The sequence below is a fragment of the Carcharodon carcharias genome, chromosome 11 (assembly GCF_017639515.1).
Source record: "Carcharodon carcharias isolate sCarCar2 chromosome 11, sCarCar2.pri, whole genome shotgun sequence".
In the NCBI taxonomy this organism is placed as follows: domain Eukaryota; kingdom Metazoa; phylum Chordata; class Chondrichthyes; order Lamniformes; family Lamnidae; genus Carcharodon; species Carcharodon carcharias.
In genome coordinates this window covers 67,809,572-67,953,750 of record NC_054477.1, presented here as the reverse complement: position 1 = coordinate 67,953,750, position 144,179 = coordinate 67,809,572, and the positions used below count along the sequence as shown (strand labels likewise).

General features: G+C 41.7%; 3 protein-coding genes across 4 annotated transcripts in view; 2 read left to right on the top strand and 1 right to left on the bottom strand.

The window, feature by feature from the left end:
- The window catches only part of LOC121284376 (E3 ubiquitin-protein ligase SH3RF3-like), a 518,157-nt gene extending 486,384 nt beyond the window's left edge, over positions 1–31,773 (top strand). The window contains exons 9-10 of the mRNA XM_041199801.1: positions 23,351–23,691; positions 31,302–31,773. Of these exons, the coding sequence (XP_041055735.1) occupies positions 23,351–23,691; positions 31,302–31,470 (510 nt within the window). The 3' untranslated portion in view covers positions 31,471–31,773. The remainder of the gene's footprint in view (positions 1–23,350; positions 23,692–31,301) is intronic.
- A 46,933-nt stretch (positions 31,774–78,706) lies between these two features.
- Positions 78,707–132,312, bottom strand: sept10 (septin 10). Of its 2 annotated transcripts, none has more exons than XM_041199594.1 (11): positions 131,967–132,312; positions 124,551–124,665; positions 112,768–112,963; positions 104,010–104,196; positions 96,790–96,951; positions 96,248–96,344; positions 91,586–91,754; positions 87,800–87,932; positions 85,038–85,228; positions 82,769–82,816; positions 78,707–81,018 (listed from the first exon to the last, which is right to left on the bottom strand). In XM_041199594.1, exons 1-10 carry the CDS (start codon positions 131,994–131,996, stop codon positions 82,810–82,812), a joined length of 1,287 nt encoding a protein of 428 aa, XP_041055528.1. In that variant the 5' UTR covers positions 131,997–132,312; the 3' UTR covers positions 78,707–81,018; positions 82,769–82,809. The 2 variants fall into 2 exon arrangements, with proteins under 2 accessions (XP_041055528.1, XP_041055527.1); XM_041199593.1 differs by having other exon boundaries at positions 78,707–81,023; positions 131,967–132,311.
- An 82-nt stretch (positions 132,313–132,394) lies between these two features.
- On the top strand, positions 132,395–137,578 carry sowahca (sosondowah ankyrin repeat domain family Ca). Its single transcript, XM_041199592.1, has one exon. It carries the CDS (start codon positions 132,561–132,563, stop codon positions 134,550–134,552), a length of 1,992 nt encoding a protein of 663 aa, XP_041055526.1. The 5' UTR covers positions 132,395–132,560; the 3' UTR covers positions 134,553–137,578.
- The last annotated feature ends 6,601 nt before the right edge of the window (positions 137,579–144,179 follow it).

The window sequence follows — 144,179 nt, the reverse complement described above, 5'->3', positions numbered from 1 at the left end:
CAGCTCTGTGCCTCAGGGAGACTTTGCACATGCGCGAAAGAGCCCAGGCCTTGACTCTCCCTCCTCCCCCCGCCCGCACAGGTAGTGCTGCACTACTGCTGGATGGGCCTTAATTGGCCCGCCCGCGTAAAATGACACACAGCCGATCGAGGGCGGCGATTGGCTCCCCGCCCACCCCTGCCCACTCCCACCCAGCCCGCCCAACATAGGTAAGATTCTACCCCTGGTTCCAATACACTTGCCAGTGGAAATAGTTTATTTTTTTTATTCTTTCATGGGATGTGGGTGTTGCTGGCAAGGCCAGCATTTGTTACCCATCCTTCATTGCTCTTGAAAAGATGGTGCTCTATTAATTCATGTCCTTATTTTGAATACCTCTATTAGGTGTTAACCTTCTTTTCTTTAAGGAGAAAAATCCCAGCTTCTCTAATCTCTCCGCATAACTGAAGTCCCTCATCTCTGATGTCATGTTGGTAAACCTTCTCCATATCCTCTCCAGGACCTTGAGATCCTTACTTACGTGTGGTCCTCCAATACTCCAACTGAGACCAAAGTAGAGATTTGTGAAAAATTTAGCATGACTTCCTATTTTCGTATACAATGCCCCTATTTATAAAGACAAGCTTCCCATGCACTTTCTTAATCATCTTATCAACTTGCCCTGCCACCTTGAAAGATTTATGAATACTCCCTCCCAGTTCCTTTGCTCTGCACTCCCCTCAAAATAATATCATTTAGATTAGATTGCATCTCAATGTTATTTCTCCCAATGTGCGACACTTTATTAATCTGTATTAAATTGCATCTACTACATGGCTGCCATTTGACCAGTCTGTCTCAGTCCTGAAAATTTGTACTATCATGCTTACTATTTACTAGATTACCAAGTTTTGTACCATCTGCAAAATTTGAAATTGTACTCCCTATACCCAGATCCAGGTCATTTATATCTGGTGACAAAAACGTGACTAAAATCCAGATACAGTAATAGGGAGTTGGATGGAAAATACACTCATGGACAAGATTTTTAATAATATATAAACAAGTACCTAGACACAATTATTTTTTGCCTGCAACTACATCTGAAGTGGAATTTCAAGAAAACCAATGGTATGATTTCTAGAACATTAATGAACTCTCCCATTTCTGTACCCTTTCTATGATTCTCTGGTGCTGTCTTAAGTGTGTTAAAGCAGCTCACTCACCAACCCACCCACCTTCTTTAAGAGTTGGAAAAAATCATTTCAGACTACTGATTGGTTCTAGAATTTGGAGCTATTGGTGCATAGTGGAGTGCAAAAACAACTTAAAATAAGGAGCCTATTGAAATCTCTGCAAGTCTCACGACAGCCTGTGTGCTCATAGATTTTAATGTATTTGCACACACTGAAGCTGCTGTTGTTTTTATTATTCAGTTATTCCACTGTCCTCTAGCTAATATCTTGGGAAAATGTCAGACAAATAAAATCACCTCTATAAATGTGACTCTTTGTTTTTAACAAGTTAGCTTAAGCTCAAGGACCCAGAATCTTCAGTCTGGGTTGTGTTGCTGAGAGCATAGGCTAATAAAAGCCATTCAAGATTGTTTAAAGAGTGAAGGAAATGGAAATTTAAAAAATGGAAATGCTGGAAATCAAAATTAAATTTAATAATGGGGATTAGGTGAACACGTTTTAGAAGAGCTCTATTCTGCCCACAAGAATGCTTTCAATTTCTCTGTGCCTTACCATTTCAGTGCACCCTCCCATTCAGCTTCTACTGCCTTCGCCTCTGGTCTCCTGCATTGCTCCAACCAGGATCACACACATTTCTGAAGCAGTGCCTCATATTCCTCTTTGGGACACTGTCCTCTGTTTTGAGTGTTGATTTTAACAGCTTTGGAGCTCAGCTTTGATTTTCCTGCCAAATCCTCCTGTTCACATACCAACATGAGCATTTCTATTTTGGCCCTGTTTCACTCAATTTCTGTCTTTGCAACACCTTTTTGTAATTGAAATGAAAAAACATTTGTATTTTTCAGCAGTTTTCACTTTCCAACTGTAAAAAAATTATTCATAAGCCATTAAGCCCCATTTGCTGCCTCTTTTAGCATTTAACACAGTTATCTCAGCAACTTCATTGTTTCCAAGTCTCCCCTTTGTTTTCACCAAACCTACAAAGGAGGTCTCCTAGCTGTTTAGTTTTACATCTGACAAAGGCTCTCTATTTGAAACATTAAGCTACCATTTTCAGATGCTGGCAGCTCTTGTAGAATTTTATGAGCCTGAATTTCCATCGGACTAGTGCTGCACTTCAGCTGTAAATCAGCCAGCAATGCATGATTGCCTCCGGGAAATGGACAGGAACCTCGGTACGTCAAGTCTCAGTTGCCACTGCAGACTTCCATCGAGATATGGCTGGTGCTTAACTTCCCCAAACGTGGGCCCGCCCTTGGAAGGGACGAGGCCATGAGATGAATTCCTATACAAGTTGTTTCCTTAGCCTTGTCCTTTCTAACAATCTTAGCCTGAACCCTGCAATGACCCTGGCATACAGGCTTTTACAGCAACAGAATTGGGGATCTAAGGCCTGGAAACTTTAGTCGCAGTCTCAGCAGCATGATTTTCTTTTGGCGTGTGCTGTAATAAAGGAGGTTGACAGGAGAGTGTTAAAGCATTTTCCTGATCAATGGTATCAGCTTCTACACTAGCAGCAGGTCAGTTTCACTTGTAATACCCAGCCCCCTCTTCTGGTAAATATCCAAGATTTTATCATTGTGATGTGGATGCTCACCACTGGTATGATAATTAGATGATCTCCCATTACTCCAGACACTCCAGTGAGGTCAGGTGCAGAGGCTGAAGATGTTTGGTCCTTATAATTTTATTCTTAAAACTACATGAACATGACATGATAAAGTGGTTTCAGTCTCGAGTTCTGTGCTGGGCTTGGTTAGTAACATTCTCATCACTGAGTCAGCATATTCTGTATTCAAGGATTTGAGCACACAATCTAGGCTAATACTCCAGTGCAGCATTGAGGTATTGATGGATGTACTGTCATTTGGATGTGACATTAAGCTGAGTCCTAGTTAAAAATAATTACATAAATGTAGTTTTTGGTATCTGACTTAAAATCAACCTTGGCAGCAGTTTGGGAGCATTTGGAGACTTGAGAGTGTGCCTTCTTTCCTCTTTTCTTTTGCCAAACCTAAGATATCAGGAAAATATGCCAATTAGAAGAGGTAATTAAAAAACACTAGTATAATAGATACTGACAAAATAAATCATAGTCACATTCTCGGTCCAATTCTTTGTATCCCTGAGTCCATGGAGAGCTGTATCAGCGATATTGGTAAACCTCAAGTCATCCTTTGGGTATGCTTTGGAAAGATGCTTGTAATGCAGTGCAGTTGACATATATCTGAATTTTGCCACGCTGTTACCAGAATCTCCTGGGATTACTTTTGAGCATATCCTACCATTGGATGCATTTACACATTCTTCCAAATGATTCTCAGTGCAGCGTTAAAGATTGAACTGTGGAGAGTGAACAGCTGTGTTCCAATTTCCTTTTCATTCAATACTTAAGGTGGTGAAGAGAGAAAAGCAATTCAGGAACTGCTTACAAAATGCTTTTTGCTTTGATTCTTTTCTTTTTCTTTCTGAATTGACGATGCTTTCTCACATACACCAATTCTTTAGCTAAGTGGGAGAAATGGTCTACATTGCAGTTCTCTGTGTTTAATATTGTAAAGCTACTCTGTTGAGACAGCATTTTTCTACCTCAATTGCCCCCATCCAAATGCCCGACAGAGAACTGGCAAAATCTAATTATTAGGGAGCAGTGATGCTTGAATCTCAGATGAGGTCCCTAGCTTGACAGTTCAGCAATCTTCTACTATGCAGCAGCCCTTAATTAACTCCATTAGTGAGTTGTAAATTTGAGTATTTGTCATTCAGGCTCAGTTGTCACGGTTGGCTGAATTTCATCTGTCCTCACCAGGCTGCAGTTTGAACAATGTCCTTGCACAAAGGAAGGACTAGGTAAACTTGACTTGCTTTGTTTGAATTGTACCACAAACGAGCAGATGATAGTAACATACATGCATGGATCTGTAGTCAAACCGGATTCGGGAAATGAAGAATACAAATACCAAAAACGCGAGCTGAACCCTCAGCAGTGTTTAAAATCTGCTTTAAATATAGTTCTTTCAGCGATTACATCATGCTGATTCATTCTCCCTGTACCAGCTTAGCAGTAATGACAAACACTCGCATAGAACTATAATGTTGTCCAATACTGTCACAGTCTGGGTGCTGGTGCCTGCATTCTTTGTTGATGGGTGCTGGTGCCTGCATTCTTTGTTGAGAGTATTTGAATAGCTGAGAGGCCTGTGAACAACTAGGGTGGGTACAGTACCAGTAATTCCTGATACCTGTACCTGGACAACACAGAAGCAATTCTGTTAGTCAGCCATGAATTATTCCAGTCTAAAGTGTCACAGAAGTATTTTGATCAATGTTGTGATCTGCTCTCATCCGGAACTGGAAAAAATTAATCAATTTTACTTCCAGTTTCCACTGTTGTCTCACCTTCACATGGTCCAACTCTGACACTTACCTTCCCTTCCTTGACTTCTCAGTCTCCATTTCTGGGCTAGGGCTGTCTACTAATATTTTATAAGCTCAGTGACTCCCACAGCTATTTCAACTACACCTCCTCACACCCTACTCTGCCTCCTGTAAGGACTTCCTTCCATTCTCCCAGTTTCTCCATTTCCATTGCATCTGCTCTGATGATACTACCTTCTATCAAAGTGCTTCTGACATGTCTTCCTTTTCCCTCAAAGGAGGGAAACACTGCACTATGGTTGACAGGGTCCTCGACTTCTGCTCTCACCCCTTCCCCTCTCTTCCAGAACTATGATAGGATTCCCCTTGTCCTCGCTTTCCACCCCACCAGCCTGCACATTCAAAGGATCATCCTCCTCCATTTCCACCACCTCCACTTGATGTCACCACCAAGCACATTTTCCCCTCCCTTCCCTTGTCAACATTCCAAAGAGACTGTTCCCTCCATGACACCTGGTCCATCACCGCAACACCTCGTCCCCTTCCCACGGCACCTTCCAATGCAATCATAGGATGCGTAACACCTGTCTTTTATCTCCTCTCTCCTCGCTGCCCAAGACCCCAAACACTCTTCAGGTGAAGCAATGCCAATGCTTTACTTATATTTCTTTCAACTTAGTATATTACATTCGCTGCTAATGCAGCCTCCACTACATTGGGGAGACCAAACGCAGACTGGGTGACCATCTTGTAGAACACCTCCGCTCCGTCTGCAAGTATGACCCCGACCTCTCAGTTACTTGCCATCTCAATTCACCACCTTGTTCTGATGCTCACATTTCTGTCCTGAGCCTGCTACCAGTGAAGCCCAACGCAAGCTTGAGGAACAACACCTCATCTTAGGCATTTTGCAGCTTTCTACTCTTAACGTTGAGTTCAACAGCTTCAGACCATGAACTCTGTTTTCCATTTTGATGTGTTTTTTTGTCAAGTGCAAGTCTGTGTCTTGTTTTTATGTTTTTGCTTTCAGACAAAACTGTCCTATATTCTTATATTCTGCCACTAACACTCTGCAACTATGCTTTGTTTATTTACTACAAACACAACCACTCCCTTTGTCTTTTGTTCAATTGCATCTTTGTTATTTAATCTCTCCCACCCTTGCACCTAACCCTGACCTTTCCTTTTGTTCTACCTGACCCTGCTTTTGCTTTTTCAACAGCAGAAAACCCATCATATTTCTACCTTTCTTCAGTTCCAAAGAAGAGTCATATCGGATCGAAACGTTAACTCTGTCTCTCTCTCCACTGATGCTGCCAAACCTGCTGGGTTTTTCAGCACTTTGTTCTTATTTCAGATATCCACAGTTAATAGGCTCTGCACAAGTATGCAGAAGGTGCACTCCAGCTTCTGAATATCAGTTGGATTTAACATGTGGAGATTGCAACGGGAATGTTAGCTCCCTGCAAATGTTGTAAACTAAGGGCGAAATCGCCCCAGAATTGCACTAAGTGCAGTAGTGGGTGAGAAAAATATTCTTTTACCTGCCGGCCACAATAACGGCTATCGCACCCTATCGTCCCATTCCCGGTGGGTCCTGCCCCATTAATAATGCATTAATGGGAATCACATGGGATCGCTGGCAGGGTGGCCTCTGATTTGCCCACCCCGCCATCACCTCAGGCCTTCAGTAATCCTGCTGCCATATTTAAAGAGCACCCTTGAACAGAGCTAGCACTCTCTAAGGGATCAGAAGCTGCTAGAAAATCATGGCTGCCAAAGGGAGGAAACGTGCTGCCCCCAAATTTAGTGAAGCCTCCCTCAGGCGCAGGCTGACTGCAGTGGAGGCCCACCGTGAAGTTCTCTATCCCTAGTCTGAGTGAGGACCAGCAAGCAAAGTGACAAATCCAGCATGGGAGGCAGTGGCCGCAGTGCTCAGGGCCAACACCCTGCAAAAGAGGACAGCCACCCAGTGCTACAAGTGGATGAAGGATCTTCTCTGTTCCGCCAGGGTAAGTCACTCTTCTCATCACTCACAACTCCCATACTTTTAAACCCATCACGCATCCACAAGGTTCTCACTCACTGCCAGTTTAAGGGACATCACCATTCACTCTCTCACACACACCTTCATATGCCCTGTGGATCGTGTCCTCATCCCATCCATGGCACCACTCACCATCCACACATTCCAGGCATCCTTCTCATCCGGCCTGGCAGGCGTCCTGCTTACACTCACTCCATCTGTCTTCATGCAGGACAAGCTGGCACACAACAAGAGGGAGAGGTCACAGACTGGTGGAGGATTGTCTGACATCAAGATCCTCACAGACTTTGAAAATAGAGTCAATCAGCGACCATCTTGACCGTTCCTGTGCTGAGAGTGAGGTTGGCAGCGCTCAATCAAGTGAGGATCCAGGAGTGCAACATCCATCAAACAACAATGATGTGAGTGAGTTCCCCTGTTCTGTGGTCCCCTGCCATGCACTAATTATCTCTCTGTGCTTTTGCAGGCACATTTGGGAAACAGTCAAGGGGGTCCACAAGTCAAGTCCTTGTCTCAAGCCCCGAAGACACCTTGGAAGAAGAATCTGATGACATCCTAATTGATGACCTGTCACAGCACTAACCCAAACCTTCCATCAGCGCAGAGATGCTCACGTCAGTGGGATCTAGTTCTAGAGTAGCCTGGGGATCACAATCTGGTGAGCACAGTCTGATCCAAAGCAGGCAGAGGCAGAGACTTCCCAGGTGGCTGGCACTCAGAGGATTGCTGGTGGCCTGAAATCTGCTGAGTCCGAGTCAAATGACGAGCCTCTGAACTCGGTCATGTCACAGTTGCTGGAGCTGCAAAGGCAAGCTCAGAAACATCAGGAAGGGATGTCCGCTTCACTCTTCAGATGGCAAGGCACGATGGAAGAGTCCGTCTGGCCTCAGGCTGAGGTGATAGTGTATTGGCATGCTGGTGCTGAGGTCAACACTGGTAGGATGGCGGCTGCTATGGAGACCTTGGTCCAGGACATCAGTCCTGTATTGCTGCATGGGCTGAACTCCATCGTTGACACAATAGTTGGTCTCCAATAGTTTAAACTTGAGAGGAGTGCAGGGCAGCTCAATCTCACTCCAGCTTCCCCATCTCCTCAAGGAGTTGGCTAGGGGCCCTCAAGCATCTATAGGGAGGAAGATCAGCAGGTCCACACCCCGGGGCCATCTACCCAGATGACTCTGGGAGTATCCAGCCCATCCGAATCCCCTCTTCCTGTGATCCCACCAGCTCCAGCTCCACAGGCCGAGGGAGGTGCCACTGCCACTCAGCAGGATCCTGGAAGCAGGCCAAGGTCTTGGCCCTCCAGAGAACCCTCACGAAGGTCATCACAGATAGGGTGTAGCCATCAGCAGGCTGCCTCCATTCCCTCTATTGGACATCTGCATTCCTTGGGGGAGCACCAAGACGTAGCGACAGGGTTAGGAAAGTTAAGATGCACAGCTTGGGCATGGGTGTTAATCACTTGAACATAATGTTCACTATTGTAAATAAACTCCCAAGAATGTTTCCTTGTCTATGGCTCCTTGCTATGATGAGCCGTGTTTGTGTCACTCAGGTGTGAAACCTTGGTTCCTGCACAAGATAAAGGCAGGTGTCTCAGTCCACAGCCTAGTCCCCGTGCAGTGTATAACCTTCAGACCAAAGTGATGGTCCAGCTCACTGGACACATTACTGATACCTGCACCTCGGTGATGCTTGTCATTGCTGCCAGAATGTCGGGGGCAGGCGTCACAGAGTTCCATTATTCTTTCTGTGTGCTCTCAGTACCTTTAAGATGGGGATGGTCCCCCATCTCTTCAACATCTGTGTCCAATGATGGTGCATTCATGAAGGGTACAGGTGCTCAAGGCTGACAAAGGATCAGGTGCGTCTCCACAGTATGACCCTGATCACAAACAAGCTGCCCTCAGACAGACAGGAGTCAGACTTTCACAGAGGCTATGTGAAGATCTGTGGAGTGTCCTCACTGCATGTTGTCATCATCCTTTTGGAACCCAGTGACTATTAAGGCCTCCACTGCGTCTCCATGACATGAGCCTGAGCACTGAAGGTACGTGCGCTGTCTCAGCCAGTCAGGAGTCAGACATTCAGAGAATAAAGGCAGGAATGTCAGAACTGTCCTAACTGCATCTCCTCATCATCCTTCACAAATCTTGCGGCTATGCGGGCCTCCCAAGCATGCCTGCCTCATCTGGCCAGTGCGATAGCCTCATCGCTGGCATCCTTGTCTTCAAGGACCTCATCCTTATCGGAGGACACATGCAGCTTTTCCATCTCCTCCTCAGCCAAGTCTCCACTCCCCCCCCACTGCCGACCATCCTGTTGCAGTGCCAGGTTGTAGAGCGTGCAGCAAGCGACTGTGCTGCGTGACACCCTCTGGGGACTGTATTTCAAAATGCCTATTGTTTGCTCTACCGACGTCCGGGTCACAGCATGAGCCTCATTAGACCATCACTGTGCTGCAGTCTGAGGCCACCGCACAGGCATCATCAGCCACATCCACTGTGGGTAGCCCTTGTTCCTGAGGATCCAACCCTGCAGCCTCTCTGGACCCTGGAAGATGTCAGGGATCTGAGGCCTGCTAAGTGTTTAGGAGTTGTGGATACAGCCTGGGAATCATGAGCAGATCTGTAGGATGCATTTGTGGTTGCATACCAGCTGAACATTCAGTGAGTGGAAGCCCTTGCTGTTGGCGTAGTTAACTGCTTGTTGCCATGGAGATGGAGATCCAAGTGCCTTGTGAATGCAGTCGATGGCACCCTGCATCTGTGGAAAACCAGAGATTTGCGCAAATCCCAGCGCTCTTGCTTCCTGGCTGTCCTGGTCTGGGCGAAATGCCTTCGCGAAGAGGGTGTCTTGACCTCTTGGATACACTTGTGCATGGAGGCTTCAAAGGTCCCACGCAGGAGACCTGGCAGGAGCCACTTGCATAAAAATTGAGGGCCGCAGTCATTACTTTCACGGTCTCTGGTAGTGGATGCCCTCTATGTGCCCATGGCAGCAAATCCTGCATCAGATGGCAGATATGACTAACCAGTTCCCTGGACTTACACAGTCTTTGGCGACAATGGTTCTCGGTCACCAATAGGAATGACAAGTGCTGTCTATAGGCCCTGGGTCTAGTTAGGCACCGACCAGTGAAGGCTTTCAGTGGCTCTCCTGCGGCATATGCAGGAGCCCCAGCCACCCCTTATTCTTGAGGGTGCTGCTCCTCCGTCTGCCTAGCCAGGCGCCTCAGTCACTCTCCACTCCTTCGTCTCGGCTCCCTGTCAGCCATAAGGAACACAGCTAGGTGACCAGGTTCCATGCTCCTGATGTACTCCTACTGCAGGATGAAAAAGAGAACTGAGTGGTTTAACATGGGTTAAGTCTCTTGGTTAAGACTGAAGGTCCCTTAATGCATCCCAGAGAGCGCTGGCCACCACTTGGATGTCCAGAGTTTAGTGCGCTGCATGGCTGCCCGAAACCCCACCCACCTCCACCCCACTCCATCTGACCGATTGGCACAGGCATTCTCTTAACCCGCAGTGCAAGGCTGCCCTTTTAGCATATGTGACATGCGTAATCTTCAGTGACACTGGTTCTGTTATTTGCAGAAATGACGAGTGCTGTCTGTAGACCCTGGGTCTAGTAAAGCGATAGCTCGCTGTGGATCTTCAGCTGCGTGCACAGCAGGCCCTGCCGCCCCTTCATCTTGAGGGAGGTGCCCATGCTTTGCTGAGCAGTTGCCTTCACCTCTCCCTTCTTTTCCTCTGCTCCCTCCCTGTAAGTCATGAGGCATACTGCCAAATCACCAGGCTACACGATGCTGATGTTCTCCTCCTGCAGGATCAAAGAGAGAGACGCGTGGGTCCTAATAACCTCCCTTCGCTAAGTCTGGAGGCCCCTTCACACGTGCAGGAGATTGCTGGCCACCACTTGGATGGCAAGTGTGTAGTGTGCTTCATGGCTGTCTGAAACCCCACCCACCTCTGCCCCACTCCACTTGACTGATTGGCGGCAGCTTCAGCCACTGGACTGCAAGCTGCGCTCTCAGCTCAGGCACTGGCATTCTCCTAACCCGCACTGTAAGGCTGCATTGTTAGCTTGCACAATGATGGTCCAAACCTTAGTAGAGACATGCAAGGAGCTGTGAACATCTCCACCAGTGACTGCGCCATGGCCACCTTTCACAAGGGGATTCTACAGTTTGCCCAGTTGGCCAATTGCTTTGCTGCCCCCTAAAACATTTGCAGTCTGCACCCGAAGCTTGAAATGTTCTGGAACATTTGGTAGCATGTTCATGCTTTTGTGTTGCTTGAGTGGGCAAAAAAGCTTCAGAGGTCCAACTCCAACCATGTCAATGGAGCTGCAGCTGAACGGACTCAGCTGTGGAAGAATGCTCACTTTTGAAAAGCTTTTCCAAGTGCGTTGCCGCTTTCCTCACCCCTCCCAACTACCCCCCTTCCCCACCATGTGCTTGTGTACTTCCTGCTGCCTTGCCCCCCTCTCCCCACCCAGGCCTGACTGGAGCAGGAGCCTTGCAGTGGCACCGCACTGAAAGCCAGTCGGGATAAAGCGACATGCTTGTGACCCCCATGAATGCGCCATGCCTCTTGATGTCCTATGGGTGATGCTCGCGAGCGCTGCACAAGGTTGTGTGCATTCAGCTCTGAGTTCTCCTCGGAGTTCAGGTTGCCCGGTGCATGCCTTTTAAAGGCAGTCGTGAATCATGTTGTTCTGAAGCCAAGCCAACATGGGTAGTAAATTTGACTGGGGGGTGAGGCGGGAAGATTCCTGCGAGCAGGGCCTATAATGAGATGTACAATATTTAAATTAGGTTCCTGACGCACCGTGGCGGCAAATACAGCCCACCATTAGTGGGTGGAGCAGATGATCACAATCTGTTTTCACAACAGCTTAAAATCAATATTTAGGCTCCTTGCCATATTGTTCCTGCCCCCACACCCCCCACCGGCCATGATGCCTGACACCAATGGAAGTGGAAAATCCCAGCCTAAGTTTTATAAAAAGTTCCTGGCCAGTCTTTGCATAGAAGCCTTTAAAATTTGGCAATTTGTTGTGTTGCAGTTATTGCTACATCTGGTGTAAAGTTGAAGAATTGTTAGACTACCTTCCTGAGATGGCCTCGCACTTCTTGCCATAATGCTGTCCACAGTGGGCTGTTAATTGTGGATTGGATGACCTGATCAAGGTTATTTTGCATTCACAGGCCTTTAAAACTGCTTTATAGTGGCTCAAAATCACTGGTACAACCCAACCTCTACATGAGATTTGAAAAATCAACTCCTAGAACTGAGTTTGATGGTGATCAACATCAGAATCTTAATAGCATAAATAATATCCTCGAGTGGTTTTGACCACACAGCCAACCCTTTGCATTGCCAGATAATGTGTATGCTGTATGTCATATTATTCCTCCAAGTCAACTCCTGTCCTAATATTGCTTGCAAGCTTCTCAATTAACTAAGCAAACCCCAATGGGACTAAGCTATAGTTGGGGTAGCTCTAACACACACATGGCACAGAAATGTCACAACATATTCGTAATGTAGAGGCAAATCTAACAACCTATCGATAAAATGAGACATATGGTTATCATACAAAAGTGTGGACAGAATAGCAATTATATATTACTAAAAGTAAAACACAAAATGGAGCTGTCTATGCCATCAGAACCTAGCATGGACTGAAACGTATACAAATCCGGCAGAGCCAATTTCTGAGACTGGTTACAAAATTCAATTATATTTAATTCAATTCAATTGCTTTATCCTTCTCTTTCAGAGTAGGAGCCCTGAATATGTTAATATACCACTTATAAATACAAAATTTAATTAAGCAGGCCTCTCACAACCTATTTTAATAAGGCCATTCAAAATCTGGAAGCACGTCAATCAATCTTCCTGAATTTATGAGAAACAAATAACACATTAGGCAGGATTTTCCCCTCTTCCGGCAGGCATGGCAGGTGGGCCTGGGAACGGCCGCAGGATGGACCGCCGCCCGCAATCAGGCTTCGGCCACGATTTCACGTTGGCAGGCCAATTAACAGCCAACCCACGTGAAATGCATGCTAAGAGCCTCAGTGCTGCCGGGGTGGGGGCAGGAGGAGCGCGAGTGCTGAAGTCTGCGCATGCGTGAGGGAGCACACAGCAAAAGCTCCCTGAAGGCACAGAGCTGCCTCAGGGAGCTGAAGAATTTTAAATACAAAAATAAACATTTTACAAATTATATAAACATGTCCCCACATGTGACTCAGTCACATGAAGAGGGACGTATAAAAAATGATGTTAAAGATATTTTATTGGTTTTTTTAGTAACTGTTGGAAAACTCATCCCGCCTGTGAAAGAAGTTTCGTAAAAATGCAAAGGCCACGTGGTCTATTCGCCTGCCTGCCAACTGTAAGGTTGGATGGGCAGCAAAAAAGACAATTAATTGCTTAAGGGCCTTAATAGGCCTCTTAATTATCAGCGGGCGTGCTGCCACCTCTCGCGCATGCCCTCTGACCGAAAGATCACGAGTGAGCGATGAAGTCGAGGTGCTCGTCCGATGTAATCACGCACTATTTCACTCCCATTCTGGTCAGATGCGTGCCCGCAGGATGAAAAATTCTGCCTGTTGATTCTTATAGACGGGCACCAGATCACTTTTAGTTAATTATAGAAAACCATTCAACGAGAATAGTTGAGAATAATTAATCGCTACTAAACTACGGGTGCTAAGGGGTACAAAAACAGCATGGTCAGAATTTTATGCGGTAGTTTCAGATGCGCAGCCAGCCTGGAAGAAGATTAAATCGCACATGATGATATTGGATGCGTGTCCCAACTTCATCGCCCACTTGCGCATGTTACAACCACAGCTGATGCTATTTGCTGAGCAAGCCAAATCCCAGAGGGAAACTTGCCTTACTGATTATAACCCTTTTTGATGTATTTTGTGAATGAGGGAAAAAAATATTGATCCCAGAAACACAGAATCCCAGTAACACTTTTGGATTTTAAAGCTAAAATATTTATTACAAAGAAGAAAAAAATCTTAAGCACGCAAGATTAAAGTTACACAGTTAAAATAGTCTTACAAAACACCCCCCAAAAAACCCACTTTGTCAGTACAAAAAAGTAAACTACTTGACAATAGCTCCCTTATAAATTTTAACTATAAAAATCCAGTTATATATTACCCAAGGCAAAACTGCTTTCACTTTCGTAAAGGAATACCGCATGACTCTTCACTCTTTTTCACTCCACTCTGGAAATCTAAGAAGGTTCAGAAAACAAACTGCTTTCTGAGAAAAAGACTTTTCTGGTTTGATTGGATGGCTGTTTCATGTTTTGCACCTTTTCTCAGCACAGAGCTGGTCTCCGGACATCTCCCCTACACAGCAACCACAGCTCAACTAAATATCTCTTTTCCCTTTCATCTTATCTTCCATTGTTCTCAAACACCCCTTGGAACTCAACTTTTCCAAATATAAAAATATTTCATGTTTTCCTATTGCCTCCACTTTGAATCAAATAAAATGTAATAACTTCTCCTTGTTTACTTATGAAACCTTTGTAAATTGTAAAAGTTTCTTCACTTCTAAACTCCCCTTTGAAATTTAACAGCTGAAAAGTCAAGTCTCTACTTATTTCATAATGAAAATTTTAAACCCAACCTACTTACTTGAAATCCAACTTCACCATAGCCTCTCATTACAGATGCACACATTTAGCTCGTTTACCTTTCATCTCTCAGTTCCCACAAATAAGCTATCTTTACTAACCTTCCCCCAGTTAAATTAATCATGGACACACACACATGCACACACACACACACACACACACACACACACACAGCCTCCTTTACAGAATACCACCATGTTTCCAAAAATATTAAAAAAGCTAATATGGTAGGCAGACGCACGCAGGAGTTGGCACCGTGTCCGCTGACAACTAATCAGCCACTAAAAGCAATTAAAAGGGAAATTGACTGTAATTTTACGTTGCCCATACGATTTGTCGGTCAGTGCACATGCAACACGGGCAGGCACCATCCCATTTATTCACTTTTCTCATCCAAGCTTGGGATAAAAAGTGGCAGGAGCATTGGCTGTGTGAGTGGTTAGGACTTCAGGTGAGAGTTTGCTGTTGCTTTGTCGTTGAGATTTCAGACCTTTTTCTATGGTTTCTTCTGAACTATTTACTTTGTTCGCCTTGTTCTGAGGACTCTTTCGATTTGTCAACTCTATTGGAGCATTCCTGCCCAGTGCAGCCTTCAGTGCAAAGGGCAGTGCCATCTGCATCTCAGCAGATGGGGATTGTGTACTTCACTGGGGGCACCTCCTCTGAGGAGGAAGAGGAGGGCAGAAGGGAGAGGAGGCCAGTGTTCGCAGGCAGTGTCATAGGGAGAGACCTGTGGGAGGAGAAGTGCAGGTGTAGGACCAGCATGGACAGCAAGGCAGACAGGACCACAGAAGACACCTCTATCCTCTATAGGCAGTGATCCAGCTACCTCAACTTGCCTGAGGTCCAGTTCCGCAGGAGGTTCCACCTCTCGAGGGACACTGTGACATCAATATGCCAGAGGATTGGGCCGGAGACTGCGTCCAACTGTGTTTGGTGGGCACCATGCCAGTGGATCTGAAGGTCACAGTAAACCTCAATTTTTATGTATCCGAATCTTTCCAGGGGTCAGTGGGGAATCTGTGTGGAGTGTCCCAATCAGCTGTCCATAGCTGCATCAAGCTCGTAACTGCCGCTCTGTTCAGACGGGTCTTCATATTCATTCATTACCAGACCTACCAAGCCAGCCAGGCTGAGTAAGCCAGAGGCTTCGAAGCTATTGCTGGGTTTCCCCGCATCCAGGGTGCCATAGACTGCACACATGTGGCCATCAAGGTGCCAGTGGGTCTGCTGAGCGCCTTTGTGAATAGGAAGGGTTACCACTCCATGAATGTGCAGATGGTATGCGACCACAAGACCCAGATTCTGCAAGGCTGTGCAAGGTATCCTGGCAGCTGCCATGATGCATACATACTGCAACACTCCCAGGTGCCAAGGTTGTTCGTGGCTGCAGGTTGGCCAGATGGTTAGTTGCTGGGTAACAAGGGGTATCCATTGAAAAGATGGCTCATGACACCACTCCAACACCCGAGTACAGAGGCAGAAGAGAGGGAATCACGCTTCCACAAGGGCAGTAGAGAGGACCGTAGGGCAACTGAAGATGAGGTGCCGCTGCCTGGACGGTTCCGGGGGTTTCCTGCGATATCCTCTGAAGCGTGTGTCGCTTATCATCGTGGTCTGCTGTGCTCTGCACAATCTGGTGGTGGCAAGGGGGGACCTATTCGAAGATGAGGATACTGAAGCAGCTTAAGAGGAAGACTCTACAGATGGATCTGATGGGGAGCCTGAGCAGGCACAGGTTGAGGACAAGGAGGCAAACGAAGAACCTTCAGGGAAGCAGAGACACCAGGACGTCCTTGATTCAATGCTCCTTCAGCTAGGCTGCCAAAGCTTGGCTTACATTTCAGTGCAAGGGCACCTCCTCCATCACACAGATTCCTGAGAAAGCAATGGCATGACCCCAGTGTCACCTCACTGCCTCTGTAATAAAGTTTGCTGCTCCTGCTGTCTATCATAAGGCACTGATGAGGCCTGCACCTATGGAAAACATAAGAAGCCCTCAGGGAATTGAAACAAAATCTTGCTTTATATCTTTACCAGAGTTGCAAAAAGGAACTGGTTGCGAAAGCCACACAAAAACAATGCACAGCACCGATGAAATGAATGGATGTCACCATTGAAAACCCCATCCTGTGCTCACAGGACATTAAACTTAGACTTGCAAGTGTTACCTCTTGATGCCCCCCACTCCCCACACTGGCAGTGGCATTGGATGCAAATTGCTGACTCTGCTGTTGTGTTGGCCCTGATGACCTTGGCAGTCGTCCTCTAACCAGCGGGGCCTGAGTAGGCTCTCCCTGGGAGGCTGCGACCAGCAACACGACTGGGCACTCCTCAGTTGTTGCAGCCTCAGAAAATGCCATGGTCACTGGCAGAGGGGCAGAGGAGCTGCCGCCTTTATCCAGAGCACCATGAGAGGAGCCCAGAGACATGACAGACAGCTGGTCCGCCAGCATGAGGTATGTCTGGACCTCCCAGCTCACCATTAATGGATGGGTACCTAGCAGAGAGACTGGGTGCCTCATGCAGCTCTCCTGAGATCACAGCCAGCATGAAGGCTTGCAGGTCCCAGCGCCACCCCAGGAACTCCTGATTCTGTTCCTGGAGCTGCCTCTCCACAAGAGTCACCACTCTTTCAGTGGAAGAAGCTGTGCACTCGGTGCGCAGGGCCAGCACAGTGCTCAAGATCCTCATGGATGCCTCCATAACAGGTATCATGGTACGCAGATCCTCAGGGACCTCTGCCAGATCTTTCCGCTGAATATCCAGCATCTTCCACCTGATGGACGACTCTAGAGATTGGTCAGCTGCCTCGGACTCAGCATGGTTCTGGTCTCCAGCAGTCCTTTGACTGCCAGCACCCTGGGCACTCTCTGCCTCCGCCAGCCCCTCATGTGAGTGTGATACGCTCTCACCACATTTCACTCCAAATGGAACTGATGCGCTATAGCCACTACTGTGCCTGTATCTGCGCTGGTGCTTGGTGCAGAGCGCAGATGTGACACGGGTGAATGGCTTAGCGGTTCCTCCTTGGGTGTCAAGGGGATTCTTGGGGTCAGCCGTGTGTCGTGAGGATGGGAGGAACAGAATATGTCAGTTAGGAACATCATCACTAAGTGTCTGTGCAAGCATGATGGTTGCTTGCCACAATGGACACGTGCCTCACTGAGGCATTGTGAGTGGCCAAGCAATGGGCACTCTGGATTTGAGCTTCTCATTGGAGATGCCACGGTCCTGCCCTCCTTGCACACACCCCAGTCTGTCATCGGCCCACTACATTCTTACCACACTCCGAGACCCCTGCCTCTCCGAGCCCTGTGAACCTTACTCCTCGCTCACATTCCGTGTCCAGGGCATCCGTCCCACACCTGGACAGGATCAGGATGTTGGGCCTACAACCACCTGCTCCAGTGCATTATGGCTGCTTTTCTCCTGTATGCATTCATTAGAACATCCTCTACCTGCAACATCATTCCAGCCTCACGACCCACCCCCGCCATTCCCCATTCCCCATCCCACCCCCCCCAGAAAGTGAGCTTGAGGTGTACATCAAATTGGCACTCCCCACCCTTCTATATACACAAGTTAAGCGGGTACAGCTCCCACCTTTGGCAGGGGAAGGGATATGTGCCATTTGGCACTGTGCATCTCACACCCCTGAGCACCGTGACCACAGCTACTCTCCAAGATGTCTATACTCAGATCCAGCCAACATGGTACTCACCCTCAAGAAGTGCAGAAGATCATTGAGCCATTTCCGCCACTGGATCCATGTGCGGCGCATGACATTATGCCCACCCACCTAGGCAGCCACCTCTGTCCAGGCTTATTCGTCTGGTGGGGTGCCCTCCTCCTGCCATCCTGCGGCATGAGTATTTCATGCCAGGCACTCTCTACCTCCACTAAAGCACGCAGGCGCTCATCTGAGAATCATGGAGCAGAGTGCCACTGGCTTTGGCACCCCATCTGCCATGCCCACCAGGTGCTGAGGCCACCACTTGTGCCAAGCTTTCCAGCCTCTCACTGACAGCTCCATTACGCTCCTCCCCAGCTCCTGGCAGCCTTCAGGGAGCTGCCTAGGTTCATTTTATACCCCCCTCTGGGTCACCATTCCACCAGGTGCCCGCCATGCTCCAGCCCCCAACGGCAATGCTGCACCAATGTCCAGATGCGTTTCATGCTGACCAGCCCTTAATTGGCTCCCAAGCCCCCCAATCACGTGCACCCAATGAGTGCAAAATTCAGGCCCATGTGTTACTAGAATGTATATCAGGATGAAAATTTAAAGTGGAATTTATTGCCAATTTGGAGGGGGAATTAAATTGTTCTGTTCAAAATGTTCTTTTTGCATGATGGTATTGTGTTTAAACGGCAGAATTGTGTTTTATTTTACATGAATTATGTCACATGTTTAACTTCTAAATGGCATGTTAACTTCACAGGGTGCAAATATCCCTTTTAGATTTTATTAACAATCTGCATAAAGTATTGACCTCACTTGCTCACTTTTATAGAGTTACTTTCTGCAGAAGCCTAGCACAATCCTATGGTTCAAACTCTTATGCAGGATATAGTGTATTAATGAAAAAAGAGACATGCTGCCAAAGCTTTTCATCTTGCACTGATTCGGACAGATTCGCAAGAATACCAAATTTCACAGGAACAACAATTTACACTGCATAAGAAAACGGTGCTGATTGATTGGCAAGTGGCCTCTGATTAGTAGAGGTGTTGCTATGGAGAATGCACTAGGTAACAATTAATTGCCATGCTTTTATTTAAATTCAAACCAGGCAGGTCCACTCTGGCCAAGATATTGCCATGGGAAATGAACCAGGGAATGGCTGTCCCCCAAGCTTTTGTTTAATTGAAAAAAGCGCAATGCATGGACATATTCCTTCTATTTGCAAAGCAGAGGGCCCTGTATGTGAATATCTATATTCATTATCCCCTAAATTCATTTTTCAATATCTTCATTCCCATGTCAATGCCTTGACCAATCAGAGTCAACCAGCCTGGTTTGAATTTAAACAAAAGCTTGGCAATTAACTGTTCCCTGGTGCATTCTCCATAGCGACTTCTCTAGCAAACAGAGTCCATTTGCCAAACAATCAGCAGCCTCATCTCATGCAGTATAAATTGCTGTTGCCTTTGAGATTTGATATTCTTGCATATCTGCCTAGATAGGAGCAAGCTTTGACAGAATGTTTCTTTTTTGCAGCAGTACTTAAGTTCTGTACTACAGTGCAACCATATAGAGAGTAATTCAGTAAAACACAATCGATTACTTCTCACTTCCTGTCCCCTGAATGCATTTTTACATTATGTTGTAAAACTACCCCTTTTTCATAATGTGTTGTGAATGTGTACACCTAATATTGATGACCATAGTCACAGAATGTGGACTTTTAATCCAAAACCTTGATTGGGAAATCGATATGTACAAACTATAAAAAAACACAGAGGACTGTTAAAGTCATCAATGCAAATTCTTGCACATGTGCCTTCCCACTGGGACATTTGTCATACCTATTGCATTGCATTCCAGCTATATAGCACCCTACCATAAATCTTTTATTCTCTGTGTACTGTCCATCTGTGATGATATGAACTTGTGCCTGTGTAGAAATTAGAGCCCATTTCTAAATCTAGATATGAATGCTTCAGAATTGGTTTCGTTCCTAGGTTTTAACCAGAGGGACTGCGAAACTTTGCTCCAAAGCACCCTCTTTTTGTGCTACGGGTGTCATTTTGTCTCCAAAATGCTGTCCACAGAACACCTGACTTTTTCTGGCATTAGCCACATTGGATTCCATCTTGGTGAGGGTGTCAGCGCATGCGCAATAAAGCATCTGGAAAAGGCAGATTGTAATATTAGTCAGCGTGTAACACTTATTTGACACCAGCATTGCCATTTTGGAACTCGATGCTCCAGCTAATGCCCTGTCTTAATCTCGCTGAGCTGAGCATGTGGTAAGCAGCAGGAAGAATGCCCCAAGAGAGCCACTTAAAGGGATCATCAGCTACTTTCACGCTAGTTGCTGATTTAATTGTAAAGGGCTTGGTGGTTTGCAGAGTTGTTTAAAGTTGCTTAAATCTACAGGGAGTGATGTGAAAACATTTTGAAAGACTTTATCCTGACTTCAAAGATTCTGCATGTACCACTTGCTCCCAGACATGGGTATAAATAGTTTGTATTTCTCTTGGAGCAAATGATGGGGAGAATTAGCAGAGGTAACACAGAGCAGGGTAAACTGCTGGAAGAGGGAGGAGGAGGAGACAGAGAAGAATTCTCAGCAGGAGGCTCTAGCCACCCGTAGTGTTCATGGAGCAATCCTTCTATCTGAACCTCAGCAAGAAACAGTGCATCAGACTTCTCCACTTTACTAAGGATGTCTTCATTGAAATCTACCATCTGTAGCAGCTACAGCCTCAGAACAGGGCAAGGATTGCAATGTTCCTTCCAGGCTGGAGCAGTTGATATTTGCAACATCTCCCATGGGTGTCCACTATCACCAGAGAGGGATCTCTAAGCCTCTGTATCTCAAGAAAGCTGAATACATTTGCTTTTCTCTTATCTGATGAAGCAGCTGAAAGGAGCACATTGCTTCCCGAGGATTGTAGGCCTTTCATTGATGCTATTGACTGCAAGTAGGTCACTTTGTAGGCGCTGCATGTTAACTACTGCATCCAATAGGAATAATAGTCCCTCAACATCTAGCTGGTGTGTAAATACAGGCTTTATAACATGTGGGTAAATTCCCAGTATCCTGTCATCGTTCTGAGGCATTCCACTGTACAGCCATCAAACCAAACCAGAGAGCAATTACTGCTTGCTGAAGTCTATTGTTCAACACTTGGCGCAAGACTCCTGTGCCTAACCCATGCACATGTGAGTAGCATGAATGTAACAAAAGCCATTCCATCACAAAACGTAATAGAGCTGACCACTGGACTGCTTAAGTAACACTTCTGTTGCCTGGATCACCCTGGAGGAGCCCTGCAGCACTCAACAGTTGTGTTTTGATAGAAATTCACTGTCCTTTTGCCATTGCAATAGGTTATCAATGTAACAATGTGGTTTATCAATTTTGGACAGAATCATCCTAGATTTGCACTAAGTGTGATAGCAGACGGTTACCCACCAGCCATGATTGTGGGTTTTCACGGCGTATTGTTCCAAAAACATCACATTATTTATGCATTCCTGGGAAACACTGCAATGCTCCATGGCAGGCGGGTTCTCATTCACCCACCCGCCATCAACTCGCTGCTTCATCACACTGTGTGCCATATTTAAAGATCAGCCGCCGCACACATCTCGGTGCCCACGACTGCTGTAGCGAAGATTTCCACAAGAGGCAAATGGACTGCAGCCCCCAGGTTTAATGATGCATCACTGGAATGCCATTTGGATGCCGTGGAGTCTGCCTTGATGTCCTCTACCCCCACTCTGGCTGCAGGACAGGCAGCGGCATCACCAATCCAGAATGGCAGACAGTGACAGTGGTGATCAATGCCAATGCTGCACAGAGGAGGTTGGCCATCCAATGCAGATAGAGGATGAATGATCTCATCCATGCAGCCAGGGTATGGCAACCATCTCATCACTCTAAACTCACACACTCAATCCCATCACACATTCACTGGTATCCCACTCACTGCCAGCTCAAGGGAGACATCACCGCTCACTCTCTTACTCATACCCTCACATATCCATCTAGCCTCATCTTCTCTGAAGGCTGCTTCCTCAGCCCTCACCACCTTGAGGCCACTTGCACAGTTGAACATGTGCATCCACACACACCCTGGGATTCCCTCCTTCCCCAGTACAGCTCTCATCCTGCAGCCACTTCCCTTGCCTGAGGCCACTTCTTCCCCTTCCCCAAGCAAGACCTTGCCCTGCAGCCATTGAAAAGCAACCCACAGAGACCTGCTGTGACTCCGCCTGAAAGAGGTGCGGTGCTGCCTGTGAAGCCTGGTGCTGCTGACTGCAAGATACCCGAGCGAAGTGCGGCCTGCCAGGTGCGCGTTGTTTATGTGCTGTTGTGAAACACGTCATCATGTTTTCCAGCAGGGGTGGAAGAGTCCAGCGGGCTGGCCTTACAGTGATATGCTGATGTATTATAATGAGGTTCCCAATGTCCAATGACAGGAAATGCAGCCTGCCATCAGCAGGCAGAGCGAACAGTCACAAACTGGTTTCATGATGTTGTGAAACAGATTTTTGGCCTTCTCACCATATTGTCCGCTCACGCCACTGGACAAGCCCAACACCGGTGGGCATGGAAAATCCCAGCCTTTGTTTCAATTGCTAAGCTCTACAATTTATATATGAAATTTTAGCTGCAACTTTGCAAGTTTTGATCTGCACATCCAATCTTGCTGTTAAATACAGGAATTACAAAGGTTTCCAGCAAATGTAAAATTGACCGTGGCTGCACACTGGATACAATATCTTACAAGTGAAAAGAGTTAAGTTATATTTGGATGGGAGGACAAGGGAAGCAAGTGGTTATAGCTGAATATAAAGCTATAATATTTATTTGTCCACTAACTGTAAAATATATGCAGCTATTAACTCATCCCCATGCAACAGGATTCAGATATATCGACAAGAAGTTTCAATCAAGACATTGAGATGTTTAGCTGTGGTTTTGATAACGTAAAATCCAAGCTATGTCTTACTGTCTTGCATGTTTTTATGCCTTTTTCATATAGGGAAGTAATTTATATGGAACAGTCTGACATACACAGGGTTTAATGGTGCCTATTATATTCTTGTTAAGGCTACTTATACATATAAGCTTAAACTGGTCGTTTTAAATGTGTAACGTATACAATTGGCATCAAGACTGCTGATAACAGTCTTTGGGTTGACAATATACTGCTGCAAGTTCACTATAGCAGAAGGGCCACGTGTAAAAAGACTGTTGTGGGATTTCAAACTGCCTAGAAATGAATATAATTGATCAAGCAGAAGGCAAAATTAACAGAGATTGAAAGAACAGATTTAAAAACACGACCGTGATATTTTCTTGGTTAGCCTTTTAAAAAAAAGCATTTCTTTAATTTGCAGAAAGAGAAGAAAAGTGGACTCTTAAAACTTCTGTCAGGAGCATCAGGAAAGAAGAAATCTCGCTCACCTCCATCTGTATCTCCAACTCATGATTCCCAACAGGCAGCAGCAGAGAATACTATGCAGGGAGCTGTGGGCCCTGAAGTTCCTCCAGTCTCAAGCCACGGCAGGGCTGGCTCTTGCCCTTTAGAAAGTGAAATGCAAGGGGCTATGGGAATGGAGCCACTCCACAGGAAAACCGGCTCCTTGGATTCCAACTTTTCCATTTCTCCACCTACACGGCAGGTGTGCTCTTCCATGGTTGCAATACGTCCAGATCTTAAACCGTTGTCTTGTGAAAGGTAGGTATATAAAAAATTTAAAAGTTAGAGGTTTCATTGAATGTTTGTCTGCCCTTAACTAAATAAAATGTTAGTGCGAAGGTTTAATAGATATGTTAAAAGTTTTTTTTATTGCACTATGGCTCTGTTTATGGAAAGGTTTATATAATAGCACGTCTAACTCTTTATCTATCCGTAATCTGTCTTTGCTATAGTGTTAATCCTCTGTCATATTTGAAAATTCTTCCTTCCAAAATGTTTCACATCACATCTCCAAGAGCCTTAAGAACTGTCTTCATGTGATAGAGGATGGTTTTCTGTACTGCGTAAACTTAAGTCTCATATGCTGGAATCTTCTGCCTTCCCCCGTGCCGAGTGTCAGGGAGCATTTAATCGGGCAGGAGGGTGGGGTTGGGAACCCATCACCTTCTTGCCTCCACCCTGATGAAGTTCGTGGCAGGAAAGCCCGTGGATGGCCTTCTAACCCTGCCACCAATGAAGCCCTGAAGTGGCCAATTAATGCACACTTCATTGCGCCACCGTTGGTATTAACCCACGCAGGGAGCATGACGAGCAAGCCCATGCAGAGTTGCTTGCGGGCTCCCAGAGGGGTCACTCATTTAAAAGCAGTCAATGCTTGGTCAAAGGACCCGACATTGGGAAGGGGGACCCACTGAGAGACATCCATTTGCCTTTGCTGCTGACCCTCCCCCCCGTGACTCATCCTCCCGCCAACACTCACCTGTGGCCTGTGATCCAGCGAACAACCTAGGCCTCGGATGGGTGTGTTACCGGCAACAGGTACCGCATCCCCAGTGGTGCTGCCATTAAATTGAGCTGCCAGTTGGCTGGCTGCTCTCGGCGGACAGAACATCCCGCCCCAGGATCCTTGATCCCAGCCTAATGCAGGCCTGTCAGGTACCTAAATGAAGTGCGCCTTCTTGAAAGGAGGCAACTCATGGCTCTCCCTGGGTCTTCAGCCAGCAGCCACGACCTCTGTCACCTCTATAAGATTCTGGCCATGAAATCAGTGGACAATAACCTTTAGGGAACAGTGTCACGTGTATTAGTACAGAATGTCTGACACGTTTAGATCCTAAAACATAGGCCAATTAAACTGATTTCTCTATTTCAAAACAAATTAACATGAGGATGAAATTTCAATTATGATCTATATTAAAGCACTGAGGGCTTGAATTTAAATTTAACCCGAATTGTTAAGTGTGTGTATTAACTGTGTCCAGTTTTGTCCCATGTGGACCACTTATACGAGTCCTAATTCTTCAGCTGTTACCATCATCCTGAATAGTTTAAAGAGATTTCTCTGTCTTGTCTTGATAATAGTCCTGAAACACTCAGTATTGTCTTTCTGATGTCATGAATGTTTTGTGTTCTGTGAAGAGGGTTAAAATAAAAAAAGATGTTATTAGGGAAGTTACCCCACCAGCTATTACCTCTGCCACTAACATCTCAGCACATTTTCCCATTTGTCTGCACAGTTACATTATCCATTGTCGTCTTTGACTGATTATGATAAACAGTCATCTCAATTGCTACTATTACTTTCCAATTACACGTAAGTTACAAAGGACAACCCAGCTGAAATGCTGTCAGGTAGTTGTAAGTTATGTAGAGCTAGTGGAATGACCATCTCCAACAAGACAGAATCTAACCACCGGCCCTTGACATTCAATGGCATTACGATCGCTGAATCCCCCTATCAACATCCTGGGGGTTATAATTGACCAGAAAATGAATTGGACCAGCCATATAAATACAGTAGCTACAAGATCATGTAAGAGGCTAGGAATTCTGCAGTGAGTAACTCGTCTCCAACTGCCCAAAGCCTGTCCAGCATCTACAGGACAGGAATGTGATGGAATCCTCCCCAGTTGCCTGGATGAGTGCGGCTCCAACAATGCTCAAGAAGCTTGACACCATCCAGGACAAAGCAGCTCACTAGATTTGCACCCCATTCACTACCTTCAACATTTATTCCCTCCACTACCGACACACAGTGGCAGCAGTGTGTACAATCTGCAAGATGCACTGCAGCATCAAGGCTCCTTCAACGTCATCTTCCAAACCTGCGACCTCTACCACCTAGAAGGACAAAGGCAGCAGATGCATGGAAACACCACCACCTGCAAGTTCCCCTCCAAGCCACACACCATCCTGACTTGGAAATATGCCACTGTTCCTTCACTGTCGCAGGGTGAAAATCCTGGAACTCCCTTCCTAACAGCACTGTGAGTATACCTACACCAGAAGGACTGCAGCGGCTCAAGAAGGCAGCTCACCACCACTTTCTTGAGGGCAATTCAGGATGGGCAATAAATGCTGACCTAGCCAGTGACGCCCACGTCCCATGAAAGTATTAAAAAAATGAGGTCAACAGTATGTGAGAAGCATGCAAAAAGAATTGCATGACTGGAAGATTGTGTTGACCCCAGTAATAATTGCATTGCACTGCCTCAGAAGGTAACCAGACTTTAGTCCTCATGTACTTAATTTGTGTAATTATTCATATCTGGCTGGTATCTCATTAGAACAAGAACACGGTGTTGTCAGATATTTGACAAGATGACACAAGTTGGCCCTTAAAGTGGATTCCAAGCTTTATCGTCTGTTCATCAAGGGGCTAGCAATTGATTTCACCATTGACAGTAAAGCATGATCGATTCACCACTTTAGGGACTCTAATGTATCATTTGCAAATGTAACTGCAAAGCAGAATAAGTCAATAACGAGATGGATTACCTCAAATGAAACGGAACAATTGGGAGGACTATGGACCAACACATTCTTTAACAATACCACCATATATATATATATATATATATATATATAAAGTATTCTACAACTGTGAAGTTAAGATAATTGTTCTTTTTGACACTTATACAGGTTAACAGCACCCCTAGGATGTTCACAGCTGTTATTTTTACAGAATCTCTTCTGTAGGAATTTGTTCAGTGTGAATAAAATACGATAGCCAGGGCATTTTAATACCTGCTGGCGGAAATCACAGCTGTCATCCACTACCCTTTCACATTATTATTTTAAATAAGGGGTGAAAGAAATGTGTCTAAAATAGGCGACTTAGCCAAAGATTGATTCTCACTATCCTTTTTTTCATAAATCATAAAGTGCAAGAGCAGTGATTTTATACAATACCTGTAAAAGGCCTCTGTTTGTGTCTTTGGGATGAAATTCAATTCCAGAAGGGGCACAAAACGGGCAGTTTTACACCCCACCTAAACATCCTTTTCACTGAAGTTGAATTTGACCCCCTTTGTTGTCTGGCAGTAAGCTGGTTCTATTATTTTTCAGCAATTCCCAGAGGATCCCAGAATAGTATTGAAATTCTTCACTGATACTTCAGGTGTTTGTTTTTCCTTTCAAATAAATAAGCAGTTTTAGGGTCACGTGTTAATAGTGTAAATAGAGCACAAGTACATGGAATCAAAGAGCAGAGAGTTATTAGTTCAATTCTCTAACTCCATTGAGCTCCCAATCTTGGCTGTGCTGTATAGGGAAGTGCTAACGATAAATTCACCAGCTACTGTCACATGTAGGTTTCCCAACCTTCCTAAAATGACCAGGGGTTTCCTAGCTACCTAGGAGATACATAATTTAAATTTCCAGCTGCAAGTGCAACAACATGAAAACCAGACACTTATGTATAGCATCACAAATAATAGTGAATGGTTAGCCTGGTGTCAGCTATCAGAATGAGTTTAATGATTTCATTTTAAACAGAATCATTTCCTGATTCTTCCACAGAACTGATCATTTATTGCTGTTTGGTTTTGTCATCCGCAAAGAACCCAAACCCTCGGGGACTGAGTGGGGAAGTGGTAGTTGGAAATCAGGGCACCTGAAGCCGCCAGGGTTGGGGGTGGGCACATCTGAAACTATAGGGGTCCCAACTGTGGAATATGGCTCGTGGGAGAGAAGGAGACAGTAGAATGGGCAATAGGGACTCCAGGGTGATGGGAATGAAGAATGGATGATGGGTGAAGGGGAATGGGGGCTAGAGACTGATGGGGACTGAGGGCTTGAGGGTGATGGGGAATGAGGAATCGGGGCTCAAGGATGATGAGGACTGGGGGATAGGGACTTAAGAGTGATGAAGAATAGGGAATTGGGATAGGGACTCGAGGGTGATGGGCAATAGGAAATTGGAATACGGACTCGAGGGTGATGGACAATAGAGAATTGGAATACGGACTCGAGGGTGATGGGGAATGGGAATAGGGATTCGAGGGTGATGGAGAGTGTGGAATGGGAATAGGGGGCAGAATTTTGCCCTTGTCAGGTGGGCTCAGCAGGGGCAGGTGGGAGCGGTTGGGAAGCCGACCACTACCCACAATCTGAGCCGGACCGCGATTTCACGCTAGCGGGCCAGTTAAGGCCAGGCCAGCGTGAAACTTGAGCGGCAGTGCTCAGCGCTGCCTGTGCAGGTGGAGGAGGAGGGTGAGTGCGAACTTCACGCGACTGTGCGATTGAGAATCTCTCTGAGGCACGGAGCTGCCTCAGGGAGATGAACAATTTTTTTAAAAAAGATTTTAAAAATGTTATAAAACATGTCCCCTCATGTGAACCTGTTACATGAGCAGGGACATGTTATAAATGAAATGTAAAATGTTTTATTTTTATTTGCTGTTGGAAACCTCATTCCCCCTGTCTCCTCCTCTGCCACATGCCCCTCACAGGGCTGAGGGGATGAATGCAGAGATCCATTTCCAAGGGTATGAGACCACCAATACAGGGTCTACAGGCAGTGGATCAGCACTCTCGACATTTCTGAGCACCAGTGCCTCAGGTTTTCATAGCAGGTCATTGTTGAATTCTGCAACTTCCTGGAACAAGACCTCCCCAGTGAGCCAGTTGTGCATGCAGCTCCAGTGGTTAATTGATCTGCCTGTCACTGAAAGGAAGAGCAACATTTGTGGAGCATGCCTGTGAGGCATGGGTGCAAGAGGGCAATAGGATGAGGGTGTGAGAGAGTTTTGAATGCTCAGGTGCCGTTGTGAGGTGCCTGGAGAGAAAGGAATGAGTACAGCTCCAAGATATGTTGTCCTGAGGAGTGTGGGTAGGCTGACACTAGGGAGCAGACATTGAAGAAGAAGTTGGAATCCTGAGGGGGAAGGCTGATAATAGGGGGAGAGGCGTTGGACATTTAGAGTGTTGGAAATCAGAGATGGGGGTGGCTCTGGTCAAGGATGGGGTTCCAACCATGGGATTGCAAATCCAATCAAGTGAATAGAAGCAGGTAAAACTGGTGGGCCAGATAGCAGCACCTTCATTGTTCTTGGTGCACAAGCAGTGTTGTTCCATCCAGCCTTTCTCACCTCCTTTCAGCTGCTGGGTTTGCAGTGACACAGGAAACCCAGCCAGCTGGTGTTAAATCTGGAACAGAGATAAAATATTAGGCACACAGCCTAATTAAAACATTTCAGTGATCAACCCCTCTCTGGAGCGATTAGTTGCCTCCGTACCCAACCCAGCACCAATAAAACTGAAATTTAGAGGCAGGTTTCCCTTTTTTATTTTTAATTCCCCCCCCCTCGCCCCCGCCACCTGCCAGTTCTGAAGGGTTAAAATTGCTCAAAGGTGTTCTTAGACAGTTATATAAAATGGTAAATAGTTTGTAAAATCCTAATCTGAATATGACTTAAACTTTCTTTTTTAACTGATATAGACTACAGAGCTCCTGCCACTCAGCCAGTGGGTCAGACATTTAAGAGTCACTTAATTCAAATCAGTGCTTTGTCAATTCTAAGCCACAACGAAATGCATGATGTAGCAAGACGTGCCACCTCTGAGTGGAGGGCAGAGGGTGGCAGCATTATGCCCACCTCTTTTTGCCACCTAATTTTTAACATTTTCTTAAATTTCCCTCCTTATCATTTGAGAGTGTAGCACAAGTTAATTGCAGGATAAAAGCTTCTCTGGCATTGGCCCAATAATTCTATAATTCTTCTTAACCTTATCCTCTCTTGTTAGCTAAGTCGGGAACATACTTCACCTGTTCTACCACAACTGCCAGTCCCTCCCCAGTTCCCCCAGCTGAAAGAATTTGCATACTGCCTCGATGGCGAGGGGAGCAAATCGCATGTCAAAAAGAATCATAGTCACATACACTGATAGCATTCAGCATACACAGATTATGATTCCGGGTAAATGGAATTCTGGATTCCTTCTAATTTTCCCCAGCTACTCATCAGCGGGATTTTCTGCACCCGCCCGCTGCCACGATCTTCCGGTCCCACCGCAAGCCAATAGACTTTTGGCTGGGGCGCTGCCTCACCCACGGCGGGTCCCGCCTGTGACAGGGCCGGAAAATCCCAGCCATCATTTCTAACCTTAAAGGTAGGTGCCTTCCAAAACAGAAGGTATGGCTGTTAATTTAGTAGTTTCAATATTCCTGATTAGAGATATAATCTAATGACATTGTTACCCTCATAACAACTGACAATGCACTTCACTACATGAAATGATTTGAGATGTTTCTGGGAGACATGGTAAAATGCTATATAGATTCAAGTTTCTCTTCCACTTGGTACCAAATATCCATTCAACTTTGGAATGCGGATTCCCGTCTATTGGAATCAGATTAAGAATTTGTGAACACCAGACCGCTTTTCACTTTGGATCCTTTACACACATCAAAGGGAGATGATCAACCCTGTGAGAGTTGGATCTGTACCCAAAATACAGGGGCGAAGTAACTGGGTTCTAATTAATACAAGTTGCAATGATGCAATTGTAGTTTAGAAGAGTAAGAGGCGACTTGATTCAAACAAATAAGATGTTGAGGGGTCTTGACAGGGAGGATATGGAGAGAATGTTTCCTCTTGTGGGAGAATCTAGAACTAGGGGTCACCATTTAAAAATAAGGGGCTGCCCATTTAAAACCGAGATGAGGCAAACAAATTTCTCTGAGGTTTGAGGGTCTTTGGAACTCTCTTCCTGAAAAGGTGGTGGAAGCAGAGCCTTTGAATATTTTTAAGGCAGAAGTTGATAGATTCTTGGTAAGCAAGGGGCTAATAGGTTATCGGAGGTAGGCAGGATACAGATTTGAGGCTACTGTCAGATCAACTATGATCTTATTAAATGGCAGAGCAGGCTCGAGGGGCTGAATGGCCTACTCCTGCTCTTTTTTTGTATGTTTGTATGAACACATTTTGCATTCACCAGCTTCATTGTTCAGTCAGTGGGTCACATGATATTCAATTTTATTGGCTTTATCAAAAATTTGACTTTGAAAACAAAAGCAGAATTCTGCTCAGATGGGCAAATGGGTTCTGTACAAATTGGCTGTCTGAATGCTTCAAGCTAGTTTGAATAATTGTGAAGTATACCATTGTTCTTGGCATATGAGCTTACAGTGAGTTCATTATATAGCCTGGAAACTAAAAGTAACGTTGTGAAATCCTTAGGATAGTAAAGTGTTAATTGAGAGCCGCAGACTGAGCTAACTAATAGGGAAAGTTGTTAAGGATGATGGTTGATTAAAACGCGTTAAAGTAATCATAGAATCATAGAAATTTACAGAAATAATGCAGGTGATGCAGTACTTGCCAAAGTGGGAGCAAGTCATGATCAAGTTTTATTTTCTTTGGTAGATATCGAGTGCTTGTCCCCTATCCCCCTCAGAGTGAAGCTGAGATCGAACTCAAAGAAGGTGACATAGTGTTTGTTCACAAGAAGCGGGAAGATGGATGGTTCAAAGGCACGTTACAACGAAATGGAAGAACTGGTTTATTCCCAGGAAGTTTTGTGGAAAGCTTCTAAGAAGCCTGATGCTTACCCAGTGCTGATCTTCTATCATCTGTCTATCATGGCTGTTTGGCATTTAATACAAGTGGATAAACAATGAAGCACAAAGTCACAGCAAACGAGAATTTACATCCACTGCCATTTTGTCACTTCCAAAGAGATCAAAAAAACCTACCTAATAATGGCTGTTCATTGACAATACCATTATTATATAAAGATGTACATACAGAAGTATGTTGAAGCAGTGCCTTCCCCATGAAGCCACAGACTGAGAGACAAATACATTTGCTTTTAAACTAGACTGAAGTACATTTATTCTCCAATATGTAAATTATAAATTTGAACTTTTTTTAAAAGAGAAAAGAATTTTGATATATCACCATAAGTTATTTGGTAAGGTTAGCACAAATAATGAATGATTGTATGTGAGGTGCTTTCTCTGACAAGGCAAATGATTTTTCTTCTTTCGGTCTAATAATTAGAAATCAAAAAATAATTGGATTAGATTGGAGCTGTCATCCGCCAGAGGAAAAAATGCTATTTACAACCAGTCAAATAATTTGTTGCGTGTAGTTTAATTATAATAGTCAGATGACTTTGTCTAATTCAGACAAAGCAGCTATAAAAACATTGTAAAGATGTAGCAATTAGCAGACCATATTAATCAACTGAAAATGATTTGGTCATATTATGACAATCGATTGATTGGCCTGACTATACGGAAAACAGATTATTTAAAGGCAAGTACACAAGGGAGAAAAAATGTCACTAATCTATTGTCAGTATTTGTATGTTAGAGAATTCCAGATTTTTTTTCTCAAATTGCAGAGCATTAATGAAAGATATCAATCTTGGAGACAAGCAAACATGTCCTAATTGTATAATTGTAATGGAGAACAGAATGCAAATAATAGGCTGGTTGTCTATTACACATATCTCTATGTATGAATAGTGTATCTGAAGAATGTCAGTTAGTAACTACCCAAATGACTAGGACATTTAGTTCCCCAATGCACTTCTTTCCAATTCCCATCACTTTTCCAAACATATTTCTTGATGCTATTCGACTGAACTGGGGCTTACCTTCAAGAATCCCTGTGATTGAGTAATGTGCCATTTCCTGAGTTCCACTATTGAAATGGATCACTTTGTCCTGCAGTACTCCAGCATTCACACCAAAACCTACAGGTTTGTTATTGTGACTTACAAAAGACTAATGCACATGTATTTAGCGTGCTTGGCGCCAGCAAAATAGTGTGATAGCAGGCTGAGAATATTACAATGACTTCTGCTACTTAAAATGATTCTGAATGGAACCCCAGCAACAAAAGGTGGTTTATTACAATAAATCACTTAAATCCTCCGTCTAGGCTGACTTGTTCCCTTTAAGGGAAACGGTTGGGATGCAATAATTGGATTAGTGTCTAGGATGGAAAAAAGTCTGTCAACATTTCCACTTTTGATTAGTGGCTGCTGCTGGAATATATTCATGTATGCTTCAGGGAGGACAGGATCAAGCTGGGCTCTGCCACTAACCGTCTAGGTTTTCAAAGGAGCACTGAACACTTAGTGAGATATTGATGGGCTATTGCTACCTGTAGGACTGGACCCCAAAAAGAAAGAACCAGCACATTCAAGAGAAAAGGGAGAAAATAGTTGGGGGGGATGGGTGAGAATTATTACCTAAGTGATGTAACAACTAGGTCCAGGAATGAGATTGATCTTACATAATTTATTTGATTTCATCAGGTAAATTATTAAATCTAACTTTATACATTGTTTAATGCTGCCCAAAGATAATGATACCAAGATGTTTTAAACATCCTGCCTAGTAACGACCAAAAAATATTGAATAGTATTTATAACATTGGAACCTCGTAGCCTCTGAAGTTACATCACATCAGGAAGTGTCTCAGTAGCATTGAAACTTTCCTATATTTGGGTTGTTATTTTCTAAGGCCATAGGTTCTGTTAGTGATAACACCTAAAATTGTTCCTTCATCACAAATAGGTAGTGGGCTGAAGTATATTTTCTTCATGGTGGTAGCTATTTTATTTGACCATTAGAGTGGAACAGTGATCAGTAAGTAATTCTGTCCAGTTGCCAATATTTTCAAACCATTATAATTCATGCACAGTAGAATCCTATTCTGCAAGATACATATTTCAGTTCATAATGAGATTTCTGGCTGAAATAGAATATTTCAGTGATGCCATTTCCACTGGATCTAATCTCTGCTCACAATAAGACTGACAAAAGTCAGACAACAAAGTAGGCCAGTTGGCTCATAAGCACAACCTTCTGTTTACCAGCCTGTTCCCTTTCCTGGAGTCTTAACTATTAGCAATCAGGGATGAGAAGTGAATAAAAACTAAAACTTGATTGCAGAAGTCAAAGTAACGTTTTAGGTTACCACCAGCAATGACACCCACTCCTGATATTGCCGATGAGAAACATGAAGTTTTGAAAACTTGTGAGTATTGGGCTGTTTTGGACCTGGAATTCACACTAAATGAAATGAAAGGGTGCTAAATGTCTGGTATTGTGACATCTGGAAAATTCTGGATGCCTGCATTATTATAACTCAAAATGGTGTGGCATGTACTTTATACTTACACTAAATTCCAAGAAGATGTTCGAGATCTGGTTTGCCAAAGTCTCACAGTCCATATTGATTCCTGTGCCTCTTGCATGTTCCTGCAAGCTGAGCTGCTTTGTCACTGCTATTTTCTGCGACTCATTGAATGTATGGTTTCAATTAGGGGTCTTCTATTTATACTTGGCTCATCATCAGTGAAGAATAAGGATGTTTAAAATGTAGGAATAGATATAGGAACCTAATTTGAGATAAATCTAATGTGCTAAATAGCAATTTTGTTTATGATCATGTGTACACAGACACAGTGGTTACGCTGCTTATATTGAATCACATGCCCCATACTAGCGATATTAGTGTGATCTCTCAACAATGAATTGATTTTAACCTTCACCAGACAGATCAAGACAAAACCAGAAGAAATATATCTTTTTTTACCCACAAGCAATGAAAAAATGTCTCAAGTTATCATTTGATTTATAACACTAATTCACATGCTGAAGAATACTTACATGTAGCCAGGATAGATCCAGCTCAGTAATATGCCTGTTGACTTTAAAGGAGCAATCAGCTGAAAAAATTACTTGATAAAGTTATGTCATTTATTTGCAAATCCACAATACAATGATGTACAGCACATTGACACATACCATGTATGTTCATAGCCTGAAGAAGCTGAAGCACAAATGTTCTGAATATTATTCATGCCCAAAAAGATGTGCTAAACCCTTTATCATCAAGACTGGACCTGTTTAAATAGATTTTTGCATACTCATTATAGATGTGAGATGGGGTATTATTAATTGTGAAAACAACCAAGAGATAATGATTCACACCACTGTCCCAGTCCCATTGTCCCAGTCTACACTGCTGTCTGTAACTCATTCAGGAAATATGATCTCAGCTGTAGTCAGGTATACTGAGAAGTAACAGTAATTCAATACTAAGGGTTTTTCCTGTAAATATTACACAGCTTTCATTACAATGATCACAAATTCCTACTAGATTCTTTCAAAATGTTTTCATAAAATAATATTTGCAATATTATGCATGGGCTAGTGAAACCACTCTACTATTTTATATGGTACAAGTCTTTTTACAGTATACGTCGATCACTTAACTAAGTAGTGTTGTCTTAGCCATCTTGACATGGGGCTACGTGATTAAAGTATAACATTGTTTGGAAATAATTCAAGTAGCCATTCTGCTGAGCATATGAATTAAGAATTAGTTACAAGTATGCTCCAAATACCAGATGGACAGCAAAAAATGTATTAATTTCCTCTCAAAATCCTCCAAGGTAATAGAAACAAAGTGGAGTGGTGTCGTTGTTGTAATATTCCATGCTGCGTCTTGATAGCCTCACTTCCTTTGTGAACGACTTTTGCCATAAGTCAATTAATTAAGTTTCTGCAATGAAGTATAGTTCATTCTTTACACAGCGCAATGTATGTAATTAGTGTAATGGGAGGAAGTGTCAACTATTTTATATTCAATTTCTGACTCATTTGAAGAAAGGAAAGAGCTCATAACTGCTCTTAAATGAAAATTTGAGCTATCTCATCATTTTCCTTCAAAACCTCGCATCATTTATAGCCACAAATAGAATCTGCCTTTAAGGATATAGAAACAATCTGTACATAACCTATCCTGTACCCTTCTTAAAAATTAGTGTTAGAAAAAAGCAACTTTTGTCATTTTCTATTTCTCTTGGTTTGTTTTTAGCATTTTTGTTTATACAGGCACATAGGGAAGAATTTTTCAGTCAGGGGGCGGGCCCGACATGCCAACGCGTAAAATGACCTGCGATGACGCAGGGCGTGTGTCCTGATGTCACCATGCTGAGTGGCGATGTTTAGTTTGGCGGGCATGTACCAGAGTTGGCTTGCACCCGTCAATATGTAAACGGCCTATGAAGGCCATTAAGGGTCTAATTAAGTTATTATAAATGCTTCCCATCCAGACTTATGGTTGGCAGGCAAGCAAAAAGGCCAAGCGGCCTTCACATTTTTTAGGAAACCTCACCCACAAATGGGATGAGGTTTCCTAAAGCTTTTATTAAATAAATTTTTAAAAATTCATTAATATGAATACATATACCATCTTATGTGATACAGTCACATGAGGGGACATGTTTAAATCAATTTATAAACCGTTTATTTAATTTCTTGAACATCGACTCAATCTCCCTGAGGCAGCTCCATGCCTTAGGGAGATTGAAGCGCTCTTTCATAAAATGGCGGCATGGAGCCGACCGCGGACAGCCTCAGTTCCGCAACCACTCCCACCGAGCCCACCTGCCATATGAAAAATTCTACCCATAAGAAATAGGAGCAGGAGTAGGCCATTCAATAAGATCATGACTGATCTGCCCCAGGCCTCAAATCCTCTTTCATGCCAGCTCCTCACAGCCCTCAGCTCCCCGATATTTCAAAAATCTATCTACGTCCTCTAGCCTCCATAACTCTCTGGGGTAGAGAATTCCAAACTTTCACTACCCTCTGAGAGAAAAAGTTCCTTCGCATCTCAGTTTTAAATGAGTGCCCCTTATTCTGTAACTATGTTCCTCAGTTCGAGATTCCCCCACCAGTGGAAACATCATCTCAACATCTACCCTATCAAGCCCCCTCAGAATCTTGTGCGTTTCAATCAGATCACCCCTCATTCTTCCAAACTCTAATGAATAAAGGCCTGTTTAGTCGTTCTGGGATAAAGGGGTTGACTTATCAAGGAATCAGTCTAGGGAATCTCTTTTGAACTCCAATGCCAGTATATCCTTCCTTAAATATGGGGACAAAAACTGCACATGGTACCCCAGGTGCAGCCTCACCAACACCCTGTACAGTTGTAACGAGATTTCCCTATTTTTAAACTGTCCCAGCAATACATGCCAAAATTCCATTTGCCTTCTTAATTACTTGCTGTACCTGCATGCTAACTTTTTATGTTTCATGCAAAAGAACATCCAGATCCCTCTGTGCTGCACTTTTTTGGAATCTCTCTCCATTTAAATAATAGCCTGCCTTTTGATTTTTCCTACCAAAGTGCACGACTTCATACTTTCCTACATTAGCTCCATCTGCCAAGTTTTTGCCCACTCACTCAACCTGTCTATATCCCTTTACAGATTCCTTATGTCCTCATCACAACATGCCCTCCCACCTATTTTTATATCGTCAGCAAATTTGGATACATTACACTCTGCCCCTCCTCCAAGTTAGTAATATAGACAGTAAATAATTGAGGCCCTGGGACTGATCTTTTTGGCACTCCATTAGTTATGTCTTCCCAACCTGAAAAAGACCCATTAATCCCGACTCTCTGACTTGTGTGTGTTAGTCAATCCTCAATCCATGCTAATACATTACCCCAATACCGTGAGCTCTTATCATGTGCAATGACCTTTTATGTGGCGCCTTATCAAATGCCTTCTGGAAATCCAAATACACTACATCTACCAGTTCCCCTTTATCAACTCTGCTCATTATATCCTCAAAGAGCTCTTATAAATTTGTCAAACATGATTTCCCTTTCACAAAACCATGTTGACTCTGATTGCATTAAGCTTTTTTAAATGTCCTGCTATTTCTTTCTTAATAATGGACTCTAACATTTTCCCAACAGATGTTAGGCTGACTGGCCTATAGTTTCCTGTTTTTTGTCCCCCTTCTTTCTTGAACAGGGATTAGCAGTTTTCCAATCCACTGGGATCCTCCCAGAATCCAGTGAGTTCTGGAATATTTCAACCAATGCCTCCACTATCTCTGCAGCTATCAGGTCCTCGTGACTTGTCTGTCTTTAGTCCCATTAGTTTGTCAAATACTCATGATAGAGACTGTTACCAAATCTTTTCCCTCCCTTAGTTTCTTGCTTATCTGATATCTTTGGAATATTTATAATATCCTTCACTGAAAAGACAGATGCAAAATATTGGTTTAAATTATCTGCCGTTTCCCTGTTCCCCATTATCAATTCTCTAGTTGCACCCTCCAAGGGTCCCATGCTCACTTTAGCCACTCTCTTTCTTTTTATATACCCTTATAAGCTCTTGCTGTTTGTTTTTATATTTCTTGCCAATTTACTTTCATAATCATTTTTCTCCCTCTTTATTAGCTTTTTAGTCATCCACTGCTGGTTCCTAAAAAATTCCCAATCCTCTGGCCTACCACTAGTTTTCGCTGCTTTGTATGCCTTAGTTTTTGACTGGCTACGCTCCTTGATCATCTTTGTTAACTACAGGTGATTCATTCTTCTTATCAAGTCCTTCTTTTTGACCGGGATAAATTTTCGCTGAACATTATGAAATATCTGCTTAAATGTCTGCCACTGCTCATCCACTGACCTTCCCCTTAGCCTATTTTCCCAGCTCGCTTTATACAACCCTTTCTTCATACCTCTGCAACTGCCCTTATTTAAGCTGAGGACACTGGTTTGAGACCCGAGTTGTTCACCCCCAAACTGAATTTGAAATTCTATCATGTTGTGATCGCTACCCCCTAGAGGATCCTTAACTATGAGATCTCCTATTAATCCTACCTCATTACACATTACTAGATCTAAAATAGCCTGTTCTCAGGTAGATTTTGCAACATATTGTTCTAAGAAACACTTCCTGATGCACTCTACAAATTTATCTTCCCTGCCAATTTGATTTGTCCAGTCAATATACAGATTAAAATCACCCATACAATTGTAGTGCCCTTCTTATATGTCTCCATTATTTCCCAATTTATACTTTGTCCTACAGTGAGGCAACTCTTCGGGGGCCTATAGATGGCTCCCACCCATGACTTCTTCCCCTTGCTATTCCTTATTTCCACCCAAACTGATTCCACATCATGATCTATGCCACACACATCACTACTCACCACTGCACTGATACCTTCATTTATTAACAAAGCTATCCCACCTCCTTTTGCTTTTTGCCTATATTCTGGAATGTCAAATACCCCCCTTGAATATTGATTTCCCAGTCTTGGTCACCCTGCACCAACACTTCTGTAATAACTATCAAGTCATATCTGTATATTTCTATTTGTGCCACCAACTCATCTATCTTGTTGCAAATACTGCATGCATTCAGATAAAGAGCCTTCGGCTTTCACTTTTTACCACTATTACTCATTCTGGTTCTAATTTCTGCTGCACTCTTTTACTTATATTTTCTGCCCCTTCCTGTCACACTTTGTTTATCATTAGTATATTCACTACCCTGCACCTCTACTCTCGTTTCTTTTTAATTTTTTAAATTTCCCTTCAATTGAACCCTCCCCCCCCCTCTCTCATTAGTTTAAAGTCCCATGTGGTGACAATTATTAGCAATCTGATTGAAGGAGTTACTGAGCTGAGTTAACAATAGCAGAGATACATGCTCATTAGCCCTAGATCATTCAATAACACTGTCACATTAACTTTGCATTATTTAATTTAGCTGTCTCAAATGGTTGAGCACAGTAACTTACATGTATGCACCCCTTCCTCCAGAGGTCTTTAACACTTCATTTACATAATGAACCAAAATTACTCTCTAGAAATACAAGGACATTTTTTCAGTGCTTTGCTTTTTAAAAACATACAAGGGCAACTTGATTCTCCTTAACTTCATGAAATGCAAATGTGAAATTACCTACTAAATTAGTAAGTGGAGTCATTTCAATATTATAATGTCTTCACTTGATGCTCTTTGGAGTGTATTCTGCTGTAGAAGGAAATATTATGGTATATTTGGCACAGATAACACCAAGTTCCGCCCACATTGACATATTACGCAGCATAGCCATCCTTTGCATGCTGTTATGTACCTTACATGTAACCATTTTGAATGATAGTCCCTAGAACAGATGTTTTCTGTTTCAGTATCACTTAAAAGAAAACAAAAATATATCATAATTAGGCCCAAGCATTGGAAGGACAATACTGACATTAAGCATGCAACGATTATTTTACCAGGAATTTCCTCTTTATTCAACAGGAATTAGCTCTTTATATGAACCATTTAAATTACCTTGTTATTTTGCTGAAAATTCTAATGCAGTTAACTGAAAAAGTCATAATGTGTTTGTAAATATATTTCAAATAGCTCTGAGCTATAAAAATTGTTTGATGTACATTTGTCTAGGTCACTTTACGACTTTTAAATGGTTACCATTAATTTCTGAATTAACAAATATTCCATAATTGTTACAATCTTATTTGAGGGGACAAAAACCATTTATCCATTTTTACAAAATGCTTTGTTTTCTTTTTTACATTCGTGAGACCTTTTGTCCAACAGTAATAAAGTGTTAACTATGATTAAATCTCCCTCAGGTGTGGTTTGGATGGCATTAATACTGTGTGGATTACCATTTCTTGTTCCTTGAGTGAAGCACTTGGCTGTATTAATATTGGGAAAACAACATTTCAAACTATATTTAAATCAACACAGAAAACATGCACTCTTTTTGTTATATCATTTCTTTTAAAAGCATAACTGAATTGAAAGTAGGTAAAAGATTTTATATTTAGGGTGATAAGTGTTAGTAAATAAAGTTTGATCTCATTATAACTCAGTCTTCCAGCACCAAGCATTTTCATAGTTTAATGAGGTGTGAATCATACTTAATGATAATTAACATTGCATAAAATATAACAAAAAAAGCTGTGAGCCACAAATCACCAGCCTTCTAGTGCAATGGTAAATCAAGTAATGAATGGCAGTGTACAAGAAAGAATTCTCCAAATAACAGATGAAAAAAACCTTTGAAGTGGAAATTGTAGTTATGTTAAACACAGAAAGCTCACTAATTAAGCAAATATTAAACTGCATCGGTATACTATATTTTTCCAGGCAGTGACAAGTACAGTCAATTGCTTAAAGATCTCTTACAAGTTGAAGTTTTTTCTTGTGGGCCACAAGATTCAACTTCTGTTGAAAGGTCATCGACCAGAAATGTTGGGCCAGAACTTCGTGGAGTGGCACTCAGAGTCAGATTGCCACTCCGCTCCTTTTTACTTACCCAGGTCAGGAGCTGCACATTTCTTGCCCAACCCTCTGACTTGGGTCTGGTAAGAAATGTGCAGTGTACCGGCTCCTAAGACTCTTCAATGCAGTGCACGCTGCCGTAAACCAGGTAAGTGTAAAGGTCCCAGCCACGTTGAGAAGCCTGGGAGAAGGTAAATGTATGGGGTAAGAGGGCAGAATGGATCGGTGGGATGAGGCGGGGTGGGTCAGAGGGGTAGGATGGGATGGGTACGGGGCAGTACACAGTGGGGGGGTTCTAGCCAGCGGGGAGGGGTGGTTGAGAGGATAGTCGGGGGGGGGGGGGTGTGTGGGGGGTGGGGGGAGAGTGGTCAGGGCGGCAGCTGGGTGGGGGGACAGAGGATGGTCAGGGGAGTGGTCAGGTTGTCTGGAGGGTAATCAGGGGGTTGGGGGGCAGGCCCAGTTGTGGTGGTGGGTGGGGGTGGGGGTGGGGAGGGGGTGGTGATGGATCAGTACCATAGTTACCCAAGAGTTAGAAGGATTAAACCCACCTTTAACTTTTCCTGGGTACTATTCTGCTAAGACAGTCAAAACCATCCGAAGTCTCTAATTTAAATCGAAATATAGGATAGTTTCCAAGTGCAGGGTAATTGTCCATTGGAAGTTTTAACTTTCCAATTACCTGGGAGTCCTACTAAGTCCTTGCATGAGAATTTCTGGGGTGTCCCGCAGCACATCTCCTGGGGTATCGCCAGAGTATGACCCCTGGAGATCAGAAGTTCTGATAACTCTGTTTCTCTCTCCACAGATGCCTGCTGAGTATTTCCAGCATTTTCAGTTTTTATTTATCTAAGATTCTAATGCTTCCTGTTGTGATGCCTTCTCAGACACAAAATGGGGGAGATCAACCTAGGCAGTAGAAATGACAACGGCATTCCCAGCCTGTTGGCCCTGCACTTGGAAACCATCCTATATTCCCCACTTGACCTTATGTTGGAAGGAAGGTCATTGATGAAGCAGCTGAAGATGGTTGGGCCTAGGACACTACTCTGAGGAACTCCTGCAGTGATGTCCTGGGACTGAGATGATTGACCTCCAACAACCATAACCATCTTCCTTTGTGCTGGGTATGACTCCAATCAGTGGAGAATTTTCCCCCTGCTTCCTATTAACTCCAGTTTTGCTAGTGCTCCTTGATGCCACACTCAGTCAAATGCAGTCACTCTCACCTCACTTCTAGAGTTCAGGTTTTTTGTCCATGTTTGAACCAAGGCTATAATGAGATCAGGAGCTGAGTGAGCCAGCAGAACCCAAACTGTGTATCAGTGAGCAGGTTATTGTTAAGCAAGTGCTACTTGATAGCACTTTACTGATGATCAATGGGGCAGTAATTGGCTGGATTCGATTTGTCCTGTTATTTTGTGTACAGGTCATACCTGGGCAATTTTGCAGGTAGATGCCAGTGTTGTAGCTGTACTAGCACAGCTTGGCTAGGGGCACAGCCAGTTCTGGAGCAGAAGTCTTCAGTGCTATTGCCGGAATATTGTCAGAGCCATAGCCTTTGCAGTGTCCAGTGACTTCAGCCATTTCTTAATATCATGTGGAGTGATTTCATCAATGAATGTTTCATCAATGACCTTTCCTCTTTCATGAGATCAGAAGTGGGGATGTTTGCGGATGATTGCACAATGTTCAGCACCATTCACAATTCCTCGGATACTGATGCAGTCAATGTCCAAATGCAGCAAGACCTGGACAATATCCAGGCTTGGACAGACAAGTGACAAGTAACTTTGGCACCACACAAGTGCCAGGCAATGATCATCTCCACAAAACAGAATCTAACCATCTCCCCTTGACTTTCAATGGTATTACCATCACTGAATCCCCACTCTCAACATCCTGGCAGTTACCATTGATCAGAACCTGAACTGGATCAGCCATATAAATACTGTAGCTGCAAGAGCAGGTCAGAGGCTGGAAATTCTACAGAGAGCAACTCCTCTCCTGACTCCCCCAACCCTGTCCATCATCTAAAAGGCACAAGTCAGGTGTGTGATGGAATACTCTCCACTTGCCTGGATGAGTGCAGCTCCAACAACACTCAAGGAGCTTGACATCATCCAGTGGCTGCAGTGTGTCTCATCTACAAGATGCACTGCAGCAACTCAGCAAGGCTTCTTTGACAGCATCTTCCAAACCCACGACCCCTTACCACCTAGAAGGTCAAGGGCAGCAGATAGATGGGAACACCTCCACCTGGAAGATCCCCTCCAAGCCACTCACCATCCTGACTTGGAAATATATCGCTGTTCCTTCACTGTTGCTGGGTCAAAATCCTGGAACTCCCTTCCTCAAAGCATTGTGGGAATGTTCCTACTCCACATATACTGCAGTGGTTTAAGAAGCCAGCTTACCACCATCTTCTCTGGGAAAATAGAAACGGGCAATAAATGCTGTCCTAGCCAATGATGCCCACATTCTAGGAATGAACTTTTAAAAATTCACTTGCCTGATTTGCAGTTGGGAAACATGCTTTTTGGGATTGTGTGATTTCAGTCATTAGCTCTCCTCCCTGATTGACAGACAGTGCAGACAGACAGGGAACTCCAGACAGGGAACTGCTCAGTGAAGGCCATAACAGCAGCTATGTCGAGGTACCGGGTGGGGGTGTCAGTTGGGGATGTGTATGGGAATCATGTGCTGAGTGAGGAGGGGTGAGCAAAGAACTGGGATGCCTCGGGTGAGGGTGAGGAGATTGGAGTTTGGAGATTTCTTGGCAGGGTGAGCTACTCTTCTGAAGCAAAATAAGGGACATTTTGCACGGGGAGCAAGGAGTGATGTGGGTGCTGGTGAGCATGAGCAGAGGGGCACCTGGTGATCATAGCAGTGGTGGTTGGTGATCATAAGAGCAGAGTAGGGGGTTGCTAATGACCGTGACTGAGATAGGATGGGTGGTCTGATGACCAGAGTAGCAGCAGGCAGGGTGACCATAACTCCACCTAGTGGCCAATGGTCACAGAGTGCATGATCACATAAAAATCAAAGAGCCAAAAGCAAGAGAAGGAAGATCTTGTGGAACAGTGGGTAGCACCCCTGCCTCTGAGTCCCACTCCAGGACTTGACAGCCATGGAAATTGTGTTCATATTGCGGTCAAACAGGTTGATTATCAACCTGCAAATCCTATGGCAGGCAGTAAGAGTGGAGAGATTCCTGGTCAGCCATGCTTGATGTGGAGTGGCATCCCTCAAACAATAACCTATAGCTTCAGGCTAGTGACCTGTTCCAGGAAAGCTATGAAAACAGATGTAAGCATGTGCTTTGTCTGCGTCTCAAGATGTGGGAATTCTTCTCAGTCTTGTCTAAAGGTAAGAGGAGACTCTCAGGCTCAGTCTCCCACAAGTTGCCCTAGAAATTAGAGTCAAGGGCAAACAGTCAAAATTCAGGACGAACAGTCAGAATTCGGGACAATCTCTTAAAATAGGAACAGTTGGTCACCCTGCTTGGTGGGGAGTGTGCCTTGGTGGAGCAGAGATCCCATGTTAAGGGGAGGGTGCCAGGGACTTTGTGGTGTGAAGGTTGGAGGCTTTGTGGTGGTGTGGGGGCGGGTGGTGGCACGGAGAGGAGTTTGGGAAACTTGAAGCGGATTGGAGGTCTCAGATGGTCGGTGGGAGTGGGGTGCTCAATCATGGAGGCTTCCCAGGCTGGCACTTGGATCCAGCAGGGAGGTGTGAAGGCACTTACCTCCTGAATCCACCAAGACCTTGTCTTGATGAAGCTTTCAGGTTTCCCGATGCCTGAAAACTTGACCAACTAGAGTTAAAGTTTAAAAGCTGAGTGACAAGAAGCTCACTGCCTTAAATATCATATTTAAAATTCCAACCCACCTCTTTGGGGCAGATCGGCTGCCTGCCCATCTTCTGGCTTCAGTTACAGCTGGGATTGGACAGGTTTGAGACTTGTTTGGGCCTGGAAGCTGATTTTTTAGAGTTTAATCTCCACCTTCCCCCTCTCCCAAATGCACCACCTGATGCAAACCTGCCTATTTTTTAGAAAAAGTTTCAGCTCAAAGAGCAAGAAAATAACTTAAGTGTCAAGTTCCAACAGATCTCAACAGAAAGCTGTTCATGACCATACAATCAAATTTTAATTGCGCCAGTTGAGCAAGCAGGTCTCTTGGGTGAAGTAAATCAATCTCTTTCAGGACAAATTATTATTTTCAAGTACAGCTATGGTGCTGTTTTACACTTTTCACTGGACTCGAATCATTACAGAGGCCAAAATTCTGTTAAGGCTTATGAAGGATGGAATCCTTAGGTAACTCAAGAACTACTCTAGACTTGACCATTTCATGTGGGGAACCAGGCAGAAATTATAGTGTAAAACAAAAAAAAGGCTGATATGAATGCAAAACAATAGAGATCCCGCAGACTGGGAAAGATACAAAAAGCAACAAAGGGATACAAATAGAGTAGTAAGAATTACCAAAGGTGATAAAGAGGACAAAACCTGCATGATGTCAAGGACAGCATTACAATATATAATACAATATAAAGAATTCAGTGAAAGGGGGTGAGGCTAAGAGTAATGTGGGCCTTTAAAGACCGTGATGTTGCAATTGAAAATCAAGAATGGCCAAATTGCTAAATATTTACTTTGTATTGTTCAGCACAATAGAAAATAGGGATGTGATGAAAACTAAAAACCAACCAAGGGAAGGAACTTAGTCATTCAATAATAATTAAAAAAGGTAATGGAGAAAATAACATTGTTAAAGATATTCAAATCTCCAAGACCTGATGCTTCCCATCCCAAGATATTAAAAGTAGATGAAAACATGTTGATGCTCTAATTATGATTTTCCAAAACTGTCTTGATTCATGAATTGTCCCCTTGGATTGGAAAATTGGTAATGTCACTCCATTATTAACTGAGGATAGGAGAGATAAACTAGGAAATCAGTCCAACATCTGTTGCAGGGAAGTACACGAATCTATTATTAGGGACAGATTGACTGAACGCTTGGATAATGGTGAATCAGAAGAGCCAGCTTGGATTTGTAGAAGGTAAGCCACATCTAATGAGTTTAGCTGAATTTTTTGAGGAGGTAACTTGAGTGGTAGATAAGAGACTGTCTATGGATGTTATTTATATGGACTTCTAGAAAGCAACCTTTAAGTTTTCACATAAGAGACTTAACAAAAATGAGAGCGTATGGAATTGGATGTATCCTATTGACATGGATAGGGAGTTGGTTAGGAAGTCAGAGACTGAGTAGAGATAATGGGTATGTTCTCAAATTAATTGAATATGACTAGTGGTGTTGCTCCATGGATCTGTATTGGGTCAACTTTTCAATTTATTTATAAAATAATAGAAAGCTGCCTTTCCAAGTCAGCTGATGATAAATTAGGTGGCACACAATTATATAGATGGGAGCATAAATTTATAAGGACATTGGTAGCTTAAGTGAGTGGAGAGAACTGTGGCATATGTAATTTAATGTGGGAAGTGGGTGGTCATTCATTTTGGAGCCAAGAAGGCTGGGTCAAAAGGGAAACTGTGGAGGAGAAGAGAAATTTGAGAGCCCACATACAGAAATTAGAAATCTGATAGACATCTAAAAAAATAATAATTTAAAAGGGCTAATGGAATGTTCCAAAAAAGCTAAAATGCTAATGAGTGCAAGGTATGTTACAGTTATATAGAACTCTGGTTAGGACCCATTTAGTATACTGCAGTCAGTTCTGGACACTGCACGCAGAAAAGGGTATATTAGCCTTGAAGGAGAAGTTACATAGATTCACCGACTGATACCCAGACTAAGAAGGTTAAATTGTGATGACTGGCTGCATAGAGTAGACTAAGGGCAAAATACTGCAGATGCTGGAAATCTGAAACAAAAACAAAAAATGCTGGAAAAACTCAGCAGGTCTGACAGCATCTGTGGAGAGAAAGACAAAGTCCATGTTTTGAGTCCATGTGACTCTTCTTCAGAGCTAAAGAGAAGTAAAACTATGGTGAAATATACACTGTTTAAGGGGGGTGGGACAGGTGAAGCAGGATAGATAGGTGGAGGCAAAAGAGAGATTGCAAAAGATGTCATAAACAAAAGGTCGAAAGGGTGTTGATGGTGGTGACACTGGCTAAAGAAGGTGCTAATGGTGACATTAAGAGTAGAAAGCAGAATGAGCAAGTGACAGATGGCCCTAGTGGGGGTGGGGTGGGCGGAGGGGATGGTGTGGAAAAAAAGATTGAAATAGGTTAAAAGGTGGGGATAAAATAGTGACTAAAAATTGAAATAATTTAAAAAATAATAATAAAAATAGGTGGAAAAAATATATATATAAAAATTAAAAAATAAATATTTGAAAAAAGGGGATCAAAAAGGGGTGAGGATGGAGGAGAGAGTTCATGGTCCCAAGTTATTGAAGTTAACCAAGGTTTCCCACCCACGGTGGTTGACAGGGCCCTCAACAGTGTCCGAATCATCTCCTGCACCTCTGCCCTCACACTTTCCTCTCCCTCCCAGAACCATGATAGGGTCCCCCTTGTCCTCACTTTTCACCCCATCAGCCTTTGCATTCAAAGGGTCATCCTCTGCCATTTCTGCCAACTCCAGCATGATGCCACCACCAAAATCATCTTCCCTTCGCCCCACTGTTGGCATTCTGTAGGGACCATTCCCTCCAAAACACCCTGGTCCACTCCTCCATCACCCCCTACACCTCAACCTACTCCACTGCACCTTCCCATGCAATCACAGAAGGTGCAACATCTGCCCCTTTACTTCCACCCTCCTCATTGTCCAAGGGCCCAAATACTCCTTTCAAGTGAAGCAGAGCTTCACTTGCACTTCCCTCAATTTAGTCTACTGCATTTGTTGCTCCCAATGCAGTCTCCTCTACATTGGAGAAACCAAACGCAGACTGAGTAACTGCTTTGCGGAGCACCTTCGGTTTGTCTGCAAGCATGACCCAGATTTTCCTGTCGCTTGCCATTTCAACACACCACCCTGCTCTCATGCTCACATATCCGTCCTTGGCCTGCTGCAATGTTCCTGTGAAGCTCAATGCAAACTGGAGGAACAGCACCTCATCTTCCGATTAGGCACTTTACAGCCTTCCGGACTGAATATTGAGTTCAACAACTTCAGACCATGAGCTCCCTCCTCCATCCTCACCCCCTTTTGATCCCCTTTTTTCAAATATTTATTTTTTAATTTTTATATAGATATTTTTCCCCAACTATTTTTATTATATTTAAAAATTTATTTCAATTCTTATTCATTACTTTATCCCCACCTTTTACCCTATTTCGATCTTTTCTCCCACACAGTCCCCTCCCCCCACCCCACCCCCCACTAGGGCAGCATCTGTCACTTGCTCATCCTGCTTGCTACTCTTAACGTCACCATTAGCACCTCCTTTAGCCAGTGTCACCACCATCAACATCCCTTTGGCCTTTTGTTTATGACATCTGTTGCAATCTCTCCTTTGCCTTCACCTATCACTGGCCTTCCATCCAACTTCACTTGTCCCACTCCCCCTAATCAGTATATATTTCACCGTATTTTTACTTCTCTTTAGCTCTGAAGAAGTCATACGGACTTGAAACATTAACTCTGTCTTTCTCTCCACAGATGCTGTCAGACCTGCTGAGTTTTTCCAACATTTTTTGTTTTTGTTGCAGAGTAGGCTTGTGTGCCCCTATCATAAAAGTTTTAGGTGTGATCTAATTTAAGATGACTATGGAAAGTGTAGATAGAGAAGAGCTATTTCCTCTGTGGAGAAATTCAGAACCAGAAGTTATATTGAGGGGTGATATCAGAAAGCACTTGACCCAGTGGAAATCCGTAAATCTCTCCACCAAAAAACTTTTGAGGCTATATCAACTGAAAATTTCCAAGTTGAGATTAGTATATTTTTGGCTGGCAAAGGTATTAGAGAACAAGGCGGGTAGATAGAATTAATGTACAGATCAGCCACGATCTAATTGAATGGTGGAACAGGCTCAAGGATCTGAACTTCTGTTTAGGATGGTCATTCTTTCGCTTTTATGCCGGACACTAGTTTTCAGCTGTTCAGCCTCTTTCCGGTGTTGGACACCCTTATGTCCAATATTTTTATTCTGAAGCGTCCAGATTGTAAGAACCGCAATTGAATGTTATTCTGAGGGGCCATGTTAAACAGTCTTATCGATGGGCTATTTTTGCAGTTGGTGGAAGAGAGGGAAAATTCCCATTCAGCCAGTGTATCCGTGCTGATGTCCCCGGCATGGCCGCAACTGAAATTGACACCGCTTGTACATTTCACTGAAGGAGAGATGCAAAAAAGGAAAGATTCATTCAAATGACACTCGCTCCCTTCGCATTGAGTTCATCTGCTTTTTGGCCCTGCCTCCCATGTAAAGGGAAAATGTGCTGAATGAGGATTAGAAAAAAAGGAAGGCATTTAAAAAGGGGGAGGGGGATGGATATAACTAAAGCTCCTGATAGAGGGGCTGAACATTTCCTCTTTCTCCCGTTATGCTTTCCGGTCAGATGAAGACTGATGTGCTTCTTGGAAGTGGGGCTGAATCTTATTGAACTGGAGAACGAACGATGCCTTCTTCGAACATGCGCGTAAGGGGAGGAGGATGGGGCAACCCCTGACATTGTGAATTATGTATCACGCTATAGATCAATTTAATGCTCCTCGTTTCTGTATGGCAGGTAGACACAGCTCATTGCCTGTTGCATGTGCGCGTAGTGATTGGCCGAGGAGTGTGCAGTATTCCTGAGCTCCGTCAATGACCAGCCTCCGCCCTGTTCCTTTCTGCGCCCGCATTCCAATCAGAAAATGGTGGAGCAGAAAATACGGTGCCCCAACGGGATTCTTCCCATTTTCCAGTCAGCCGTGGGACAATTCACCCCAGTCCTGTCCAGGGCCCATTCACTATTTTAAGATCCATCAAGTTTTCATTTGTTTGCAAAACAAGGCAACAAGTTCTAAAATAAAAGTAGGTTGTTTTAACAGATATTTGATGTATGGTTCTCCTATTTTTAACCTGACTCTAGTCAATTTGAAGCTGCATTTGAATTACAATGGGGACACTGGTTTGCTATCTAAAAGGTGAGCACAAAGCTGAATGAGAGAGTTTTAATGATCCAATGATACTATTAATGGATATAGACAATACCATCCTGATTGTTGACACACTCTCACTGGTTGCTTGACAGTGTATTCTGGCCATATGGTTGACACAAAAGAATTAAATGGGTCACAGAAGTAGTGCCCTCCAGATATCTAGATTTATTCAATAGAAAATAGTAAATTTCTATTCAAGATGCACACCACCCACCCCCTGCCAGGAGCAGCTGCAAAACTATGACCTACATTTAAAAATAAATGTAGGATGCAGAATTTTCCACAAAGAACAAATGAAGTCTACAGTTTGAATCATGAGTTTTCATGATGCATTGAATTAAGATATATTGGTTCTTAGAGTGATTATGTCCACATGAATATACAAAATTAAATAGGTTTCCTGCAGCCTAATCTTTTATGGATGAGGTGATTCTATTAATTTTCATTTTTTTCCCTAGTGAAAGGCTAATTGACGGCAAATTATTTCCCCCCCCCATCTTTATTTCCTTTAGTTCAATAATTGAATTGTAATTTGAGTCTATAATGTCACATGTATGAGGAAAGCAAAATATAAATTGTCACCATTTATTACAATTATATACAAGACCTATTTATCCAGTCTAACAGGCAACTTCTAATATTTGCCACAAGGACAATCTGTCTGAATGTAAACTGCTGCCATCTGAATCATTGCTACCCAGGGAGCCATCATTCTGACTTAGCACAAAGAGTTCCAGCAGACAATATAAGCAGCAAAGTAAGTAATTTAAAGACACAGTCTTTATCATGTTAACTTGACAGCTAATATAATTTTTGAATTTTGTGTTCCGTTACAGAAAATGATCAGAACACTCCATTTTGTAACTATTCCAGAATAACATTGCAAATAATTGTTCCAATTCACAAAAGCGCAACACTAGACACCATCTTCAAAGCTGGAATATATCAGTTGATGCCATTGAACGACTGAGTAATCTTTCTCCCTTTGGTGGTGAGCCTGAAATGTAAAATATATTAAACAATATGATTTTGTTTTCAAAACTGGCTTTCTACCATTGTCTTCCTAATTTTTCAATGAGAGACCTTTTAATTTGTTCAAATGGTAGTGGTTTAAGACCATGCTTTTTTTTAAAAATTGAGCAGTTAGCCAATATATACAACCAAAAATGTTTAACTCTTAAACTGTACACCTTTTTAGTCTAATTTACGTGGCTACTTAGCTTTCAATTAGAACTGCTCTTCCAGATGACATCACCATTTTCAACAATGCTGATAGTAGACAATACTAATTGGATAGTTACAATATTGAGGGCATTGTCCTTTTAATCTAATTGATACTTTCTCCCTTTATAAATCCTCGCCTGCTAAAATCCAGATAATACTTAAATGTTTGAAGCCTTTATGAAACATTTTATGCAGAAATATTTTTTTACAAAAACTCAGATGACATTGAATCCAAATGTACTTATAACTTCATATCGATTCATTCACATTCAAATCCATCTGCAATTCACCATGAAGTTCTGCAACTGTCCATGGAAGATGGAACTGAGAAGGGGTGAAAGCCTGGATTATACTATCTAACATTAAGAGCAAACCCAGACGAAAGAAGATTTTAAAAATTCATTAAAAAAGACACACAGCCCTGGAAAGTTTTCTACAATGATGGTGGATATGTATATGGGTCATATTTTCCAATATTGTCTATACATTTAGATCTCAATTCATGCAAAGTTTACGTCAGAAGAGAAAATTATTTTGGCTGTTTTATCTCAACACTATAATTTGTAAACATTCTTCCCAACAACCTAACTCTCAATATAAAGAATTGTTCAGAAGATTGGTCTGTAAACTTAAAGCCAACAAACAAACAATAACTTGCATTTATGTAACATCTTTAGTAAATACATTCCAATCAGTAGCTTCATAGGAGCGCTATTAGATAAAATTTGACACCAGACCATACAAGGAGAGAGTGGAATAGGTGACCAAAGACTTTATTAAAGAGGTAGGTTTTAAGATTTGACTAAAAAAGAAAGGCTGAAAGGCTTAGGAAGAAAATTCCAGAGCTTAGGTCCCAGCAGCGGAAGGCATCGCCACAAATGATGAAACAGTGAAAAGCAGCCCAAGAGGCCAGAGTTGGAGAAGTGCTGAGATCTTGGAGGCTTGTAGGGCTAGAACAAGTTACAGAGCTAAAGAGGGGTGAGATCATGGGGGGATTTAAACACAAGGATGAGAATTTTGAAATCAAAGGATTGATAGAACCAAACCCATTCAAAAGCAAAAATGTGGAGAAAGCCAACTGACCGAACACTGCCTCACAACTGGAAGAAATCATTCTTGCTTGTACTGGAAAAATGAACAACACACTAGCTATAGACTCAGGAGTTTTCCTCATCAACCCCTCTCCAATTCTTACATTTACACAGTCAGGAGGCAGGGACTATCCCAATTGCTCAGAGCATCAAAGTAAGCAGTTAAGAAGGCAAATAGTATGTTGGTCTTCATTACGAGAGGACTTGAGTACAGGAGCAAGGATGTCTTACTGCAGCTATACAGGGCCTTGGTGAGACCACACTTGGAGTATTGTGTGCAGTTTTGGTCTCCTTACCTAAGAAAGGATATACTTGCCATAGAGGGAGTGCAGCGAAAGTTTACCAGACTGATTCCTGATATGGTTGTATGAGGAGAAATTGGGCCGAATGGCCTGGGATTCACTGGTGTTTAGAAGAATGAGAGGGGATTTCATTGAAAAGTATAAAATTCTGACAGGGCTGGACCGACTGGATGCAGGGTTGATGTTTCCACTGGCTGGGGGGGGTCAAGAACAAGGCGTCACAATCTCAGGAAACGGGGTAGGCCATTTAGGACTAAGATGAGGAGAAACTTCTTCACTCAGAGGGTGGTGAACCTGTGGAATTCTCTACCACAGAGGGCTGTGGAGGCCAAGTCACTGAATATATTTAAGAAGGAAACAGATTTTTAGACTCTAAAGGTGTCAAGGGGTATGGGGAGAGAGCGGGAGTATGGTGTTGAGATAGAGGATGAGCATGATCATATTGAATAGCGGAGCAGGTTCAAAGGGCTAAATGACCTACTCCTGCTTTTATTTTCTATTTTTCTATGTCTTAATGTGCAGAACAGCTTCAACCAGCTATGTGAAATAACTCATTCCTCATAATATCATCCTTAAGCCTTATTTACTAACTATATGCCGAAAACAACTTGTGCCTTGGCCTATTATTTGGGTATACTTCTGTCCTTTTAAAGCTACTTTTGTTGAAGTTTTGTGCTCATTAAGATGGGAGTTATTACTGCTGGGGAATTAATCCACTTTCGCCCGGCCAAACATGAAATGGTTATAAAAGCAAACTACTGCGGATGCTGGAAATCTGAAATAAAAGCAGAAGCAATGTTCTAAAGAAGAGTCGTATTGAATTCAAAATATTACTTTGTTTCTCTCTTCATAGATGATGACATGGTTAGATCCTTTTAGGTTTCCTAATTCCCAATAACATATTTCAATCCTAACCTTAGGTATTCATGCCTGAATTTCTCCACTTTTCACTCCATATATTGTTCGAGTAAAATTGATAATTGTGAATAATACTTTTGGTTGGTTTCTAGCGAGACCTTCAAAATCTAGGATGGAATGTTGAAAGCTTATTCCACTTTGAACCCTTACAGAGTTGACTGAGAACAGATTGTTACTCCATCATTCTTTTACCCCAAAATGAAGGTATAATACACTATATGTTGCAATCATCTTGGGAACTGAAATTCTATTTGTCAACCTAGAAAAGCTGACCAACAGCATCAAAGAAGCTGATATAACCCAAGAAAATCGATAGCTCAAAAATAATACTAACCCAACATGTTAAATTGAAAGTGCAATGAGACACATCTCAAACTTCAGATGCAGTGCAAATTTCTTAATATCTTCCTCTTTGTCCTCTCTTGGCCAAGAATCTGTCCTGATGATGTTTCTCAGAGTTCCTCCTGGGACTCTGCACACCAAAATGTCTGTTCTCAGCCAGACTTTATACAGTTCCAAAATTTAAAATAGGTACTATCCTAAGCTGTTGAATCACGCTTCCATATTAGTTATAGGGTTAGCCCCAGTCTGGGGGCATTGTCGCACCAATTGTCTTTTGAGCCAAGATAACTGCTTGGAAAGAGCTTAAGAATACACTAATCTAGTTTGGAGCAGTGGTGGATTTAGAAATTATTGAAGAGATTGGAGGCATAAGCATGGTCTAGGTGTGTTTTTTTTTCTGAATTTCTGGCATTCATGAGCGCACCATAATTCTCCTTTTCAAAAGTAAATGATTTCATAAGAAGTGCATATATATTAAGTATTGTCATGAATGTATAGTTGTGTATTATAGATTTTTGTAGAAAAAAAGCTAATCTTCCTTTTAAATGGACACAAGAAGCCTTCAATGTCTTATTCAACTGCAATGTGGTCAAGCCCTAGATAACTCCAAGTAGATTGCAGGTAGACATATCCAGATATATGAAGACATTTGAAATTCAATTCACATTTCCACAAGGGTAAACAGAAACTCATTGTGACTTCCCTGGAGGTATAGATAGCTATTTCTTATCTCTTCAAACCTCAGTGAATAGGGGCCATTCAAGTTAATCACTACGACATTCATAAGGTTAATTGCCTTGGCTAAAAAGAAAATGGATGGGACTATGCCCCCTGACTGGGGCTAACCCAATAACTAATGTGGAAGCGTGATTCAACACCTTGGAACAGTAGCTATTAAATTTTGGAACTGTATAAAGTCTGGCTGAGAGCAAACATTCTGGTGTGCAGAACCCCAGGAGGAACTCTGAGAAACATCATCAGGAAGGGTTCCTGGCCAAGAGAGGACAAAGAGAAAGATATTAAGAAATCAACTGCTGTTCTGCCGGAAGAGCCCAGGCAATCTGCAAGTGCCATAACTGCGGAATTAGCGTGGAAGAGGAAATCTCTCTCACCCAAAAACTTACTGACCTGCTGAGTCCACCTGAAAAGGCAAGCCTCTGAATAGTCAACTGCAGAAGCTATCGCAGCTGCTAAACCAAACCCCTGGTCTCAAACCATTCACTTCAGAAAGAAGGAATTCAAACAATAAGCCCGCAATGATATCTCACAGGGACTGATTTGACATCTCATCTTTAAGTACGTTTTTATCTTTATCTGCCTTTAATATTTGTATCTGTTTTTTTAGTTAATAACTTAATCTGTTTTATCTAAGTGACTTTCAGCAGTAGTTTTGCAATAAACTAACCAATCTTGTTTAAGACTAAAGCTTGTCTGCAGGTTTATTTTTAAATTGAACCACTCATAAATTAAAATTACATACACATATATACACACAAATCCTTAACTCATGGACCACTTTAAGGAAACACCTTTTATGTGGGTGTGACAGTATGAAAAAGAATGTAGCCTTAAATATTTCAGTATAATTTGACAATGCCTAGTACTTTTCACTGACAACTGAACCCTAGATAAATCATGTTAATGTGTGGCCTGAATCCTTTTATAAATGCAGTTCATTGCAAATCAATAGGAGAAAACTGGCTTTCATCTTTCATCTTTCCCTGCCCTGTAACCATGGCAGTCCAGAGTTAAGTGGGGGAGGGGGGGGAGGGGGTTACCTGCATAGCAGCTACATTGATGCAACTATACTAAATGTAACTTTTAGGAGCTTTAAAAGGAATCACAAAAATAAAAGCAAAACCTTGGAATTTATTCCTGATAAAGGACCTCACCCAAATAACTATCTGTCTTTACTTGTTTAGAAGTTCATCAGCCTGAATTTCATGTATTTTCTGTTGTTTTCAAAACCTTAAAATACAAGGTCTAGAAATGGCTATTGGCAATAATAGTGGACAATGTTCCCCCGGCCCCTAACTTAATAGAGGTGTTAGCCCACTTAAAATAAACAAGTCAATACCTCTTAAAATAGATAAAGGAATTTCTTCAAATGGATTCTAATAGCAGATAAATGCTTAATCAACAATTATGAGTCATCACAGCATCATTTCTAGGGAGAGATGGTGGTGTAGTGGTAATGTCACTGGGCTGGTTATTGAGAGGCACAGGCTAATGCTCTGGGGACATGGGTTCAAATCCCACCATGGAGTTTAACATTCTGTTAATAAATCTGGAGTTAAAAGTTAGCCTCATTAATATCATCAATTGTTCTAAAAACAAACCATTTGGTTCACTGATGTGACATGTGACTCCAGACCCACAGCAATGTGGTTGCCTCTGGAATGGCCTAACAAGCCACTCAATTTAAGGGCAATTAGGGATGGGCAACAAATGCTGGCCTAGCTAGCAACACCCTCAACCCATCCCTTTAAGGCCAAAAAAAATTTCCTCATATCAAAAATAGGTGCATTAAATGCTGCAAAGATTTTTTTTAAAGTGAATTGCAGTAACAGGCAGGAGGAGTTGAGCTTTATGCATCCAGATATGCCTAAAAGGATGGCTTCCAGTCTGAGATTTGTAATCTTTAACACTCTAGTTAATATGGTCATTCTTTACATTTCCTGATGACAATGACGATTCTAATAGGAAGGATTTTTCTTCAAGTTGCCCATAGTAACAAAGGGACTTTGATCATGGTCATGTAAACAAATTGAAAACAGCTATCAAAAAGTTATAGTTCATAACTGGACTTTACAACTCATCTACAAACAGGCAATCGACCTGTACAGCACAGCACAGTAATGTAGTGTCCTAATTGTGGCAATCTCATTTTTTTTGCATTAAGAAAACTCCACCATTTCAACTCCATTTCCTTTATTTTTCTAAACACTGGCAATTTTACAAGTACAGCAATAGAAATGTTCAAATAAACCAGTAAGTGGATTCACTTTGGGGACGAGTCTCTTTATCTCAAAAGTTAGTTCAAATCAGTCTTAACAGATAAATGTAAACATAGAACTATAGTTAAGCGTATCCAAAAAGTTTAAGTAAAGCCTGGAATTTCCACAGGACATCACCACCCTAACTTTGCTGGAAAATAAGTAGAAACTCCAGAGAAACAGCATAAAACAGTCCTCGATGCAGTTTCTACACGGCTTTTGTCAATCTCCAAAAGACATAGGAGGAAACTCTACCCCCCCAAATTTCGTTCTATGAAAGTTTTTTCACAGTGAAATGCTATCAAAAGCAATCAGCTTATCTTAAAGCTTTCCTGCTTCCAGTTTGTCTGCAATCAGAAATGGGAAAAAGTTATACCTGGCTGTCAAGACCAACTTCTAGTCCTACCCTCCACGAAATCTGATGAGCATTCAATTCCAGTGAAGAGAGTTAATTTTTATTATGAATTGTTAATGTCAGCCTAGTAGACAGTTAGGTGAAATAACATTGGTTAGGATCATGTCCGTAGGGTTCTTCAAAATGAAGAGACAGACAGATTAATTAACAGATCTATCCGGTCAAGCAGACTATTTTCATTTAGGCACTATACAAACACATCTGGTGTCACTAAATTCATGCTGATTTAATCCAAGTCGACAGCCTCATTGTAGAAGTTTAAGATTGTGCAGTCTAAAATCCTGCTTACACATGCAAAAAAACCTATTTAATTTTGATTATTCTGATTTGCAATTGAATTACTTCATTCCAAATTCTATGATTGTATTTGTGTACACAGGTTGGAGGAGGGGTGGGGAGGATGGTGGGCGAGTCAGGAATAGGTGCATGAAGAAAGTAGAAATGCAACATTACACAAATTAGATGCACAATGAAGGCTTCAAGCAGCCATGTACCGATCTATCGGGTTTCTAATTCAGGTTAATTGTGTTGACTCATTTGACATGTTGAACATTCAAATTCAATAACTCAGTTTGCTGTGCCATTCATCCCGTTTCATTGGATTATACTAGGTTACACCTGAATGTGGATTTTTTGCAAAGCTGATTTTCTACTTTCCAATTTGTTCAATTTCATCTTGCCTCTCTTTAGTTAGTTTTTGAAGACTGTTATGGCCAGGTTAAGAGGATTAACTGACATCTCTCTTTTTTATTGCTAAAACTCACTCAGGTAAAGATGGAGAAATTATTAACAAATGGCTTTAAATATCTCCAACTATCCACCAATGCAAAAAACCCCACACACATACACAACCACCTCCTCACCGGCCCCACAAAGAATGGAAAAAAACTCTACAGAGTATCAGATCTGAAAACTTGGCCCAGTAAAAAGTAAAGTCAGAAAAAAAATCATGGATTGTCCGGATGCTTGTTTACATCTGAAGGGTCACTTTGCACAGTAGCTGCTGGTACTTGGGTTTCTCACTGGAACAGTCATTTTGCAGTCATGGCTGGCTGCTTTTGTTTTATCTCGGAGACAGTCGTTTTGATTTGGAATCATCCTTTAAGTACTCTCAGTTTGTGACAATGAGGTTTTCGGGTGGCAATGAGGTCACCTGGTGGGTTTTCAAATCACGAACAGCTCAGCTTTAATCAGAGGTTTCAGAAAAAGAGAGAAGAGATAAGAAAGGGAGGGTAAAGCTGTTGCCCCTTCTATCCCTGTGACAGTCACTCTGACTGTTAGTTCTAATCCAATATATTTTAAACCTAACAGCTTGGTCACATGAACTCTCTCTGGTTTCAACCTGAGTTTATTTTAGCCATTGTCTCAGCGAGCTCTGTAGTCGGTGTCTCAATAAAGCAGCTTGTGTCCTTCGCAAATGCAACATAGCTGCTGTAGGCCAGTGTCCATGCTTAGCAAAAGTACTCTTTTCAAAAAGTTCAATACACATATATGTCCAACTGATATGATGAAGTCATATTCTATTTCACAGATCTTCATAGCAAGATAATTCATGAGATTATCAAAAAGGTGCCCTCACTATTTGTATTTGCGGTAGTATTACAAGGCTCACCTGCACCTGTGTATATTGCAAATTCAAGCATCCGTGATGCATGATTTTTCAGTTACTAATTTTAATAATAAAATCAGAAACAGAATAAACACAAGCTTCTGATTCCTGCTATTGATTGACAAGGTTCCCCATTGACAACTTGTACTCATAAAAATACCACTATTGTTGATTCTTGGCCAGTACATTTTGAAGGTCTGTCCACCATCATTTTTATTGCAAGTCATCCTAATTAATTTTCACATGGTCGATGATGAAAAGCAGCTCTACTTATCTTTTAAAAAATGATATTGCCACAATTGGGATTTAGGACAGTACATTATCGTGCAGTGCCACACAGATATATGCCACAATTTCAGCACAAAAATCACACAAAGGTGTCAGCTCGAGACTAAGTGCAGCAAGACTGATTGCTTAAATCCAGGAATTTGGTATTTGGGGAAATTTTAAGGGTAGATCTCTTTCTAAAATCTAGTCAAGTTTGCAAGGAGCATTTAACTGAACTGTAACAGTAAATTGTAGTTTCAGTTTTAATGATAAATAAGCTCCCTGTCTAGAGGTAACTGCAGGGTAGTTAATAAAGTGACTAGTTAGAACTGGTTCCTTAAACAGCAATGGATGACTCATTTAACTGGAATCTGAGCTTGTATAAATACAGGAGGTTTAGGTGGCTTGGCCTAAATAGCCAAGTGGTTATGGTACTGGGTTTGTAACCCCAAACTCAAGAGTTCAAATCTCACAATGGCAAAACAATGTAACTTCATCTGAAACAGATGGAAACGTGTTTGTCCTCAAAAGAGTTACATATTAGCCCTCTGGGGGAACCCGAAACCCCTACCACTATTCCCCCTACCAGTCTGCTGCAGGGCCCCTCAGAGGTCACTGAGGGCACCTCCCTTGTGGTGGTGTCCATCTCCAGTGCACTTAACACCCCCAAGGTGCCTTCTGGCTCGTCGGGGGACTGCAGCTTGGAAATTTTAAAAAATATAAATGGGTCATTGGGTGGCGGCGAAAAGGAGGGCCTTCCCGCTCCCTCCCAAACCTTGACACCGGGTGTCCTATATTTAGGTCAAGAGCTTGTCCTGAGCTCCCCGGACGACCCGGTGCCAGGAGGAGAGCGGGCATCAGAACTGCCGCTGCCCTCTGGCCCAAAAAGTTTAGAGGAGACCAGAGAGGACTCCTCTGGCCTTGATCCTGGGGGTGGGATCGAGGCACAGATAGAGCCAGCTGGCAGCTCCGAATCAGCCCCCGTACTCAATGCGGGGGAGGGGTCGGAAGCTGGAGGCGATGACCCGGAGGAGGACGGGGTGTCGGTGGTGAGCATTGGGGATTACGCGGAGTCGCTCTCAAGCGAGGCGGTGGATCCCCTGGTGCCCTCTACTGACTCCCCCCTCATCCCCCCAAGGGAACTCCAGGACTTTTTGTTGGGGCACCGCGGTCGCCGAGACAGGGTTCATTTGGCCTTGGACCGGTGGCATTCGTTTCCGCTGGTGTTCTGGTCCACTCGCGAGGCTCTCAAGTCTCCCGAGTTGGATAGGAACGCGCGGCGGAGGGTCCAAACGTTTCTCGCTGGGCTCCTGAAGGAGAGGAAGGACTAAAAAGTCCTCTTCTTTTTAATGACTTAAGGTGAAGGTTTGATGTACCTTTGACAATGAAGACGACTATAGCCAGCCTCAACATCCACGGCAGCAGGGGCGCACAGCGCAGGTTCCAGAACTTCTCGGTCCTCAGGGACGGGAAGTATGCGTTGTGCTTCCTGCAAGAAACCCATACCGTTCCGGGAGACGAAGCCACGTGGCTCCTGGAGTGGCAAGGAGGGGTCTACATGAGTCACCTAGCCTCCAATTCGGGCGGGGTGGCAATCTTGTTGGCCCCGCATTTTCAGCCGGAGATCTTGGGGGTCAAGGAGCCGGTGCCAGGCCGGTTGCTGCACCTGACTGTGCGTCTGTGGGGGGGGTGGGCGGTGCTTCACTTTGTGAATGTGTACGCTCCCCTGGGCACGCAGCAGCAAGCGAGCTTCTTTGAAGAAATGTCCACTCATCTCGGTTCCATCGACACTGGCGAGTGCATCGTCCTCGGGGGCGATTTCAATTGCACCCTCGGGGTCCGGGACCGTCACGGTACCCCGCACTGCACGCGAGGTGTGAGTAAGTTGCGGGACCTGGTCAGGTCCTTCGACTTAGTGGACGTCTGGCGAAATCTCCATCCTGACTCCAGCGTGTTCACCTTCGTGTCACCTGGAGTCGGAGCGTCCAGACTCGACCGCCTTTACGTTTCGAAGGTGTACGTGTCCTGCGTTCCGGCTGCTTCTATACAGCAGGTTCCGTGCACGGACCACCGTCTGGTGTGGGCAGAGCTCACTTCGTTCTGAGCTCGGACGGGGTCCGCGTACTGGCATTTTAATAACCTGTTGTTGGAAGACCAGCGGTTCCTGGACTCGTTCCGTCGCTTCTGGGCCGGCTGGAGAAGGAAGCGGGGAGGCTTCCCCTCCTTGAGGCTATGGTGGGACGTGGGCAAGACTCACGTCCGAGTTTTCTGTCAAGAGTACGCGAAGGGGTCGACAAAGAGACGCAAATCCAGGGTCGAGGAGTTGGAGAAGGAGGTGCTCGACCTGGAGGCACGTATCCGTCAGCCCGACGCGGACCCGGCCCTGCAGTCGGTGTACGATGAGAAGAAGGGCGCGCTGCGGGACCTGCAACTGGTCGGGTCTCGGGGCGCGTTCGTGAGGTCGCGGATCCGGTTCCTCAAGGAGATGGACCGCGGCTCCCCCTTCTTCTACTCGCTGGAAAAAAGGCATGGGGTCCGTAAGCAACTCTTTACGCTGCTGGCCGACGACGGATCCCTTGTCTCGGATCCAGAGGGCATCAGGGCCATTGCCCGAGATTACTACACTGCCCTGTTCTCTCCGGATCTGTCCAGTGAGGAGGCTTGCAGAGTTTTGTGGGAGGACCTGCCGCAGGTCGGCCCGGAGTGCGCTGGAAAGCTCGACTCCCCTATAAGTCTGGGGGAGCAAAACCCCGGGACTAGACGGGCTGACCGTGGAGTTCTTCAGGGCATTCTGGGACGTCTTGGGGAGCGACTTCGCGGGGGTCCTGGGGGAGAGCATTGCTACCGGGGAGATGCCCCTTTCGTGGCGCAGGGCTGTGATTGCCCTGCTGCCGAAGAAGGGGGTTCTCCGCCTTCTTAAAAACTGGCGCCCGGTCTCCCTCCTCAGCATGGATTACAAAATCTTCGCCCGAGCCACGTCTTCTCGGCTCGGCACCGTGCTGGACCACATGATCCATCCTGACCAGTCCTACACCGTCCCGGACCGAACCATTTATGATAACATCCATCTGGTCCGGGACATCATCCACCATTCCCAGAGGGCTGGTCTGTCGAGCGCCTTCCTGTCTCTCGATCAGGAGAAGGCGTTCGACAGGGTGGATCACGAATACTTACTCGGAACTCTGCGAGCTTTCGGGTTCGGGACGCATTTTGTCGCCCGGATCCGACTTCTGTACACCGCCGCGGAGTGTCTAGTGAAGGTTAACGGGTCCCTGACGGCGCCCCTTCGCTTTGGGAGAGGGGTACGTCAGGGCTGCCCCCTGTCTGGCCAGTTGTATTCTATTTGCGTGGAGCCTTTCCTGCGCCTCTTGCGGAGGAGGTTGTCGGGATTGGTTCTGCGCGGGCCGGGCATCGGGGTGGTCCTTTCGGCTTACGCCGATGACGTGCTCCTTATGTTTAGTGACCCGGCTGACCTGCGGAGGATGCGCGAGTGCCAGGAGGTCTACTCTGCCGCTTCTTCTGCCAGGATCAACTGGGGTAAATGTTCTGGACTCCTGGTCGGTCAGTGGCAGATGGATCTCCTACCCGAGGAGCTCAGGCCTTTCACCTGGAGCAGGACCAGCCTCCTCTACCTGGGGGTCCATCTCTGCCCTGCTGAGGAATCCTGGCCGGCAAACTGGCAGGAACTGGAGACGAAAGTCACCGCTCGCCTGCGGCACTGGACAGGACTGCTCCAAGTGCTATCTTACCGAGGTCGAGTTCTGGTCATAAACCAGCTGATCGCCGCCATGTTGTGGTATCGGCTGGTCACTTTGACCCCTCCCCCGGACTTTGTCACAAGAATCCAGAGATTGTTAGTCGACTTCTTCTGGGACAAAAGATTGCACTGGGTCGCTGCCGAGGTTCTGAGTCTCCCGCTTAGGGAGGGTGGTCAGGCGCGAGTGTGCCTACGCACACAGGTGGCGACTTTCCGCCTTCAGACCCTGCAGCGATACCTCTACGTCGAGCCTCCTTCTAGATGGTGTGCCCTGATGACGTATTTCTTCTGTCAGGTGCACGGCCTGAATTATGACGTGCAGCTCCTGTTTATAGAACAGCTGGGCCTCGGTGGCTCCTTGCAGGCGTTGCCCGTCTTTTACCAGGACCTGATCAAAGTCTGGAAAGTGGTTGTCTCGCGACGCAGCTCTCCCCCGTCAGGAGTAGCGGCTATCATCAGAGAGCCGCTGCTCAGGAATCCGCCCCTCCGTCCTTTTCAGTGGTTGGTGGAGAGGAGGGCTGTGGCCGCAGGGGTGACCAGGATCGGGGACGTGCTGGGTGGCGGAGGACTGGGCTGGATGCTCCCGCAGGAGTTGGCGCGACGTGCGTCTGTGAGTGTCCAGGTCGCAGCCGATGCCATCCAAGACCTGAGAACGGTCGTGCTCAGACCCGACATTATTTTGGGTCTTGAGGTGGCCCAGGTGCGCGGTGGTCTTCCGTCTGAGCGTTCCCCTGTTCGGACAGAATTCCACATTGGCCCCAAACCCCGAACCCTCCCTTGGGTGCTGGTGCCCCGCAATATGAGCCGCCTCGGGGACATGCCCTCTGTGCCTTTTGGCACGGCAAAGAAGGGCTTTTTGTACGGACTGCTGCTGCACACCTTCCATTTTCTCGCCCTTGTCCATCGCCCGGACACGCCCTGGCGTGCCTTGTTGCCGTCCAGTGGCGGAGGCCCCCGATGGGAGGCCCTCTGCGGAGGTGTCCTCCCCCTTTCTATCAGGGACCTGGGTTGGAGGGTGTTGCACGCAGCAGTCCCTTATAATAAGAGGATGCATAGGTTCACGGACTCTCAGGACACGTGCCCTTTTTGCGGTCTTGTGGAGTCCGTGGACCATGTATACATAGGGTGTTGTAGACTGCACTCCCTTTTTAGTTATTTGAAAAACCTTTTATTGATGTTTTGTTTGCACTTCAGCCCCACGCTCCTGATCTGTGGGCACCCGGTGCGGAAGGGGGTCTGGAAGGAGGAGGACCTCCTCGTGAACCTGCTCCTGGGCCTGGCCAAGTTGGCCATTAACAGGTCCAGGCAGCGGGCGATCGACAGGGGAGTCCCGCCCAATTGTTTGTCCCTCTTCTGTGGCTATGTTCGCTGCCGGATGTCCCTGGAGAAGGAGCACGCGGTGTCTGCTGGCACTCTCGAGGCCTTCCGTGCTCGGTGGGCACCGCGGGGACTGGGGTGTTTTGTTGACTCCTTTAATCACATTTTGATTTAAAGTTTGTAAGTTTCCTTTAAACTTTGTTCTTGGTTTTTCAGCTGACCTGAATTAGGGGCTGTGCCTGATTTATCCCAATTCTGTTGATTTGGTTTTCATTTAAAAGATTATCAAGAGTTCAAATCTCACAATGGCAAACCATGAAACAATATAACTTCATCTGAAACAGAAGGAAACGGGTTTGTACTCAAAAGAGTTACAGCTCCCAATAAGCTTTAGGCTTGGCCTAAATAGCTAAGTGGTTATGGTACTGGGCTTGTAACCCCAAGATCAAGAGTTCAAATCTCACAATGGCAGACTATGAAACAATGTAACTTCATCTGAAACAGATGGAAACGTGTTTGTACTCGAAAGAGTTACAATACATTACTAAGCTTGGCCTAAATAGCCAAGTGGTTATGGTACTGGGTTTGTAACCCCAAGATCAAGAGTTCAAATCTCACAATGGCAAGCTATGAATCAAGAGTTCAAATTTCACAATGGCAAACTATGAAACAATGTAACTTCATCTGAAACAGATGGAAACGTGTTTGTACTTGAAAGAGTTACAGGAGGTTTAGGCTTGGCCTAAATAGCCAAGTGGTTATGGTACTGGGCTTGTAACCCCAAGATCAAGAGTTCAAATTTCACAATGGCAAACTATGAAACAATGTAACTTCATCTGAAACAGATGGAAACGTGTTTGTACTTGAAAGAGTTACAGGAGGTTTAGGCTTGGCCTAAATAGCCAAGTGGTTATGGTACTGGGCTTGTAACCCCAAGATCAAGAGTTCAAATCTCACAATGGCAAACTATGAAACAATGTAACTTCATCTGAATAGGAACAGATGGAAACATGTTTGTACTTGAGTTACAGGGGGTTTAGGCTTGGCCTAAATAGCCAAGTGGTTATGGTACTGGGTTTGCAACCCCAAGATCAAGAGTTCAAATCTCACAATGGCAAACTATGAAACAATGTAACTTCATCTGAATAGGAACAGATGGAAACGTGTTTGTACTTGAAAGAGTTATAGGAGGTTTAGGCTTAGCATAGGCACAAAGTAAATTGTATGAAGATGTCAGCTCAAGAATGAATGCAGCAAGAAAGAGTGCTTAAATTCAGGAATCTGATAAGTGAGGGAATTTGGTGCATTGCAGAGGGTGATGGTTTGGTCTTTTACAAAAGGGAGTGGTTCAAGCGGGGGAGCCAGAGACAGTGAGTCCTGAGAGCTGAAGCCCAAAGGTTAATTAGGTGTACAGGTAAGTCATTTGTGAGTTAAGACTTTTCCCCTCTGAACTGGGACAGTAGTTTAAAATGGTACTGGCGTGTTACAAATATGATGCTAAATTTATGATGTAACTAGTTAAACTCCATAATATAACTACAGATAATCATTGAGTGATATTCTAAACTTGAAAGCTAATTAGTTAAATAAAAACAAAGATGGCAGGGTAGATGGTGTGTTGCAGCTGTAACGTGGGAGCTAGTAAATACCCGTGTGATCCAAGGTAACCATGTATACAGTAAGTGTCTGCAGCTTGGAGAACTTCAGCTGAGCCGAAGAGCTGGAGTCTGAGCTTCGGACATTGAGATACATCAGAGAGGGGGAAAAGTTACCAGGGCACTTCGTTCAGGAGGTGCACACACCCCTTAGACTAGGTCCTTCTGATTTGGTCCGTGGTCAGGGACAGGATGGTGTGACTGGAAGAGGGGAATTTCTGGAAATCCAGAAGGTGGAGCCTCGGCCCTTGCAGAATACCAACAGGTTCACTGTTCTTGCAGCTTGTGTGGATGAGAGCAGGGGCTGTAAGGAGGATGAGCACAGCATAGTGAGGCAGGAGGCCATTCAAGTCAGGGAACCCAAAAAGGAATGTTGTTGTAGGGGACAGTATAATTAGGGGGATAGACACTATTCTCTGCAGCCGTTGAGTCCCAATGGCTGTGTTGCCTGCCCGGTGCGGGCTGCTCTAGGCTGAAGGGGAACTTGGAGTGAGAGGGGAAGGTCCAGTTGTTCTGATCTACATGGGAACCAATGACATAGGTAGGATTAAGAAAGTTCTGCTGAGGGAGAATGAGCAACCAGGGATTAAATTAAAAAGCAGAACCTCAAGGGTGATAATCTCTGGATTACTCCCTGAGCCATGAACAAACTGGCATAGGGTAAATAAGATTAGAGAGTTGAATGCACAGCTCCAAGATTGGTGTGGGAGAAATGGGTTTCGGTTCATCGGGCACTAGCATCTGTACTGGGGAAAGAGGGAGCTGTACTGTTGGGACAGCCTTCACATGAACTGCACTGGGACCAGTGTACTGGAGAATTTATAACGAGGGCTATGGAGAAGGCTTTAAACTAAATAATTGGATGGAGAAGGGGGCAGGGTGTGGGTGGGTGGGACAGGGTTCACATGAGGGGAGATTTGGAAAGTTAAAGGGAAAGGACAATTCAATATTACAGGTTAGCTGTACAACTAATGATAACTAGAGCATGACAGGAAGAGACAGAGCATACAAACATAAGAGTGCAACAACAAACAAGATACGAGTAGGGAAAAATGGTAAAGAGATAGAATTAGATTCTATTTGAATGCACACAATATTCATAACAAGATGGATGAATTGATAGCACAAATATAAATAAATGAATTTGATATGATAGCCATTAGAGAGACATGGTTGCAACGTGACCATGGCTAGAACCTAAATATTCAAAGATACTTGACCTTTCAAAACGACAGGAAGAAAGGTAGAGGAGATAAGGTTGCTCTGATTATAAAGGATGAGATCGGTAAAGTAGTCAGAAACGATCTTGGTTTGGAAGATTAAAATGTAGAATCAGTTTGGGTGGAGATAAGAAATAGCTAAGGAAAGAAGTCACTGGTTTCTAGGCCCCCTGACAGTAGCTACATTGTAGGATAGAGTATAAATCAAGAAATAATGGGGACTGGTATGAAGGGCTCTGGTTGTCAAAGGTAGCCTAGAGGATGAGTTCATAAGAGTGTATTGGGACATCAGGGGGTAAAAGAGAGAGAAGAACTTAAAACAATGATACTTTCTCTAAAGTACTAGGGAAGCTAATGGAACTAAAGGCTGATAAGTCCTCTGGACTTGATAGTCTGCATTCTACCTAGGATTTTAAAGTAGTGGTTGCTGACATAGTTGATGAATTGGTTGTAATCTTCCAAAATTCCTTAGATTCTGGAAATGTCCCAGCAGATTGGAAAACCATAAATGTAACACCACTGTTGAAGAATGGAGTGACAGAAAGCAGGAAACTATAGGCCAGTCAGTCTAACATTTGTCATTGGGAAAATCTAGAATCCATTATTAAGGAGTTGGTGCAGGACATTTAGAAAATCATACATAATCAGGCAGAGTCAACATGGTTTTTTGAAAGGGAAATAGTGTTGACAAATTTATTAGGTTCTTTGAGGATGTTACATGTATGGTGGATAAAAGGGAATCGATAGATATTGTTTTTGGATTTCCAAAAGGTATTCGATAAGATGCCACATAAAAGGTTATTGCACGTGATAAGGGCTCATGGTGTCATGGGCGATATGTTAACATGGATACAGGATTGGCCATTAGGCAACAGACAGTCAGGATAAATGAAAAAACAAAACAGAATTACCTGGAAAAACTCAGCAGGTCTGGCAGCATCGGCAGAGAAGGAAAGAGTTGACGTTTTGAGTCCTCATGACCCTTCCACAGAACAGTCAGGATAAATGGGTCATTTTCAGATTGGCAAACTGTAACTAATGGAGTGTCGCAGGGATCAGTGCTGGGGCCTCAACCATTTACGATCTATATTAATGACTTGGATGAAGAGATCAAGTGTATTGTAACCAAATTCACTGATGATACAAAGATGGGTAAGAAAGCAAGTTGTGAGGAGGATACAATAAGTCTGCAAAGGGATATAAATAGGTTAAGTGAGTAAGCAAAAGTTTGGCAGATGGAATATAAATGTGGGAAAATTTGAGATCGTCCACTTTGGCAGGAATAGAAAAGCTGATTATTATTTTCCATGGAGAGAACTGCAGAATTTTGCAGTACGGAGGGATCTAAGTGTCCTTGTACATGAATCACAAAGTTAGCATGCAGGTACAGCAAGTAATTAGAAAAGCAAATGGAATGATGGCCTTTATTGCAAGGGGAATGGAATATAAAAGTAGGGAAGTCTTGCTGCACTGTATAGGGCAGCGGTGAGACTACACCTAGAGTATCAGGCCACCATGCTCCAAATTTCTTCACCTAGAGAGTGGTGTGCGTGTGGAATTCGCCACCAGAGAAAGTAGTTGAGGCCAAAACATTGTATGTTTTCAAGAAGGCGTTAGATATAGCTCTTGGAATGAAAGGGATGAAAGGATATGGGGAGAAAGCGGGAGCAGGTTATTGAGTTGTATGATCAGCCATGATCATAGTGAATGGCAGAGCAGGCTCAAAGGGCCGAATGGCCTACTCCTGCTCCTACTTTCTATGTTTCTTTGTTTTAATACAATCCATGGTAACATTCTTGTGAATCTATTCTATAAATTGTCTATTATTTTTACATTCTTCCTACGATGGAGTGCCCAAAATTGGACACAATATTCCGATTCTGGTTTAAAATCTATGTCTTGAGGTAAAAAATGAAAGATTTTGTTTCTCTTCTGACCTTACTTACTTAATAATCTATGTTCTCTGCTCCTCTATGACATCTGAAATAATACTATTTAAAGCATGTTTCTTTTCCCTGCCCTTCGCCGATATTATTTCATTTTTTTTCTACATCAAGCTACATCTATCCCAGTGAGCAAAAAGTCAGCTATGCAGTCTTAAGACTGAGTTGACATCCAGTGGATTACTTGTCAGATTAGAGGAGTGGCAACCTCACCCCAATTCTAGCCAATGCTCCAAGTCTGGCTAATGGCCTGGACACACACCAAAGTATCTGCTGGATATATCACTCAAAGAAACAGTTTCTCATGCGTTGCTGGGCATAAAAGAGAAGACAACAAAGAGAATCCAAAACTTCATTTGCTACTTTTCTACCAATTCTGCATGCAAAAGGTCGACTACATCAAATAAAGAAAAATCATTGAATGTGAAATGCTTTGGAAAATCATGAGCTCACAAAGCTTTAATAGAAGTACAATTTTTTTCTTCAATGCAAAAGTAACGCTAACACATACTCCTCTGGGACATTGCTCATCTTCAAAGGCCAAAAAGCTTCTTTTTGAACTCCTATGTGCTTTCTGCCCTCCCAACCATCTCTCAATCCACGTCGTCAAATCCCCCTTAGATTTACTTGTCATATTTACAATACATATGTTACATGACACCTTATCAACTAAACAAGGAACACTAAATTAAGGCTGTAATTGAAGCAGTTTTAAAAAGGTACATAGATTGTATATGTGAAACATCATTTAATGTAAAAGTAACCACTGACAAATCTACACAATTCTTAAAATCTTTTGCCAGCAGCCAGTTGCTAAAATTAACACCATACATTATTTTCCATGAAAACAATTAAAATAAAAAACTTATTTTTAAAACAAGTTAAGAACATTTTAAAATTCAAGATACATTTATACACTCCATGAAACAAATCACTATCACCCTGCCACACCAGCCCCCTCCCCAAGTATGGCTATGATACCACAGCATCCTCTAGTGCCAAAATTGTGCATAACCTTAAGGAAGATCAAAAATAGGCCATTACACCACTAAACATTATACAATTGGAATACAAACAAAACTGTATGGCTGCATCTCTGCACTGACCCAAAATGTTAATTATTTCTCTCTTCACACCAATATGACATGTGAACTCTTTATTTCCCCACAAATGCTGCCAGACCTGCTGAGCATTTGTTTTCAGGTTTCTAACATCTTCAATATTTTGCTCTTTTCTCATATAATTGGAGCTGATAATTACTAATGAAAAGGCGTGGGGGAGGGGAAGAGAGACTACAAATGTTAAATCTGAGAAATCTGCCTGTATTACAGTTGCTTTCAACTCTCCAATATTATGCAATCAAATATTCAAAAAAAATCTGGACCTTTTGATAAGCCATCCCAGAGAAGGACAACTTAAAACTCTTCGACTTCTGTACCAGTTAACATTCTAACAATATTGTAAACAAATATCATGGGTAAACATCTGGACAGCTACAGGACTACTGTTCTAGTTCTGTTGAAGGGTCATGAGGACTCGAAACTGTTTTCTTCTCCGCCGATGCTGCCAGACCTGCTGAGTTTTTCCAGGTAATTCTGTTTTTGTTTTGGATTTCCAGCATCCGCAGTTTTTTGTTTTTATCTTTGGACTACTATTCACACTATTTACTTGATTGATAATGTTGATTCATAAAATTGCCTGAAGGGTAAAGGTCATCTAATTCCCTTGATCTAGTATATCAATGTTTGAATTTTGAATATTCATTGATTCCTTCACAGGATATTTGCACCATTGGCAAGGCCAGCACTTATTGCCCATCCCTATTTGCCTTGAGAAAGTTGTGGTGAGCCACTCTCTTGACCTACTGCAGTCCAAGCGGTGATAGTACTCCCACAGTGCAGTTGAGGGGAGTTCCAGGTTTTTGACCCAGCACTGAAGGAACAATAGCATTGCCCACTGAGATACATTATTTAGGGTCTGCCAGCAATTTTACCCAACTGATGAAACTCTTTACAGAAACAAAATCCAGTGGATGTTTGATATGAAGAGATATTAATGTATATATTATTGGAAATTATTTTTTTAAATCGAAATTTAGTCTATGTCTGTGTGTTTGTGTTAACTGGATTAAAGCCAGATTGTCTGCGTGCATTGATGTATAGTATTTTTGAAATGTAAAGAGTGAGGTAGAGGGTGCATTTGCATTTTGTTGAATAAACCATTCAAAGACTGGGGGTGAAATCTCACACCTAGCGGAGACAGCAAGCAATATGTTTATCTTACTAATAAAATTGGTACTATGAAAGGGGTTTTATTGTTAGAAGAGGTGGAGTTCAAAGGGCCTGGTGATACAATCAGAATTTGCATTCAAAGAAAAGGCTGGGCATAACAGAAAGGAGTTTGTGTGTGCTAGGCAGGGGCATGTAAGATCTAAGCCTGTCAGCCTACCATTGCATCTGCAATGGAACCAAATTGAAAGGAACCTCATTTTGAATTTGTAAGGTGAAAAATGCTTTGCCTGGTCTCTGTTTAAGTCTATTGGTTACTGTTGCCTTAGTGGAGGTTAATTTAGGAATTTGGTAAAAAGTTATATTGGTAGTAATTTGTAGCCATGTGTACGTGTTTAATTTGTTGTAAATTAATAAATGTTTCATTTAGTTTGATATCAAAACGTCTCAAGATTAGTCTTATTCCTGAATTTAGAGCTGCAACCATAAGGTTTGATGGGCAGCGTAAAATGCAACTTACTTACCTAGTTAATGGCCTTAATAGGCATTTAAATTATCGGCAGGCACGCAGCAGACTCTGGCACGCTGAACGAAATGTTGCATGAGTTCATGAAAACGTCAGGATGCGTGCCCAACGCCATCGCGTGTCATTTTACGGTCCAGTGTGTGGGGTGCGCACCCACACACCGAATGTAAAATTCTGCCCAAGGTTTCCATTTAATAGTTTTGAAGTCCTTTTTTCCCCTCTGCATAATTTAGGAATTTAAAATTGCTAAAGCAAGCATGATTTAAATCTCAAACAATAAACCCATTCTATTTCACTGGTTTTAGTGGTCATTTTCTCTTCATGGAATGAAATACAACTTGCATTTACAAAGTACAAGGCACTTCGTAAGAGCATTATTGAATAAAATTTGACACCAAGCCAGATAAGGAGATATTAGAGTAAATGACCAAGAGCATGATCAGAGGTGGGTTTTAAGGAGGAATGAGAAGAAGTGCAGAGAAGTTCAGGGAGGGAATTCCAGAGCTTAAGGCTTTGACAACAGAAAGCATGCCTACCAGTGCTGGAATGATAAAACTGGCATGCTTAAGAGGCCAGAATTAGAGGAGCGCAGGTATGAGGATTGAAGGGCTGAAGAAATGGTACTGATACGTGGTCAAAAGCTCATCCCGGAGTTAAATACATCATCAAGGTTTCAAACAGTCCGGTTCAGCTTCAGTTAGTTGCCAAGGAGGATGGCATCGGCAGCTAGGGAGTAGGCCTTTTCATGGGGACTGAAGACAATGGCTTTGGTCTTCCCAAAAAATTTTTGAAGGAAATATCTGCTCATCCAGTTCTGAACATCAGACAAGTCTCTTAAGGTAGTTGGACAGGTAGATAAGGTGGTTAAGAAGGCATATGGGTTACTTGCCTTTATTAGCCGAGGCATAGAATATAAAAGCAGGACATTAAGCTGGAACTGTATAAAACACTAGTTAGGTCACAGCTAGAGTATTGTGTGTGGTTCTGGAATCCACATTATAGGATGTGATTGCACTGGAGAGTGCAGAGATTTACCAGGATGTTGCCTGGGCTGGAGAGTTTTAGTTATGAGAGGATTGGATAGACTGGGGTTATTTTCCCTGGAGCAGAGGAGATTGAGGGATGACATGATTGAGGTGTATAAAATTGAGGGGCATAGATAGGGTAGACAGGAAGGAACTTTTCCCCTTGATGGAGGGGTCAATAACCAGAGGGCATGGATTTAAGGTAAGGGGCAGGAGGTTTAGGGGGGATGTGAGGGAGAAACCCTCATAACATTTAAGTAGTGTTTGGATGTGCACTTGCAATACCATGGCATACAAGGTGCTGGAAAATGGGATTAGAATAGTTAGGTACTTGCTTGACCGATGCATACTCATTGAGCTGAAGGGCCTTTTTCTGTGCTGTAGACCTCTATGACTCTAAGTAGTCTGACAATTTAAAGTCAGTGCCAGGGTCAAGAGAGGCGATAGTGAGGTGAAACTGTGCATTAGCATATATGTGGAAAATTACTCTGCTTTTGGATTATGTTGCTGAGGCAGCATATAGATGAGAAATACATCATAGGTTAGATCCTTAGGGAACATCAGAGGTAACTGTGCAAGAGTGGGAGGAGAAGCCATTGGTGACCATTACTGGATAGATAGATAATGGATTCAAATGACTGCAGTCCCATCCATCAGGATGATGGTGGAAAGGTGTTGGAGGAGCATGGTCAACTGTGTCAAAGGCCACAGACAGGTTGAGAAAAACCAAGAGGGATCATTTATCATCACAGTCACACGGGATGTTATTTGTAACCTTGATTAAAGCCATTTTGATACTATGCCAATGGCAGAAACCTGTTTGGAGGGATTCAAAAAGGATTCTGTGAAAGATGACCACGAAGGTGAGATTCTCAATTATTCCTAATGATTTGACTCATACCAAAACAGTCATTTTTGAAGAACCACAAATCTCTCAAGTATGTTCAGGACGGTCCTCATCTATAAATAAATTTGTCAACATGGCCCCTCACCAATGTTGGCCTCAGTTATGAAGAGCTACTTTCTGGTAGACTACTTCTATTTCCTGAATTTATTTTTCAGCATTTTATAATTATGCCATAGTGTAATTTATTAACTCTATAATATTTTGCTTAAGAATCTTGGTTGCTGGTTTATGTCTAGTCTGAGCTCATTACCTTGAACACCAATTAATCTCTGAATCTGTTGCTTTGGAGATTAATCATTTTGTTTGCTTATTCCACAGTGATGCGAGGATGAGAACTTAGAAAATAAGAAAATATTTAAACATTAAAAAAACTACATAATGGAGATCACATGCTCAGGTGCATTTTCCATATTACATTTTAGAATTTCATTTTCTTAGTAGCAATTACCCCACCTCCATTTTTTGAGGAATCTTCTCATTTGTAAATATTTAACCATTATACTAATTGTTCATTTTAGTTCCTCTCTTCCCTCCATTGCCCACGTTAACATTTAATAGGGTAGGTGCTGGAAGAAAGAGGAACAAGGGATAAGAGAAAAATGTGGATTCACAGGATTTGGGCTGATGCACATGTGGAAGACCAACACTAAATGGAATGGTCTATTTCTGCACTATTAACTTTGCAGTTTTACCTCAAGTACATGGTTGTAAAGGCACTGGATCTAAGACTTTAATTCACTCCTCCAATTTTTCCTTCTCTCAAAAAAACAGTAATCAATGTTGGGATATTAACCAGTGACTTTCAGGTGTCAGTGAATAGTAATCAGGAGCAGGAAATCTGATATTACTTCTCCCAGTAGATACACCAACACTGTTTTGTCATGTTCGGGTTCTTGATGGAGTTCTTTGGGATTTATCTATTTTCCCTAAGTAGGGTACTCAAGACTAGAGTTTGTACTGTCATGTACAACACGTGTACATCTCAAGAGATCTGCACGAGGTTGGACTTTTCCCCCTCCAGATCTTGGTTACTTAGTAATTAGTAAATGCACATTCTTAGGTCACAGTGATACAAATGACCCAGCTTGAATGGACAACCCAGCATGTTTATACACTGCGGCATTTTGAAAAAGTTAATGTCTTTCTACAAAGTGCATTAGCTTCATTATAGGGAAGGTGTGGTGTTTTTATCCCTTAAGACAGGCCATCTAATGTCAATAAAAGATCAGAGTGTTATGAAAGCATATAAGGAAAACTTACCAATTAACTAGTGAACATACAATAAAGGAAGAGTGACTCAAGTTTCAGCAATTTATTACATAGTATTCCTAAGCAATTTGCCTTCTGGTCCACAAATTGTTTAGCTCAACATGTAATGTTCTTCAATCTCCTCTAAGAATATGTCTTTTCACACAAACAAAGAAGTGACAAATAGGATTAGAGTGTAGAAGACATCCTTTAGCTGTGGACAGAACATGTTGTCTAAAGTACATAAAGGGAAAAATACACAAACTTATCAATTAACTAGTGAACATACAATAAAGGAAGAGTGACTCAAATTTCAGCAATTCATTACATAGTATTCCAAAGCAATTTGCCTTCTGGTCCACAAATTGCATCTGAGTTAATGGTTATGGCTGCAAGCTTCACTTCAGAGCTTTGAGAATACAACTCCAGGTTAACATTGAAGTAGTGGAAATGCTGTACTGCACCTCCTTTTAAAAGAAGAGGTCCCTTCTATTTTCTCAGGTGGCAGCAAAAGTTTCCATGACACTATTTGGGGAGAACTAACCTGCTTCTCTCAGCATCCTTGTCAATATTGATCCTTCAAACAGCTTCACTAATAGAATGACCTGTTCATTTACTTCACTGCTGTTCATGGAACCTTGCTGTCTGCAAATTTACTGCCATTTCTCTACAACAGTGACGAGGCTTCAAAATACTTAAAAGCTGTTAAGCACTTTGAGCTATGCTGGGATTATGAAAGGTGACATATAAAAACAAAAAACCACTTCAACAAAGCTTGGTAGTTAAGTGTACTGGACCCGATCAAGAGATTATGCCTTCAAATCTTACTATGGGAAGCTGTGAAATTGAATTCAATAAATCTGATAATTTGTGGCAGGCATCAGAAAGAAATTGACAAACTGGGTTGCCAAGACTTCAGGGAAGGGAACAGGCCCATGCTTATCCAGACTGGCCTCCAGGTCTACACAATAGGCCATACTTAACTGCAGCAGGGCATCTAACTGCATCTGCCATCAGTTAAGACCTGCCTTTGCACAGTTTTCTAATATTTTTTGTCGCAAGTTTCCTGGAAGTGTGCATGGTAACATCACAGCATCTTGGATATGAGTGAACAAGGCAAGCAACTGGATCTCATTAACCAGGTTAAACATTGTGAAATTAACAGTGCAAGGACCGAGGAGTTCTAAATTAATGTGGGTGAATTGCAAGTCAAATCAGGTACAGAAAGAGAAAAAAAAAGGGAAAGAAAGATATGGCTGAGAGAAGAGGGGCAATGGGAAAAAAGTAAAAATGATTTTTAATTGTTTTTAAAATCTACAATAATTAAAACCTGATGGAATAAGATTCCTCCACACTTAGGGCAGAATATTAAGCAACCCGGCTGTGCGTAAACTGAAGCATGATGACATTGGGACACTCGCCCGATGTCATCACGCAGTCGTGCGATATTTCGTTCGGCAGGCGCACAGAGTTGGCAACGTGCTCGCTGACAATTAAAAGGCCTATTAAGGCCATTAAAAAGGTAATTAAATTTAAATTTTCGCTGCCGATCCAACCTAATGGTTGGTGGGCAGGTGAAAAGACCAAGCGACCATTGCAATTTTTAGGAAACGTCATCCATGGGCGGGACAAGGTTTCCTAAAGAAAATAAAAATCAAATAAAAATTTTACACTTGAATTAAAAACATGACGCTGCTCATGTGACAGTCACATGTGCGGACATGTCTTAGGACATTTTTATTTTATTTATAAACTGCGCTTCATCTCCGAGGCAGCTGTGCCTCTGAGATTATGAAGCGCTCACTCGCATGCATGCGCAAAGTTCACGCTAGGCCCGCTCACTCTCCTCCTCCTCCGCCACCACCACCCCCCCCCGCCCGCACAGGCAGCGCTCAGTGCTGCTGCTTGCGTCACATGGGCAGGTCTTAATTGGCCTGCCAACATGAAATTGTGGTGCGGTGCCAGTCACGGGCAGCAGCCGGCTTCCTGACTGCCCCCGCCTAGCCCGCACGCCAAGGGCAAAATTCTGCCCTTAGTAATTTTCAGTTGACTCCACACTTAGATCACTCCACTTACTTAATTTTCAGTAACAAAACTTGATTGGCAGAAATTACTGATGCTGTAAAAAGGGTACTTTGTGGAAAGATTAGTTTGTAACAAGTACACAAACTTCACACCATTCAATTCAATCACAATTCTGAGATTCTGTAATGCATTTCAATTGTGAGCCAGACAGGGATGCATTTTTGCGAAGTCACTGGCTGTATCATGCAACTCAGACAATTCTGGATATTTGAGTTTAATCACACATCTGCCCCACAGCTAAAGCTGCTGTAATATTACACAAATAACAATGAGCACCACTGGTTTGACCAGAAAATCTGGGTGAATGTGATTGAATCTTATTACTCTTTGTCGTGACTATTTATTTGTAAAAACACTATCTCAGGGCAAAAAAAGTGGTGTGCCAGCATCACATATACTGAGATCAGATTTTTAAAGAATCTTGTACTGGTACAAATAATTAAATCAGTTAAGAAGGGAATTTTGAAAAGCTGGACTTCCATCAAATTTTAGAACACTTAAGAGTTTGAGTTTTCATTTACATAGATTTCACATTTACTTGGTCTTTAAATACATAAGTTGTCATTTTGCAGTTCTGTACAGTTCAGTTAATAGCCATATATTAACAGATGCAACAGCAAGATCAAAACATCACACTCTGCAAATGTGTTAAACAGTGAATCACAGATATGTAAAGATCATTCAAAACTGCCTAAAAAAATTGCCACTAAATACAATTTAAAATTGAGTATATAGTTTAACAATGATTTGACAACAGTTTCTCTCCCTGCTTCCACATTATTATTTCTGAAGTCCCTAAAAACCCCTGTTGTTTCTCATTTGCTTGCTACCGCTCTGCCACTCGTTCAGACATGCAACCAGAATCCTTGGGTTGAATATTACACAGGATGCAGGGTCATCACCCCCAGCATAAAAGTCAGGGGCAAGCTGCCAGTCGCCCCGCTGCAGTTAGCTCACTCTTAATTGGCTTGAGGTGGAACTTCCGCTCCCATCAGGGATGAAGTCCCACCTCCAAGCAGACTGTCAAATCACCAGCAGCTCTCTGGCCCCAGTAGTGCTACCAGAAGCAATGGCCACTTTTGGTACTGCAGCAAGTCCCAAAGGGAAGTGTGCTGCAATGGAGCCGGGCATGAAGGTATGTGCAGAGTATTGACGGGGCTAAGCTGGCAACCGCTGGAGAGAGGGGTGGTGGCAAGATGGGAATTGCAGGGTTGGCCAATACCTTGGTCAGGGCTTCTGACGGGCGCAGCGGGCCCGAAAAGGAGATTCTTTCTCCCCCCACACCACTCCTTGCCTGGCCACCATCCACTAGGTTTTACCTGGAGCTGGCCTCCCCTGCAGTGAGTAAAGTCCCAGCAGCAACGGCAGGGAGCCTTTAAGTGGTCCACAGGCAAGCAGTCAGCCTGATGCCTACCCCACCGCTCATAAAATTTAATGTCTTTTATGCTGGGGGTGGTGACCCTGCATCCTGTGTAATATTCAACACAAGGATTCTTGTTGCATGTCTGAACGATTCGCAGAGGGGCAGCAAGCAAATGAGAAACAAGAGAGGTCTTTGGCGGACTCCAGGCACGAAGAGAAACTGTCAAAACATATTACTCATTAAACACCATGGACAGGGGCTGGGGCAGGTAGACCATGAGGATGGTACTGTTGACATCGCATCCAATTCTACTGCTCCTCCCCTCACCCTGCCTGCCGTCCCACCTTCAGGGGGCTATAAAATTTGTGTCCACAAGTACACAAATAACACCAAGCTCTAATTTTGCCCAACTTTTCTTGACCACTACCACCACCCCCTGCCACACTGCCTTCATGTGTTGTCAGATTGTCAGTATTGGATGAACCAGTTTTCTCCAGTTAAATACTGGAAAGACTGATGTTACTGTCTTTGTACCCTGCAACAGACTTTGTACCCTCAGTCAATTCTAACCCATTCACTAGCCACCATTTCAGGTTCAAATCAATAGCAACCTCCACACCCTTTTTGTTTGCTTTTCCCAGACTTTGGGCACTGAAGCCAATTGTACACCACCTCCCTTTCTGCTGGCAGCCATCTGAAAGCAGTAACCTCAACATAAACTAGGGAATGAAATTAGAGTTACCATTTTATGAATGCTTAATATGCCATGTAGTACAATTGTCTACCAAGTCATGGGGAGAAGCCACAATTTTCATTTAAAGATTTGACATTAATACGAATAACCAAGCATCCACATATTTTTTCAACGACAAGTTTAATTGGTAAAGTAATTATATTACTGATGAAACACAGGCTGAAACCAAAGTGTTTTGTGTAAGACTTTCTTCTAAAGTCAGTGAAGCATAGCCAACAGCAATACAATAGGTACGTGTTTGGGAAAAGGAGACCCTGACAGATCAAAATACCACCTCCAAAGGTAGAAAAGCACATAATTTGGCTTGACTTGAACATTAGGTCCAAAAGCCGATGTATTCTATACACTATCATAGCAATGCTAAATGCCACAATGGTGTGTGAATTTTTGGGAGCTGCGTTTATGTTAAGTTGTATAGTTAGAGGTAACAATGCTAATAATGGAGTGTTATTCTGAAAAAAACATCTGTATTCAATAGCACACCAATATCTCGTCACAGCAACTACAGGTTGCTGCAAGCTCTGAATCAGAAATGCAAAGATCTCTAAAATACAAGAAAGGTTATACTGTTGCAATTATATTATGCAATATACATTTCTTATACATCTACCAAAAGTTAAGAAATCTTAAGTTTTAAACATTATTGGTCAAAATTTCATCTCAACTATAAATGATAATTAGATACGTGATATTAATACAAACTTACTATGTTAAAATTCAGTCCACCTCAAACGAGTCAGCATTTCATCATAATGCTATTATTTAATTACGGCATCTGCACTAGCACTGAGCACATGTGCTCTTTCCTATTCATCCATTTTGCCAGTGGGCATCTTCCAGCTGTATTTGAAAATGCAAATCCACTTCACACAAATAATATCCACAATTGACTCCATTAATGATAACACATGAAGTTCCACCACCACTGGCAAAACAACTGTGCTATGGGTAAGAATAGTTTGAGAATTTAAGAAGAAAAGTACATGCACCATCAATTTGCTCTCAAGAGATAACATATCTAGCATTTACATGGTAGATCATTGTCGTTTTTTTAAATCACCTGGTAACATTAAATTGGTCTTAAGGAAACCTGATAAAATTGAGAGCTTTCTCTAACCTACTGAAGTGCAACATGTGCACACACATACTTTGGCGTACAAAGAACATTACTCGATTGTGCATGCTCAAGTACATATAAATGTCAAAATGTTCCTCCCTTCTTGGGGTTAAGAAACTTGCCATAGTACCAGCTTAATTCAATAACAAAGCTTAGAGAAAATCTCTGAAAAAAAATGCAGAATATAAAAAGTTTTCAATGTACGCATTAATAAAAAACTTAGTATTTCATAATTTTCAGGCACATTCACAAAAAATAGAGATATATAACTGAAATCAAGTGATAAATACAAATATTTCCCTGAAAGAGACACTTAATAATTAGGCAAGTCTTGTGTAACCAGGATTAGCACCCTTGTTGTTTTAAATAAATGGCTTATTATACAGCTATGCAGGCAGTGCATTCGACACAAACTAGATGATTCATACATGGTTTAATGCACTGGTTTCATCCATCCAAACAATCCAGAGGGAAAATGGCAGCAAGTAGTTGGATAGCAGTGATCTAGCTGATGATCAGAATAGCATTCATACGTGATGTCTTCAAAAAAGTTCCAATACATGAAAGCTGAACTGAAATTGAGAAGAGTTAATTCCTCAGAGCAATTTAAGTGTAGATCAGTATCATCACAAGTTAACTATTCAGCTCATTGTAAAAATCTATATCTGGATTGTGTGGTGATGCACATCATTTAGACATTAAAATGTCCAACATGGGCAAAGGACAATTGCTACATTATTTCCACACCATAAAACAAATAAAGGCACATGTCACAATGGAAGTTGATAGAAAGACTAATAAGACTGATGGATTCTGAGGCAACTGGTAACAAAATTTGTGCTTCGATAACTGGATCAACAGCCCTTGATAATCTTCCAGATTTTTTGAGATACTGTGCAAGCAAATGTCCACTTTGTATAGCAACATGCATTTGCATCTTCCTAATTCTGCTATTTGAGTTCAGGTAATTTTTCTGTTGCACTTCACAATGAGTGCACATTGCCTTGTGCATTCACATCACAGGAGGAAGAGGAGAAGGAATTTTAAAGAATATTTTGTGAGAAAGCAAACTCTTACACAGAATATACATCTCGCCACACAATGCATTTATATGATTGTAAATATTGCACAGCAAGTCTGAAAGAAGGAAAGATGCTCACAGGAAGTCTGAAAAATAATGCAAGGAAACAAGTTAAACATTTGCAACTTATGGTTTATTACCCTATAAAGCAACTGAGTACTTCCTATAAACCTGTTAGAAGGGGAAGATTGTGAGTGGTTAGAGAAAAATGAAAGAGTGCGGGGGACCACACACCAAAAAACAGGGTTATATAAAAAATAAGTTGAACATCTTTCCTTCCTGAGGGGAGACTGAAACTGCACAAGGCGGGTATCTGGGCAGGTTGGGAAAAAAAACTCGTTGGATCGTGTGTGCTAGACATTGAAAGAACTTCTCTACAATTTTACATGCCACAGAAAAAGATAATTCCTTTGGTACTTAAGAAAAATATTCCTAACTCATTTTTTGAAATCAGTTAATTGGAATTAATTGAATTAATCAAATTATACCATCACCAACAGATGATTAATTTCATTATTACAGTACTGTGGAATGTTGCTGTGTGCAATGTAGCCACCATATTTGTCTACATAATAGTGTGATGAATTTGATGAGGCGTTCCTAATCTGCAAAACCTTTTCTATTCAGGGACTTTTCGATAGATATGTATTATTGATCACAATTGATTGGAATTAAGAGTAGTTTTTCTTGTTGTACAGTTAATTAAAGCATCAAGCGTGGCTAATCTCTCAACACCATAGCTAAAGAATTTTAAGTCCGTGTTTAGGCATTAGCATGAGATATTCATTTACTAGTGGATTGGGTATTACTTAAGAGCTATGGAAGAAAAATGGATTTGCTTTAAAGATTTTAAAACTTAAAGGTGGTAACCTGTATGTGCAGAATGCTGAGAGGCAGGTCTGAAACAAGAGAAAGCATCCCATTGCTCCACATAAATTAATAAAAAAATTCAGAAAATAAATGTTTAGCTGTCATTTAAAATTGTATCTGCCATGCAATATATTCCACATTTAAAAAAATTATTTGATGGGATGTGGGCAAGGCCAGCATTTGTTGCCTATCCCTAATTGTCCTTTAACTGAGTGCCTTGCTTTGCCATTTCAGAAGCAATTAAGAGTCAACCACATCTCTCCAACAATAGCACTAGCCAAATGCATTTGTGAAATTTATAAGAAATAGAATTAAATAACTGGTGCCTTTGAAGTCACAAAAGCTGCTGTTCTAATGCCTGCTTACCTTATAAAGTGAGGTGCAGCACTACACAGGGAAACAAAAAATTAATAGCTAGAAGACAAAGCAAAGAAACAAAAATAATAATTAGCAACGTATAGTTTGGCAAATTGATTTGTAATGCCTTGTTAAAATCAAATTACAATTTTGTAGATTCTATGCTTTTTGATTGCGTTTCCAAAGTAATGCAATGTAAAAAAAGTTAACTTCAAATTTACAAGAGTAAATTATTTTCAGGCTGTAGTACACAGTTTTAAATGTAGCTGTTCCCACCAATTGTTAACTTTACAGTAAGTTCCTGAATCAAAGACCAACAGGACCCTCCCTAGGTTCAAACCCTGGTTGGTTCTGTCTTTGCCTTCAGCCAGGGTGGACAAAGCAAGCCAAGCTCTGCGCCGTATTGCTATCCAGTAGCCTTTGGTGAAGCAATTATTTGCAGAAGCAAAGTAAGGACTTATTCGTTCAGCTTTGATACATCACCCAACATTACAATTATCATTCACACGTTTTGAATATTAAATTATATATACAAAGCTCCAGAGCTAACTAACTGTATCTAGTTGCATGCTCCAAACAGAAGTTCAATCAATTTCCGGCATGATAAATTGATTCTAACCTCTATCACCAGGAATATTTTCATTTAATGGTGACTTAAAATAAGTAACATTTCATTAGGGTACAGTTGGCCTACAGTATGGAACTGGAAGTCATGGGTAACATTTGTTCAATGAACAGAACTGTCACTCCCATTCCATTTAAATAACTTGATAATATTCATTTCCTCGACTCATACATTTGAGAGTGGCGAAGAGTCAGGGAGATAATATTATCCGGTGTAACCTGATGAGTCACTACCTTTGGGATAAGCAAAGAAAATTTAAATCAAAAATTAAAAAATTGATCATATCTCATGTGGTGATGAATAAAAATTTTAAAAATCCTCAATCTTAAAACAATATGAAACAAATCTATACACTTGTATAGCAACAGCCAAAATGCATTTTACTATACAAAACATAATCCATAATTATCCAAGATAAAACAGATAAAATTCTAAAAAAATAACTCCTAGAACCTTTTTGAAACTTATATGATTGCAGAATAAGGGAGTCATTCTACTCATTAGAACCAGCACCAGAAATAGCTAGATTAATCCCATTTTCCTGCTCTCTCTCTGAAGTGTCACATTCTTCAACCATTTAAATCAAATTCCTTCTTAAATGGTGAGATTAACTTGGCTTCAATATTCACTTGTGGCATTTGTTTTTTTAAAAAAGAAACTTTATGCACAAAGGAAACTTGTAACCTATCTTTATTCTACTTCTCATACTAATCCCAAACTTGTGCTCTTTGCCACTGATTCACCAAACAATTGAAAGAGTTTTCTTTTTCAATTATTAACTATCAAACCATTAATTCAAATAAAACACATCTATTAGATTATTTCATCTTCACAGCTCTAGTAAATATAATACTAGCTTTTCAGGTCTCTCATTATTCAAGTCACTGCTATCATCCACAATCTACATTTAACTATGGCTCCTTTATCCCAAGGTGCCCAAAGTGAAAATAGTACTCTGTGAACTAATCACCGCCTTGTGTAAATTTTAGATTCGCCTTCAATATATCCAAAATGTCATTTTCCATTTATTTTTAAAAAGGTTTTTCTCAGCGGCAATTTTGTTGCGCCTCAGCTCTACTTTATTTAGAATATAGTTCCATTCTCTGTTCTCCTCCATTAAAATGTACTACTTCATATTGATGTTATTCTGTGACAGCTGCAAACAATGGGACTCACATTTTCTTACATACATTGTATCAACAGGAAATCAATTAATAGATGTCCTCTGGTAGAAAGCAAATTTTGCAGATATGTTTTAAAGTTGAAAAATGTGTGCAAGCTCCTGATCTTGCTCAAATTAGTTTTCCTTTCCTAACATTTTGTCAAGCACACCTTGATTTTTCTTTCATCCTTTAATTATGTAAAATTAAAAATTCAAGTTTCTTCATTTTTTTTAAATTCACCTTTTAAATCCCAATTCTCCTGCCAAAAAAGCCTGGTAGGAAACATGTTCCTAGGCGTTAGACTATTTTGCTTCCTAGCTAATCTAGATCTTAATTTTCCTTCGCTGTTGGGAACATCGTCCCCCCCACCCCCCACCAGAATGGCTAGGTGAGATTGCACTTGCAAGGGAAACTTTTACTATTTTTGCTGCAAATACTATAGGAAAAATGATATTAGAAAATTCAGTTTACATCAAGATTGTACACGTACTTTTTGCGGTCCTTATCTTTCTTGAGATTCATTTGTGGTGCAGTCTGGAATGCCTGGCCTTGAAGCAATTCAGTTGCAGCCTTCTTCTTATTGAATATACTCATCTCTTCATCCAGGACACTTTTTTTTTCATCCAATTTCTTTCTCTCTTCCTGATGCATTTTCTTTAGCTGTTCAAATTTATCTTGCAACTGCCGAAAGGGTTTTTTTTAAATAAAAGGTCAATAAACTCAGGTTCCACAAGATGGCAGTAAATCCCAAATATTTTCTCAGTACAGGGTCTTGCTTATAAAGTAAAACTGTGGATGATTCATGCATACACAATCTTAGACTTCGTCACAGTTGCTGTGCGCACACATGGATTTTTGACCCCCTCTCTCCACTCCTGATTTGTTTAAATTAGTTCACTCTGTAGAGATATTGCACCACAGAAATGATTAGTTTGCCTTCCCTAAATTGTCAAGCCATTCTTCATTTTTGCTTTCATTCCTCAATTGTGTAAAATTAAAAATTCAAATTTGCTTAATTCTTAACTTCGTTTAAATCCCAAGAAGTGTGTACCATCTTCTGCCAAAAAGACTTGGTAGAAAACATGTTCAAGTTTTAGACTATGTTCCTTGCTAATCTAGATCTTAATTTTACTTCCCTGTTAGGAACAATTTTATTTGCATTAAGTCAAAAATTAAAGATGGATTTTCAAAAATAAGCACAGTTTGGGCCCAAGATTTAGGTCAGTCAGGTTTAACAATAAAGGCTTAATTGCAATGATTCACCCGACAAAGCCTCTTGAATTAGCATTGTCACTTTCTATTACCAAAACAACAGTATCATACTACAGTTGAGAGTGAGTGTTATAAGACCTTTACATAAATTAGATCATCACTGGGCAGATACATCAGGCTAGTAAGTCAGTTCAACACCACACCCAAGAGAAAGGTTAATAGTAATTTTATAACCCTGTATTTTATATTTGGTTTAAAACTAATGCTGGATTTAATCCTTGCGAGTACAATTATCCAATTATTTACTTACTATACCCAGTATTCTTTGCTTACAAATGCAAGTGTCTTAATAAGTATTAATAAGCCAAACTTGTCCCCAGTCAAGTGCAATCCATCCAGTAAGCAATAGCAACTAATGCATATTCAATCAGACATGCACTTCGGACATCACACAATTTCACTTTGTGCTTTCCTTTTCTCTTGCTGTAATGCTGCAGGACTGTTTCACTTGATGTCATTTTGATAATTTATTGCTAAACAACTGGTCCACCATTTATCATGTGGAATTACTCTCATTCGCTACAACAAATGAAAATTATTTAGGCTACAGGTGTTTCAGATTTACACTTAAATCACAAAGATGCAATTTTTCACCACTGATTTTTAAGAAAATGATTTCAAAAGCTTTCAGGTAAAGTTCTTTATTAGACAAGGTTTTCATTTTTGAAGTTTTATTGCATTGCATTTTTACACCTCTGGAATGAAAACTGCACTACCAAATTGACTGCATTATTGATTGTTAGGAAATAAAAATCTTTTTTGTTATATCGCTCATGGTAGACTCATTTTCTTTTAACTGAACTGGTATTGCAATAATCAGAATTTTCTCCAGTTTTTTGCTAAAAATTTACTTGGAGGGTGGGGGAGTTCTCCCAATTGGCTGCTAACTTCAACAGAAAACTGGTGGAAACTCTTTACAAGTGAATCCAGAGTTCAGATTGAACTTCTGCCAAAGTTATAGCAGCCTAAAGGGCGAACACTCAAGGAAATTCCATCACATTTGTCTTGTAATTATTTAATTAGGGCAGTGATGTTGTAGAGCATCCACCTAGCAACGCTCGCCATAACTACTGAAATTCTGGTGACAACACAAATTATTTAATAACTTTGTTTTAAACTGGCCCTACTGTTTCATTGCCATGCTAACAAAGTCTGTTAGAGTTAACTTTCTTACAGTGCTGAACCTTTCTATACAGTGGAAAAATAAAGCACAGTTTGTGTTTTTTATTAGCCCTGCCTCATTTGTACTGAACTAATCTGCTTTAATTACTTCAAAACACTTCCTTTATCTGCATAACACATTAATGCTACATCTTAATGAGACAAGTTTTTTTAAAAATATGTAGTCAATTTTCAAAAGTTAAATTTTGATAAAGAATTTTGTTTTGTATCTTCAATTTATATTCTGTGTGGCATATCATGTCGTATCCATGCCAGAGTCTAACCATATATCCTTACTCTGTTTCCCAGTTCCCAATCAATTACTGCCACCTTGGCCACGAATGTGCTCCCACAACAATGTTAGGTAGGGAATGCCAAGGCATATTGCTTTTCGTTGTAACTGAGGGAACATGTCGAAATTACAATGGTGTACGACTCAGAGGTGAAGGTGCTTCCACAATGTTGGAGCTCATGGTCTTCTTGAAAGAGATTGCAGGGGAGGAAAATGTTGTGTATAGGCAAATTATTGTATTCTAGTTTGATAATTAGAAATATTCTAATTTCTGTACAACATTATACTACTGCAGGTGAAGCATCCCAACACAATTTATTCCACAAAGTGGATGACAGAAGCAAGATTTTTCAGAAATTGAGCCAATTGAAAACTCCACACAGTCAAGCTCCTTTCAACAGGTTTGCTAAGTAATCACTGCAACTCTACTAGCTTTGTTACTTAAGTATCATACTGCAATGTGTGTACAATGTAGAAATTAGTGTTTGTGCAAGCTTACATATGGTACAATTCAAATATTTCAGTACCTCCCTCTCTGCCTCTTTTAACTGAGACTCCTTTTCTTTGACTCGCATCACAAACATTTGTCTCATTTCTTCCTCCTTTCTATGAAGCTCGCCAAGAAACTCATTCCTCTTTGCTTCATATGTTTCTTGAAGGCTGGAAGAAAGTATTAACTAATTGTTTCAAAAACCCTCTGCACATCAATGTCAAAGTTATAGCCTCAATCCAAATGTGCTGATTGTAGTCAGAATTTCCAACTCGTATTCCAGTCATCTCCTTATATCTAAAGGTCCAACAAAGTATTTGAAAATTTAAAAACTCATAAGTTGATACCATTAACAGAAGACTTTTCACAAGTCACAACCATTCAATTGTGAAATTGAACAACTATTAATAGGATTGGCAACATTATTTTTGTATTTAGTATACTAAGAAAAAACATCTTCTGCAAGAGGTTTAATTTTTGTTTGGTAACTGATTGGCTTTAGGAAATTAGGATCAGCAGTGGATCAATAATTTTGAGAGTCTGCCACACAAAAACATTTAAAAAACATTGTCTCAAGGATGGCAATTAACAGAATTGGAGACAAATAATAGTATAAACTCTAGCTACAAACAAAATCATAGTTTAAAAACATGCATGCACCCTAACCGCCGAAACCGTCTGCTAGTAAAGTATATCATATTCCACATGACAGTACTATCATCTATTATCATCTCAGTAAAGGAGTACATTTTTCAAACATGGAAGTCAATCATTATGCAGGATATGTAGTTTCTGTTGAGTATCAAGTCTGTTTAACTGGACTAAAGAATGGTGAGCAGTCAGAAGTTTCTATGAAAATTAACTGTTAGTAACATGAAATTGCACTGACTGAAACTTGCAATTTTCACTTACTGGGTGAGTTAGATGAACAATGAATGGATTTAAATTTGATAATCAGGAAAGCTTTCCAACCCAGAACATGCATCAAAATCTTCCTCTTCCTACAGAGCTTTATTTTTATATGAGCCAGGCAAGAAGAATGGTTAAAAGTAATTGGATACATTTAAGCAGATATGTTTCAGCAGTTGATATTTGTGCAAGGAGAAAAGCCCATGTAATGGGACAGATTTTGCTCTCAGTGGCAAACAAGTGGCACCAGATGTTCATGAATATTACACAGAGGATAAATCAAGGACCCATTTGTCCTCAGGTGCATGTAAAGATCCCCATAGTGCAAATTGAAGTAGAGCTGGAGACCTTTCCTGGTGTCCTGGCTAATATTTATCCCTCAACCAACATCACCAAAAACTAAACTGGTAATTTATCTCTGCCTTCTGTGGTCATTTGCTGTACACCAATTGGCTGCCATGTTTCCCTAAATTGCAATAGCAAATACACTTTGAAGTGCTTAATTGACTATAAAGTGCTTTGGGATGCTCCAAGGTCATGAAAGCCCTAAAGTCCTTTCCATTAAGAACAGAGGATTTTTCCCTCAACGTCCTGGCCAGTATTTATCCCACAGTCAACACAATTAAAACTGGTTGTTTAGTGGTACAGAACTCAAGTATTGCTGAAAAAAGTCATCTTGTCGAAGCTTTTTGTCTTGCATTCATCAGGACAAGCGCAAGGATACCAATGTCAGGGGAAGCAACAACTTTATACTATATGAGACGAGTGTGCTGATTGATTGGCAAGTGGCTCTGATTGGTAGAGGTGTTGCCATGGAGAATGCATCAGTTAATGGTGACTAACAGTTAACTGCCAAGCATTGTTTGAAATTTAAACCAGGCAGCTTGACTTGGATTGGTCAAGGCACTGCCCTGAGGAATGAACCAGCAAATGGCTATCGCTTTATTTGTTTTAGCTGAAACAGGCGCAATGCATGTACACGTTCTTTTTGTCTGCAAAGAACAGGACCCTGTGTATTAATATACATAGCTTCCAGTACACACAAATGCACCACATGGTTGGGCAAATTGTTACAATCAGTTTTGAACAAGTTTTCTGGATACAAGGTGAAGGATTCCTTCACATTTGCAAAGACCATACAGGACTTGCATATCGATAGCGATGCTGTGTCCATGCGCTCATTTGACATTGCTAGCCTATTCACCAATGTTCTATTTAAGAAAGCCATAGATATTTGCACTGCAGCATTACATCATGGTGATCTAGATCTGCCACAATTGAGTGAACCAGTATTCACTGAGATTATGAATTTGGCAATTGGGGCAGTTCAGTTCAGCTTTAACGATACCGTGTATGCCCAAATAGATGGTGTTGTCATGGTATCTCCTCTAGGTCCAACTCTCGCAAACATCTTTGTTGGGTTCCATGAGAAAGATGTCTTCAATGGAATGACACCTAACCTCCTACACTTGCGTATTTCTGATACGTGAATTATGTTTGCTATACCTAAGTCCGTAGCAGCATGCAATAATTTCACTGCATGTCTTAATGGGCTCCATCCTGTACTCAAATTCACCTTTGAAATGGAGCAGTCAAATGAACAGCCTTTTCTTGACGTGCTAGTTGAGAAATCTGCCAGGGGATTCTCCACCACGTTCTACCACAAGCCTACCTTCACTGGTTAATATATGTGCTGGGATTCTTTCAGTTCTACACACTATAAGATTGGCCTTATCGGCAACCTCGTAAATAGGCTCCAAGCCATTATTCACCATGAAAGCTTTATGCTGAAATAGGGCGCATCAAAGATATCCTGCGGGATAATAGCTACCCTGATCAGATCATTTCACGGTGTATATTGTGCAAATTCATGAATGGGTCTAAGGCCGTCACTTTCGGCCCTGAAAAGTGCTGAGTCTACCTCAGATTACCCTGGGGTAAGGTATCGCAAATATTTGAGCAACAGGTGAACCTAGCTGTTTCATGCTGCTACTATGCAGTAGCAACATGAGTGGTATTTGCCACTAACAGGATACTGCCATCACGCCAAAAAGGCATTCTGCCTATCAAACAAATGAGTAATGTGGTATATGAATTTCAGTGCCAGTGTGATGCTAGGCCGTACGCCCCAAAGACTGGCGGATTGTATTGAACAGCATGTCCCTTCTGCTTTTTGTAACGGGCAAGGTACAGATCGTACCCAACCAGCCCATGCTTGCAAAACTCAAAACAGTGTCCAACATTAGATGTGATTCCGTGATTGGATAACATTTGCTACATAATCCTCAGTGTACTAAAAATTCCGCTGACAACCAATTTAAGATAGTCAGACGGGCTCGCAGCATGGCGCATTTGCGTATACTGGAAGCTACGTATATAAATACACAGGGCCCTGTTCTTTGCAGACAGAAAGAATATGTACACACACCTTTCAGCTAAAACAAAAAAAAGTGATAGCCATTTGCTGGTTCATTCCTCAGGGTAATGCTTTGGCCAATCAAAGTCAAGCTGCCTGGTTTAAATTTCAAAAAATGTTTGACAGTTAACTGTCAGTCACCATTAACTGGTGCATTCTCCATGGCACCACCTCCACCATTTGCCAATCAATCAGCACTGTCTTCTCATACAGCATGAAGTTGCTGCTTCTCCTGATATTGGTATTCTTGCAATTGCCCTTATGAATGCAAGATGAAAAGCTTCGACAAAATGTCTTTTTTTCAGCAAAACATAATTAAAACTGCTTAATTGGTCATTTATAATATCGCCGTTTGTGAGGCTCGAGAGATATCTTTACACAGATGATTGTTACAGCATCGAGAGCTTTGTCACTGAAAATTATGAGGCAGAGACCATTGCACCTTTAAGACAAAAGCTGAATATTCAAAGCAGAGGAAGACACAAAGCTATTTTGTACCTGACTGGCTTGTTATTTGGATCTGTGTCTTTGAATCCCATCTCTTCTAACTTGCAGCGACGATACAGCTCATAATGCCGTGTGTGGGTCTGTTCTCTCAAGTCTTCCATGTTCACACAAACAAGCATCTCTCGCAGCTTCACAAAGTCACTGTGGTTCTCATTTTCAACTGAGACAAATTTGAACAATGTTCATTTTGTTTTATTTAAAAGTCTTGAAAATAAATTATCCATTTGTGGGCACAAAATTCAAAGTTTACTTACTCCTAAAATTTCAAAAAAATTCATTGCCATGTCAGAGGTTAGACTTTAGTGCACAAAAGCATTGGTAGTGTCACTGAAATTGTGCCAGGAGTTAGAAGCTTTCTGAAAAACCCATAAGACTCTCTAATGACAGGCCACAGTGATCAGTTAATAGGTGAATAGATGATTATTCCTAACCCAAGCACATGCAGCTCAAATGCATCCTCATTTCATTTAATTATTTATTATTTTTTGAGGCAAGGAGGCACGCTCATTGTATCAGAATAATACCCTGAATTTGAATCATTCAATATAGGTTCCTGTTGATCACCTCTGATCTGCAGCATTTCAAAAAACAGACTTTAAATCTTTTAATGTTGAGGAATGAGCCAAGGAGTTTGGTGCTGACTGTACAATTGAGGTTAGATTGCTTTCAAGGAAAATCACAGCACTCACTGACCTATCTAAAGGGTTTTAACTCCATCTTGCCAATGCCAATAGCAAAGGTGAAGAAAGGTGGTTTATTCTGCATAAGAGGTCATGCACAATCCCTCCGCTTTGCAAAAGTGACAGAGAAAGAAAATTCTCCTTTAAAAGTTCAGATTGGGGAAAAAAGAATTAGCCTTAATCATTCATGTTTTTGATAATTTGTTGATAAACAAGCACAGCTCACAAATAATAGCTGCGTGAAAATGACGACAGATTACGCATAGCGTTGAAGAAACACTATTACTCTATGTACCATCTGGAAAGATTAGCTCCAAGTGTTGGGCAGTCTGATGCAGCTGTCTTACTTTCCCTCCTTTTAATCCTTGTGGGACAGTACAATAGGAATTTCAGAAAACAGAACAATGCTTCATACTGCAAGGAAGCAGCAGTTACATTATTTCAACAACAGCAACACTTCTTTGGTATTGACAATCCCATACCCCAGATACACACAATTCCCTAATCCAGCCAGGCAGGACATCGTTGACTATACATCTGCACGTGAGCAGGAAGTAATTCCCTCTCGTATGCCGGTGTCAATAGATGCAGCCTAAACCATAAGATACCAGCCCAGGTGCTAAAGTTCATACAAATAAAGATTTAAAAAGGCATCTTCACAATTGCCAAAATTGTGGATCAAAATAGCCTTTGTGCTTTGTAAATCTATCTCAGAATCCTAGCTTAAGCAATTCACACATTTAGGACAAAGCAAAACTGAGAGAGCCTTGTTCACAAAGCCCACTTTGAAATCCTTTTTCTAAGAAATGTAAACAGTTTCAACAAACACCATCTATTCAAGATGATTTCAATTTGGACTGTTGGGCAAGCATCAACAAATGGCAGTCTTCACAGAAATAATCAATAGTTATGATAACAGTATCCTAGGGTAGACTTTGCACCTAACATTTAAGCAATAAACAAATAGAAGCAAGCCATCCACTGATTAACAAAACAAAATAGTGTACATGTTGGGAATCTTAAATAAAAACAGAAAATGCTGGAAACACTCAGGACAGGCAACATCTGTCCTGGAGTGGAGAGAGAAAGAGTTAACTTTTCAGCTTGATGACTATTCTGCTGGATCTGCTGAGTATTTCCAGCATTTTCCGATTTTACATCTACCACTTAACTGGGCAACTACAGAACAAACATGTTTGTATATCCCACCTTCCATCAATACAGAGAAACAGGCAGCAGGTCGCTCCAAGAATACATTCAACAGGAAATTTAATCCTGCTGCAATGCTGGAATAGCTAAATACAAATTCCCCAAAAAACCTGCTCTGAAACAAAATAGATCCTTCTGCCATCACAGCCATATCACCACCTCCTTCCAAGAAAAACAGAATCCAGCTGACAGTGCTGAAGAAATTTAGAAAATAAAACATATAAATGGGGCAAGTTTCAGTTGATTTGGATACAACCTTATATTGCCCTACAACGCCTAACAAAATAATAGTCGGTTTGAGGAAAAGGTGAACTGATTATTTAAATGAAATATTGTTAAGTATTATATTGTTAAGTATTTTATTATGTTTCAGCCTGTACCCAAATGTCTGGTAGGTAATTAATGGATAAATAATTAAAACCATTACAGATTGATTTGTCCTTTTCCCTTTTGGGCTAATGGTCTAAATAGTAAAATGGTGGTAAAGAGAGGAATGTGGCCAATTAAGGACCAAAAGGAGATTTACAGACAGGGGCAGAAGGCATGGTGGAGGTACTAAATAAGTACTTTGCATCTGTCTTTACCAAGGAAGAAGATACTGCCCAAGTAGTAGGGACAGGGGAGGTAGTTGAAATGATGGATGGGCTAAAACTGACAGACAAAGAGTTACTAGAAAGGTTGACTGCACTTGAAGTTGGTAAGTCACCAGTACTGGATCAGATGCACCTGAGGATATTGAGGGAAGTAAGCATGAAAAGTGTGGAGGCACTGACCATAATCTTCCAATCTCCTTCAGATATAGGGAGGCACCAGAGGACTGGAGAATTGCAAATGTTAAACCCTTGTTCAAAAAAAGTGTAAGGAAACCTCAGCAACTGTAGGCCAGTCAGTTTAACCTCGGTAGTGAGAACGTTTTTAGAAACAATAATCCGGGACGAAACTAACAATTACTTGGACGTGTGTGGATTAATTAAGGAAAGATCATGCTTAGCTAACTGATGGAGTGTTTTGAAGAGGTAACAGAGAGGGTTGATGAGGGTAATGCGTTTAATGTGGTGTACATGGACTTCCAAAAGTCTCACATAGACTTGCCAAAGTTGAAGCCCATGGAATATAGTTCAGTTGCACATTTTGAACAGTTTCTTTCAATCTTTCCCACTATTTATCACTATACCTTTCAGTTCATTTACTCAATTAACCTTAGCCATCTCTCCTCTCGTAATTAAGTAATTGGCTTTAAGTTTCAGATTCTTATCTGGAATTGGAGCATGTGCTTGCTTAATATGCAATTCAATTGTATTACAATCACTTATTTTCCTTGTGGACAATATCTTCATATGAGATTACTAATTAAACCTGTCTCATTACACAATACAAGATCTAAAAAAGCCTATCCCTTGTTGGTTCCATGACATATTCTTCCAAGAAACTATAAAAGGAAAGCATCCTACAAACACACCTACCAAACTACCTATGCCAATTTGATTTGTTCAGTCTACATGAAGATTAAAAATGCCCCATGATTGTTACATTGCCTTTGTTACAAGTTCCAATATTTCCTACCTAATGCTCGGTCCAATGATATAACTACTATTAGTATACCTATAAACTACTCCCGCCAAAGTTTTCTGTCCCTCATTATTCTATTATCCACCCATATGCTACTTCATGAACTTCTGAGCCAAGATCTTTTCTTACAACTATCTTTACGTCATCCTTTACTATCAGGGCTGCTACTCCTTTTCCATTCTGTCTTTCCAAAATGTTGTTTACTCTGGAATTTTTATTTCTCAGCCTTGGTCACCTTGTAACCATGGGCAGGATATTTAGGTGCAAGTGCGATCAGCAGGCCTGGGAGCAGCTAGGGAACGGACCGCTGACCGCGATTTTACGCTGGCTGGTCAGTTAACGGCCAGCAAGCTTGAAGCGTGCGCTGGAATGCTCAGCGCTGCTGGGGGGGGGGCAGGAGGAAGGTGGGCGCTGACTTAAGTGCGGGCACAGGCGAGTGCGGAATGAAAGTTCCCTGAAGGCAGAAAGCTGCCTCAGGGAGCTGAAGGCTTCAAAAGTATTAAATAAAAATTTTAAAATCAGAACAAAAATGTCCATGCATCATAAACAGTCACCTGAACTTATACATAACAATTTTTAAAATTTAATAATGGAAATTTCATCTCGCCCTTAGATGAGGTTTCCTGAAAAATGTAAAGGCCATCTGGCCGATTTGCCAGTCCGCAAACCATAAGGTTGGGCGGATCACAAAATATCAGGGACAATTACAACTTTAATGGGCTTAATTGCCCTCTTAATTGTCGGCGAGCACACTTCCGACTTTTGTACGTGCCTGCCGACCTAAATATCGCAGGAGTGCATGATGATATCGGGATGCTCGCCTGACATCATTGCACTTATTTTACGCTTGAGCGGGTCAAGTGCGCCCACACACAAACCTGAAAATTCTGCCCCATGTCTCTGTAACTGTGATTAGATCTAAACCATTTATCTATTTGTGTCACTAGATCTAAACTATTTGTCTGTTTGCGTCACTAGTTCATGTATTTTATTACGTATACTCTGCTCTCTAATTTGCATGTGCTTGCTCTTTTACTCCCATTTCATCTTCAGCACATCCAAAATAAAAACTAACAGAAATCATAGATTAGTTCTATTTAGCTAAATAGCTTGTGAAGCAGGTAATTTCTCCTTACTCCCAAGTTGTATCCGCCAAATTTTTTTTTTATTATTGCAATTCTTTTTCTGTTCTTACCTTGTACAACTCCCCATGGATACTGCCGCGCTTTAACCATTTTGTTCCCAACTTTCACTTCCTCTGTACTTCCAATTACAGCGAATGGTAGATGCCCCTAAATTTCAAGATACAAAAGAAAATCTATTCTAGCAAGCTGCATAGGAACACAGCATTCTAAGATCTGATATTCTGTTTGAATTCAGCATGGTAGACACTTTTCCTTTTAAAATTAGATGTTTCATTTGTCCTAACATGTGTTGCATTGTTCCACAATAACATGACTGAAGTTTAATAGAAATTTTAAAATATAAATTACTTTCAACTATTTAGCTACCATTTGACAAATGCTGCTCCTTTGATAACAGAAAAATTTACTCAAGCAGTCAAATCAGTTAATCAGTGCTGAAAGTGGCTAGATAATTTGACTAGATGACACAACAATAAGATTTCACTTGCAACTCTAATTCAAATACTCAAACAGTTAAGAGTTTTCTTCAATGGTTGACTCACCAATTCAATGTAGCTTTATATACTAGAACAATGTGCATTAAAATACTTACGTTCATGGTTGAATTAATTTTTGCAACCGTTTCATCATCAATTGGAAACTGATAGATTTGTACCCCATTGCTGACCAGTTCACTCATTATTTTGATTTTAAACTTATGAAGCTCATTTTTGGCGATAGTGTCTGCCTTTGCAATAACTGGAATGATGTTCACCTGTACAAACAAAAAAGAAAATCACATTAGAATTCATCCCCTCAGTGTTTATTTTAAAACAATCTAAAGTTAGAATTCAGCATGTTTATTAGTAAATTAAACAATAGAATAAAAAGCATCTCTCGGCTGTGCAAATTCTCAAGTGGACATTGTTGCTTATCTATTTGTCTCACATTATACTTGACTTTGTAGCATTTGAAGCTCCACTGCCCTGTCATTTTACTAATCAATGCTTGTGTTAAAGAGGAAAAAATTACAATGAGGAATCTATGGTTGCATTTTCATTTTGCATTTATACCCATTAACTTTATTGGGAGTACACCTATAGCAAATGCATCACCAACTGAGTTATACAACCATTTAGACATGTAACACTAAATTTTCGTCAGTATCGACTACAACTAACAGTTTGTAAATACATGATTTGTCATACTTTTTAAAAAGAAATCCAATTGGAAAGTTAACCCATCTGCTTCTCAGCTCAATGTTCTTTGAATAAATCTTAAAATTAATATTTTCATTTAAAATTTATTTTAATGCAGGAATGCAACTCCAGTCTATGGATAGCTAGCTTAACAGGAGTTTCTTGATCACTGGGTGGCTAGGTATCCTCAAGGGACCTCAAGGCTAGTCTATCACAGGGCTTCTTAACCAGGATTCCCATGAAAAGGTTTCAAGGAGTCTGCTTTAAATTACCTACAGAATTTAAGAGAGTCAGATTTTTGAAAGCTAGAGAAAAAAAAACCACCATTGCGTACATGTAGGATCAAGCTGAACAAACTGGCAGCTTTGGCGTCAAGTCAGACACTTAAAAGAAGCAGCAAAGAAATGGGCAGCAGTGGATGCTGCAAGGAGAAAAGGAGCTGCTGGGGATCAAAGGGCAAGTTGCTGTCTTTGTGGAGGAAAAAGCATGGAATGCCAACATTAGGAAACTCAGAGTTGACATTTACCATTAGCAAAACTGAAACAGTTTACAACTAATTTAAATATTCTATGCTGTCTAATTTTCCCCCCACTCCCATGTTCTCTCTTGCTGCCTTCAGTGCTGAGTCACATTGCAGTAACTACAAGGGTGTTTGGTTTCCCTTTGGTGCCTTGCCTCAATAATTCTTTACTTGTGAGCCTATACCTTGAATGTTAGCCGTCTTGCTCTAAAGGAGGATATCATAAGCAGGCCTTATTGTTCACACCGAATGTTAGCCTCCTGCTAGAATTTCAACCTTCCAGGATTGTCCTGGAGTTGCCAGGAATAAAACATTGTCTGGACACTGTGGTGGACAATTTAGGGCAGGGCTGGGGGGAAAAAGAAATAAAATCAGTATTTTCTACTGGCTATTTGGGTCTAATGCATCCCCAAAACAAAAGACAACTGTAGTGACATACAAATTAACTGTGTTTGAGAAAGAAAAAATGTTACTCAAAATTTTGGACTCTCAACACACATCCAGACATAAGAATAAGTGTTCTGTGCTTCCTAATGCCTCAGCAGTCAAAGTAAGAGTAAAGATTTTGGATTAAATTAAAAATCAACTGTGGATTGAAACAAGCTAACATCCTTCCCTCATCATAGACACTGATCTACGCAGAACTAAAAGAAAATCAGAACATTATTATTACCATCTTTATTCTACTATGAACTGTTCTGGTAGTGTAATGAATTTTCCAACAGTTCCTTTGTCATTTCCCATCCCCCCACCCCAAAAAGACCAATTATTCTTCCCACAATCACTCTAGAACAATTCAGGCAAGTGGCATGTTTCCAGGATTTGCCTACAGTACTATTCAATTGTTTGGTTGGAGGTGGAAATAGGCACTTTCATTTTTCCTTTCTATTGGGAAACAAAGGGCTCTGTTTGTTGATAATTCACTGCAGAAACTGCAAAATTTATTGAATTGAGTAAATCACAAGCAAAGTCCTACATATTTCATCCATGATACAACTTGGAGATTGAACATGCAATTCTAGCTCAAATAGGCTATGAGATCAGGTCAAGCTACAATTAGAAAGAGAATTTATATAGGCGGAGATTTCCAAGTAATATGAAAAACATACATTCAATATTGTTGCAAAGCACAAGAATTCAGTGGGTAAGTTTTGACAACAACCCAGTATTTCTTATTTCTGCATAAAATATGCTTCTCAAGTGTTGTTTCAGAAATAGGAGACACATTATTAAAGCAATTTTGCATGTCTCAAGCCAAAACTTTCAATTAAAATCAGTACATACCAGCAACTCCTCTGCATACTCACAAATGTACAGCAAGCAGAAACTGATCCAATAATTCAGGTAGCCAAACTCGTTCTGAAGCCAATGGGTCATAACATTATCACCACAAACAGATTTACAGAGAAACTAGCACAGAAACCCATTTGGTTCAACTGGTCTATGCTAGTTTAGACTCCACATAGGCCTCCTGCCGCTCTAATCATCTCTTCCTACCTGCTCTTGTATCCCTATTTCCTTCTCATATACCTCAAACTGTACCTTAACTGCATCAACTTTATCTGCTTTAACTACTCTGGGTGATAGCAAGTTCTACATTCTTAACAGACTATCTAAAGAAATTTCTCCAGTTCTTTATTTGACCTGCTAGTGACCATCTTCTATTTATACTCCCATCACCCACTACTGGAAATGGTTGCTCCACATCTGTGATGTCAAACCCCTTCCTAATTTTAAAGGCTTTAGGTTTCCTCCTCATCCCCTCTTTTCCAAAAATATGTCCTAGATTGCTCAACCTTTCCTGATAGTTGCAACCTCTCAATTCTGTTAATCTTTTCTGCATTTTCTCCAATACTTCAATATCTTTTCTGAAGTAATGTCTGCTCTCCATAAAGGTGCAGTCTAATAAAGAATGTAACATTATCTCCCTGCTTTTGTATTCTATTCGTAGAAACTTCATTTCCATTACTTCCAGTTGTTTTACCATGTACTGCTACATTTAACAATTTATGTACAGTATCTGGTAATTTCTTACCTTCCAAGGGCCTCTTTAACCCTCCCACCAAAGTCAATTGCCTCATACTTCACTATATTAAAAAGATAATACTGTTATTTGCCCAGTCTGCTGGCTAGTTTTATTTGCTCACAATGCAAGACAATGGTGAATAAAATTAAATATGAAATGATTGATTAGTCAGACTTAACCTCCCAAATCTAGCATGGTGGATCGTGGAGCGTGTACAAAGTTGTTTATATGGACTTCCACAAGGATAATTAGCAAAATTAAAGTGCACAGAATTAGTTGTAATTTTGTGATAAGCAATAAATGGTTGGGAGATAGGAGATCGTAGAGATACATCAAATGTTCTTTGATTGACAGGATGTAGCAAGTGTTGTTCCCCAGGATCTAGCAAGCGGTGTTCCCCAGGATCTATACTGGGGCCTCAGCTTTTCATGTATAAAAATGATTTGGATGAAGGGAGAGAAACTTATACCAACGCTTGTGGATGGCATTACATTAGTAGGCTCAGCCATGTGTAGATGGAAGCATTTAATTGCAAAAGAAACATAGGCATTGTGATGTTATTCACATATGTTAAGAGACACTGGAGGCTATGGAACTGATTTAGGTGTCCATGTACATAAAATCACTGAAAACAAAGGGTGGGATTTTTCCCACCCTGCCACCCAAAGATTCAGCAGGGAACGGATCCCTGCCAATCACAGCAACCCCATAGCCCTTTGGTGCTCTCTGGAGTATTAATTGGCTGATTAGCTGGAACCAAGCTCCTCACTTGGACAGAGGCCCTGCCTCAGGGAGAGCTGCTGGCCAATTAGATTGGCTGGCAGCTCTGTGGTTCCACCAGCCCCAGTGCCCAGGACTGGGACTACAAACATTGCCCAGATTATAAATCCCAAAGTCTAGCAGCAGAATACTGCGCTTGGCAGGCAGGCGCGCGCTTTACCCGAATGAGCGTAAAATGATATGCGATGGCATTGGGTGAGCTTCCCTTACAGTTGGTGGGCAGGCAAAAAGGCCAAGCGGCTTTTGGATTTTTTGCGAAACCTCATCCACTGGCAAGATGTGGTTTCAATCAATCAGAGATTAATTATTAAAAATTTTTCAAACTAATTTCTAACATGTCTTTGCTCATGAGATAGAGTCACAAGGGGACATGTTATTAACATATTAAAATTCTTTAATTTTTATTTTCAAAATTCTTCAGCTCCCTGAGGCAGCTCTGGCCATTAATTGGCCAGCCAGCGTAAAATCCATGTTGGGGCCCGATCGTGGGCAGCAGTCGGCTTCGCGACTGCACCTGGGTCCACCCTCCTGGGTCCAACAAGGGCAAAATTCTGCTCCAGGATCAGCTAAGTGGGGGGGAAGGGGTGGAGGGGAAGGGGTGGAGGGATTGGAGATGCCTGATGTGGAATAGGGGGCCTTGAAGAAGGTGCCCCCACTTTCTGCACAAAGGCCCAAGCAGGGTGACCTGCCAGGCTTTCCCCTTGCCCCTGAACTCCTCCAGCCAGCCTTAAAAGTGAGGTAGGGCAGGAAGCTGCCCTTAATAGCTACTTAAGGGCCTCAATTGGGGCAATGGCAGACAGGCCACCCTATGCCTTCCCTACCCTATATTAAGGGGAGGCCACCTTGGGAATTTTACTGCCTCCCTACCTGCAAATCCACTGGTGAAAGAGCATAAAATTCTGCTCCAATACTCAGGTTAACATTTGAAAATGAGAAAATGCTGCTTAAACTTGTTTAGAGCCTCGGTCGGACCCCATTTGAAGTACACTTTTCAGTTTTTGGCAACGGCCTCAAAAAAAAATACTGGCCATGAAAGGAGTACAGCACAGTTTCACCAGAATAATGCCAGCATTTAAATAATTTGATGGACGGATTGCATGAACCTGGCTTATCGTTTCTTGAATTTAGCTGATTAAAAGGGGATTAAGATGATATTTAACCTGGAAAAGGGATTCTATAGAATGGCTGCAGAGAAACTATTTCCTTTGGTGAGGATATCCAGAACAGGAGGACATAATCTTAAAACTAGAGCCAGGCAATTTAGAAATTAAATCTGCAAGTACTCTTTCCATAAGGCGTAAAGGAAATCTGGAACTCTCTACTGATATGATCAAAGGCTAAAAAAAAGTGTTAGCTTTACCAGGTTTTTACTGTCTGAAACTAACCTTTTGTCATTTCAGTAATTCACTATTTTATTGTAACAAAAAATAGCTACTTTTTTCAAAAAAGTTAGATTTGATAGAAATTTTCATTACCATTAGTGTGTTTAAAAGTTCACATGTAATGGATTTCTCCCCACTGCCCTTAATTAAAATTAGCAAATTTCAAAACTCCACAAAAATTATACTAAACAATTTTATTTAAATCCCAAGAACAACTCTTAGCAGGAATACACATTCATTTTACTTCCAACACAATTCTGAAATTTAAAACAAAGATTAAAATCAATTAAGCTTACTGCACATATGAAATCAGAAGCAGTGATAGCTAGGATAAAAGTATCCCATTACAGCACCCGTTCTTCATTACACTTCGGGTAACATTAGCCTTTTATTAATGTAACTGGGTGGCACTGTCACATTTGGTAATCTTTTAGTCCTTCATCATAGAAAGTACTTGGCAGGGGGTGTGGTGAGGGGTACCTACTTAAAATGTTATACTTTAAAGGAACTTTATTCATGCAACTTAAGAATCTGAGATGATAGGTAGTTGCGATGCTAATAAATTAGCTTTGATATTATTAAATCAAACTAAATATTAAGCTGGCTTTGGTAATCAATAAACAGTTCAAACCCAGTATCTTTGGGAGTCAACGGTTCAACGCACTTGGCAGGAGGTCCAACAGGGCTTAGCTTTCTGGCTGTGCATAGCAAGAGAGTTAAGACAGATGTCGAGGTTTCTGCAACAATTCTGCAAAGCAGCAAGGTCCAGCTAAAGGCTATACTAAACATAATATGCAGGAAAAGTTAGAAAGTCATTTGTTAATATCAAACATGACAATCCATGGTTAGTGGGGAATGTATCAATTCCTTTCTTCTGCATTACACAAAGACAATTCTCAATTTAATTAAATTTGTTGATCACAACTGTTGCCCTGTATGTCCATGCACAGTGAAATGAAGCATAAATGATTCATATCAAACCTAGTCTCATCAAGTGTCTGCTTGGTATGCCTTTGAAGGTTGTAGTGCATGCACAAATGATATAAATATCCAGTTCAGGACACAGGGGAATGCTATTGCTAAACATCATCATACAAACAGAAATTAATCAGTTTGAATCAACTCCCAAAAAAAGTAAGACACCTAAAATGCTTATGGGGTTGATTGATACCAATGAATTACTCCCAAATTTGCAATAGGCACTATAAAACCAAAATATTACACAAGCTTTCATTATTAAGTCAAAACATGAGAAATAGCTTTTACAATTCCTTTGATAGTTTTAAAGAGGTTAAGAAAAGGATAATAGATTTTCGATCATCTTCCACTAAAATCTAGTTATTCCAGCACACAAAAAAGATATAGATTTTCCTCAGTTAATAAGGATCCTAACGAACAGCAAAGTACCAGGGTACTCTATGTTTCAGGCCTTACATAATTATTTACCAAGACACAATGATAAAATGGCCATTCCAAATGTAGACACTTCTATAATTGTAAAACTGATTTGTAGGTGGCTTTCCTATCAGTTGAAGTATTTCAAATATATTAGAGCTTGTAGCTATTAACGGACACATTTTTAAACCCTACATGACTTCAAGGCCCCAATTCAACGCATCACCCAAAAGACAGCACCTCCGACAGGGGAGCACTCCCTCAGCACTGCACTGGGATGTCAGCTTTAGTTTTTGTGCTCAAGTGGGACTTGAACCCACAACCAGAGGTAAGTGTGCTAGCAGCTAATAACAGGAACAGCTGGATTAGATAACCAATTCTCCAATCCTTTATAATATAATGGAAATATGCCTACAGGAATAAGGAAATGTGAAAAATAAATAAGTAACACAACAGCTTCAATTTCAAATGATGATCAACAAGAATTTCATCCCAACAGAACCTTATTCTTGAAAGCTAAATTTGACCTACCTTGCTATCCAGTTTTTTCATGGTCACTAAATCTAGTGACTTAAGAGAATGGCCAGTGGGAGAAATGAAGTACAGACAGACATGGATACGGGAATCATGATAATTGTGCAATGAACGTTTAATCTTCAACTCTTCTTGCAGATAGGCCTCAAACTGTGCATCAATGTAGTCAATGATAGGTTTATAGCTATGAAAACCCAAAAGTAAACAAGTGAAATACAGGACACTGAATACCAATGAAAATCTGAATATATAGATTATAAATTGCTCATTGCTATACTTGCTGCTTGGGCATTTTAGTTTAGGTGGCACAACTGGTAAATATTATCGTTTGGTCACCAGGGCTTTAATTTAGTACATAATCAGTGGTATAGCCAATTGCTCAGCATTGACAGTGGGTGCCAAAGGAGTCCTATTTTCTAGTAGTTACACTCCTAACTTTACTTTTCAGAACAACTTCATTTGTGCTCAGTTTAATAGGTGTAAAGTGCCAAGTTATCCTTGGTTGTGACCAACAGTAATATATCCAAAAAGTCTCATTTTCATGTGTGATTAAAACTTTCATTTAATTCAAGGATTCCAGGAAAGGCAATTTCTCAGAAGACGTAGAATTAAAAATCTTTTGTATTTAAATAGGGCATCTAACATTGAAGTATTCCAAACTGACTTACTAAGAGGTAGAGAAGAGTGAGGAGAGGCGGTTGACTGGCAGATGAAGAAGGAAAAATGAGTATGGTGCTGGAAGAGACAGAATTATTTTTACTTAGAAGGGTATTGACTCTGGGGGTTAGGATTGGGATGAAAAAATCCATTTTTTAAACTTTCAATTAGTTTAATAAATATTTTAAATACACATATGGGATGGAGTTGGGACATGCATCATTCAATAAGACAGATGAAGCCTAAGGAATAGGAAAGGAAGATTCCTATACAAATGTAAAATGCATACGTTTTAGGTGATCCTAGAGATACAATGACAGATATTGGCTTGGATAAAAATAGATAAAAAGGAAGTGCTAAATAGGTGGTGTTAACAAGTCTAGGTGGAATGCATCCTGTGTCCCTGAGGAAAGCCAAGATGGATGTAGCAGAAGCACTGTCAACAATCTTTCAATACTCCTTTGACATGGAGTTGGTCCAAGAAGACTGGAAGATTGCAAATGTTATAACCTTGTTCAAAACAGGGAAAAAGGATAAACCTGGTAACACAAACCAGGCAGTCAAATATCAGGGGTAAGGAAACTGCTAGCGACCACTGTCGAGACCAAAATTATTTCTCACTTTGAGCGGCATGGGTTAAGAAATCCGCAACCTCTACCACCTAAAATGACAAGGGCAACAGATGTATGGCAATATCACGATCTGCAAGTTCCCCTGCAAGCCACACCATTCTGACCTAGAACCAAATTACCATTCCTTCACTGCAACTAGGTCAAAATCCTCCCTAAAAGCATCGTAGGCACCTCTACACCAAATGGACTACAGTAGTTCAAGACTGCAGCTCACCTCCACCTTCAATGGCATTTATTGATGAGCAACAGTGCTGGCCTTACCCATGAAAAAGTCAAAAAAGGGCAGCCAGTATAAAGACAAACCTTGTCTGATTCATCCGATTGAGCTCTTTGATGAAGTAGCAGAGGGTATTGATGAAGGTTGTGCAATAGATGTTCTATATACAGGCTTTCAATAAGCTAACGGTCTTATTCAGAAAGTAGAAGCACACAGGATTAAAGGGACAGTAGTGCCTTGGTTACACAATTGGCTAAGGATTCAGGGGTGGTGGAGTTTCAGCTAAACAAGATTAAGTGACAGCCATTCACTGACTTATTCCTCAGGGCAATGCCTTGACCAATCAGGGTCAGGCTGCCTGGTTTAAATTTCAAATGATGCTTGGTTGTTAATTGTCAGTCACTATCATTGGCGCATTCTCCATGGCAATGCCTCTACCAGAGTTCACTTGCCAACCAATCAGCACTCTCTTCACACAGTATAAATTGTTGTTTTCCCTTTATATTGGTATTCTTTCAAAGTGTCCTGATGAGGGCAAGACAAAAAGCTTCAACATGTCTCTCTTTTCAGCAATACTCAAGTTCTGTACTACCAAATGTCAGAGTTAGAAGGGGAAAACAATAAACTATAGGTGGTCCTCTCTTAGCTTCGTAATGGAACCAGTGAATCCAATAAGATTGCAGTTGCCCGATTAGAGATATAAATTAGTCATGCAAGTTCTCCAGATCAAAGTAAGTTTGAAAAGCAACTGGTAAATAAGTTTAAAGTATTTATATACTTTTCAGATGGAAGGGCAGGTTTGCGAATGGGAGATAATTAGTTTAAATCTCTATCTGGGGCATTCCAGGTGTGCCATGGGGATAGATTGCAGGGAGGTTTTTTTTTGGAGAATGGGAAGTAGTAGCCTGTTGAGATTTTCAGGTTAAAAAAGTATTTATGAAATACATGCTGTTACGTTACTAGTACTTGCTTTGTTTAATTCTTGAATAGTAAAATTTTTTTATTTAAACGTGAAATCCTATATCATAATTCTTTCAATTAATAACTGGGAGTTTGAATTTCATTTTAAAAAGTTACTGGTCTCCCTCGAGATCATAACAGGATACGAGGATAGTAGCAGACTTCAGGAGGAAATAGATTGTCTGGTCATCACTAGCCTATCTAACGTGGGCAAGTGCGAAGTGATGCACTTTGTGAGACACAACACAGAGATGCAGTATAATCAAATAGTACTATTTTGAGAAGGATTTAAGACCAGAACAAGCTAGGATGCACATTTACAAATCTTTTAAGGAGGGAGGGCAATGTGTAGTTAAGAAAGCACACAAGGTACTTGGCTTTGTAAATGGCCTCAGCTGAAGTACTGTGCACAATTCAGAGGTTGTTGACAGTGCTGTCAAGTGGCACTTACTCAGCAATAACCTGGTCATTGATGCTCAGTTTGGGTTCCACCAGGGTCACTCAGCTCCAGACCTCATTACAGTCTTGGTCCAAACATAGACAAACAGCTAAACTCAAGTAGCGAAGCGAGATTGACTGCCCTTACCATCAAGGCAGCATTTGACCAAGTGTGGCATCAAGCAGCCCCAGAAAAGCTAAAGTCAATGGGAATCAGGGAGAAAACTCTCCACTGGCTTGAGTCATACCTAATACAAAAGGAAGTTGGTTGTGGTTGTTGGAGGTCAATCATCTCAGTCCCAGGACACTGCTACAGGAGTTGCTCAGGGTTATATCCTAGGCCCTACCATCTCCAGCATCATCAATAATCTTCCATCAATCATAAGGTCAGAACTGGGGACGTTTGCTGACGATTGCACAATGTTCAGCACTATTTCTGACTCCTCAGAGACTGAAGCAGTCCATGTCCATTGTAGCAAGACCTGGACAATATTAAGACTTGGGCTGATGAGTGGCAAGTAACTTTGCGCCACACAAGTGCTGGGCAATGGCCATCTCAGAGTCTAACCATCGCCTGTTGACATTCAATGGTATTATCATCGCTGAATCCCTCACCATCACCATCCTGAGGGGCTAACATTGACCAGAAACCAAACTGGACCAGCTATATAACTACTGTGACTATAAGAACAAGTCAGAGACTGGGAGTTCTGCAAAGAGTACACACTTCCTGACTTCCCAAAGCCTGTCCACCATCTACAAAGCACAAGTCAGGAGTGTGATGGAACACACTCACTTGCAGGATGAGTGCAGTTCCAACAACACTTAAGCTTGACACCATCCAGGACAAAGCAGCCCGCTTAACTGGCACCTCCTCCACCATCTTCAACACTCATACCCTCCACCACCGACACTCAAAGGCAGCAATGTGCACCATCCACAAGATGCACTGCAGCGACTCACCAAAGCTCCTTCAACAACTCCTTCCAAACCTGCGACTTCTATCATCTAGGACAGGGGGTGGCAGAAGCGTGGGAACACCACCACCTGCAAGTGCCCCTCCAAGTCACACCCCATCCTGACTCAGAGCTAATTCGCCATTCCTTCACCGTCACTGGGCAAAATCCCAGAACTCCCTTCCTAAAAGCATTGTAGGTGTACCTACATCATGCAGACTGCGGCGATTCAAGAAAATGGCTCACCACCATCTTCTCAAGGGCAATTAGGAATGGGGAATAAATGCTGGCCAAGCTAGCAATGCCCACATTCCATGAAAACATTAAAAAAATTCTGCACACCACACTGGGTGAGGGACAGGTACAGAGGAAGTTTAGCAGGCAGATACCAGGGATGAGGGATTTCGGTTCTGTGGAGAGATCAAAGAAGGTGGCATTGTTTTCCTTAGGGTATTCAAAACTCAAAAATGCAGCAATTTTGATGGTTCCTTCCAATTGTTTTCTCTTGCAAATGGCTCAGTAACCAGAGGTAATAGATTTAAAATAACTGACAAAATAAATTGGGCAGAAAATAAAGGAGCGGTGTTTGAAATGAGAACATTTCTTAAATAATTGACTAAACAGTAAGTTGTTTAAAATGAGAACTTTTCATTTAATAAGCAGAGTACATTAGGAAATAGAGATAGTTTAAGTAAGTTATATTGGTATTTGTGGGTGTTAGGAATGAGTTTTATCTCTAATGTTTAAGTTTGATTTGTATTTCTGCATGTGTGTTAAGAAAAGGTCAAGCTGAGTTTTAGTTTCACTTTAAAAGGTGCCTGCATTTCTAATGAGAGTTTACAACTGTAAGAAAAGTTAAGCAAACACAAGAGTAGAAAAACTGGGCTGTTGCCTAGCAACAGGGGGCCAGTAGGTCCACCTCTCAGACACACACACACACACACACACACACACACACACACACACACACACACAGAGGAAACTAGAAACAGCAGTTTTTGAGTTCAGTTTTGAAGACAGCTGCTAAGCAGAAGCAACCTAGAAGGTACAGATAGCCAGTTCCATGCCAAAGTTGGTTGAAAGTAGCTGCCAGGGAGAGACTGTCCCTAGTTAAAGAAGAAAGTCCCCAAGAATCCAGGGAATGGAACAGGAGAAAATCCCAAGACAACCTTCTTGTCAAAGGAAGGACAGGAACCTGGAAAAGGTCTTGTTCTGTGCAACTGAAAGTAAGGAGCAGAGAGAAAGGCTCCAATCTTCAAGCTTAAAGAAATAAAGGCTTGTGAAAAGTCAGAAGGCCCAAAGAGACATCTAAAGGTCTGTTTCTCCTTGCTATGGGCATGTGAAGCAGTGGTGTACTGTTGACAGCTAAGTCTGTGAGAGAGAGTGCGTGGAGGAAAGCTTGAATGCATGTTGGTGATCCAAAGGAGAGGCACATTGGAAGAGTTCGAAGCCCTGGAGGTGAACCCTTGTGGAAGGCACCTGAGAGAAAGCATCAGTCTGGGAGAAAATTCCAAGGCAAGTTCTTCGAAGGTGGAGACTGGAAACCCTTGTGTGAAAGAGTGAGACTGGTTGGCTCACGGTATAACAAGCATCTCGGGGTAGGGGGGAAGAGTTGAGGAGAGATCCATAACATCTATTTGGGGTGGCATCTGTCACTTGATTTCAGAGTCTGGCATGTCTGATCACTGGTCGCCAATTGGTTTACATGGACTGTACTTACTGTGAACGTTAAAGTATGAGATAGCTTTTGTAACTTGTATTTTCCTTACAAATCTGTATATATCTGTAAAAGGTATAGTTGTGGGTGAAGGAGTATTGTAATATAGTTCATCAAATGTTTTATGCTTTTGTTAAAAAGTTCATTAGCTGACTTCCATGACTCTGTTCAGTAGCCCCTCTCCATGTATCTGAACAAACAAATGTTAGGATCTATTAAGCTGGGTTCCACCCTGGGATCAGGCTTGTCCAGTGATAACCTCAGCTGGGGATTATAACAAGTACCCCAGTACCGGGTCCCCCTTTGTTCGTGATAATTAATAATCTTGAGGTGGACATAGGCAGTGCAATAATTACACTTGCAGAGGACACCAAAATGTGGGGCAGGTTCGTAATCTGCGAGATTAGTTACATGTAGATTACATAACAGGGTATCAGATCTTGGGGATACATTTAAAGTACGGATTCCAGTTTTAGTATCCGCACATTTGCGGGTACAATTTGATTCCGGAGGAGATGCAGAGAAGGAAAACAAAGATGATTTCCCAACCCAAGATCACTGCACTATGAAGATAGGCTAGATGTCATGGGTTTGCACTCACAGGAGAGAAGATCCAGTCCAGGAGATTATTAAAAGGCATGGATTTCATACTATTGGATTGCACGCAAGGCTATATAGGATTAAGGAGGACTTGTGGCTACCCTTACAAACTGGGAATGCAAGTGCTTTCCTGACCCAAGCATGAAAAGATCATTAGGAATTTTTGAGGCTGAGCTAATTGTATATTGCTCTTTTTTAATGTTCCCCCAGGGAGACGGGTGTGGGGAGGAAGGGGTGGCTAGTGCAAATAGCTTGAATCAAACGACTGAAAGCAATGAGCTGGATGGTCTTGATGCTGTTTTCCTCAACCTGAATACATAAAAACAAAATAAAGAAGTAGATGGCAAACTGGTGGAAAGATTAAGGGTGATTGAATACCTGCCAGAAAAATACATTTTGAGTAAGTTATAAAAGGTGGAGAAATAAAGAAGCAGCAGAGGGGTTCATGGAGACAAAGAGTAGAGCTGAGGCCACTGAAAAATCTACCATCAATATTTATTATTCAATTGTGGGGTAAGGGAGGGCACAATGCAGTGAAGGACAGATTGAAAGACCAAAGGGTAAGATTGAAATTACAAAGCCAGAGTTTACAGACATGGGGGGGGCACGACCATTTGAGGTTAAGAACTTTAATATGATAAGTAAACAGGAGAGTGTACAGGTGGCAGATATTTGGACAATTTGGCAGTTTATAGAGAAGATGGGAAACAGCAACAGAACAATAGAGAAACTGAATCTCTATCAGTGATATAAAAATATGGATAAGGGATTCCTAAGTGCTGGGACAGAGAGCAGCAATGATACGGAGTATGAAGCAAACAGATTGGATGGACAGGATGTGTGGTTTAAAGCTCAGTTCTGGGTTGAGCCAGGTGCCAAAGATTTCTTTTTTAGCGCAAGTGCATGGTCTGAAGGGAGATGAAATCAGTGAAAGGAGAATCAAGTTGATGCTAAGGGCAGAGACCTACCACCTTGATGTTCTATGAAGATCCTAAATCAGTGTTCTTGCTTATTGTTTGAATTACTGTGTTTTTTTAAAAAATTCATTCATGGGATGTGGGCATCACTGGCTAGGCTAGCATTTATTACCCATCCCTAATTGCCCTCGAGAAGGTGGTGGTGAGCAGCCTTCTTGAACCGCTAACAGTGGTGTCAGGGAGAGAGTTCCAGGATTTTGACTCAGTGACAGCAAAGGAATGGTGATATATTTTCAAGTCAGGATGGTCAGTGGCTTGGAGGGGAACTTCCAGGTGGCAGTGTTCCCATCTGTCTGCTGCCCTTGTCTTTCCAGATGGTAGTGGTTGTGGGTTTGGAAGGTGCTGCCTAAGGAGCCTTGGTGAGTCCCTGCAGTGCATCTTGTAGATGGTACACACTGCTGCCACTGTGTCGGTGGTGAAGGGAGTGAATGTTTGTGGATGGGGTGCCAATCAAGCAGGCTGCATTGTCCTATTGGAGCTGCACTCATCCAGGCAAGTGAGAAGTATTCCATCACACTCCTGACTTATGCCTTGTAGATAGTGGACAGGCTTTGAGGAGTCAGGTGGTGAGTTACTCACCGCAGGATTCCTATCCTCTGACCTTCTCTTGTAGCCACAGTATTTATATGGCTAGTCCAGTTCAGTTTCTGGTCAATGGTAAACCCCCCCCACCCCCAAAGGATGTTGATAGGGGATTCAGCGATGGTAATGCCATTGAACATCAAGGGGTGATGCTTAGATTCTTTCCCGTTGGAGATGGTCATTGCCCGGCAAGAATGTTACTTGTCACGCCGAGCCTGGAGATTGTCCAGGTCTTGCTGCATTTGGACATGGACTGCTTTAGTATCTGAGTCATTGTGAATGGTACTGAACAAAACAGCCCAACTTCTGACCTTATGATGGAAGGAAGGTAATTGATGCAGCAGCTGAAGATGGTCAGGCCTACTACACTACCTTGAGGAACTCCTGCAATGATGTCCTGGAACCAAGATGATTGACCTCCAACAACCACAACCAACTTCCTTTGTGCTAGCTACGATTCCAACCAGTGGAAAGTTTTCCCCAATTCCCATTGACTCTAGTTTTGCTAGGGCGCCTTGATGCCAAACTTGGTAGTGCAGTTGAAGAAAATTTTGACTTGCCCACAATAATGCAGCGCAGCCAAACAATATAATGATCGTGGGGTTGAAGAAGTGGAGTGCTGGGTGTGAGCATGTAAAAATTGATCCTGTGTCATCAGATGATTACCAAGAAGCACTAAATGAGGAAAAGGAGTAAACCAAGAATGTACCTTTAAGGGTCTCCAAAGCCAAGAGGGCAGAAAGAAAAGCCATTGTTGGGGAAAGTACAGGGTACCTTTGAACAGGTAAAAGTGGAATCACACGGAGCTGAACAATGATGGACATGTGATAGATAAAGATGGGACGGTTTAAGTTACCATATACAAAAACGAATGCGATTCTGCAATATTTCATATTTCTACAGTACCACCTCTCAAAAATCCTAACTTAGGAGAGTTCTTGTAGTCATTTTGTAGTGAAATACTACCAAACATTCCCAATAGTTTCCAGTGATTTTTTTAAAAATTGCAAATCACTTACCTGTCTTCTTTATTTATCTGGTCTCCAAAGCCCACTGAATTTACAATGGTTAGCTTTAAGCGAGCAGTACTCTCTTGTAGTTCATATGTCTGAGCCTTCAATTTTACTCTGTTTTCATAATGTGTTGATTGGCTATTCTCAAAACTGGTGTTAAACAAGGTATCCATAAGAGTGGACTTTCCAATGCCAGTTTCTCCTGAAATTGTAGAATGGAAAAAAGAAAATATGGTATTAACAGCAATAATAAAAACAGATACTTCAGAATACATGTGCAGCATGTGACAGTTTTTTCAAATTCTGAAGAATTATTTTTATTAAAATTTGTACAATGATGAATTAAAGGCCAAAAACAGGCTCTAAAGAAAATATTTAAAACTGCATTCATTTCCAATTAAATGGAGCTTTAAGATACCTTTATGCAACTTGAAATATCATTGAAAGCGCAACCGAAATTGGTGTGCAAAATATAAATTAAGGCAAGAAGCTTCAGACTAATTCATTCAAACACCAACATCGACCATTGCTTTAGTCACAAAAATAGTCACAGAAAAATGCAAAAAACACAGAATTCAATCTCCAAAACACCAAGAGAAAAATTCTAGTTTCATGTGATTTCCATTTTAATTTCATGGGATTCCAGGATTTTTAGTAAGTAAATGTTTGAGGGATTGCATTCCACAACTCCACCAGTTTACAATTAAGAAGTTATTTTGTGGGGATTACGAATCCAATTCTGTTCTAATTATGTTTGTGATGGTCTCCAGACAGAGTTGGTGCAAGCCAGTTGGCTGGAGGCGGCAGGGAGGTATGCGCCATTGTGGGGTGAGCAGCTAGAGCTCAGCCAGAGTCAGCAGTGGCAGCAGAGTCAATCAGTCTGGTGCTCGATGGCACCTGTCGAGCAGCAGTTTGAGTTGATTTTCTATTGGGGTCAGTGTGTTTGGGGAAATCAGGTGATCAGATTCCGGCGGCGGAACATTGTGGGCCAAAGCGATCCTGCGACTCGGGATGTGGCGCGAAAATGGGCTCGCATGGCTTGAACAGTGGCATGAGATTTGGCCCACCTGAAAAGATTTGAGAGAGGTTGTGGCACAGTTGAAAAAAGTGAATACAAAGCCTGGATCTGGGAACGAAGATAAAAGGAAAGTAAGGTTACTGCCACTTTGGTATTTTTTAAAAGGAACTGATTAACCAGCACTGGCCACACACTGCACAGGGTTGTTACTGAGGATTTGGATTAAAGTGTTTACTGATCGCCTCCTTTCAAACAGCCATTATTCCCATGCAAAATCAGACCCTTAATACCAGCCAATCTCTTTGCAGATGCCTTTAAATCCACACCCCATAATTCTCACAACCTTGTTTGAAACTTGTTATGGTCCTGGACCAAACCCATCAAGTTCTTGGCATGATTTGGTTTGGGACTTATTGTTTAAAGTAGACAAAGCTTGTAATTCAAGGCACTTACAAAGAGAATAAAGCCACAAGATTCCACAGGTTTTGCACAAAAGATAAAACAATTTACAATAGGTATCTTATACTCTTAACATTCAGTGTTAATATATGAGATAAATGTGAATTAACTGGCAAACGGTGGTCTAATATACTAAACATTATATAGTAAATGCGACCAAGACAGATCCCATGGATTTAGTCTTTGAATTCTCTGCAAAAGTCGCTCCAACTCGGGGTGGCAGCAATGACGGTCCACCTCGCTCTCCCGAGACTCCGTTCCCGATTCCCACGTCTGCATTTCTGCACCAACTCACAAGCAGAGCTTCAGCTCTTTGACCACGCCGAACAGAATACTACTGCTCCAAAAGAGGTACCTTTATCCCAATGGCCTGCAGCATTGAGTCACTGTCCTCTGCTGCCCTCATCAATCACAAGGGCCAATCCTGAGTTCTCTTCGATTGCTGGGCTTCTCCTGAGCCCTCTTCACTTAAAGTCTGCCAACTGCAGCCCTTTTCCTGCGTGGAGCCTCTTTTTCTGCCGCTCTTTCTCCTGAATTGGGACCTCTCCCTGTTCCCTGCCTGGGACTCTGATTATGGTGCTCTGCTTCAAGTCACATGATCCAGTTTTGTACATTGTTTCTTTTTTCTTCCCTCTTCACGCAGGTGCCTGAAGAACTCCAAAATGCTATGCTGTGGATGTGCAGTCCCTCCCAGTCTGCGCATGCGCAGAACTCCCGAAGCCTCTTAAGACTTGGAGCTTCTGGCCTCCACTTGACGACGAGGTAAGACTGGCTTTCGTAACAGTAACAATCTTTACAATCAGATTTCCAACCTGACCAATCCGAGTTTGATGAACTCGGATGGATATGGAGGATGGGAGAAATACAGCAGATGGTGCTGGCAAACTTTTAGAAACCTTTCGCAAAGCATCATGTATAAGGCTAATAAAGAAGATAAGGAGCATTGAATTAGGAGAATGGTAGGAAATTGAATTAAAAAGTACTTAAGGACAATTTCTCAGTGGTTTAAAAATGGATAGAAATATTCCACAAGGATCTCTCTAACAGTGTCTTTGCTTAACATCTACACCATTCATAGCGATATGCAAGTATAGAGGGAGTGATGACTGAAAGTGCAGATGATATTAAAAAAAAATTACGGAGATTAAAAGAAAGCTGCAGGGGGAATACCGATATACATGGTTGAATGTAAACAAAAAAAATTACAATTTTTAAAAATTCTTTCATGGGATGGGAACATGCTCCAGGCCAATGTTGTCCACCCCTAATTGCCCTTTACAACATGGTGGTAACCCATCTTCTTGACCACTACAGTCCATCCATTGTATGTACACCCACAGTGATGTAAGGAAGGGCGTTCCAAATTTTCGACCCAGTTAAAAAGAAGGAACAGCAACATGGTTCCAAGTCAAGGTGGTTTGTGGCTTGGAGGGAATTTGTAGGTGGCGGTGCTTTCATGCCTCTGGTGTCCTTTTTCTCCTAGATGGTAGAGGCCATTGGTTTGGAAGGTGCTGTCAAAGAGGCTTGGCAGCTTGTTGCAGTGCATCTTGAGATGGTCTGCACCAGTGCCAGTACCCCTGGTGGAGGGAGTGAATATTTAAGGCAGTGGATGAGGTGCCAATCAAGCAGGCTGCTTCGTCCTGGTGTAATGACCCATGAGCTTGATTTCCTAATTATGACCTCATTAAGTTCCAAGAAATGCCCGTGATCTGGTTTTGCCATGGGGATGAACAGCAAAGGAGGAAAGGGTAAGTAGAAAGCTTATTGCAGTGGGGTGCGGTTTCAGCCTGTATTTTCTGTTTTAAGGTTCAGAACATACCGAGAATTTGGGTGAGAGAAAAGAAGTAAGGTTCTCTCCGGATGGAAGAGTTTTCAACACATTCTGGTGTTGAAGAAGGGCTCCGAGAATAGCGCAAAAACTGTGTGCGTTACATAGCTGGAAAGGAGAGAACACTGAAGGCAGGATGAGTGCGGGATTGTGGATTGAACAATAGCCATTGCTGCTCTCAGTGTTGCCAGAGCCCACCAAACCATTTAGAAGAGTCGGAGAAGGAAGTCTCTAGGGATTCTGTGTCATCAGGACTGTCATGACTTGAGTGAGAGGGGATTCACAGACATGTGTCCTGCCAGTGGTAGCTGTGTTGGGGACTGTAAATGGAATACGGATGCTGGTGAATGCGACTCATGGGCTGAAATGATTGGATGGGAAATGAGAGATCCTACAAAATGAAGACAGAATTGAAAGGCAGACTGTCCGTGTCATTACATTTGTACAGAAAATAACACGAGTGCTTACAACTACGAGGTGTACCGCTGTTGTATCGGCTATTTAAAAGTGAAATTTTCTTTCTTCAAAAAAAAAAAATCTTTCACCTGTTAATGTTTCAATAGTGTTGATGTAATTTGGTTCGTTATCTTGTCCATTAGTTTTCTCTCTGTTGGCTTCATGGGAATTCCTTTAAGTGTTATCAGTCTCTATAAGGATCGTAACACTGGATTGCATTGAGCTTCTTGTGTTGTTGGAACTGTATTCATCCAGGCAAGTGGACAGCATTCCACCACACTCCTGACTTGCACCTTTACAGATGGTGGACAGACTTTGGAGAGTCAGCAGGTTAGTTACTCACCACAGAACTCCCAGCCTCTGACCTGCTCTTGTGGCCATAGTATTTAAATGGCTGGTCCAGTTCAGTTTCTGGTCAATGGTAACCCCTAGGAGGTTGATAGTGGGGGATTCAACAACAGTAATGCCATAGTATGTCAAGGAGAGATGGTTGGATTCTCTCAAGTTGGAGGCAGTCATTGCTGTCACGGCTCACTGGGGCTAGTGCGCTGTAATATCAAGCCCCACTGTTCCCTGAGCCGCAACAAATGAGAGAAGTTTGACCAAACCACCAGATTGCCCCAATTCTACCTAACTGTATAAATTAGGTTAACAGAATAAGAGCACCAGGTTTGTAAACTTAAGTAAATAACTGTTTATTGAACAAACAGTTGTTAACCAGTAGCAAAAGAAAGAAATATAATCTGCTAATTTCTAACTCTATAGCTTATACTCTACCCCTTCTTAAATCCTTATACACACATATAAGATAGAAGACACAAAAACTTGGATTTTAAGCGTGGGATAAAACAATCCAATAGCACCAATTCCGGAGTACAGGATTCGATAGGTTGATTTTGATCAACGTCTTCCAAATTCCTTTCAGTTTTTGTTGATGACGCGAGGTGGTCTTCCAGCACTTTCAGTCAGTGGTTCACTGGTTGAATACTTGCCTTTCGAAGTCTCTAACAGTGATTTTCCCCTTTGCCTCGTGACAGGAGTTTTCAGAGAGAGAGAGCAGATTATAGAGATATGAGGAGCAAAAGTCAGCTAGCTATTATTGTGGAATTACTGGAATCTTCCACACACAGGTTTTAGGTCTTGTTCCTGTCAGGCTAGGAGCTATTCTGCTGCACACTGCCCCCAAAACAGAACCTGGTCAGGAGCAAATTAAAATGCTCAGGCAGCTCCCTTGGTCCAGGATTCCTTTTCAGCACTATTCTGTCTTTCACGGCACACTGTTCCAGGATTGCAAAATTGTATATATCACTCATCCTGTTCCAGTGGACATGTCTTTCAAACTGCAGCCATTGTAATTTTAATCCACAGTCTAATAGAAATAAAGAGATATGTTCCTTATGGTGGTGTGAATTTACTTGCCATTTGTCAGCCTGGCCTTGCTGTAATGGACATTGAATACTGTGCAATCATCAACAAACATTCCCAGTTCTGACCTTATGTTGGAGGTAAGTTCATTGATGAAGCAGCTGGAGATGGATCAGTCTAAGACACGAGCTTGAGGAATTCCTGCAGCCACGTCCGAGGATTGAGATGATTGGCCTCCAACAACCACAACTCATCTTCCTTTGTGCTAAGTATTATAACTCCAACCACTGGAGAGTAATCCTCCAATTGCCACTGAATTCAATTTTACTTGGGCTCTTTAAATGCCACACTTGGTGTCAGTAAATCTTACCTCAGGAATTCAGCCATTTTCCCCATATTCAGCCAAAGGCTTTAATGTTGTCTGGAGCAGAATGCCCTGGCAGAACCTAAACTGAAGAGCAGGTTTTGCTGAGTAAGTGCTGCCTAATAGCACAATCATTGACACCTTCCATCACTTTATTGATGATCAAGAGTAAACTGACGGGGTGGTTATTGGGTGGACTGAATTTGTCCTTTCCGTGGACATCGGCATTTTTCCCATATTGCCAGATAGCTGCCGGTGTCTACAGTACTATAGCTAGATATTGTCAGGGCCCTTAACCTTTTCCATATCTAATACCTTCAGCCGTTTCTTGATATCAAGTGGAGTGAATCCAAATGGCTGAAGACCAGCATTTGTGATGCTGGGGACCTCAACAAGGCGGCAGGATGGAATTCAATGTTAGTAAATGAGAGTTGGCACACTTTAGCTAAAAAAGTGTATATTTATTTTGAATAGAAGCAAGCTTGCAGTAAAACATTAAAAGAAATGTACAGGACATAATTTCAAAGTTTGCAGATAACATGAAATTCAAAAAAGTAAACAATCAGGACAGCAACAGACTTCAGGATGACATATAGATGGCAGATGAAACTTAATGCAGAGAAGTGTGCAGCAATATATTTTGGTCGAAAGAATATGGGGAGGTAACATAAATTAAACAATATAATTTTAAAGAGGGTACAGGAACAGAGACCTGCGAGTGTATGCACACAAATTTTGAAGGTGGCAGGCCAAGTTGATAAGGCTGGTTAAAAAAAAAATGGCATCCTTGACTTTAAGAGGAATCGAGCACAAAGATTTATGCTAAATCTTTATAAAACACTGGCTAGACCCCAGCTGGAATTGTATTTAGATCTGGGCACCACATTTTAGGAAGGGTGTATTAAAAAGGGGGCAGAAGAGATTTTCCATAACAGATAAGGGACTTTAAGTTACGTGAGAATGGTGAAGCTGAGGTCGCTTTCCTTAGAGCAGAGAAGGTTAAAGGGAGATTTGATAAAGGTCTTCAAATCATGAAAAGTTTTGAAAGTTTTTCCTTTACTCTCTTCGAGTGGCAGAAGGGCCAGAAACAAAGGGACATAGATTTAGGTCAATTGCCAAAAGAACCAAAGGCAACAGGAGGAAATATTCTATACAAAAACAGCAAGCTGTGCTCTGGAATGCACTTACTGAAAGAGTAGCAGAAGCAGAATCAATAGTAATTTTCAAAAGGTTGTTGGATAAATCCAGAATTATGACAAAATGTGACAGAAAGAGACAGCTTCTAGTAATTCGGGACACTACAGAGTTAGTTGGTGAGGGAATCAAGGCAGATGGCTTTAATGGAAAAGTCGAGCTTTGTAGGACAGAGCAAGACTAGAGATAGCAAACACATAGGAAAGTTCAGAGAAACTGCAGAAGTAGCAAGACTTTGAAAGTAGGGAAGGTAGGAGGGGCAGGTGAAATAGCTGAATTCCTGAGGTAAAATAGAGGAGGAGAAGGTAATAACAAAAGGAGCTGTATGGATCTTGCAAAGAATCCACAAATTCTTCATACTAGTAGAGAGGTGAGGGTGGTGGTGAGAAAAATGGGGTTAGGAAAGGAGGCTTATTATGAAGAAATGCAGCCATAGGTTTTCTTTTACTTTGAGAAGGAGGAAGAGCACAAGGTGGATGATTTAACCAAGGAGAGTAAAACATACTTCCTTGGTGTGGTTGAGCCAGGCATTGCGACAAATTATTAAACCAGTCTGTTTCACATACATTCAGGGTTGTAGCTCTCAAACTTAAGGGAGCAAATGGTAAGCCTGGCAACTGAGCTAGGGGAACAAGATTGTTAAAGATAGGGGTAAGGGAGTAACTGAGCACATCAACAGCAGCAGATTGCTGGAGTTGCAGAGGAGATGTTTGAGTGAAGATGTAAGGAAGCTGGGAAGGTTCCTTCACCCCAGGCAGCCACTGAAGTGGTTGTGTTGGGGGAAGTTAAAAAGGATGATGGTGGTAAGGGAAAACAAATAAGTGGTTAGAAAGAGTCCTATAACTAATCTCAACTTTGGAAAGGCAGACACTAGGAGGCTGAAGAGGCGGTCTTGGGTGTGGGTGACAGAGTTTATGCAAAGGGCGAGATTGAGCAAGAAAAAGAGGACAAAAGTCTGGGAGACGAAAACAAGGGAACATAACATAAGGGGAGTCAAATACAGTTTGAAAATCACTGAAAATGAGTTTCTTCATGGAGAAGCTAAAGGAGAGAAGTATTGCAGTGAGGAAGTAAGCATGGAAGGACAACACTTAATGATTTTAAGTGAACAGCAGAAAGGTGACGCGATATTCAAAGGAGATGAAAATGCCACAGACAAGTAAGGGCAAGGGGACAAGATAGGACTTACGAACAACAACATCACTACTATCATGGCATTTTGGGAGTGCAGATAGTGGAATGTGCAACAAGGCTTCAGTGGGGGAAGGGATCAATGGTAAGAGCTACAGAGACTATTCCACCATGGAGCAGCAAACCCAAGTTTGATCCAGTCTATCAGTATTCATGTGTCCACTCTCTCACTGCATAGCAGTGAAAAGTAGAGATTGCAGCTGTTTTTTCCCCACTGTTCCAGCAAGGTTGTCTTCTCACCACAACCCCAGATTTAGGTTCACCTTACACAGATGAGAACAGGGATCAAATCTGGGCATTACTGACTTGCATTGATAAGTCCTCCATCTGCATGGTTCATTAATTCAAAGATAGTATATTTACCCAGCAAGCCTTTGGGAATTCACCCAGTACATTTTACTGCAATCACTCATGTACAATTAACTAATTTTAAAGGGGATAATTAATATACTGCTGGCCGCTGTTATAACAATAGTGACTACAGAGAATAGTAGAAAGTCACCATGTCATGAAGAGATTAATGTCTATAATGTTATTGGGGATTATTTTTTCATAGAGTTTTTAGTGTGTGTGTCTGTAGGTAGCCTGGGTGCTTTGATTTTTAGAAAGTAGGTTTGAAATGGTAATTAGATAAACATGCGGAAGTTTAGAAACAAAGGTGTCAAGGGGACAATTTGCATTTTTAAATAACGCATTCAAAAGAAGGGTGAAATCTTGCAACTAGCCAGAAGATGCCAGAAGATGTTTATTTTTTCAGTTTACTAATAAAATTGGTGGGTGGAATCACAGGATGTTATTGTTAGAATAGGAAAGAATAAAAACCTAGTAATACAATGAAAAATTTACAGTCAAAGAGAAAGATATGTATAAAGGGGAAAGGAGATTGTGTGAGAGGGAGAGGCATTTTAAGGTCCATCAAGTATGAGAAGCCTCCAGCCTGTCAACCTCAAGTCTGTCTGCAAGGGCCCAGGACTGAAAGAAACTTATTTTCAATGCGACTGTCCAGGGTATGCTCTGACATGTGTTTCTTTAAATCCATGAGTTTTACTGTTGCCTTAACAGGGGTGTAACTAAGAGTCAGGTTAAGTTAGGGGATTTTTGTAGTTATTATAGCAGTTATTTTGTAGACATATGTACATGCTTACAATTTTTCTTGCATTAATAAATGGTTAATTTAGTTTTATAAAAACCCTCTCAAGACTCAGTGGTTTTATTACTATTGAACTCAAAGCCTGCATCTCGAAACATACAAATTGTAAAAATGGGTTATTACAGTTGTTTCAAGTTTCCCTCTGGGATTTGAGCAACTCAACCTTTACCATCGGCTGTGTCATAATAACCAAGTAACCTCATTACTCCTGACAGTCACAATGGTATATGCCGTTGTTTTATTGGCCACTTTTGGATCCAAACTTTAAAAAATGTGTTTTGGGACGGAGGACGGACTGAGGACAACGATAATGGATATAATCCAAGTGTCATGGCATAATTCCCCCTGAATAACTGGGGATCAACTAGGCACATAAAAATAACTACGGCAGATGGAAATTACTTCACAACAGTGGCCTGCTCAGGCCACTTGAAGTAAGTACATGCAGTAGCTACACAAGTGCTTTTTTGACAGTGATGCCCTGTGCAAAGTGGGAAACTGTATATTTAAGCAGATCACAAGGAAATACTAACATAATTCTAGAATATTAAAAACCCAAACAGGGTTTCAAAGTGCAATCCGCACAGTCAACTGGCCCATTAAACTTCTGTATTTAATGACTCTATTTCTGCAATGAAAGCATTGTTTTCCTTCCAGTAATCAACAGTCCACTGGAAGTTAAGATATTGGTTTATCAATATTTAAGGTGTGCTCATGCATATGTGCTACATTGTAGTAATTAAAACAAAGAACTATCTATCTCACTCAACTGAGAATATGGAACTTTATTTTGGTATACGTTCCTTTGTCTTGGGAGATTTTTTTTAAAAGCTCAAAGAATTTAGGGTATTTACATCAAGATTGACTCTTCTCGTGATCAATTTTTCATGGCATAGCTGCACAATTTACGAATTGTTAAAGTGGTCACTTATTATTCACAATTACTTTACATATTTCAGTAAATACATCAATGCTAATCTATTCTGAACAAGGCAGTATTTATCACCCCTTCTGCAGATAAAGACCGTCAATCACATCACGTGGAACTGGAATCACACATAGGTCAGACCTGCCAAAGGACTAAGTTACAAAGGGCAAATATATGTATTTTAAACACTCTCCAGATTCAGCATATAACAGTTGGAACTTTTTTCTTTAAAGTGTGTCTCCAATGTAAAAACAGATTCCAGATTTTACACCACAAAGTGTTCCACATCAGTAAAAGCTCCAGGATCAGCCACAGACACAACCGATGATTCACTGCTGTCATCACTCCTGTGTTCATTGTCAAATGTGCCCATGTTTGCACAGGCTTTGAGCGGAGGCACTATATGAACAGTCTGATAATGTGTCATTGACTTAAAAAAAAAACAGGTAACAGCACAGCACAAATAATACCACACACCCAAATATACATATCATACTATGTGGAGTCTGCAATCAGATATCAATGTAAAAATCAGCCATAATCACCATTTTTCCATGTAGTGAGAACAGAGTCTATTTCAAACTCAAACTAGGTGGGTAACTTTTACCTTTGCATTCCAGATAGAGCTTCCATTGCTGCTCAGGACATGGCACCTTAAAGCTATACAGTGAAATTGCAATGAGTCAAATTCAATGATAAAAAATCCTGTTATATCAAAGTCATCAACCATTCCTGCCAACAGAATAGCAAATTCCATAGAACTGTGCCAGTGATAAGCCAAAATTCCGCTGTGGTAACTCAGAATTGGCTGAACTTGTCTAAGCTTGCCTTATGACTGTGCTGACCAGAGTGGATTTAGACCACACAAGAGCATGAAATCATGGCGTGCTGGGCAAGCCATCATTTGACATCGAGATCTCCCTGTGAAAGGAGATGCAAGGCCAAAAGGTATGGTTAAACTTGTGTGAAAATTAAAAACGTTGTCATCAAGGAGGAGGTGAAGTTGATACAGTAAGTGGAAAAACGTGCCATGAAACAGAAAGCAGGTATTGCAAAGGAGTGGGAGATTCCACCATTGAGTTTGCCCACCATCATGAAACACAAGGCGAACACCTTGAATAAATTGACGAGCAGGAATGCTCTCTAGCGAGGAAGATGAGAAAAACTGCCTACCCAGAAGTTGAAGTAGTTCTGCTAATGTGGTTCAAGGCAGCCCGAGCAGAGGGTGTTTCCATCTCCAGTCCAATCCTTTCACAAGGTCAGGCCATTGTAAGGTGTGAAAGAATTGAATAAAGACTTTTTCCACACATTTATTGCTTTACTGCGTTTTCATTTGGCATTTGAATCTATTGTCTTTGACAGAGACCGCGTTTGTAGGCATATGGAATTACAGAGGTGCATTCATGTGGGAATGAGACCTCCTCAGCTATCACAAAGCTCTGCTTAATAAAATTTGTGGGTGGAGGAGAGGGATAGTGAGTGCTCAGAGACTGTTTCCGTCATTCTGTTACATCTTAACTGATCTGTACATTAACTTCATTTACCCACCATTCAGGATACGCTTACCACTCGATCAGTCTTGAAAATTTCATTGAATCTGCAACGATAGCCTTTTAGCAAAAAAAAGAGTTCTGTAGTACCATTACTCTTGTGTGAAAAAAGTGCTTCTCGACTTTGCTCATAACTTTATGTCCTAATTTGTGTCCTCGCTCTGGATTCCCCCGCCAAAGTAAATAGCAACTCTGTATCTGCCTAATCAAATCACTATCATTTAAACACCTTAATTTGATCACTAATCAACCAACTATAGTTGGAATAAAATAATCAAGTACTTACCAACACAAAGAATATTAAAGCAAAATCCCTGGGAAGTAGATTTGTTAACTAGTTGATCTGGTAAACTGTCAAATCCAACATGACCTGACAATGAAAGTGGACGAACACTTTCACCCTGCAAGAGAAAACAATAGTACATCCAATAAGCTAACCGACAATTAAAATATTCTTATAGCTTCCAACATCCTAACATAATGGAATCACATTCAAATATCTACTGCCAGAAGTAATTCCATCACAGATTAAGCTTCCCTAATATTGCATATAGTATTTTAAAGAACACTACAGCTAGATATAAAACAAAAAAAAAAGTCATGCAACCAAATTAAGTCTACCCTTGTATGAGTTTCTTTCATGGAGTTTCCCCACCCCACTACCAGCTTCTATACTTTAAAAGAACGCCAAGTTTCTTCACTTAACCTGAAAAATTCAAACAGTGTCATTAATAACTAATTTCTTCAACCCTTCTTCTCCAAAGAGATCAACAGCTCCAATTAATTGCAAATCAGCTTTACATATTCACCAATCAATAGTTGGGGGGAGGAGGCAGACTTTGCATCTAGTCCTACAGTCATTGCAGAAATTATTATTCAGAAGGCAACACCGCAGAAGGGAGCCATTCAAGGCACCACACCTGCAAAATTTATCACTACCATTTTGAATGCACCAAATCCTCCAGAGTACATGTAGCCATCAGCTGAGAAGATGTCAGCAATGTACCTAGAAAAAAGTGTTTTTAAGCACTCTCCAAGATCTAACCTGCAATTAAGGCCTTTACAGCATCTTGAGTAATGGTGTGCATATCCCCTGCTTTCACCCTAACATACATGTTGAGCTAACTTGCCTGTTATATTTGCACTTGCAATTTTTTTGAATATTAGAACTATATTTTCAATCTTCCCTTCTGCTATTTTCATAACTTTCAAATGTTTAATTTATTGCCACATTTAAATAGAGCAGTACTGCAGTAACATGAGCATACAGAAACACGCAATGAGCAAGAGAATCAGGAAACTACGATCTACTACAGATCTGATTCTAAGTTCACTTGAAGGATTTCAAAAGGAAATTGGATGGGCACTACAGTGAAATAAACTTACAAGGATATGGGGTAGAGCGGGGAATCAGATTGATTGGATTGCTCTACAGAGAGCTGGCATGGACTCGATGGGCCAAATGGTCTCTTCCTTATGGCATAATAACTATGACTTTTGCAAAGAAAAAAAATGTTAACTGATGGTCTCTTGGGCATGAAAATACTAATTGGCCAATTAGGAAAACGAATGTAGTGTTTTCTTGATGGCTCAGTTAGTATACAGCGGACAGTTCAACAGGTGGTACTCTTGCCTGAGTTTGTGAGCTAAACAGGAGTATTAATCTAGGCTAGCACTGCAATGCAGTGCTAGAAAATTTTGCATTGTTGGATGCATTGTTGCACCTTTCGCATAGTGTTTTAAATCAAAGTTCCTGACTGTCTGCCTGAAAATAAAGAATTTTATGACACCATCACCTCCTGCAGAAAAATCATTCAACACAACAGATTGGTTTGGAATATTAACACCACCATATGCAGTTCAGCCAAAACAATTAGTCTGAAATGCATATTTCAATTAACAGAAATGAGCAAAGGGATTTTAATATCTACTCACTTTTACAGTTGTTCACAGACCATAGAATCATAGAAAGGTTATGGCGCAAAAAGAGGCCATTCAGCCCAGTGTGACTGCGCTGGCCAAAACAAAAGGGAAAAAAAAGAAACTAGCCGCTTATTTTTAATCTCACTTTCCAGCATCTGGTCCGTAGCCTTGCGGGTTACAGCACTTCAGGTAAAGATCCAGGTACCTTTTAAATGAGTTGAGCATTTTGTCTCAACCATCAATTTAATCAGTGAATTTCAGAGGCCCACCACCCTGTGGGTGAGAAAAAGTGCTTTTAATCCTTCTACCTATCACCTTAAATCTATGCCCCCTGGTAATTGACCCTTCAGCTAGAAGAAGCAGGTCTTTCATCTCTACCCTATCTAGGCCCCTCAATTTTGTACACCTCAACTGGGTCACCCCTCAGCCTCCTCTGTTCTAAAGAAAGCAACCCTAGCCTATCCAATCTTTTCTGATAGTTGCAATTTTCCAGCCCTGTAACATTCTAATCCAGACTAATTATTTCATTAAAACAGTATAAATCATTAAAGGTTCACATCTTTCTATTCTCCTAGCATACAATTCTTGCTCTATATTTGTTTCGTTATATTGAACTTATCTATTTGAAAGAAAACTAAGCACATTAGAATTTCACTGCAACAAGGATCTTCTTCCAACCCAATAACTTCCAGTACACAACACAATGGCATAATCAATGGACAAGGCGAACTGTACTTTCATAGTTACCAATGATGGTAACTCAATTGAAGCTCATTGCAAATACATGGGAGAATTACAAAGTGGAACATTATACCATTTTTAAAAATCATGACGACCACTGCTGCTCTATATCTCAGAAATAGAACAGATGTTGTCTATAACCACAACTGCAAGAAGTCAATTCAGACTTCAGCAAGGAAACTATTCCATTATTTATTATTTTGTGCATGCAGATAGTGTACAACTAATATTTTAAGAGCATTGACATCACTCGCATGCAAAGCATGTACAAGATTTAGGACATTTTTTTTCTTCTATGGTGATGAAAAATAAAAAGACTCGCATTTATATAGTGCAATTCACAACCACAGGACATCCCAAAGTGCTTTATAGCCAATAAAGTGCTTTTGAGGTGTAGTCACTGTTGGAATGTGGGAACTATAGCAACGAAGTTTTACAAACTCCCACAAACAGCAATGTGACAATGTTTTTGTGATGTTCATTGAGGAATAAATATTGTCCAAGACACCAGGGAAAACTCTCCTGCACTTTGTCAAAATGACAACAGTTCTGAAAATGACACTTCCAACACTAGAGCGTCAAGCTAGATTTTTGCACTCAAATCCTGAGGTGGTGCAGTGAGTTCCAGGTCCCCACAACCCTCATTCTGGATGAGAAAAAAATCTTTCCTCATCTCCCATCTAGTCTTTCTACTAATCGCTTTAAATTTATGCCCCCTAGTCACTGGCCTCCCTGCTAAAGTAAATAGGCCCTTACCATCCACTCTATCCAGACCCCTCACAATCAAATCTCCCATCAACCTCCTCTGTTCCAAGGAGAACAACCCCAGCTTATCCAATCTTTGCTCATAGCTTCAATTTTCCAGTCCTGGGAACATCCTTGTAAATCTCCTCTGTACCCTCTCTAATGCAATTACAGCCCTTCTGTAATGAGGTGACCAGACTGCACACTGTACCTAAGTCATGTCCATCCCTAAATGCCCTTGAGAAGGTGGTGGTGAGCCATCTTCTTGAACCACTGCAATCCATGTGGTGTAGGTACACCCACACTGCTGAGAGGGAGTTCCAGATCTTGACCCAATGACAGTGAAGGAACAGCGATACATTTCCAAGTCAGAATGCTGTATGGCTTGGAGGACAGCTTCCAAGTGGCTGCGTTCCCATGTGTCTGCTGCCCTTGTCCTTCTCGAAGGTAGTAGTCGTGGGTTTGGAAAGTGCTGAGAGTTTCTGCAGTGCATATTGTAGATTACACTGCTGCCACTGTGCGTCAGTGGTGCAGAGAATGAATGATTGTGGATGGCGGGTTGTTTTGTCCTGGATGGTGTCAAGTGGAGAGTATTCCATCACACTCATGATTTATGCCTTGTAGCTAATGAACAGGTTTTGGGGAGAGGAGGTGAATTACTCGCTGCAGGATTCCTAGCCTCTGACCTGCTCTTTTAGCCACAGTATTGATATGGCTAGTCAATGGTACTGCCCATGCACCCCCCCCCCCAGATGTCGATAGCAGGGGAATTCAGCGATGCTAATGCTATTAGATGTCGAGGGGTGATGGTTAGATCCTCTCTTGTTGGTCATTGCCTGGCACTTGTTTGGCATGAATGTCACTTACCACTTGTCAGCCAAAGCCTGGATATTGTCCAGGTCTTGCTGCAACATCCGAGGGGTCATGGACAATGCTGAACATTGTGCAATCATCAGCAAACTTACCCACTTCTAACCTTATGAGGGAAGGAAGGTCATTGATGAGGCAGCTGAAAATGGTTGGGCCTAGGACACGACCCTGAGGAACTCCTGCAGCCATACCTCAGGACTGAGATGATTGACCTCCAATAACCACAACAATCTTCCTTTGTGCTAGGTATGACTCCAACCAGCAGAGTGTTTTCCAATTCCCACTGACTCCAGTTTTGCTAGGGCCTTGATGCCACACTTAGTCAAATACTGCCTTGATGTCAAAGGCACTCACTCTAACCTCAAGTTCAGCTCTTTTGTCCATGTCTGAACCAGGGCTGTAATAAGATCAGGAGCTGAGTGGCCCTGGCGGAACCCAAACCGAGCACTTATAAGCAGGTTATTGCCAAGCAAGTCCTGCTTGATAGCACTGTTGATGATCCCTTCCATTACATTACTGATGATCAAGAGTAGACTGACGGGGTGGTAATTAGCCAGGTTGGACTTGCCCTGCTTTCTGTGTACAGGACATACCTGGGCAATTTTCCACATTGCTGGGTAGATGCCAGCATTGTAACTGCTTGGCTGGGGGGGAGGGGTCACAAGTTCTGGAGCACAGTTTTCAGTACTTATGTTTTCATAAGTTTTCAGTACTTATGCTGCAATATCGTCAAGGCCCACAGCCTTTGCAGTATCCAGTGCCTTCAGCTGTTTCTTGATATCACATGGAGTGAATCGAATTGGCTAAAGATCCAGAGGAGACAGAGATGGATCATCCACTTGGCATTTCTGGCTGAAGACTGATGTAAATGCTTTAGCCTTATCCTTTACACTAATGTGCTGAGTTCCCCTCATTGATGATGGGGATATTTGTGGAGCCCCTCCCCCAGCGAGTTGTTTAATTGTCCACCACCATTCATGACTGGATGTGGCAGGACTGCAGAGCTTAGATCTGACCCATTGGTTGTGGAATTATTTAGCTCTGTCACTTGATGTTTATGCTGGCTGGCACACAAACTGTCCTGCGTTGTAGCTTCACCAGGTTGACACCTCATTTTTAGGTATGCCTGGTGCTGGTCTTGGCATGCCCTCCTGCACTCTTCATTGAACCAGGGTTGATCCCCTGGCATAGCAGTCATAGTGGAGTGGGGGATATGCCAGGCCATGAGGTCACAGATTGTGGTTGAGCACAATTCTGCTGCTGCTGATGGCTCACAATGCCTCATGGATACCAAATCTTGAGTTGCTAGATCGGTTTGAAATCTATCCCATTTAGCATGGTGGTAGCACCACACAACAGGATGGAGGGTATTTTCAGTGTAAAAGATGGGACTTTGGTCTCCTCAAGGATTGTGCTGTGGTCACTCCTACCGATACTGTCATGGACAGATGCATCAGCAGCAGGCAGGTTGGTGAGGAAAAAGTCAAGTACGTTTTTCCCTCTTGGCGGTTTCCAAACCACCTGCCGCAGACCCAGTCTAGCAGCCTTTAGGACTCAGCCAGCTTGGTCTGTAATGGTGCTACCAAGCCACTCTTGATGATGGACAATCCCCACCAAGAGTACATTCTGCACCCTTGCCACCCTCAAGTGGTTGCTTCCTTCAAGTGGTGTTCAACATGAATGAGTACAGATTCATCAGCTGAGGGGGTGGTAATCAGGAGGTTTCCTTGTTCATATTTAGCCCGATACCATGAGAGCTGATGTTGAAAATCCCAGGGCAACTTCCTCTCAACTGTATACCACTGTGTTGCCACCTCTGCTGCCTGTCTCCTGCCAGTGGAACAGGACATACCCAGGGATGGTGATGTCTGGGACACTGTAAAGTATGATGCCAAGAGTATGACTATGTCAGGCTGTTGCTTCACTAGTCTGTGAGACAGCTCTCCCAATTTTGGCACAAGCCACCAGACGTTAGTGAGGAGGACTTAGCAGGGTCAACAGGTGAGTTTGCCATTGTCATCTCCATGATGCTGGGTGATCTATCCAGTTTCATAGCAGTTTGATACAACTGAGTGGCCTGCTAGGCCACTGGAGTCACATGTCAGCCAGCCCAGGCACAGAGGAGATTTTCTTCCCTAAAGGGGACCCAAAGGGTTTTTATGACAATTGACAATGGCTCTCTGGATTACTAGTCCAGAGACAATACCACTACACCATTGCCTCCTCCAAAGTAAAGCTGCTGAGATAAATGAACTTATCCACTGTTGGTGGTTTCAGTCCATGATCGGAACCTTCGAAACAAGGTAGGGTTTTCCTGGAGCAGGCTGGTACATTACGATCACCACAAAGAAAATTACAGTAAGGCCAAAGTTGTCATGAATTGGAGAATAAAGCCATGATACAGTGCATTTCCAGCTTCGAAAAGGCAACTAATGTGCAGTCATTGTCGTCTTTAATCATTTCGTGAATGAAAAACATACTGAAAGTGTAAAATTTGTTCTGCACACCAGTAACTCTTCCTACTATGGGTCCGTGTGAGACCTTAGCGGATGCTCAGCTCCCGAGGAATGGCCTCTACATAGACTAGAGTAGCGTGGTGTGAAAACGGTGGCTAACTACACTTGATGAAACAAGCCACATTGATTGTAACAAGGGAACTGCAACATTGCTTTACTTAAATGGAATGTTTTTCGTTTCAGAAAGTGGGCCGGGACTTGTTTAAAGTAAACTTGAACGTTTTGCTAAGGCCCATCAAGAGCCGACGACCCGAATGTATGACTTAGTACCGTATCTCGAACTCGGACAGCGGGGACGAAGCCTAATTCCAATTCTCCAAAGCCACATTCCACAGGAATATCAGCACCGCCTCGACCAGGAATTGTCGGAAACATTCCGATCATTTGTCAGGAAGCATGTCCACTGGTTAGTTAATGGCCGACTCATTTCTCCTCCTCCCACCCCCTCCAAAAAAAACTTTCATTTTAAAGACCTGGAATCGTGTCTAAAACTGCACAAGAAATCTGAGCAAGAGTGGAAATTCAAAGCTTCCCCACCCCACTCCCCATTTCACTGGAATGAGTGGGTAAATCTCGCGGAGCTGCAGCTTTGCTTCGAATTCCTCTCTCCCCTTCGCTGTGGAATGCGCTCTGGTGGGGCGCCGCTCACTAAAACTCCTGCACAACTCGGCCTATGGTGTTTAAACAACAGGCGTCGTGCCACGAACACCAATTAAATCATTGTCACCGCCGGGGAGGGGGAAGGGAAGAAAAAGAGAAAAGTGAATCAAATCCGACCCGACCAGACCCGATCACTAATTGACCCGCCCGGATTGGTGACAACTCCCAGTCAGTGACTCGGGTAAAACTAAATTGTTTGGTTGATCTGAACAAATAAAGAGCGAGTGTGCAGGAGAGAAGATGCTCACCATTTGACGGACGATGTCTGCCGAAGCCATTGCGTTGCTGGTGACGGTTGAGGAGCCGAGTTCTGACACGATGACGGTTGGGGAGCCGGTTGAAATCGGAACGCGGATGCTTCGCTTCAATCAATGCACATTGCGGGACTCTACCAAACACTGGAGGCGGGAGTAGAGAGAGACAAGAGCACACTAAATTAACTGTTCAAAAACAAAAAAAACCACACAAAACCACATTCAATTCTGCCAGACTTATTCAGAGTGAATGAAAGAAAGGTACACCAGCAGCTGCCCACATATCTAATATTTTTGCCGTTGTACTTGCTCTCCGCCTTGTGGCCCCCATTGTGCTGTGGGCCGATGGTCGGTGCTTGATTGACAGGTGGCCAGGGTCGGACCGGAAGTGATTGGTTGCTATGGGGGAGAGGGGAGGGAGGTTTCTACCGTGGTCACAGGATAACTCAGTGGCAGCTTGGAAAAGGGCTAGTTGGTGAGGGAGAAAGAGAAAAAAAGAGGCTGGTACAGTGATGTCTCTGAGAGGTTGTTGCCGTCACCACCAAGCCCGTCTGTTGAAAAAACACTGCTTATAAAAAAAATTTCGCAATGGCAACGGAGTTTAGCTTGAACGCCGTGTGGCAGTTTCTTTCGGAGAGAAGAGGGAAAGTGCCGAGTGCGGAGCTGCTGGAACATTTCACTGTGTTTTTGAACAACCCCAAGACGAGGGCAAACGCTCGAGGGCAGTTCAAAGAGTTCGTGAACAAAGTGGGGCTGGTGGTTCATGAAGACGGGATGAAGTACATCTGTTTGAAGAAGAAGTACCGGGGTCAGGTTAACTGGTCTGAAGCGTTTGATGATGGTAAGGGGCATGTCAGTAAAGACAGTGATGGTGCTGCCGTTGATGTGGAAAATGGTGACAAGCAACGTGGAGCAAACGGCATCGGGTCATCTGCAGAAGCGCGAAAACAAAGCGCAGGTGGAGGAGCCTTGACAGATCCGCTTAAATCAGTACTTTCACCGCCAGTACTTGACAATGGATATTTGGACAACTCGTGCCATGAAGAATGCAATGAAAGTAATCAGACTGTATCCGTAGGCCAGCACAGTGTTCAAGAAGATGGGCGAATTGCGAGGCACTCCTATGCAAATGGCACGAATGGACATGTTTCTTCATCAAATAAGAATCCAACAGTGTCAAATATGGATGCAAAAAGGGGGAATCGAATCCAAACCGACCATAATCAAGCAACGAAATTGACGACCGAATCCTTACAATTAATTACTGGTTTGGGTGAAACATTGTCGAATCAAGACTCCACTAAGGGTGTTCAGAATGCAAAAGATGGTGGAGATATGCTTGCCACTTCCTCAAATTCTGGCGATGACAGAAAGGACGCTGTAACCTGGAATTTGTCTGAAAGCACTGCAGAGCAGACGGCAAAATTCAAAATATTAGAAAACGTGGGCTCTACAGAACACGATATTAAGTCAAAGAATGAAAGTAAAATGTTATTTGCATCTCAATGCAACTTTTCACCCACTCAAGTCAAGACAAGCCCAGATATTAATGTCAGAAGATCTTCCCGAAAGCGTTTACAGCGCAGTCTGGCGGTTAATCGGTCAAGCAGTCTTTGTGATGATGGAAACACCATTGAGAACTCGACAGGTGCACCGATCCCAGCCAGTGAAAGCTTATTATGTACACCCAGATCGAGTAGGAAAAACTTTAGAGAACTAATGATTAGCAGTTCACCTCAGCTAAGACACAGTGTTGTTTACAATAACACTGTCACCTTCTTAAATGTTCAGCAAGGAGATTTGGGATCTAGTAGAAGCGATAGCGATTCTTCCTCTTTAACTTCTTCAAAACTGGACTATGAAGATACGGGATCAGTAGCACTTGATCCTTTGGAACATGAGTGGATGATCCATGCTTCGGAAGGCAGGTGGGATAACCTTAAAGCATTACTGGCAGCTGATCCCAGTCTGATTACTTGGAAAGATTTTGTCACGGGATTTACATGCCTTCATTGGGCAGCAAAACATGGTAAACCGGAATTGTTAGCAATGCTAGTCAATTATGCAGCAAAACATGACATTCCAATCAATATTAATATTCGATCTAGTGGCGGTTATACCCCTCTACATTTGGCTGCAATGCATGGGCACACAGAAGTAGTGAAACTGTTGTCTGGCGCCTATGACGCTGATGTTGATATTAGGGACTACAGTGGTAAAAAGGCGTGGCAATACCTAGGCCAAGGGATTTCAGAGGAATTGAGGAGTCTTATTGGTGCATCTAGAAACTCTGACTCTGAAAACGCGTTACAGAATGGAAGTGGCCGTTGGAGACTATCGAAAGTTCTTCCCGCCAACCTGACACACAAACTGTCCAGTGCTCCTGAAGAAGAGGCTTGTCCTAAAGGCGCGCCTGCAAAAGCACTCAGCCGGAAAACCTCGACTAATAAAATGAAACTCGGTCGAATAAGATTTAAAACACAGATTATTCACACTACCCCCTCTCTTCGAGGAACAGGTGATCAGAGAGATCCAAAAAGCGCATTGAAACTCAGACCAAAGTCAACTATTTTTGGATGAGAGATTACAGGAATGCGGAGATGAGCCGAATGTGGTAACACTTATAGAGTGAACAAAACTATTTTCTTTTAACTGCACTACTAGTAATTAACTTAGTTATTAATCAATTGTGCCAACTTGAATCTTTTCACCCTGAGCAAAGGATATATTTGGCGTATATTTGTTAGTTGCCTTGAATGATGCTAATCGTCTCTATATATCTCCTACTGTATCTTCTTAGTACTAAATTACACTTTTTCAGTAGAGTTGAGACTCTTACTTAACAAGCTTCTTTCTATTTTAAATCATTGCTATAGTATTTAGAAATACAATAAATTCACCGTATAAAAACTGGAAAATATTAAAGTAGGACAGAACAATAATGTAGATTTTTTTTCTAGAACATTGTGGAACACGTTTCTGGAACAAGTAGAATAGTGAGGGAATACTGTGAATGTATATACTGTAACTATGTTGTAAATATTGTGACACCTGCTGCATTCAGTTTCAGGTCCATGATGACATTACAGTGCTTCCAAAGTGTTAATCTGATAGTTCCATAGAAAATAATTTAGAATCACATTGGGAATAATTTTATGATTTTAAAAAGAATGGAGAAGGGTTTAGTTTCTGAAATGTTGCCTTGATCCAGTCAAAAGGTACTTCTTGGTTGCTGCAACCTAAAAATCCAGCTGCTGCTAACACAAGTTATGACCAGACATGCTGCTTTGAATGTGGTATTGGTGATTATTTATGACTGATAAGATAGCTAGTGTTATAACTCTCAATACTTAGAAGGGATTCTTTCTATAAGTAAAATGAGACATGTTACAATATAGAATTTGTAAATTTAAAGATTAATTGACTAAATAGGTTATTTAACAGGATTTTTCAGCCATCGTTTAAGATGAAAATATATGGTAACAGAACTTTATTTCTCTGCCCCCGCCCCCAGGAGGACAATATAAAGTGTAGGTTTTATATCATTTTAGTTATAGTAATGAATTTAGTTTAAGGAATTTGTTTTGAGAAGGCAAGTAGGAAATTTCTATTTCATGGTGTACTGAGAAACCATAAGCAGGCTGGTCCTTTTAATTTGATCCTGCTGGATTCCAGAGAAGTCAGTTTGTTTTGTTTCACTTATAAAGTATGCTGCCAGTAAATAGTTGAACTCTTAGTTACCCTTAGTTCAGCTGCTAGGAAAACATGGGATAAAGCTCTTCATGTTGTTGAGCCTAATGTTGGCTTAGTAAGTCATGTTCATACTGCCCTGAAAATACGAGCAATTTATTTTCAAAGCTAAAATGGTATTTAGATTAAAGTGAACATCAATTTATATAATTAAATAAAAGATACATGTTCAGTAATATTGCTAAATTAATTAACTGTGAATGTTTTGAAATATAATTTGAAAAATTGCTTTGTGAGCCATTTACTATGGAAACTTATAAACTGCATTTCTCTAATTATTAATAATTTATTTTCATCAAACCTATGACAAGTCCTTACTTTATTCAGATTAAGCCAATTGACTTGTTTTAAATCTACTGTGCATTAAAAATCGGTACCGTTTCTCTCCCAATAGAAACTGTGGCTTAAAATGTTGAATGTTGACATTTATAACTGTTTCCAAAGGATTAGACTATGTCAGATAGGAAGTGTTGCATGTGAATTATTGTTTAATTAGGCCCTTAAAAGATATGACAGTTCTAAGTTTAGTGTCAAACTGTTAATGCTATTTAAAAATTGTGGAATTTATAGTCTTAAACAACACAAAATAACTCAACTGAACAACAGAAGAAACTTTAACTGGATTGTTAGTGAAACTGAGCAAAACTCTTTGGTTAATGTCAAACAATTAATTTGTGTTCTTAAATATCTCAGTTTAGATAGTTGTTTTCTAATTTAATCCATTCTGTTTTAGTGGCCCTTTTAAATGTTTTTCAGATCATGTTTCTTTCATAAAATGTTTCATTGGTCACATAATCCTGACACATATGTCTTAAAACGTGGTTTGAAATACTTTGTTACATTTAACTGACATTATATATTTCATATACATATAATTTTTCCACAATAAGGAATGATGAATCTGAGGTAATGTCAACTGAATTACTACTAGGTGTGTGTTCACGGCACAGAACTAAATGCAGTTTGTCATAGATGGGCAGTGTTATTCAGGGAACTATGGTAGATGTGAAAGACTTACAAATCCACACCTTTGTTGTATGAGATACCTTCTAATGTTGGGGATATTTTTTAGGAAGAGTAGATTATGTTCTACATCTGACATTTACTATAATTGATGAAAGTTTTCGATGCTACAAAATGGCAAAAATGGAAAAAGACTTCCAGTTCCTACCACTGATTTCCCTTAATATAATGAGCACAAATTATCTGTGGGCTGGAAAGATGAAACTGTTGTATCAGACTATGAGTAGCCAGTAAGAAACATTTGGTGTAGTGTTAAGGCAGGAGAGGAAAGTGAGAAGGCTGACGGCAGAGTCAGGCTATGACTTAAGCAGAAGGAAGCTGGTTTCCAGAATAAGCAAGTTGACATGGGATCAGCTTTATTTTTTTGGATGTCAGCCTGATTGGTGCCATGTCACTAGCGTGGATCAAACTATAAGTTGCGAGGACCAGTACAATATTAGAGTATTACATCTCACAAAGTGACATTCACAAAACTATTAATAATATAGATTTCTGAAAACTGGACATTTTTGAATACAGGGGTTTATTGATTTTTTTCAGCCATTTATGCCTAATAGTTAGTGATAAAGAAACCTATGATGCAGCGAGACTGCATGATAAAATATCTAAAAACATATTTCTTTATTTTCGCTTCAGTGGATACTGTGTAAATTTTGTGTTTAGAAATAGATAAAGGTTCTGGATGCCTTTTGTATGTTTTTGCATTGAAAACACATGCACTTTATACTTGTAAATATGACTGCACAAAAGAATGGTTCATCTCTTTGTTGAAGTGAAATATGGTTTGTTTACTAACATGTTACCATTTTGTGATTAAACTCTTGAAAAAACAAGTTCTGTGTAAATCATGATTGACATAAAATAATCTTCATTTTGGGAGATCAGGTATTGCACTGGATTGGCACAGAATTGAGCCTTAGTTAATGGGTCAAAAGTTTCCTTTTCTTTGTCTTTTGTATGGGAATGTGAAATGAGAGTAACCTCATCAAATTTCCACTGGGACAGAACAACAAAACAAAGCTGCACTTCTAATTTGGCATTCTCATTCGGCAAATACATATGGACAGCTGGTATGAGAAATGGAAACCTTCACATTACTGCAGTAAGTGATAATATGATGCTCAAATTTACATCACAGGAGGAAGCCACTAAGATTATTTTGCGTGTACCAGTTGCTCCTGTGAATTAATGATTAAAAGGTAAAGTAAACTTTGTGAATCTACCTTTTGTTCAAAATAATCCCTGTTTCATACTAGAAAGTAACGTCCTTTAAATTTCCTTTGACTTAGTTTCTTTGCTGACATGGAGCCCTTCAAGTTGGTTCATTTCCCTTGCTATCCTGCTCTAGTCCTGGGGAATTTTCCTGGAAATTGATCATTGTAAATAGCAAGTGGCACGACTTCTAATTTACTTTAGTGCTGCCCTTGAACTGTCTAACCATGAAAACTGTTTCAGGTTACAAATTTCTCAGCATGTATTCCAGAATTTGATGAACCACAGGCTAGTTTGAAGTTGTGTCCCTTTTAATGGCACAGCTGGATGTGCAGACGTGCTGTCTCTAATTAACGCTAGTGGAGCAACTAGCATGGGAGGAGATCCATTCTGCAATATTGGTATTTCTACTGATGTTTTTAAAGGAAAAAATACCTAAGAAATTTAGAGAAGGTATTTGTTCTTTTTTTTTTAGAAAAAAGATAAGACTTGAACAAAAATGTTTCCTCTTAACTTTCCTTCCCCTTTAGTATATAGAATTGCAGCAAAGTAGGTTCTGCACTTGGCCATGTTATGCCGAGCCAGAGATCCTGGCACTGGATGAGAATTGGAAGAAGAGATCTTCATTGTCTTGGTGGAAACAGGCATTAAAAATTCAATTTAATATGATCCAGGAGCATAGCAGTGTAATGTAATAGAACATTTTTTGTCAAATGCATTTTTACTCCACAAGTTCCTTTTACTTTTGCGTTCACAATTTTATTTGGAAGGTGTACTTCTAGGTGGTGGAGGTCATGGGTTTAGAAGATAATGTCAAAAGAGCCTTGGTGAATTGCTGCTGTGCATCTTGTAGATGGTACATACTGCTGCCTCTGTGCATCAGTGGTGGAAAGAGTGAATGTTGAAGGTGGTGGATAGGGTGTCAATTAAGCAGCCTGCTTTGTCCTGTATGGCATCAAGCTTCTTGAGTGTTTTTGGAGCTACACTCATCCAGGCAAATGGAGAGTATTAATACCTATCACACTCCTGACTTGTAGATGGTGGACAGGCTTTGAGGAGTCAGAATTCGCAGCCTCTGACCTGCCCTAGTAGTCACAGTATTTATATGGCTGGTCCAGTTCCATTCTGGTCAATGGTAATCTCCAAGATGTCGATAGTGAGGTTTCAGCGATGGTAATGCCGTTGAATATCAAGGGAAGATGGTTGCATTCTCTCTTGTTGGAGATGATCATTGCTTGGTACTTCTGCAACATGAATGTTACTTGCCCACTTATCTGCCCAAATCTGAATGTTGTCCAGGTCTTGCTGCACATGGACACGGGCTGCTTCAGTATTTGAGGAGATGCAAATTGTGCAATCATCAGCGAACATCCATACTTCCGACCTTTTGTTGGAGGGAAAGTCATTGATGAAGCAGCTGAAGGTGGTTAGGCCTAGGACACTACCCTGAGGAACTCCTCCAGCAATGTCCTGGGACTGAGATGATTGACTTCTAACAACTGCAAACACCCTCCTTTGTGCTCAGTATGAGTTCAACCAGTGGAGAGTTTTCCCCCTGTTTCCTATTGACTTCAGTTTTGTTCAGGCTCCTTGATGCCACACTCGGTCAAATGCTGCCTTGATGTCAAGGACAGTTTTTCTCACCTCGCTTCGTGAGTTCTAGATTATAATCTGCCATCAGGAATTGTGTTTTCAAAGAGGCAGACTTCAAACCCATGTGTTAGTTCACCTCTTCCACAAAAGAAAAATGGATTCCTTTGTTTCTATTTCTCCTGTTTACATCAAATTCGGGGTTAACGATATTCATTATGCCTGCAGTATGTTTTCTCATTTTGATGGTTCACAAGTAATTTTTCCTATTTATGTGCATTGAAGGTCAAGAAAATCCCAAGTTTGAGTTGATCTCAACCTGGTGCTGCCCAGTGAGGAAAGTTCCCATTCCTTATTGTTATCCATATCTCAAGCATACCATAGGGCAAGGACAAGTTTGCCAAGAACAGCGAAAGGACAGGCATTGGTGGAGTTCCCTGCCCCTAAAACCGGGAGATCATGAGGTTTTTAGGGGTGTGTGGGTTTTACCGAAAGTGTGCACCAAATTTCAGTACTATAGCTGCTCTACTGATGGACTTGTTACAAAAGAAAGCCAGGGTAGTGTGGATGGGAGCCGACCAGGCATCTTTTGAAAGGCTGAAAACAATTTCAATCAATGAACCAATGTTGACTGCTCCAAATTTCACTAAACCCTTCAAAATAGCAATTGATGCTAGTGACCTGGGGTAGGTGTAGTCCTGTTACAAGAAGATGAATTGGGCATAGAAAGGCCAGTGGGATACTTTTCCAAAAAGCTGAATCAACACCAAAAAGACACTCTACAGTGGTGAAGGAAACCCTGGGCTTGCTCTTAAACATTTTGATGTGTATGTCCACCATGGATACAGGGTGACACTAGTATACACTGATCATAACTCTTAAGCCTTTGTGGACAAATTTAAAAACCAGAATGCCATACTATTTCACTGGAGTTTATTATTACAGCCTTTTCACATAAGGATTGTCCACATTGTGGGGAAAAACAATGCAATTGCTAATGATTTGTCTAGAATTTAACTTTGCTAAAGGCCAAAATGATACCGAGAGTAACTGTATTAACTTTGCATAAAAAGTGAGTGATTGAGAGTGTGATGTGTTTTAGTATTTTTGTTTATGCTTTATTACACTTTGTAATGAAATGCATATAGATATGGCTTTTCATTTCTCCAAGGCGGAGGGTGTCATGAAAAGGTTAATCACAGAAAATGGTTCATCTTCAAGGACTAAGGACATTCTGGAAGAATTTGTGTGTTAAAAGACACTATCCCTTAAAGGGTTAATGCGGGACTTTGATTGCTATTTCTGGAAAAAGCATCCCTTTTTAAGAAAGTCTGGAAACCTCGACCCCAGTGGACTGTATACAAAGGGGGTCATATGTTTTTTTATCTCTCTGGGGAAAAAAAAACATGCCTCGAAGACTTTTTTTAAAAATGGGCTTGGTTTTGGTTTTGAGAAGGACCAACTGCTTGAGAAGGAAGAAAGCAGCCTTTTTGCAGATCAGAGCCAGGCCACAGCCAGAAGTGAATATAAACTGCTCCTAAGTTTCCACATGCTGGGTTAAAGTATCCTCGAGTATTCCTGGAAAGCATTGCCAGAGTCATTGAGAGTTTTGTGATCAGTGCTGAGAAACCAACCATATAACTCAGACACCATTTCAAGGACTCTACTGTATAGCCTTTACCTTTGAACCATTGACTTTTAACTTTTGCCAAATTCCTCCATTTCTGTTTTTATTTTGTGTGTGTGTGACTTAAAATATCTCAAAACAGTAATTAGTATAATTTCATATTCCATACTGTATGTTGATAAGCTTTCTGTTCGACAAGACTGGTTTTATAATAAACTAATAAGTTTGTTTATTGAAAGAAGCCTGGTTAAAGTCTCTTTTATTCTGGGTAACAGTAGTGAAGGTAAATAATTGGCCATTTTGGTGAGTGAAGTGAGCACTTAAATTAATGTTGCGACCTGTGGAGTAGATTATGTATTTCTCCCATCCCGGTCTTAACAATACAGTGGCCAATCCTGTTGAGCCATGCTTCAGATAAAGAGTAAATGCTTTCAGCGGAGGAGGGAAAAGATAGTCAAGAAATAAAAATAGAATGTTGCAGTAGGTTAAGTTAAGAGGTGATTAAAGATACAAAAAAGTTTATTGCTAATGTTCTTTGGGTTTATCTGTTATGGTGTTTCCAAATCAAACTCCCACATGGGCTTTTAAAATAACTTTCATGTTAGGTTGAGATAATATGTAGGGAATATAAATTAAACTTTTTAAAAATAATCGTCCATGGGATGAGGGCATCACTGGCAAGGCCAGCAATTATTGCCTACCCCTAATTCCCCTTGAAAAGGTGATGGCGAACTGCATTCTTGAGCCTCTGCACAGCTCTGTTTGGTGAATTCCAGGATTTTAGCCCAGCGACAATGAAGTAATGGCGATATAGTTCCAAGTTAAGATGGTGTGTGACTTGGAGGGGCACTTGCAAGTGGTGACATTCCCATGCACCTGCTGCCCTCACTCTTCTAGCTACTAGAGGCCGTGGGTTTGGAAGTTGCTGTCGAAGGAGCCTTGGTGAGATGCTGCAGTATATCTTGTAAATGGTATGCACTGTTGCCATGGTGTGCTGGTGGTGAAGGAAGTGAATGTGGTGGATGGGATGCTGATCAAGCAGGCTGCTTTGTTCCTGATGATGTCCAGCTTCTTGACTGTTGTTGGAGCTGCACTTATTGTTAGGGAGGGGTGTTAATGCTAAATTGCAATTTCATCTGTTGAACTCACATATAAACTTTTTAAAAAGGCAGTTTTAACTGCTAAAACAAAGTTGGCTGCCATAGGTCACCTGACATGTCTGCAACTGCAAGTTGATCAAGTCTTAGGAAGTTTCCAATGTGCCAACAGGAATTACACACATGATGTCAAGGATTATTTCAAAGATGGACATGAACAAATCAACTACCTTCTGTGGAATATTCATCATTATGGAGAGAGAGTTCATGTAATCGAAATCACCATTTTTGCAAGGCCTTTATTATGACATCCTGCTTGCTTTTTGAGCAGTCTGAAAAAGGAACACCTGAATACAGCAAAAAGGCTGCCTGCCTTTTTCTTTCAACTAAAGTGAACTCTGCCTGCTTATACTGTGGACAACAAACAGAGAAATTCTAAAGAAGACTTCAAATTCCAAAGCAGCTTTTCCAACAAAAACCTTAGGACTACTGCTTAAGGAACTGCCTCATTCACAGAACAACAGAAAAGAGCTCTTAATCAGTGAGCTCTGTTTATTTGCCTTTTATCGTTGAATCTTGGTGTATGTTGTGACAGTCAGGACGTGTTCACCTTTTTTAACATTTTTAATATCTTCACCTGGGTGAGTTTTTATTGTACTAAAATCCCAACCCCTTACTGGTTTAAACTTAAGGAAACCTATCTGACTGGGTTCTTTACAATCAGCATATAAACGGTTATATATACTGAATTGTCACATTCATTCTTCTATATTTCAAAAAACCCTGTTAGAATCAGTCGAAGGGTGGGGAAAAAGAGGGGTGTCCTTGTACCCATTCTCACTTGGTCGTAACACTCATACAGGCAACTGGGAAGTGTTCCATCAAACTCCTGAATTGTACGTTCTGGATGATGGGAACAGTGGGGAGTCAGAACGTGGGTTAGTCACTGCAAAATTTCCAGCCTCTAATCTGCTTTTGTAGCCACAGTATGTGGCTGGTATAGTTATGTTTCTGCTCAGGATGTTGATAGTATGGGATTCACTGACAATAATGCCATTGAATGTCATGGGGAGATGGTGATTCTCTCTTAATGGAAATTCACTAAATGGTGTAATTAAACAAATAGATCAAGGATGCATGTAGGTTATAAAGATAGTTAAGATATCTTGGAAACAATCATAAAGTTTATATTTTTTTTAAATGGGATGTATTAAATAAACATGGGGTAGAATTTTGCCCTTGGTGTGCGGGATCTGCGGGGGCAGGCAGGAAGCCAACTGCCGCCTGCGATCGGCAGCGCACCGCGATTTTACGCTGACAGGCCAATTAAGGCTGGAAGGCTGCCACGGAAGGACGCTGAAGTCTGGTCAATGAAAATCATTGCGGTTGGACATGGCAGGTTGGAGGGCAGGGCGGTTGGCCCTGCGTTTCTCGGATGGGTGCCTTGCAACTCTCCTGGAGGAGGTGGCAGCGAGGAAAGAAACCTTGTCCCCAGAGGCAGGAGGAGGTGTCTCACCAAAAAGGCCGGGGAAGAGGTGGCATCCGTGACATGGTGAGGCGCACGTAGGTGCAGTGCTGGAAGTGCTTCAACGATCTCCTGCAATCAGGAAGGGTGAGTACTGTGTTGGCATGGGTCACTTTGCAGAACAGTTAAGAGCTGCCCATTGTCCTGTGGACCTCAGAGGTGTTAGACTGCGAGTGGCAAATGTCAATGAGGCAGGATCTGGCCAAGGGGATGAGCCCTGCCTGCTTGGACTGAGTGCCTTGCAGCTCCAGGGTCACACATCGGCTGAGCCCTGCGAGGTGTTCCTCAGGTGGGGTTGACCAGGCAGCAATGATGCTGCAGGTAGAGAAGTGGACTAACCAATGATCCTCTGTTCTTTCAGGAGAAAACATCCCATAACAATT

Coding starts and splice junctions, on each gene's coding strand:
- sept10 (XM_041199594.1), bottom strand. CDS start 131,996: ATGGCTTCGGCAGACATCGTCCGTCAAATG. Junction 124,666..131,966: donor CAGACATCGTCCGTCAAATG/GTGAGCATCTTC, acceptor TTTCTCTTGCAG/GGTGAAAGTGTTCGTCCACT. Junction 96,345..96,789: donor AAATTAATTCAACCATGAAC/GTAAGTATTTTA, acceptor CTTGAAATTTAG/GGGCATCTACCATTCGCTGT.
- sowahca (XM_041199592.1), top strand. CDS start 132,561: ATGGCAACGGAGTTTAGCTTGAACGCCGTGTGGCAGTTTCTTTCGGAG.